General features: G+C 38.1%; 1 protein-coding gene across 2 annotated transcripts; it reads left to right on the forward strand.

Moving 5' to 3' along the window:
* Positions 1–49,955: 49,955 nt before the first annotated feature.
* LOC307125267 (neuronal migration protein doublecortin-like) lies at positions 49,956–121,462 on the forward strand. 2 transcript variants are annotated; one of them, XM_079815009.1, is made up of 8 exons: positions 49,956–50,089; positions 65,197–65,627; positions 76,494–76,828; positions 106,694–106,796; positions 107,302–107,352; positions 109,357–109,446; positions 114,490–114,587; positions 119,306–121,462. In XM_079815009.1, exons 2-8 carry the CDS (start codon positions 65,237–65,239, stop codon positions 119,360–119,362), a joined length of 1,125 nt encoding a protein of 374 aa, XP_079671135.1. In that variant the 5' UTR covers positions 49,956–50,089; positions 65,197–65,236; the 3' UTR covers positions 119,363–121,462. The 2 variants fall into 2 exon arrangements, with proteins under 2 accessions (XP_079671135.1, XP_079671136.1); XM_079815010.1 differs by lacking the exon at positions 107,302–107,352 and having other exon boundaries at positions 49,981–50,089.
* Positions 121,463–121,896: the final 434 nt, after the last annotated feature.

Here is a 121,896-nt window from a genome sequence, read left to right on the forward strand (position 1 = left end):
AAGGTTTATTCAATTTGATGAAAGGTCACAATCAAAACATGTAAATCTTAAATTTGAGTCTTTACTTGAAAAATCTCAGAAACAATAGGGTTTCAGCACTACATGCTTGAATCGTAGACTGCAAAAACCATATGGATGAAGTGTCTGTAACACTCATTGGTTTCGGTAGAGTAGTTTTGAAGCCTAAAGTTGCTAACATTGCCATCTTGGCAGCTCAGCACTGCGTTCCACTCACAGATAACTGAAAATAGGCAGAGGCGGGATGTGGGTGGAGCTGAGGTGCCTGGTTGCTGAAACCATGCCAACCTAGCTCAACCATAGCAACAATGGACCTGTCACTCAAGTGGCTACGTCCTTAATTATGCAGAACTTTAAGGCTCAATATCAATTTAAAATGTTATGAAGGGCAAAATTAGCTATACAGACCAAAACCACTTTTTGTACCAGGCTATAAAGTTCTCTGCTGTAAAGTTGGGCATCTTAACATGGGGAGATACAGATTTGAGTCCCTTTTAGAGCCCGTCTCTAGCAGCCAGTGGATGAATTGCAGTTTAAGTCACTTCCTTGTTGGCTTCAAGAGAGACTGCAGGAGGTTGCCACTTAGCTTAAATACCCAAAAATATATTAGCAAAAGTATCCACCAAGCACCAGAAAGGATGTAATGCCATTGAAACGCCCTTTAGTGTTATACTAGGCCAAGACCTACAAATTACTTGAACAAAACATCAGTCCCCACAGACCAGTAGTAAAAAGGCATTTTGTGGTGCAAATTAGAACTGTCAAATCATGCAAACTGGATAGACATTGTGCCAGTAAAGACCATACACAGAGCTATTAAGATCATTTTTATTAAATTACATGGCCCTTCAGTTATTTTTGGCCATATTCCTTAACAATAATGGGGCCAACAGATGCCTTTTCCCATCGTAGATCTGAGGAACACATGATTAGTTAGAACTAAAGCCATGAAAGACAACAACAAGTTACCAGAGTTAGTCCATACCCATAAGCAGCCGATCACTTCCACTTCTGATGCTACAAGTGGCGTCACAGCAGCCACACACCTGGTCAGAGTCATCTGCGGACACCCAACTGACAAGAAACACCCTCAGTTAAGATTACGACAACTAATTTACTGGTGCATCTAGCAGGCAACATACCCATTAGCAGAGAATGAACAAGCTTTTTGCTCAGAACTTGGGGCTGCTGCAGCCGCCTTCAAAATGCATGTGATGTAGACCTGCAAAGACAATTGTTTGTACACCATGGTAGCAGATCATACAAAGAGCTGCACAAATAAAACATACACACCAGTCCACTGTCTGCTTGCTGGAACCTGAATGCCTCTAGTTGGAACCGTAGCTTATCACCTTGAGTCCGAGGCATAAAGTGAGACGTGGAGCCTGTGAGCTTGGCATCAACCAGGCACCTGTAAACAGGACCCAGTTAGAAAACCTACAACCCTTCTGGAAGCTGGTATACATGAGGTAGCACCTCTTACCCATTATTCTCAATAAAGGAGTATCTTGGGACAGAAGAAACATCAGGGACTGTAGTAGCCACGCAGCTGTCCACAAACACACGGACGGGAACATGGTTGTACAAACGCACTGATGCTTCAAGATTGATCACGTCACCCAGAAAGTACTGGTTAGAAGGGCGCTCAAATAGCCAGTCATCTACAAAGAAGGAAAGAAAGAAAGAAAGAAAGAAAGAGTCTTAGCACAGGTTCACAATCATGCTATAGATCAATTTGGGATACACCAACCAGTCATAAGCTTGAGGGAGAAGACAAAGGCTTCCTCTGCAACCTTAGTTGAGGCATATGGGATCCAAGTGGGCATTAAGGCATGGCTGCTCACATTATGTTTTCTGTAGGAGTTGAACAAACGGTCATCTCATGTCTATAAATGGTGGGATCAGCAGATCTAATGAATCTCAATTTAATCCTCACCTTGGATAATGACACTCGATACCAACCACCGCACTACTGCTCCTGACAATAGGAACATCATATGAAACCGTTTCCGGGGTATAGATAATGTTGAACGTATAGACAAGCTCATCCTCAGTCACCTAAAAATAAAGTTAATAGTATACGATCATGGATATTTTTGAACGGTCCCTGTGAGTAACATCAAAATAAAACCCTACTATTGAGGTGCTGCTACATCCATGCAGTTCAGACTCAAAGAGGAGCACTTGAGTAGAAGGATCCTCTCCAGTTGCAGTGCAGCCTCCCAGTGTAAAAGCAGAGGACAACAGTGGGTTCCCAGTCCCAAAGAAGTCCTTCATCACTTCCACATGTACTGAATTCTCTCCACACTGAGCAGCAACACTGCTGGCAGGGATAGGATGCGGCAATTCAAAAGGAACGTCAGGTTGCTGTGGTTCCTCTGGTAGACTTGGAAAGCTCCACATCAGTTTCGCCACTGGACCCTGCAACATCTCTTTTGATTGAACACCCATGAGATCTTGAGAAGGCTTTCCAAAGTCAGTCCTGACTGGTGTCTGGACGGGAAACTGAGCAGGGAACGTTTGTGGTGCAAATACAGGTTTACTGGGAACCACAGACATCCTGGAATCAGCCTGTTGAGAAGCTTGCGCTAATGCCCTAGGCCTAAACTCACTTGGACTGCGACTGTGTGCTGCTCTTGCTCTCCATTGTGCATCAGACAATCCAAGAATAAGAATAAACACCAATCCAAATCCAACCTGCCAAAACCCCATTATTGCCAAGCTTGTTTCAATGACACTTTAGGGTGCTACCCTGCAAATTTATACAGATGTAAATCAGCATGGCTCCACCTTTCTCATGACAAGCAACATTTTTCTCTGCACCTGCCAATTCACTCAATCAATATGTCACAGGTGAAAGTCATTGATCCTTTATTACTCAAGAGAAAATTAAGCGCCAAATAAGGGCAGGTTATATTGTTAGCTAAACCAAATTATTATTTCTTATTTTCATAAATTCTCCGAAACACAAACAACCAAGTCTTTTTTTGTCTTCCTTTTTTATTAATCCAGAAACATGGTCACAAACAGAATTGTACACTAGAGTATCCAAAATAATAAAGTTGAGTATGTTTATAGTCAGGTTTAGATTATAACAAACGTTCTTTCTTCACATCAACTGCAATCTTCACAAGCCGGAACTGAAATGGAGCAATTTAATTTGGAACAAAATGAATGCAAGGTCATAACATTGATTTTAGTATAGATTCACCTACATGTTTTCTCCCTGTTTCAACTGTTATGATTATGTTGATCAGAGTGTGGATTAATTGTAGAATTAATTCCTTCTTGAACTATACTATATGCTGGTCGAGGCCAAAAGACAATAATAATCTGAACAGTCTACTAAACCAATTTAATAAAAAATATTAAAAGATACGAACAAAAGACAAATTAACAAAACATTAGTCTCCTACGAAGTTTACATTGTAAATACAGTGCAGCGTTTCCATGTCAGAATGCCAGTTTTGTATTGGCCGACGATGTTCATGTGAGCACTACGGCGCATGCGTGTGAAGCTGACGCAAGAGCTGGACAATAATGAGGCGGCGTTCTGACGTAGAACACGCCGACGCTGCTCTGTATTTACAACTTAAACTGCGTAGGAGACTGACGCAGACGAGAAGAGATTGTTGAACAAAGTCGTTGTTTTTGAAGTATTCTCGTCGCTTCATAACATTAAGGTTGAACCACAGTAGTCACATGAAAGTGGTCGTTGTGTTGCTGTCTATATGGGGTCAGAGAGCGCATGGATTTCATAAAAAATATCTTAATTTGTGTTCCAAAGATGAATGAAAGTCTTATTGTAGCTGCCATCAAAGGTAACTCAAATATTTCAGCTCAATATGGTTCACAGTTAAAATATAAATATATATGAGGTTAAAAATCATATGTTTGAAACAAATAATATCTCATGGCCAATAAATAATAATTTCATGTTTATTTCTTTCTGTTAAAAACTTTGTGAAAGAAGGGGGAAACTTATTTTTTTTTACAAATTATCATTTGTGGCTTTCAGACAGCCGGCTCGCAAACCGCAGTACATATCTCTCTGATCTTAGCGCGTGTACCCATACAGTGTCCACATTATGTGCACTCGCTAAGATCAGAGAGATATGTGCTGCGGTTTGCGAGATGGCTGTCTGAAAGCCACGGAAGATTGTAAAGTTATCTATAAGTTTGTCGGTGAAGCGTGAAGATGAAACCCCCTTAAGTTTACCCTCTCGGGTTCATGTAGCCAATGAGGTATATTTTTCCTTCCTTTTCATTATATTTGTGTTACGTGACTCTGTGTGTAACAAGCTGATTACGATATTATTTTACATGGTATAAATGTATCCTTTATTTCTTAGTTTTATATGTAATTTCGTATAGTATTGTCTGCAAGTATGTTAAGAATTTAAGGTTAATTTATGTTTTCTGTGTTTATTTATACCAGTTCTGATGGCAATGTGGAAATGTGGCAATAAAGAAGCATGTAAAGACATGTTTGAAGACTTTGTCATCGAATAAATGCCCGTTAAAACCCAGGAACGACTTGAGCCTTTATTAAAACCTCGAGGGGAGTAACACTTGTGATTTTGGAACGACGCGAGGGTGAGTAATTAATGACAAGTTGCAACTGATTTTTTTTCAGTGCTGTGACGTATTTCCAAGTGAAACAGAATTGAGGGCGGGGTTTTACTTCAGCGCACATCTCCATCTCTCGCTCATAGCAGACTGGCGGTTCGATGGGAGTGGTTAATGATATTCAAACCCAAGCCGTCAAACTGACGTCATCCGACAAGGAACGCCATTCCGGACCAGAGGTAATTTTTCAGATTTTGTTTAAACATTACGACAAACAATTTGCATTAACTTGCACAGATTAATTGTTCACCCTAAGACCAGTAATGTGTGCGATTCTTCATTAGGGCAATGCACCACCAAAGTGCGAAAGGGACGGATTTTTTTTTCAACCACAGAGTTTCGCTTGCTGTCAGCCTGTCACTATACTAGACTGTTATGCCTCTGGATGTAAATAGGTTTTTGAAATAATCTCAAATATTTAACGAACGATTTGATTGGATATTTCCCCAGAGTTTGATATTTAATCAAAGACGTGCATTGTGTCTAGGATTATGACATAAGACACTTGAGCCTGCAGTGAATGGTTTAGGAGTTATGAGTCATTACATACTTTTGATCACTGTAGCGCCACCATCAGGTCAAATTGGGTGAGCCTTAGTGACGTAGACAGGGTGGGTACTATACTCCCACAAAATAAAAGCCTTTTAAAGATTTACACAGTAAAATTGAACAAGCTTTACATATTTTAATTAAGGATTATTCTATTTGATGGAATGTCACAATTAATTGAAACATGTAAATCTTAAATTTGAGTGCATGATCTCTCAGTTTGAAGTCTTTACTTGAAAAGTCTATCAGATACAATAGGGTTTCAGCACTACATGCTTGAATCATGGACTGCAAAAAAACAATATGGATGAAGTGTCTGTGACATCACTCGTTGGTTTCGGAAGAGCAGTTTTGAAGCCTAAAGTTGGCCACGCCCCACTCACAGATAACTGAAAATTAGTAGAGGTGGGATGTGGGTGGAACTGGGGTGCCTGGTTGCTGAAACCATGCCCACCAAGCTCAACCATAGCAACAATGGACCTGTCACTCAAGTGGCTACGCCCTTAATTATGCAGAACTTTAAGGCTCAATATCAATTTCAAATGTCATGAAGGGCAAAATTAGCTGTATAGACCAAAACCACTTTTTGTACCAGGCTGTAAAGTTCTCTGCTGTAAAGTTGAGCATTTTAACATGGGGAGACAGATTTGAGTCACTTTTAGAACCCGTCTCTAGCAGCCAGTCGATGAATTGCAGTTTAAGCTAGCAAAAGTGGATTCGGACACGCCCTAAGTGCACCTGCGCCATGCGCTTCAGACCATGCACGCAGATCGTTAAAATAGGGCCCCTCGTTTTCAGACCAGCACACCCGAACATTTGCTATTTAAAAGTTGCACCGTGAAAATGATAACTGCATCAGGCTAAAACTAGCAAAAATATCTTGCATCACATTGCGTCAGGTGTATGATAGGGCCCTAAGAGTTACGGTTGAGATTGTTAGATGATCAGCTGGCATCTTGGCTTTGTTGACTGAACCAATAAAGTCAAATTTTTTGCATCTGGAACTTCTTGACTTTGGAGATTATTTGGAAAAGAGAAGGCCTTTTCCACAATAGCAAATCTGTCCGTCTATCATGTGTTTAGAAAAAACAATGGAAAATTAGTGCAGTGGAATGGAAAAAAAGCATTCTGTGTGAACAGTCCTAAAGTATGTACACTGCATGCTTTCAATGTGCACACCAAGCATTGGTTTTGTGAACTTGCATAGAGTATGTTTCTGGCCTTAGATCTCCTCCTGCTTATTTTTCAAGTTTTTCAGTTTGTTACTTCATTTATATTTATTAATTTTGCAATATTTATAGATTTTTCTTGATTTTAAACTGTGTTTAAACTGTTTAAATCTTCAGTGTAATATTAAATTTTCCATCTTTTCACATAAATGAACATTTCATCCAAAAATGAACTGTCATCAATTACTCATCTTTATTTTGTTCCAAACCTGTATGACTTTTCTTCTCCAACAACACATGCAGGAACCAATGATACTTGCCATGAGCAGAGCCAAGCATTTTCAGTAAATTACAATGCCAATTTCAGCCTGTTCCTCACACAAAGCTCTTGTACGGCTTCAGTTATATAGATAATTGATGTTCTTTTGGTGCTTTTTTGCCCTTTTTGGTATGCAACAGTGCCCATTTACTTTAAAAGCAGCGTGAACATTTTTTACAACACTCCTTTTTGTGTGTACTAGACAGGTTTGGAGGGGTAAATAATGAGTACATGTGTGTGAACTCTTGTACATATTCACAACAATTACGCAGTGTTTAGTGTCTCCTTAGCTTTTCCCTGAGGTTATATGAAATGGCTGGATGATGGAGACATTTCTCAATTTCTTCAATGTTTTTAAAACTGTAGTGATTCACAATATACTGTAACTAGGTTCTTCATTGTCATGCATCACTGTATTGTCTTATCGACTGGCAAAGATGGACTAATGTGAGATTTTTTGCTTGTCTTTTGATGCCACTGTGTTTGATGCAGACTTTTCATGCTCTGCATTTTTTGTTTCTGATTGTACCAGCTGAAAAGCACTTTCTATTGCCATTTCCTGTTTTATACGTCATTGCTTTCGGAGAATTTGTAAATGTTTTATATAATGTGATGGGCAAATTTTTACTGCTTTGAAATTCTTAAATTGATTGTATGGACGATATTTATCCTTTATTTTTCCAGGACAGTCCCATTGAGATATAAAATCTCTTCTTCCAGGAAGTCCTGGCCAATATGGCAGCACAAAAAGTTTCACATAAAACAATTGACAAACACATCAAACCAACAATGCATACATAAAATTGAACCCAGCACACTCTCAGAAAAAAAGGTACCAATGCTGTCACCGGGACAGTATACCCTTTAAAAAGGTTCTAATACGTACCATTTAGGTATAATATGTACACTTTTGATACCAATATGTACATTTGAGGTACTAATATGCACTCTTTAGGTACAAAGGTGTACCTTTTGAAATGGTACAGCCCCAGTGAGAGCTTTTGTACCTTTTTTTCTGAGAGTGCAGGTCAATTACTTTGAAACATGCAAATCCTTTCCTTTAGGTTGGACTGTAAAAGGATTTTTTTAATAATATTTAAAGACAGGAGTGTTTCCAGCATTATAATACTCTGCAGCTCGCTCCATAACCAGGGAGCATAAAAAAGAAGGCAGTTTTGCCAAGTTCCGAATCTACCCTGGGAACTTTTAAAATAAGTCTAGTTACTGGCACGATAAGATAAAAGTCTGCAGATATAAGTGGATAAACATGGTGTGCCTCCTTCATTCACTCTTTCTTAAAGGTTTCTAAATTCTGTCCATAAAACATCACAGGAGGACTCTGTACTTGGGTAGCTGTCAACGTATATGTCCTTTAAAAAGTATTTGACACACCACAGGACTATTGTTAAATGGTTTTCGTGATGGCAAAAAAGATAGTTAAAAGGTAAAGTTACAGAACCCAAGAAATACCCTTGGTACACACTGATTTTCATTACAAGCATGTAAATGTGGACCATAGACTGCTTTTAGAGTTTTGTGTTGATTCAAGGTTTGTGTGAATTCTAAGCTGCAAATTCATATAACAGTAAGATACACTATATTGCCAAAAGTTTTGGGACGCCTGCCTTTACATACACATGAACTTTAATGACATCCCATTCTTAATCCGTAGGGTTTAATATGGAGTTGACCCACCCGTTACATTTGGTGCCGTGACCCGAATGAGAGTGAGGTTTAGGAACATAATGGACGTAGGCCAGTAAGAGCTGGCCTTAAAGGGTTAGTTCACCCAAAAATGAAAATTCTGTCATTAATTACTTACCCTCATGTCATTCGACACCCGTAAGACCTCCGTTCATCTTCGGAACAGAAATGAAGATATTTTAGTTGAAATCTGATGGCTCTGAAAGGCCTCCATTGGCACAATGGCACTTTACACTCTCAAGACCCTTAAAAGGTACTAAAGACGTCGTTACAAAGTCCATCTCACTACAGTGGTTCTAAAATAACTTTATGAATCGGCGAGAATAGTTTTTGTGCGCAAAAAACCCCCGAATAGCGACTTACATAGTGATGACGATTTCAAAACAAGGCATCATGAAGCTTCGAAGCGTTATAAATCAGTGAGCCGAATCATGATTCGAATCGCGTGTCAAACCGCCAAACTGCTGAAATTTGGCGATTCAAACCGCAGATTCGACTCGCTGATTCATAATGCTTCGAAGCTTCATGATGCCTTGTTTTGAAATCGTCATCACTATGTAAGTCGTTATTTAGGTTTTTTTTGCGCACAAAAACTATTCTCGCCGATTCATAAAGTTATTTTAGAACCACTGTAGTATTCTTCATTTCTGTTCCGAAGATGAACGGAGGTCTTACGGGTGTCCAATGACATGAGGGTAAGTAATTAATTACAAAATTTTCATTTTTGGGTGAACTAACCCTTTAAGAGACGTGTTAGAGGCTGCTGTATTTAGCGCCCTAGTTAGCGCGCCCGCATCCCACACTGGAGACCCGGTTCGAATCGGGTAGGACCAGTTACATCTAGGCTCATTTTTAAGAAAACAAACTTTAAAGCTGCAGGTTAATGTTGCAGGAAAGTTAAGTAGATGGTGCATGTTCACATTTGGAATTGATTGACTTATTATTCATTCATTATTTGTTAAAAACTAAAGTAATTGAGTGTTACATCATATCCTGTTTGTTGTGGTGTCCGAAAAACTTTGCATGCTCAATGTCTACTGTGACCACAGCTCTAGCCCTTCATTAACTCAGAGAATAGAGAGCGGTTTTAAAGGCTTTTAGCCTAACTGAAGTTCTAAAGGAACATTCACAATGAGCACATTCATCCAGTCTCACAATAAAGTTTAATTATAACTGTTGTTGTTCATTTTATAATGCCCTTTCTTCTTGACATTGCTATATCAAGAATATTATAGTGCACTAGAGCTCTGATTGTGGCAGAAATTCAAGCCCTAAATGTCCATACCAATTCTGTCCACAGGGGGTCATGTGTGATTCACAGTTGTGGAGTGAAATAGGGAGTTTCCCACATGGCATCTTCACCATTGTGTCTGATGTTAACAATATAATAATTTAACATAATCATTTCGTTTTGGAATCAGTCTTAAAGAATTATAATTGGATTTATCTTAAATGATTTCAACACTACACATAAATTAGATATCTTATGTGTTAGTTTCCAATAGAACTATTGTGATTCCCAATAGGATAAATGCTCTTGTAGGACATCAAAGGAAAGTATATGTTTCAGGATTTTAAAACTCTGGCATCTCTAATTCAATACAATACAATGCAAAACAATACAAGCAGCTTTCTGATAAAACTGAAACAACATCCATGTTGTATCCAGTATAGGATCTTATTTGATTTTTAGTGGATTCAATTTGATGTCATTAGGATCTTTTCAGCATTAGTTTCATTTAGTGCCTTCATCCTACCAGGAACTAAACATGTGCATCATGCAGACACTGCAGAGGCAGAGACCACAAGTTTCCCACCACCTCAGGAAGTGCTTGATAATCAAATTATATGATAGTCAAAAGGACTTTGATACAAGACAAACATAATGTGTACAGGTTGTGTTTGAACACATAAATGAATGGGCACAAGAAGTCCAGTACAATTACCCTGTGGCCTTTTTGATCTTGAATACTTAAACGATGCCACGGACCACAAACACTTGGCTATACTCTGTTTAAGCCATCTATGTCAACTTTTGTTCAACAGTTCAAAGTAACAGTCTGACCATGTCAGGTTTAGTGTCTCTAAAGTTTCAATGCACAACGCATGTTTGTGTATGATGAAGTCAGACTCTGAAGGTTTTGTAAGTGCTCGCTCATGCATTCTGTATGACGTATATATATTTGTGTCTGCATGTATTTACTTGACTTTGCACTGGAAATGGGAATACCATTGTCTGTAAAGACTTTCTTTTTTCAGAGCACTTTGAAGTATTTTTGAATGACTTTCTTTTTAATAAAAAACAACAGTCTATATGCACATACACACATACACATCACATACACACCATACAGACACGTACACAAATGCAGAGGGATTCAGAGAGTTCCCTAATTAAAAAATGTTCAGACTAGCAGCACTATAATAATGCTTAGATATTTGAACAAACCCCTACCTAAATATTAAACTGGAGTTGAACTTTTGACTTAGGCAAGTAACTGCCCATCAACACCCTACCCAGCTAACAAAAAAATATTCTAAGAACGGTTTGCTAACATTTCCATTAAGTTATGAAAACATTATTTCTGAACGTTATTTAAATGTTCAAAACATCCAGTTTTTAAAAATGTTTTTGTGCAAATGTTAAGGGAACATATTCCATTTTAGCAAACATTATGAGAACATAACTTTTGAATGTTCTCTAAATGTTCTGAAACAAGTAACATTTACTTGTGTCTACTGTGTATAGACCTCCAGGGCCCTATGCTGATTTCTTAAAAGAGTTTGCAGACTTTCTCTCAGATCTATTGGTCAACGTCGATAAAGCATTAATTGTTGGAGATTTTAACATACACGTAGATAACACAAATGATGCATTAGGGGCTGCATTTACAGATCTATTAAACTCCTTTGGGGTTAAGCAAAACGTCACTGGTCCCACTCATCGTCTTAATCACACACTAGATTTAATTATATCACATGGAACCAACCCAACCGACATAGATATTATACCGCAAAGTGATGATGTCACTGACCATTACATGGTAACTTGCATACTGCGTACTGCTGAAATCTGTCATGTTGCGCCACGTTATCGACCAGGCAGAACAATCCTTCCAACCACTATAGATAGATTCTCAAATAGCTTACCTGATCTGGCTCAGCTGCTCAGTGAACCCAAACAAACAGATGAACTAGAGGAAATGGCTAGCAGTATGAGCACGATTTTATCTAGCACATTAGAAATTGTTGCACCAATTAGATTAAAAAAGGTTAGAGAGAAAACTAAAGCACCATGGTACAACAGTGCTACACGTTATCAAGAGAGAAACTCGTAACTTAGAGCGTAAATGGAAACAAACAAATTTAGAGGTCTTTAGAATCGCGTGGAAAGATAGTATGTCACGTTATAAAAAGGCCCTAAAAGCAGCCAGGGCTGAGCATCTCCGCAAAATAATAGAAAATAATCAAAATAACCCAAGGTTTTTATTTAACACCGTGGCTAGACTAACAAATAAACAAACATCGCCTGAGCAAAATATTCCGTTACAGTTTAGTAGTAATGATTTTATGAATTTCTTCACTGAGAAAATAGAAAGCATCAGAAACAAAATTGTAAATGTACAATCTTTAATGATGTCTTATGATTCAACCGCAACTATCGCCCGTCAAGAACTACTACACCACTTTACAACTATAGGACAGGAAGAGCTAAATAAACTTATCATTGCATCTAAACCAACAACATGTTTATTAGATCCAATACCCACTAAACTACTGAAAGAATTGTTACCTGTAGTGGAAGAGCCTCTTCTCAATATTATTAACTCATCTTTATCTTTAGGTCATGTTCCAAGAATATTCAAGTTGGCAGTCATAAAACCTCTCATTAAGAAGCCACAATTAGATCATAATAACCTAGCAAATTACAGACCAATTTCAAATCTTCCATTTATGTCTAAAATACTAGAAAAAGTTGTGTCCGCTCAATTGTGCGCTTTCTTGCAAGAAAATGATATCTATGAAAAATTTCAATCAGGATTCAGGCCGCATCATAGCACAGAAACTGCACTCGTTAAAATCACAAATGATTTACTTCTAGCTTCTGACCAAGGCTGTATCTCAATACTAGTTCTACTCGATCTTAGTGCTGCGTTTGATACTATAGATCATAAACTACTCTTAGATCGACTTCAATTCAATTCAATTCAAATTTATTTGTATAGCGCTTTTCACAATACACATTGTTTCAAAGCAGCTTCACAGAAAGTGCATTTCATAAATGTACATTGAAAAATGTTAGAAAAGAGAATGTTAAAAAAATGTTAGGATAAGTTAATCAATCATGTATTATTTTAGGCCATAACAACGCTGGCGTTGAGTCGTCTCTTCACAGGCGTCGAGTCGTCTCATCACAGGGGCATCTGAAGTCTCCATCAGAGGCTGGATACAAACTGGAGCTGACGAACTAGTTACCTCGGGACTAGTGTCCCGAGATAACAACAGAAAAGCAGATGGGAAATAATTAGCATAGCTGCTGTTCAGAATATTAATGCTGTTGGTGCGATTTAACTGTAGTATAAAACTTATTTATAATGTGAATGCTTGGCTAAAGAGATGCGTCTTTAATCTAGTTTTAAACTGGGACAGCGAGTCTGAACCTCGAACAATATCCGGAAGACTATTCCAGAGTTTAGGAGCTAAATGTGAAAATGCCCTCCCTCCTTTCTTCAAAATTATACTGGTGTTCAGGGACAGGCATTAAACTGGTTTAGATCGTACTTATCAGACCGCTACCATTTTGTCTGTCTAAATGGGGAAAAATCAAAGATGACGTCAGTAGACTATGGGGTGCCGCAAGGATCCGTGTTAGGCCCTCTGCTATTCTCTATATATATGCTGCCACTTGGTAATATTATAAGAAAACATGGAATTAATTTCCACTGTTATGCTGATGACACTCAATTATATATTTCATCACGACCGGATGAAAACGCTAAATTATCTAAACTGACAGCGTGTGTTGAAGATATTAAATACTGGATGACGTGTAATTTTCTGCTATTAAATTCAGATAAAACGGAGGTGTTACTTATTGGTCCAAAAAACTGCCCACAAAACCTCTCGCAATACAATTTTACCTTGGAAGGATGTCCTGTCACTTTATCCACTACAGTAAAAGACCTGGGTGTTATATTAGACCGCAACCTGACATTCGAAAATCATATTTCATATGTTACAAGAACGGCATTTTTCCATCTTCGAAACATTGCTAAGCTACGTAACATGCTATCTATTTCTGATGCAGAAAAGTTAGTTCATGCATTCATGACCTCGAGATTAGATTACTGTAATGCTTTATTAGCTGGTTGTCCTGCATCCTCAATAAACAAACTACAGTTAGTCCAAAACGCGGCTGCTAGAGTTCTTACTAGGTCAAGAAAATATGATCATATAACACCAATTTTATCATCTCTACACTGGTTACCTGTGAAGTTCCGTATCAATTACAAAGTATTGCTACTGACCTATAAAGCACTAAATGGTTTAGCTCCAGTGTATCTAACGGATCTTCTATCGCCCTACAATCCATCGCGCTCTTTAAGATCACTAAACTCTAGGCTTCTGGTCATTCCTAGGATATCTAAGTCCACTAAAGGAGGGAGGGCTTTTTCACATTCAGCTCCTAAACTCTGGAATAGTCTTCCTGATATTGTTCGAGGTTCAGACTCGCTGTCCCAGTTTAAAACTAGATTAAAGACGCATCTCTTTAGCCAAGCATTCACATTATAATTATCTTTTTATACTACAGTTAAATCGGATCAAAAGCATTAATATAATATTCTGAACAGCAGCTACGCTAATCATTTCCCATCTGCTTTTCTGTTGTTATCTCGGGACACTAGTCCCGAGGTAAATAGTTCATCAGCTCCAGTTTGTATCCAGCCTCTCATGGAGACTTCGGATGCCCCAACACCTGTGATGAGACGACTCCACGCCTGTGAAGAGACGACTCAACGCCAGCGTTGTTATGGCCTAAATTAATACACGATTGATTAACTTTTTCGAACATTATTCTTTAACATTGTCTTTCTAACATTTTTACTGTACATCTATGAAATGCACTTTCTGTAAAGCTGCTTTGAAACAATGTGTATTGTGAAAAGCGCTATACAAATAAATTTGAATTGAATTGAATTAACATTTAAAGGAATTTAGAGGAATTTGCAACTATGTTTTAGAAAGAAAATTCCATGAACCGTGTATAAATTACGTTTTTGTTCTAACATTTTGAAAACATTAAAGAACAGACAACTCTGAAAAAATGGTTTATTAAAGGTGCAGTGTGTAAATGTTTGCGACATCTAGTGATGAGGTTGTGAATTGCAACCGCCACCGCTCACCCCTCCCTTTCAAAGGACACTCAAAAAAAAATGTTATGCCTAAACATAAGATTTATGTATTTGAATTGCATATAAATTTTAATGCATTTGGATTACATAATTTTAACATAAACAAATTAATAAACTTATTGTGATTCATATATGTAGGTCATACATAAATGTAACAGATAAGATTTATGTAATTGTATTGATAAACTGAATGTGATTCATATATGCCAGTTATATGTGAATGAAACAGGTAAAATTTATGTAATAGTACACAGAAAAAAACCCATGTTAAATTAACACTTCCTAGTGTTCATGTGTGTGCTCACTACTGGGTTAAAGTACCATTGAAGCAGTGTTAAAGTTAATGAGATAATTGAGTGATGATTGAGCATTAATGATGAACGCCTGATAATAATGAGCAGAATCACTCAAGGAAAGAGAAACACAAGAACTACAATTGACTTCAGCCACAGCATTAGATGAAATCAACTAAAGATAAAAGAAGACATTCAATCTCTGAAGATCTCAGCAGATGAGGATTAAACAACTCCACAAACAGCATTACCAGCTTCACGCATTACTAACCAGACTAACCAGAGAGTAGCTAGCGCTCTGTAGAGAAGTTTGTCCGTTTAGGGCAGGGGTCTCCAAACTCGGTCCTGGAGGGCCACTGTCCTGCAGAGTTTAGCTCCAACCCCAAATAAACAAATCAGTGTGTTGCTAGGTCCTTGTAAGACAGAGTTCCTCAAATCTTACCCTGGAGGTCCAATGCGCTGCAGAGTTTAGCTCCAACCCTAATCAAACACACCTGAACATGCTAATCAATGTCTTTAGGTTCATTAGAAAACTACAGATAGGTGAGTTTGATTAGGGTTGGAGCTAAACTCTGCCGCGCATTGGACCTCCAGGGTAAGATTTGAGGAACCGTGTTGTAAGACATTGATTAGCTAGTTCAGGTGTGTTTTATCAGAGTTGGAACTAAACTCTGCAGGACAGTGGCCCTCCAGGACCGAGTTTTGAGACCCCTGGTGTAGGGCTACTGTAGAAACATGGCGGCGCAAAAGGACGACTTCACTGTTCCATGGTGTATGTAGGTAGAAATGACACATTCAAAGGTAATAAAAAACATAACAGTTCATTATGTAAGGTCTTTATAGACCACTGAAAACATAGTTATGTATATTATATTGTATTTCTGTCAATAGATCCTCATAAATACTACACACTGCACCTGGATGTTTGTTCATAACTTTTGAGGGAACCTTGCCAGAACTTAAGTTACAGTTCTGAAAACGTTCCCTCTTAGCTGGGTTAGCAACCATACAAAACTTTAGCACTTTTACACTGGTACACCCCCACTCACATTTACTTCTAGTTTTTCTTTTTCTGTCTTTCTTTCTCCACTGTCGATCTGCACTAGAGCTTGGAATACATCTTGTTTTTATTAGAGAAAATGACAGTAATGGTTTAAAAACTATACAGCACTAATAACAACCTAGCATGAAGGTTTAAACACACACCATGCTTTTCCCCTACTCACATTCTGCATACTATGTTTTCCTATCTTTTGTCTGAGCCATCTTTTCGCACGCTAAATCCCTGATGGTTGAACTCTTATTGCACTAATATTTGTGGATGTAAATTGAGATGAGCTGGCCTAGATTCCCCCAGATTGTGTGTTTATAATGTCTGTGTGTAGCTAAACTGTGCATTAGCCCAAAAATCTGTCCTGAAATTTGCTGATATCACAGATATACCGTTTCACAATCTGTTCTCGCTCTGTGTGTGTGTGTGTGTGTCTATCAGTGACACTAGAGCTTAAATAAATTATATCGGTTTCTACATTGTTACACTCCAAAAGTAATTACATTTACATTTAGTCATTTAACAGACACTTTTATCCACAGCGACTTACAAATGAGAGCAATAGTAGCAAATAAAACAGTCAAGGGAAACAATATACAAGTGCTGTAACAAGTCTCAGTTATAATCTAGCACAGAACACATAAGACAGAAAAACTTTTTATTGTTTATTTTTTTTATAAATAAACAAAAAGAAAATGAATAGAATGATAAGTGCTATTCTTGATTTGTCAGGTGCTGCTGGAAAAGATGTGTCTTTAGATGTTTTTTGAAAATGGCTACAGACTTGTCTGTTTGAATTGAGATAGGCAGGTCATTCCACCAGGTGGGAACGGTCCAGGAAAAGGTCCTTGAGGGTGATTTCATGCCTCTTTGGGATGGCACCACAAGGCGTCGTTCACTTGCAGAAAGTAAGCTTCCAGAGGGTGTGTAAGTCTGAACAAGCGAGTTTAGGTATATTGGTGCAGAACCAGTGGTTGCTTTGAAGGCGAGCATCAGTGCCTTGAATTTGATTCGAGCGGCTTTTGGCAGCCAGTGCAGACTGATGAAGAGAGGCGTGACGTGCGCTCTCTTCGGCTCGTTAAAGACCACCCTCGCCGCTGCATTCTGGATCAGCTGCAAGGGTTTGATAGTGCATGCCGGAAGGCCCGCTAGAAGAGCATTACAGTAGTCCAGTCTGGAGTGAACAAGAGCTTGGACCAGGAGTTGTGTGGCCTGCTCTGATAGGAAGGGTCTAATCTTCCTAATGTTGTATAACGCACATCTGCAGGACCGGGTTTTTGCAGTTATGTGATCAGTGAATTTTAGCTGAACATCAATCACAACTCCAAGGTTCCTGGCTGTCCTGGACAGAGTTATGGTTGATGAACCTAGCTGAATGGAGAGAGTATGGTGAAGTGCTGGGTTGGCTGAGACTACAAGCAGTTCTGTCTTTGCAAGGTTGAGTAGCAGGTGACATTCCTTCATCCAGGCAAAAATGTCTGTCAGGCAGGCAGCAATACGAACATCAATTGTAGGATCATCTGATTGAAATGAGAAGTAGAGTTGAGTGTCGTCAGCATAGCAGTGATAGGAAAAGCCATGTTTCTGAATGACAGATCCCAGTGATGACATGTATATGAAGAAGAGAAGTGGTCCAAGCACTGAGCCCTGTTGAACTCCAGTAGCTAGATGATGTGACTTAGACACTTCACCTCTCCATGACACCCTGAAGGACCTACCTGACAGATAAGACTTGAACCACTGGAGAGCAGTTCCTGAGATGCCCATCTTCATGAGAGTTGACAGGAGGATCTGGTGGTTAACTGTGTCAAAAGCAGCAGACAAATCCAGCAAAATGAGTACTGTGGATTTGGAAGCTTCTCTTGCCTGTCTCAGTGCTTCCGTAACCCGAGAGCAGGGCAGTCTCAGTTGAGTGGCCGCTTTTGAAGCCTGATTGGTTGTTGTCCAGGAGGCTGTTCTGTTCAAGAAACATAGAGAGTTGGTTGAACACAGCTCGCTCGAGTGTTTTTGCAATAAAAGGCAGAAGGGATACCGATCTGTAGTTTTCTAAAAGTGCTGGATTCAGAGAGAGTTTCTTAAGCAGTGGGGTTACCCGAGCCTGTTTAAATGCTGTGGGGAAGGACCCGTGTGAAGAGAGGTGTTGACAATGTGAGTGAGTGCAGGAGTAACTGAGGAAGAAATGGCCTGAAGGAGGTGAGTGGGGATAGGATCAAGCGGACAGGTAGTGGGGTGTTTGGAAAGGATGAGTTTGGAGACTTCTGCTTCAGAGAGCAGCGAGAAGGAGGGGAGCGTGTGTGTGTTGGTTGTTGAGATGTGCGTGTCAGTAATCCAAAAGTCATTTTCTACTAAATTGGCAAGGCCACACTGCTACTAAAATCTTGTACCTTTAACATACACGTACACCAATTCACCCTTCGCTGGGAGTTTGATTGACAGGCTATCTGACCAATCATAATCCGCCATCCGACATTTTTGTCCAACAAAGCAGTCAAAAGAGTTTGTTTATTAACGTCGGTGGACTTGAACTTGAAAAACGGTGTGTAGGCCTACTGACGTCTTTCCGTGATTGAAACAACATTCCTTCTGAAGTTCATTCCTGTTTATTTGATACTATAAATTAACTAGAAGCAAGAGATGATCGGTTCATGAGCAGCTTTAGCTGAGGCGCTACAGCGACTTGTCACCACACATTAAAGAGCCACTAATGGGTATTTATTGTTTACATTTCTTAAAAAAATGACAAAGTTTTAGAGTTGAGACTTTGTTTCACATTAAAAGAAACCTGCTCTGTCCTGTCTGTCAGTGCGTTGTCAGTATCCTCTTTGCTCTGCCATGTGTTTTTCACTGCGTGAGAACATGATGTGTGGTGTGAGAGCGTGGCTTGTCGGACATTGCAACAGTAACTAAAGGGGTTGGGGACTTTGCAAACACGCAGTAGGATTTTTCGATACTGTAGCATGGATCGATAGATACAGCTATAATTTTGCGCTACGGTAGGAAAATCTGACGAGGTAGGACAAATCAACAGAACACCGTCATTTCTCCCCTTGGGTTTTAGGTTTGGGGAGGGAAAAAAATTCCACACCCCGTCCAAACTTTTAGGATACCGGGTATCAGATTTGCACAATCCATAAGCACAACGCTTTGGCATGTTTCCCTCGCTCGAAAGCTTGACAGACCTTCTGCGCCTAGTTACGGTTGCTAAGCCACGATTGGCCTGTGGCGGTTTTCGGGCGTAGCTTAGTGAAGGGTCAATTGTAGTAACACAGGGGGTAAAGAGAAAGCCACAAAATGAATCTAAGTTTATCACAAGTAGCTTTTCCAGAAGCTGAGATAAGTTCAAGTATATAAGGTGCATACACTCTAAAAAATGCTGGGTTAAAAATAACCCAAGTTGGGTTGAAAATGGACTAACCCAGCAATTGGGTTGTTTTAACTCAGCGGTTGGGTTGTTTTAAGCAAACATTTAACCCAACCGCTGGGTTAAAACAACCCAATTGCTGGGTTAGTCCATTTTCAACCCAGCTTGGGTTATTTTTAACCCAGCATGTTTTAGAGTGTACAAATACAAAACACCGTCATGGTAACACACGTGTGCAGTATGTTTTAGTTTTGTTTTCACTGTGTTTCCTGTGCTCGTTTTGCCTTAGTTCCTAGTCATCGTTAGTTTCCTTGTTTGTTAATTAGTGTACACACCTGTTCTGTTTTTCATTGATTATATAGGCCTACTCTCTGTCTGTATTTAAGCTCTCGTTCATTCCGTTCATTGTCGTGTCGTCAGTGTTTAATTTGGTTGTCAGTTATTTCATAGTTATCTCCTCTTGTGGATTCTCCTCATTAAATAAAGTATTTGTGTGTCTCACTGCAACCAATTGTGACAATGTGACACTAAAATAATGCAATCCACATTCATTTAAGAACATTAAATGTAACATAAACCCTATGTACATAACTGATAACAAACAAACTAAGAAGAAACATTAATATTAAAATGAAAAACTATCAAATGTGAAGTGTCACACAGGACAATTCTGGGAATGCCATGGCTTTTCACTGTAATTTTCAAGCTGATTTGTTCTTTTTACTTTCAAAAATGGTATTTAACAGTCTTACTTTAGTTTACAGTTTTACTTTAAAAGTTCAAAGTAAAAGTTCACCTAGTTCGAGATGCGGTCCAACGGTCAGACGTCTGTCTAGACTCTAGAGCATGTTTAGAAAAACAATTAAAAGCAGTGGAGCTTACCGTGATAGACAGAGTTCTGACATCATACCAATAATTTACTGGCAATATAACAGCTCCTCCATGTCTTGAATTCTGGGGGCACTTTTCATTCAGGTGGCATTTTTGCCTCAAGAGCCCTTTCCAACCCTGGGGTCTCCTCAACCAACACACCCTTGTAATCAATGACATACTGTACACGAAAGACAGAAAAACAGCAGCTGACATATACAGACAATTTACAATAATGAGAAATATACAATTAACTATAAGAGTGACTGGCACCTTACTCTTAATTGAACTGTAGTGCAGGTTTTATGGAACATTTTCTTGTGCACGAGAGGGATTAGGCAACAACAAAGCACATATTATTATAATTATAGCAATATGAATACTTAAAAAATTAACAATAATAGCCAGTAACAGGACTATTGTAGCTGAAGGCCTGCCAGGCATGTGACTCGTCATTTGGAGGTGATATCACTCACAGGCTAAATTCAAATAACTAATTTGAACAAAATTTCATATTATGGCAACACTTTACTTTGATGGTCCAATTTAGACATTCCACTTACTATAAGTAACTTTGTAACTAACTAGCAGTCATCAGAGTATTAGTATTGTCTGCTTAATATCTATAAACACTTTATTTTGATGCTCCACCAGACATTCTACTGACTATAACATTGCAACTACATGTCAATTTATTCTATTAAACTGAACCCTAAAACCTAACCCTAACCGAACAGTCTACTATAGTCTACTAATACACCGAAAGTTAGTTGACATGTAGTTGCAAATTTACTTACTGTCAGTGATGCCAGTAACGCGTTACTTAGTAACACGTTACTCTAATCTGTCTACTTTTTTCCAGTAACGAGTAATCTAACACGTTACTATTTCCAAACCAGTAATCAGATAAAAGTAATTTATCCAAGTCACTGTGCGTTACCATTTTAGTCATTTTCCTTAGTAAAAAATATATACTTTCGTCTTGCGTCTCGGGGAGAGTATTTATGTTAAGTGAAGTCAAGAAAGACTGTCTTTATACATTTTTTATTACAATTTTTTTTTTTCAGGAAATATTTTTTAAGTTCAACTTAAAATTTTAAGAGATACATTGTTGATGTTACTGTTAAAAATGCACTTCCAATAAAGTGAGTTTTGGCAAAAACGGTTGTCATTTTTATGTTGAGGCGGCAGGAGTGTTGTCGGCAGCTGCTGAATGTAACTAATGTAACTAACTTAGTTACTTTTAAAATAAAGTAATCTGTAAAGTAACTAAGTTACTTTTTAAAGGAGTAATCAGTAATCAGATTACTTTTTCAAAGTAACTGTGGCAACACTGCTTACTGTATATTTGTTGAATAACATTTTCTTATGTGAAACAGAGCAAAATATGGGTTATACTTTTATTTTGATGGTCCAAAATAAAAGTGTAACCCGTATTTTTCTCTGTTTCGCATAAGAAAATGTTAAAATGTATAGTTTTAGAAATTCATTCTATATTTCTAACACCTAGAATCAATTTCAATCATACACAACTGCTAGAATATTAGCTGGAAAGCTCACATTACATAATTAAATATTTGTGATTGTTGTAAAGGCACCCCTAAGCGTCACTATATCGACGCGCAGGTCCTCCATTGATTTCAGTTGTTTGCCCAATTCGTCACATCAAGACGCATTTAATTCTTTGCATTCAAAAGTAGACATGATTTTATGAATATGTATAGGCTACTTTTATATTTTGGAGCAACTAACCCCCACTACCCTAAACCTATCCACTTTTCAACAATATAAAACACATAACAGGCAAATAAAAGTACAGTCACAGGTATTTATTGCAAAAACTGACCAAAAACAGTATAAAAGTATTAACTCATGTTGCATTCCAAGTCTTCTGAATTAATAAGATATCTTCACGTAAAGAACAGAGTTGCTCTTAATGTTTTAATCGCTGAAATGATCTCGCTGCTCCATGAACACATGCACGCACTCAGTCAGTCATATCTCATTCAAATGATACACCTGACTCTTGAGCATAACGCAACCAGTCACGAGACACACACAAGCCAATGACATTTTACAATCAAAGCTGACGTAATGGCGCAATTGGTCACAAGACATACGAGAGCCAATGCAATTTCACTTTGAAATCTGATGTAACGTTTCTTCGGGCAGCAATTTTTGAAATTTGAATGTGTGCATTTAGCGGATGGAGACGCTGATCGCTTTTGGGGATTTCCTTCACACAAATCAATCTTTTAGCCTCGGAACACTTGGAATATTTGTATGTTTTGAATAATTTGTGCCTGCAGTCGCATCTGCCTGTTATATCTGTGTTTTATATAATATAATACACAAATGGGTAGGTTTAGGGATGGGATGGGGTTGGGTTACATGTTAAAACGTGTCTAAATTTCCGTAAATAAAATAAATATAAATAAAATTATGCTGGCTGATTAAATTGAGAATCACACTCCAACATGTCATAATGGCAAAATCATAACCAAATATATTATTTCTTCACGACGATAACATTCCCATTCCCAACGCATCTGTGTATTACGCCAAAGGTTTCTCATTGAAATCAATGGAGCACCTGCGCGTCGATATAGTGACGCCTAGGGGTATCTGTAGCGTCTTCATTAGCGGAAGGCACTTGACCATGCTTCAGATTTTGACGCCTTGGGAGTGAGAACGGGTTGGATGTTAGTAAATCTGACTCCAGGTCATTTTTAACAGGTTTTTTTCAGCTTGACAAAAAAACAAAACACGTATAGCCAGATTTACTAACAGCTTGCGCTAGCGCAAACCCTCTTTTGGCGTAACAAAAACTACGGTCAGGATTTACTAAAGACACAAAATTAGCGCTGAAAAGGCTGACCTTATTGCATATGCATTTGTTTCAGATGCAACATTTATGGGAGGAGAGCATTAAAATGAATCATGCAAGGTGATTTACTAAAGTTTATGCTAGTCAATTTACTGGTATTTGTGGCATTACTTACCACACAAAAAAACAGATGCTAAATTGCGTTGCTCTTGGTAGATTGCGTTGGTCATTATGGGAATGATCCGGCTGCGTCTGTGTTCTTTAATTTGCGCGTCTTCAGTAGATCACGAGCAGAACTTTCCACTCAGGTGTTTTTTTGGAAATGCGCTAATTTGCCCTGTTTAGTAAATCTGGCCCTTAATGGGAAGCAATGGCTTCAGGAGGGGCCAATGCCAGAATAACAAACAAAAATGGTTCTGCCTTGGGAGTAAACCTTAACTAAAGCAAAAAATCAACAACAAATGTACACTCACTCCCTAATCCCTATCTATCCACAAAAATAAAAACCAACCTCCCTACAGCTTCCAAAACGAAAGGAAAAGAAATAATCAAGAGGGCAACTGCTTAAAAGGTGAAAGCATGAACAATAAGCAAACAGTAAAGCAATAGGGCTTATAGACTTTCAGTAATGCAAACAGTCATACAAGACCACACGAGTGCACAATAGCTTCAACCAACTGGGCAGGGCAGGACACAGATCATGCTCTGGAGAAAAGGTCTCTCAACTTCTTGGTCTCTTCTTTGCTTTTATGCTGCCCCACTCCTAGTTGGTAAGCAGGAACAGCTGGGGACGACCACACAGCACACAGCAGCACACCAAAACACAGTTCTTTAACAACAATGATACATACAAGTGACAAAGTCAATAACCCACCTATAACAGTAATCAGAGAATATGTCATTTGGACGTAACGGCTACAAATCTCAGTTTCATGGGGTCTGGTTTCTGTCATTGTCCTACTGTTATCCATTTACAACCTTTAAATTTTTTCCAAGCATGTTCATCATCAAGTAAAATGAGAGCTAAAAGCCATGCATGACTAGGGAATCTGGTAAACACCTGCTTTAACAATGGCAATGAGTGTTTAAATGAGGGACAGTTTCCTTTGCTGTGTTAATTGCCTTTAATCTCAGAGAGACGCTTTTATTCTTGGCTAAATTAGAGTCTCTCAGACAGACCTGACAAGCTTCAAGAAGGAGGACACACAGTCGGCCCGCCACACACACACACACACACACACACACACACACACACACACACACACACACACACACACACACACACACACACACACACACACACACACACACACACACACACACACACACACACACACACACACACACACACACACACTCTCTCACTAGTTAAGCCTGTGGTAATGCCAGCCACACAGCATGGGCACAGCACAGGGTGGGTCGAGTACTCTTCCCTTCAATGCCAGCACTGATTATAACATATCAAGGGCTCTTACTCAAGCAACAAAAAGCACCATGGTTATAGTTAATACTGCCATTTTTAGATATAACACCATGATTATAGCATGTTTTGGACACACACCGTGCTATATAAGTACATTAGTGTATCATGTAAATGAAAGCGGAAAGGAGAAAAACCGGCTGATGATTTAATAACATATGCACATTGAATTTATGTGCTTTGTATTTGTTATGGTTTTCCAGAGATATCTCATTAAACGGTTGCTCTCTCTTGCAAATCTTCATTCCGATCCACACAAAAGACACTCTGCGTCCCGTAACCATGACAATAGAACAGCAGATAAAAGAAATCCAGGTCATGTCTTTCAGTTAACCTCCCCCTCTGTGCCTTCTACCCTTTCCTGTTCTCATTTGTCATTATTCCCTGCATGTCTCCCTGTGAAGTTGCCCACCACACCCCTTCATTAGTTAATAGTTTGTGGATATTCAACAATGCATATTATTCCAAAGAAAAAAGTTTGCTTTCATAATCTTTCACCAAAATATATTAACCTGTTTCGCTTCTGAAATTACCTTCCTTTTCATTTGACATCAATAGTCTCATCACCAAACAATTCCCCATTTTTCAATTCAATTCAATCAACTCCCGACAGATAAAAATTGAGCTGTGACAGTTTCTCTCTCTCTCTCTGTGTGTGTGTGTGTGTGTGTATCTTCAAATACATTGTATGTAGTGAAGTAAATTACTTAGTATATAATATCATTCTGTACCATGGTTTTTACCATCTGATAGTGATATGATTAAATAAATCTATTCTGTTTAAAGTCCATTGTATTTAAAACATCAAAGGGTGATGAGTGATCTCATCTGTGATGAGACATTATTACCCTCGATCTAGCTCTATCATACAGTACAAGCACAGATAAACAGAGGACACAGCTGTTTTCCTGAACACTCATTTGTCGGTAAGAGTCTTGGAGTCTGGTTGGTATGTTCCCCCTTATCCAATCCGTTCGAGCTGATCATCCTTTCCAGGAAATATGACTCAGCATCCTCATATGTGTGCTTATGTATGTGCACAAATGTGTCAAAGATAGAGAATGTGAATGAGAAACCTCCATGCAGTGAGTCTAAAAGTATTTGAATTCAAATATTGGAATGTATGTTGTTGCATTACATACAATATATAGATAGATAGATAGATAGATAGATAGATAGATAGATAGATAGATAGATAGATAGATAGATAGATAGATAGATAGATAGATAGATAGATAGATAGATAGATAGATAGATAGATAGATAGATAGATAGATAGATAGATAGATAGATAGATAGATAGATAGATAGATAGATAGATAGATAGATAGATAGATAGATAGATAGATAGATAGATAGATAGATAGATCTGTCTGTCTGTCTGTCTATCATCTTTATATATATATATATATATATATATATAAATATAAGAAAGTGTAAACCCCTTGTTCTTAAACTTTTTCTTGCAAATGTATATGTGTGTGTGTGTGTCTGTGTGCAAATGAATAATTCATAATGAATTTAAAATGTAACATACACATATTTTTGTGAAATGTTTTGTTTAAAAAGGGTAACATGACATACGTTTCAACAGAAATTACATTAGAGTGAGTTAACCATAAATGCCTGTCAGCACAAATGACAGTACACTTTAATTAAAGGACAATATATATATAACTATATTTTAGAACAGATTATAAATATACATAATCTATAATTATTATTTGTTACATTTTGCATTGGTGCAGTTCGATACTAACAATATAGTCTGATGTAGTTCTGTGCTTGCCAAAAATGACAGTCTGCATTTGTTCAAACTGACACTTCACATTAAAAATCACTTCCCTTTGCACCATGTGGGCTGTGAAATGTCCTTGTAACTTTGTAGTAGGATCTCGCCGCCCGTACTCTCGAATCTGCAGTTTAATTTTGAAGGAGATCTTAACATGTGTCACACATGTATTTTGTGTGATATTTTTGTAATGTCACACAAAGATGGAGTACTAAATTGATTTTAAGTGGCATCACTTGTCCTGTCTGCCATATGGGGGCTCCACAGCTCCTGCAGTGAGCGCTGTGCACACCTGACTGAGCGCCACTGCGTCTGGGTCAGCTGCTTCATGCTGGTGCTCTGTCACTCTGGATGTCCTCCTGTTTCTCGTTTGCCCCTCCCGGTCTAGCTCTTATTCTCTCTCTCTCTCTTTCCTGTCGCCCACACCCCACCGCCCAGACATCTGCTGCCACCTCCTATCATCTGTTTATATCTTCCTTAACCAGACGCCGCAGTAACACACAAATGCACATGCACTACCAGTCTAGATACTGGTTCATATGTTTACAAAAACACCAGCTGTAGGTCTGTCCTTTACAGTCGTCTTTCCTCCACATGGGTTGGTAGAAGTTCAATTAAAATGATGTATTATACTGTACCGTGAAGAAAAATGTCTTGAGTTGAGTTGCTCTTTCAAAGCAGGAGACTTATTAGTTATGTCTCATTTAAGTATCAGCCACTGATGTTTCACCTGAAATGCCTTTGAAGAGATACTGTAAAAAGAGATTTAAATGGTTGACAAATGGTAAGATGGTGTGACCTAACTGGTGAATGTGATTTCACCAAATACAACAGGATCCTAGAACAATATACCAATCAGATTTAAGGGACAAGTTTACAGTTTATGCTTTATAGTTTAGGCTTAGGGATAGGGGATAGGGGCTTCCTGCACCAATCTTATTCTATCATTTCCATCTGATTTTAGGGGTGAGTTATGGTAGGGGTAGGGATATGGTTAGCACTACATTTTTGGACAGGAATGCTGTTCCAGATTCAACAGAATATGTTGATCCAGGAACATGTCCTACTTGGCAAAACCACAGTGACCTATACAATTGGTGATTGAGATTACATGTGAGAACGTGTTTTTCTCAGAAAAAAAGTGGGGAAGTTTAAGCAAAAATAAATCAATTTAATATAATGATTGTCATTAATTGAGAAATCCAATTTTCCTTGATCTTTTGATAAAAGGTTATTGTAATTATAATATATTGAAATTTTCAGAACTCCGAACTTCCTTGTTAGTTCAAAACAAGCTTTCATTGAAACCAAGCTGGCAACATGCCAAGTGTTCGACTTATGCAATATGAATACATCAGCACAAGACTGCCTGCACAGAATAACATAACATTAAATAACATTACCTATGGATCCTAATGTTCAAAAAATTGCAGATTATTTTCAACTATGTGAATGTGTCAGTAGAAAATTATGTGTTTGTTTGGTTCATTTGCCTGTGGATTCTTTGGTAAACAGGCGCAATTTGATGCAGGCTTTGCAAAGAGACTTTTATGGAAATATATGGACTTGACAGTAATGCTGTAACAAGTAACTGTGTTAATTCTAATGCCTAATCTGTGATCAGTGCTCATGTACAGTCAGACGAACTTTGTGCATTGATGCGCTCAACAGACAGTGCTCGGCTATAATGCTCAGTGCTGCAAACTTTTATGCAATGGGAGTATCTAAGTATATATAAATATAGATATAATGCTTTAAACAACAATTTTCACGATTAAATAATCTTGACAGCTGTAGTTAAAAGATTTTAAAAGATGTTACCCAGTCATAGCAGTGTGCGTTTACCCTGAAGATTTAAAGGAGATACGCCCCTTTAAACAGAGCATCAAAACCAGGAGGGTGAAAATCAGGGTAGTTTCTAAATTGTGCTACATTATCCTAATAACATTATATGGTAAATGCTTCAGAAAACTTTATAAAAAAAAACAGAAAAATGCTGTTTATGACCTCTATTAAGAGAAATTCCCCAAAAGGAAAAATTGTATTGCTTGATTGCTCTTTCAAAGCTCAGGAGACTTTTCTCAAATGGTTGTCCCAAAATTCATTAGGAAAAAATAAAAATGATACACATCATTTAGCTCAGACTGTTTAAGAGTTCATAATGAGACCTTGACTTTTGATTGTAGACTGTGGTACCAAATCTGAGCCCAGTTTGAGGCAATGTTGAGACTAATGCCGAGTTCAGACTGCACGATTTTCAAACTCGTCGGATCACTGCTCTTTTCACACTGCATGTCTAGGCCAGCATTCAGTTGCTGCTGTGTTCACACTGACCGATGGATCCGCGACAGGGGGTTTCACATCGCATGACTGTACAACAGGAAGAATCGCCGACAGCGCTGTCCTGTCCGCAAACTACGTTTCACAAGCAAACACATGCAAGAAGTGACAACGCGAGATCACACGTGCGTCAGACTGGAGTTCTCGCACGAAACTGGAATTGTTATCAAAAATATAGACTGCAGAAAGCTTGCGATCCAAATTGTCTGTGCAGGAGGAAATGGTTGGGGAGACACAGGGAGCAAGGATTGTGTTCTGCAAAGAGAGTTTGAGGTAAATAAATCATTCTGCAATGTGCTGCTGTTGCGGCTGGTCAAGCAAATGTTTGTGCATGATATAATTGTAAACATAACTATTAAAATACAGATATTCTGGTCTATAACTCCTCCCTGAACCTCCCGCTGCCCTGTATCTTGCTTTCTCATTGGCTGCAGTTCATCGGCGATGTAATTTTCAGTCAAAACACATTTCACACAGCAGAAGTTTGAATCACCAACAGGTCCAAATATTTAGCATGCCAAATATCTCACGGGCATTTTCGACTCATCAGCGATTCTCTCTGATCGCGTCTTCGATAATTCACACTGAGTGATTGTCACTCACATGCCAATTGCCAATGATTTTGGGCATTTGTCTACGATTTCGTCAGTATGAACTCGGCAATAGTTTAGTTTTCATCTAAAAAAAAACCCTTTTTATGCATTTTGGCTGTTCATTTACACGACAATGGCGTTTTGTCGTCCTGAAAACGCAAGCTTTTGAAAACGGTTTCAAAGGGCAAGGTTTTGAAAACGATACCTTTACTGTCTCAGTAAACAACCAAAACGGGAATTTGTGAAAACGGTGGCACGTATTATGTGCTTAGTCTATAGGCGTAGGGTTTCTATTTGCGAAGTGACATCGCCATCTACTGGCCTGGCATGCATAATACAGCATATTTAGTTGTATTTGCAGATCTGTGTAAACGGTGACAACGTTTTCATCTGTTTTTGGTACATCGCTGTCGTGTAACCATACCCTAAGGTGCTAATTTGTCTGATTAAATATCTCTTTTTAATCTCATTTCTTTCTAGGACAAACAACTGAGCTTTTAAAGATACCTGATTTGTCATTATTTTCCTTCCAATGGGTCATCACAAGGTAAAGAAATCACAAGAAACAAATCGTAAATGTAACATGTACTTGCACTTCCTATAACCCATTGTGGTAAAACTAAAGCATTCACACTGTGGTGTTTAAAGCTCATGGTTGTCATGTTGAATCAGGCTAAGCGGTCAGACTGATGCTAATGGCAGCAGACTGTGGAGTGAGATGGGCAACCGGCTGTAGTCTAGAAACAGAGGATATGAAAGAAGCGTGGCACGTGTTGCGTTTAGGACATACAGTGAGATGTCCCAACTGCCTGCTGAGACCCTTAGATCCAAATCTCCCCCTCTTTTCCTCTTTTCCTCTATTCAACCCCCCAACTCAGCGCCTTTGTTCATTTTACAAAGCATTTACATACACACTCCCTGTCCTTCTTCTTCTGGTTAAATCCTTTACCCCCAACTGCTCCTCTATTGTCTGTATGTGGTGAAACATCTTAATTATTATGTTCATATTATGATTTAAGAAGAAAAAGAAAAAAAGTGAGTCTCAATAGTAGGGAACATATACTGTATGCTCAGTCCATCATTTTTTTAATGAGTTTGTGTAATGTTAGTTGATGTTTGCAGCTAAAGGACGCAACGCAAAACGCAATGGTTAATATTCAGACCATTTATCACTTAATTTAAAACCATTTATCACTTTATTTAAATATGAATAGACCTAGAGTCTCCAATTCAGTCCCTCTAGCGCTACTAACTGTCCGAATTTGCGCTCATGTTTATGCTAATAATTGTAAGGGCTAGAAACAAAATAGGCGATTTTGAATTTTGTTAATTTCATTAGCATATCATTACAAAACTTGGAGTGTGTAATAGGGACCATGCCTTGAAGGTACTCAAACATTTTTGGAACAGTGCCACCTTCTGGTCAAAATGGAGCCTGACGTCGTCATACTCAATTCTAGTCAGAATATGAGTGTGATACTGCTCCATTGGTCTGTGTTTATGAGGCGGTTTCAACCGAACCAGGGGCACGTTCAAAGCTCAAACCGGTGTGCAATGTTTTGCTATGGTTTCCAGTTGAACGTCACGTCCTGGAAACGGTGTGCAACGGGTTTGAGATGCGTTTTCTCTCGTTTGGTGGGTGTGTCAAATATGTCAGCCCGATCAGCAGCAACATGTATATAAACTAGTGGTGGACATAGATTAATTTTCTTAATCTAGATTAATCTCACTGTAATCTTGGAATTAATCTAGATTAAAATGGCTCATTTGAATTCTGCCGAACGTATTCAGAATATTGCGAGTGCTCGTAAGTGATCGTTTGTCTTTTTGTAGTTTGAATAATAAATAACTTCTGTCCCTTTAAGACCTGACGCACGCATGGATCCCAAACACTGTTCCTGTGAGTTGGTTACGACTGTGTTTACGTTAAAACTCACCAAGATGGGCATTGAGACATTTTTGAGTGTATTTGACCGGCCGGAGAGGAGAGGAGAGCGCAGCTGATATCGATACTGTAGAAAACGAGTATCGTATCGTTTCAGATATTTCCGTATCGATACATATCGAAATATGGATATTTTTGACAACACTAGTAGGCATACACACAGGTTCGAAGACTCGTTCTCTCGCTCCTACAGTGCAATTCGGCTAGGTATACATCCGCCCTAAAATATCAAGGTGAAAGTCATCATAGCTTGCGTAGTGTAGACCCAGCTCCCAACCCAACTTTGAGAATAGATTAACGGCAATAATTTTTTTTATCGCCCGATAAGAGTCTCACGTTAACGCAGCACGTTAACGCCGATAACGGCCCACCACTAATATAAACCATGCGGTATTAAAGAGACAGTTCGCACAATAGGTCCAAGAAAAGTTGTTTACAAATGTGTCCGCTGCAACTCAGTATAGGGGAGCGCGGGGCACAACCTAACGCGGGGTTAGTTGTAACACGCATGTTTTAACCCTTTCCACACATGCCAGAATGACGAAATTTAGTGTATTTACTAGTTGCAGAAAAAATAGCGCCAAAATTAAAAAATCTCTGGAAGATATTACTGAACATTTATTTAACCATAGCAAAAGTAAATTTCTTACTTAAGTTTAGTTTTCATCTCTGTTTAAAATAAGACAAATCCGATAACATTTTAATCTTATATCTGTTATTTAACAGTTGAGAGCGTTCTTTAATGCTGATCTTACCAGCAGAAGACACGAGCCGGAATTTAAATCCCAGTTGCGCAGATGGGGTGCGTTGTAACACTGCGTTACAATGAGCCCCTACTAGAAATGTGCCATTATATTCTATACTTTTATGAATTCTTTTGAGAAACCATGAGAAAAGGGTGAATAATGACTGAGAGTTAATGTCCAAAAAGTATTAATTATTATTATGTTTTGAACTATGCTGTATAGCTGTATTTAGCGATGTATATAGTCAAACTCAAAAATGCTTAAATTTTTAATTATTAAAAAATGCAATTATTTTATTTTAAAAAGTTAATTGTATTTTGTTGACAAAATATTTTAGTGTTACATTGTGCCTCACCACATGTTACAATGTACCCCACCTATGGGGCATGTTGTCACAATTCACTTCCATTCTTTTGGGATAAATCAAGAAAAAAGTATACACTGTATTAATGAAACAAAACCACATAATTGTACTAAACATGTGTGTAATTAATGTGGGAAAAAATAAATACTCTTAACCCCAAGTGGATTTACACAAACTGAGAAAGTCAAAAAACGTTAGGTTGTGCCCCGCTCTCCTCTACGCAACAATTGAAGATATTAGAAGACATGATTGTTGTAAGAGTTTTATAGTATATATATATATATATTAGTGCTGGGAATCATCAAAAAAACAAACAACAAATTAATAAATTTTTTGATTAAGTTTTTAATATTTTGATATTGTAATAATTTCAATTACTCTCCAAATTAATGTAGAAACAATTTAAAGACTTGTGTCTTGTCGCGCTTGGAAGCATTTACATTAATAGGAGCGTGATCATGTAACGCTAGACAAAAATGGATATAAAACGGACGCTGCGTTATTTGCGTTAAATATTTTTTATGTGTTAAGCTAAAAAAATGAATCGCCCGCGATAATTTGCCCAGCCCTAATATATATATATATATATATATATATATATATATATATATATATATATATATATATATATCAACATGAAGATGTATTTATTTATATTTTAGCTTGATTGCAAGGCAAGTTTATTTATATACCAAATTTCATATATGGTAATTAAGTGCTTTACATAAAAATGAGAAAGTAAACAAGCTATTAAAAAGTAAGAACTAGAAATACAATTATTTAAATTAGTATTGATTACCAGGAGATAAAATGGGTTAATTAAATGGGATTGGGATGTTGTCTTTTATTCTGGACAGCAAGGGCAGCGATTGCATGTATTTTGCAGTATTAAACACGCATTTATATCGATTTTATCAGGCTCCGAAAATTCCTCAAAAAGAACACAAAGAATGGCCTTCTCAGCTGCCATAGTTGCAACTGCTGCGTCATCAGAACAGGGTGTTCAACGCAACACCGTTTCCGTTTAAAAAAACGCTTTGCAACATTCTGTCGGGGCTGAACGCAGCCCAGGAAAGAAAATGCCTCTGCACTCAATTGGATAGACCTACAACCAATCAGAGCAACGGAACGACGCATAGTTGTCAACAGACCTCCACTGCATGCACGCTGGAAGAAGTAGAAGAAGAAGATGGGTGTAAACGATCTTTGCCAGATCCTCCAGGCTAGTCAAAATGTATAATAAGATTTAAAAAAAATAATGCTAATACCTTTTGATAAATTTTGCCTATTTTAATGAAACTTGTCTTGATAAATTCCTTGAGTCATACCGAGAACAATGCTACCAATGTTGGTCTAACTTGCTGTCTACCATTTGAATTTCAAATGAAAACGTACTTTTTCAAACTCCTCCAAAACAATTGGTCCGATTTTCACTAAATTCAAAAACAGGCTATTTTCGCTGTGTATAAAACATAGAATATGCTTCAAATGATTATTCATATAAATATGCACTACTTTAAAGACAAGCTGTTGAAGGAAAAACTAATAGCAGAATAGCAGTCACATCAGCAATCGCTCTTTCCTCCACCATGTTTAAAGTTTTTGGCCCGCCCAGCTCAGGAACTTGTGTATCAAAATTATCCCTGTGTATCTTCCCAGTGTTAAATACGACTTGAGAGGGCGTTCATGTCCAAACTCGTATTTATGATAATTTCAATAGCGTTTGAAGACAATATAACATCCCCTCAAAACACCTGAACAACCACATAGATGCCAACCAGAACACCCTAGCAATCACATAGCCACATGTGAACACCCCCTCTGAACACCTTAGCAACAGCATAACAACAATCTGGTAACCACCCACAAAACCCTAGAACCACTCGCATTGTCGTCAGAAAATGTTAATATTCAGTTCATATTTTGTACCTTGCTGCAGCGTTTTCTCTCTCTTTCATTGAGAGGGCAGCAGCTGTGTGGAAGTGTGATAGTCTTTGTGGTCAGCTTGAATCAGAGTAATGTGTGATATGAGCTGGGTTCAAGAGGCTGAGAATGCAGAAACAGCTGAAGACTGAAGAGGCAGAGAGAAGCATCCAAAAACAGATCGCCCCACCCGGAAGAACCAACAGAGACCTTTTGGAGCCACTAAAAATGAAGGGTAGTTTATGAAAAGAGATAATATCATATTGAAACACCTTTGGGTGGCTCGCTTTTGTTGTTTTTAGTGTCAAGGCTCATTAGTGTAACTATACAGTTTTAATAATCTTTGTAATGAGAATATAGGGAAGTCCACACCACAAACATAACGATAACAACACAGAGGAACGATATGATTCATCTCAGAACCATTTTTTTCCAGCTGATGAACAATTTTTTTAAGAATTTTAAGTAGCCTGTTCTAAGGGCGTTTGCCCTTTAAGAGGTTATTTACACAACACGGTTTTCAACTAAAAACAGATTATTTTAATTTAAATTTTAATTTTAGTGTTTTTGGCCATTCATTTACAAGACAAAGGGCATTTTGGAGGCCTGAAAACACAAGCTTTTGAAAACCGGTTTAAAAGTGCAAGTTTTTGAAAATGATACCGTTATCGTCTCCATGTAAAAAAACAAAAACAAGAATTTCTGATATTGGTGACAACATGTGAATGCAGGCGCATAGTGTTTCTTTACAAAGTGACATCGTCGACTACTGGCCTGGCAGCAGAATACAGCATTTTAAGTCATTTTTGCGGATTGGCCTACTTGTGAACAGGGATCATTTTGACAACATTGTCGTCTGTACACGAATAAAGCAAAGTGTTTTTCCATTTTTAGTAAATTGTTGTTGTGTGAACATACCCTAAGCGGGTTGATGCTTTTGTTAGTTTGTTAATTGAATTGCATGAACACCTTCAACATATAATATGAGTGCAAATAGTGTTAGATGGTATTTATACTAAGAAAAAATAGGGTTAGTGTCATACAGTGTGGTGGAATGTGGGCTGAACAGGTTTGTTGAAAAAATGTTTAACATTGAATTATTTCTTAGTCTCGTCAGAGGGAGGAAATGTCTGTCTATCATAAAGGTCCTGTTCTTCGTGATCCCATTTTTCAAACTTTAGTTAGTGTGTAATGTTGCTGTTAGAGCATAAATAATACCTGTAAAATTATAAAGCTCAAAGTTCAATGCCAAGCGAGATATTTTATTTAACAGAAGTTCCCTTTCAAAGCCTACAGCGAACGGCCGGTTTGGACTACATCCCTGTACTCCCTGCTTTATTGACGTCAATAGAACAGTTTGTTGACTAACCTCCGCCCACAAGAATACGCAAAAAAGGGGCGTGGTCTTGTTGCTCTCCCACGTGGAGAAGAGGAAGTGTTGCGTTTGTAGAGTGTGTTTGTCGCCATGTCGTCGAGACGCTGTTATTTTCATCCCCGAGTCAAATCACCTTTGTTTGGCCTTCAGGGGCTGTAGTTTGAGCGCGTTTATCTCCCCGTTATGGTAAGAGGCGTTATCTTTCCGGGCAACGTGCGCTAAGCTGCTGTCGAATCACAACACGGGAACCGCTGGCACAATCAGAACTCGTTACACATTTCTGAAGGAGAGACTTCATAGAATAAGGTAATCATCAAGCCGTTTTTAGGACAGTGAAAACCGGTATACAGATAAGTAAATTGTGTGAAAAATACTGTTTTTTACACGCGAAAAATGAACACATGTTATATTGCACACTGTAAACACAATCCAAGCTTCAAAAACACAGGAAAAACGGGACCTTTAAAAACACACTGGTAAAACTCAGAATAGTAATAATCCTGACCAATTGTTTCAAATGTGGTCTAGGACATTTGAATGTCTGTAACAGGGTGGATTTTTTAAGCTAATGAAGCCCATAACTAACTGGGAAAGAACAAGATGCAAGCAGAAGATTAACATTTAGGAAGAATTTAATATATATATATAAAACTGTTTTAAACAAATGAACATTTTCATGTCCAGTATATACTGACACAAAAGGGAAGACATGTTATGTTTTACGCTATTAGATAAGTCTTCTAAAAATGAAGAGAGAAAAGTTTATGACTTACATTGTTCTTGGAGTCGTTGTCTCTCCAAGGAAACTATGTCACTTCTAGTAAGTCATGTGATAGGGCATACTCTTAAGATTTTACAGGACAAGTTGCACCAATGAAACAGGGTGGACAGGAGTTTCCATCCATCCATCAAGTCGCCTGAGCAGCGGGTGGCTTGTAGCGCCAATCTCAACATGCAAGATGAATGCCTTGACCGATGGCGAGGTTCCATTCATGTACAAGAGAGGAAATGGAGCCGTCACCAATCTGCTGAAACCATGTTCGACATACACCAGGTGGTCTTTTCCAACTGTTTGGAGTGCGTCTTTCAGTACGGTCGGCAACAGCATAGGCTAGGGCGATATGGGCCACGTGTCCGAACAGAGCTGTGCAACAATAAATGATTATGTCAGTGATTGTTGGCAGACCGGAGTTGAAGGTGACAACAGAATTTGTTATGAGGTCGAACCAGGGAATACGCAGGATTTGACGCAGACAGTGCATGTTAAATGACTGTAGTCTTTTGTCATTGGCAGGACTGGCAGCACGCACGCGAAATAGACCCAGTGTTTTGTGCTAAGCTGGATCCTCTGCTGACGCCAAAGGGTCTGAAAAGACCTCATTGCTGAAGCAGACAGGTGTAAGATATCAGCCATGCACCTTCCATCTGAGTTTTGTACACTACCCAAATATATGAACTGTGCGACATTTTCCACCTGCTGACCTCTGACAATGATGTTCCCAATATTGGTTCCTCTACCCAGGCTCTGCAGTTTGGTTATTTGCCATGATACATGTAGGCCCAGATGGGAAGCCTCTAACTTGAGATGCTCAAGGGATGTTGCTCATCTAACAACACTCTCAGAAAAAAAGCGCTGTCACTGGGGCGGTACCCTAAGGTACAAAAGTGAAAAGGTACGTCTTTGAACGTTACTTACCCCTAAATGGTACATATTAGTATTTTAAAGGTACATATCAGTACTTTAAGAGTACGTATTAGTACCTTTGATGCTTTTGTACCTTAGGGTACTGCCCCAGTGACAGCACTGTACCTTTTTTTCTGACAGTGAATGCGACATCTTCCGCATAATCCAGTTCATTGAAGTCATATTCTGGCTTAATACCATTCCGTGATTTGCTCGAGGATCCAATCCATGGAACTGCAGAAAAGTGCGGGAGCTAGAACTCCAGAGGTGGTTGTAATCTCCTTGGAGAGTGTACTATTGACCCTCACTTTGGGAGTGGTGCCCAAATGAAGGTCCTTGATGAGATCTAGCAGGAAAGTTGGGATACCGATGCACCGCAATGCGCTCCACAGTGCTTCATGGTCCACTGAGTCAAACACAGGCTTAATGAGTGCACGGTTGAATCCATAGTGTATTTCTGACAGAAGCCTGAGAGCGAGGATGGCGTCTGCTGTAGATCTTCCCGGGCTAAAAAACGATTGTTGAGGGCAGCACTGAGACATGAGGAGAGTTTGAATCCTTACAGGAAAAGGCAGGTGTTTGTGAGACAATTAAATTTAAAATAACTCTCTTTGACATAAAAATACAAATTATTGTGTAAAACCATCAAATTAGTTTATGTCTCACAAACTCCTGTTCGTCAGACATAAACTAATTTAATGGTTTTACACAATAAATTTTATCAAAAAGAACAAGTAAATGTATATACTAATGCACTAAATTGATCATTCAGAAATATATGTAACCTTTATTTCAAAGAAAAGTTGAGAAAACATGATTGGCGGCAGGGGAATTTGTCAAGTGCTTCAAAAAGTGTTTTATTATTATTATTATTATTATTATTATTATTATTATTAGGTACTAATCATTATGAATTTGTGTTAATGGGTTATGGACCACCACCTGAAGTTGATTAACATTTTATGTAAAATATGCAGCATTGTTTGTTTCATGGGGACATAAAACCCACCAATCTGTGGGAATTACCCGATGATATACAGATCTTTTTTGCACATCAGTGTATTTACACTCACCTAAAGGATTGTTAGGAACACCTGTTCAGTTTTTATGCTAGAGGTCAGAGGAGAATGGGCCGACTGATTCAAGCTGATAGAAGAGCAACTTTGACTGAAATAACCACTCATTACAACCGAGGTATGCAGCAAAGCCTTTGTGAAGCCACAACACGTCCAACCTTGAGGCGGATGGGCTACAACAGCAGAAGACCCCACCGGTACCACTCATCTCCACAACAAATAGGAAAAAGAGGCTACAATTTGCACGAGCTGACCAAAATTGGACAGTTGAAGAATGGAAAAATGTTGCCTGGTCTGATAAGTCTTGATTTCTGTTGAGACATTCAGATGGTAGAGTTTCTTGGCTCACTTTAGGCCCCTTAGTGCCAATTGGGCATCGTTTAAATGCCACGGCCTACCTGAGCATTGTTTCTGACCATGTTCATCCCTTTATGACCACCATGTACCCATCCTCTGATGGCTACTTCCAGCAGGATAATGCACCATGTCACAAAGCTCGAATCATTTCAAGTTGGTTTCTTGAACATGACAATGAGTTCACTGTACTAAAATGGCCCCCACAGTCACCAGATCTCAACCCAATAGAGCATCTTTGGGATGTGGTGGAACGGGAGCTTCGTGCCCTGGATGTGCATCCCACAAATCTCCATCAACTGCAAGATGCTCTCCTATCAATATGGGCCAACATTTCTAAAGAATGCTTTCAGCACCTTGTTGAATCAATGCCACGTAGAATTAAGGCAGTTCTGAAGGCGAAAGGGGGTACAGTATTAGTATGGTGTTCCTAATAATCCTTTAGGTGAGTGTATGTACATTATAGAAAGAGAATGCAATAATAATATTCCGATGCTAACTTATTGCAAATTTACTTGTCTCTATCCCTAAAGCCCTTCCCTACATATACCACTAACCCCAATTATTGGACCTGTGGATCAGTAAAGATGTTGGTAATATGAGCTGCGCGGTGCACGCATCACAGATAATGTGCCAGTCCATCCAATCAACTCGAGGGAAACTGATGTGAAAATTGAGAAGAATGGGAGGGAAAAATGACGGTTTAGAACATGTCAGTCAGTTGCATCAAAATCTACTATTCTTACTCGCCTCACCACTACTTCTGTTATCAGACAGGTTACTTTTGCAACTCATCCAGCTGTTTTGAACCCTGTTGACTTTCATTTTATGGATAAAAAACTGTTTTTATTAAAAGAATGTGTGTGTTATGCAGAAAAAAGAATGTCATAAAGGTTTGCTACATCATGAGGGTGGAGTAAATGATTACTGCTAATTTGAACTAACTTGCTCGGCAAGATCTGTCTTCAAATTGCTGCTCTGCCATGATAGTAAAAAAGAAGAGAAAACTGACCATGGAAGAAGATCATTAAATGCCTGTTAGTTACCCTTGAGACTGCAATGCATATTTGGTTATGAACTGTGTTCTGAAACATTTTGGAACATGTGAAATTGGGTTTGTGTAGTTTTGTGTTTTCTTTGAGACTTTGGGGACGTGTCAAGTCATCATGGCGGAAGCAAATCGGTATTGATGACATTTAAGTTGCTCACTGTACAGTTTAGTTGATTGAAAATAGCCATGAATCTTACCAGAAAATGCTTTTTTTTTTTCAGCCAGTTTGAGAGGAGACAGACTTGCGTGAAAAAACAAAAAACAAAAACGAAATTTCCCATCATTCTTTGTGGCAGCATGAGAATGACAAACTACATAGATAAATTACATAAATGTATATGATTTAGTTTCATTGCACTATTGATAAAATGCTTCAGGAAGTGATAAAGAGAGAAGCTGTAGTACTTGAAGGCACCATACTTGGCTGCATTTAAGTCCACTTTATTACTTCCCTTGCTAGCTTCCCTCCATTTTATATCTCATTCTCTCGGATGTATGTCATAGCTTATGTTGCACTAGTGTCAGAACCCTTGCAATGGGTTTAAGTGGAACGCCCTAAACCCTTGATCACTTGTGGGTAAATTAAGAGCAAGCACTGCGAGTTGCTGTTGTGACGTCACAATCGTGTTGAATAGTGTACTGTTAAAAAAATGTGTGCAAAATTACAGTATATTCCAGGTTAATAAATGCGTGACTTTCACAGTAATTCCACAGTAGGACTTTTCTTACTCTTGTATCTAACTGCACTCTTGGAAATTTCTTGTAAAATCTACAATATCATACTGTATTTGTACAATGCATATGTACTATGAAGGTTCCCAGCATGCAGTGCAACATGAATAGATTATGCTGTGGAGTTTCTTGATTATTGTCAGTTTGATCTGTGCTGCTGAACTTATTTTTGGTTCACTTTTAGCAAATGTGTTCTTGGTTTATTTCGTAATGTTCAGAATATATCTTTATTGTTATTATTTGTTCAGTGTCACCATTGTTGTGTTATGTCGAGTATTGATGTCTCGTCATCATTAGGTGATGGAAGTAAAACACGTTTCTAAAGATAAATCTAAGCAACTGCTTTACTATTGTGAAATATCCATCTACTAACAATTATGAATTTGAAATAAGATATTGGTAAATCTTTATGCTGAAATAACGAAATAATAGTATAGTTTGACTGACTTAAAATCAGCCAATTAGCTATTTTCTAGCATGTCGTTGTTTTAATGTTTTCATTTGTCACACTTCTGACTTGGCTAGATCAGAAATTTTAATATGAATATACAAGATCCTGAAATAATGGAACAAAAAATTAAAGTACTAAACAATATCATTTATTTCAGTGGCATGGTTAAAGACAACTTTATCATGTGAATTCACAGTAAAAAAAAAAGAGTAATGCATGACTGTGATGTTAGCATAATTTAGCTGTTGATTAACAGTAATTCGTAAGAAAATGACCCAGCATGCATTATTTTCACTGTAAATTTATTGTAAAAAACAGTCTTTAATCCTGTAACTCCTGGCATTTTTTTACAGTGTGGTCTATGGATCTGTCTGAAGTGTAGATATGAGTAGACTCGCTCCCTTGGTCCAAATCGATGGGTCAAGGGTCTGTCCAAATAAACTTCCCTCGTCCACTTGATGAAGTTGAATACACTTCAAAATGGCGGCGAGGATTCCCAGAGGGGAAGTGCTTAAGGAAGTTTGTGAGTGTATGTCTAAAAGTAGAGTTAAACGCAGCCCATTTCAAGCCTAAAGGAACATCATCCCGTCATTACATCTAAAATTAAGAGAAAAGGAGAGAAATGATTTGATTGCATTTAAGGTGACGTAGTTACATTGTACTTACCTAAATAAGTACTGATTAGTATTAATTAACTGCATGTACATACTATAGAGTTGCTGTTAGGGTTTGGTTTAGGGTTAGTTACTTGTAATTATGCATAATTTAAAGTTATTGCTACAGTAATGTGTAACTACGTCACCTTAAAATAAAGTCTTACCAATAATTTGAATGCAAACCACTCATTTTAAACAATTGTATCTTAACACCGCCTTAGACATGACACAAAATAATTAGCCCACTTAAATGTTTAAATATGTCCAGTGAGTGTGTGTGCAGTATTGTGTGTTCTTCTTCATTGTTTTCATTCTGCCATTACAGACGAATCAAGAGAAGATGAGACAATTAAACCTCATTAGAAGGGACGGGGATAACAAGCTTTCATGTGTCAGAATGACATTGCTGGAATAGGCAATGCCTCTTCTTTCGGCTATTATTTTTACCGAGGTGTGTGTCTGTATGACAAAATTCCTAAGCACAGGTAGGTCAAGAGTCAGGAAGTGATGTGAATGGTCTTTCTCATAACACACACACACACACACACACACACACACACACACACACACACACACACACACACACACACACACACACACACACACACACACACACACACACACACACACACACACACACACACACACACACACACACACACACACACACACACACACACACACACACACACACACTGTCATCATTTATAGAGACACAGGTAGTCACACAAACCTGCCCATGATGGTTTGGTGTTGCTCTTTAATTCTCATCATATTCATCATGCATCATGATGTCACATATAGTTTCTGTGTTGTCAGTAGACATAAATAATGAGTAATGAGTGTCTTCCACCTTTGGTTTCTAATGGCAACTGTACTAACCTCGGCATGAATCCAAATATTGTGCACACAGACTGTTGTTGCCACTAAAAGGGTTCAGTGTGTATGTGAGACATAGAATGGTTATAATGCCCTACAATTAATCTTCGTTCATTATCATTTTGACACAGGGCTTGTGTTTGCTCAATGCTTTGGTCCAGATCTTTGAATCTTTGAAGCTGAAGAAGTCATAGATCTGTACAATGAGCAATGAATGACTGTCCCTCGACCCACAGCAGGTTTTACAGTTTATAGACTCTTCAAAGAAAAGAAACAAGAAAGAAAAAAATGGTTTGCATGTGTATGTGTGTGCATTTGTGCTGTCATACACTACATGATTTTTAAAAATTAAATAAATAAAATGACATCAATATCTAGTTTATAGTATTTTTACATAATGTTTAATGTAAAAATGTTTAAACTAATGTAAATATGTAGATATAATGATGAAAACATTCAGAAAGCTGCTCTAACTTAAACTTTAACTGGTTACTAATTACTGACTAGATTTTAATATGAATTTTTTTTTGTTTTTTTTTTGTTTTTTTTTACTAATTACTAAGTCTAGACAGTCTCATTTATGAATTCTCATACCCAACCATTACCAGACGGACAATACAGTGATATACATGAATTGTCCTTTCAATACTTTATTACAGTTTTTTTTTATTCACTTTGGTACTATTTTCACAAGTAAGGTGTACATTTTCAAAACTCTGAGTAAAAAAATCCAAACTGATCACACTTGTAACACAGCTAGTCATTCTTTCAAAACCTGATGTAATGCTGTCATTCAGTTGCACACATCTTCAGTCCACATAATCATTGATTCAAACACACGATTATTGTAATTTTTTTGCATTTGTACATTTTCCACAAAAAACAAACAAACAAAAAAACACATTCTGTATTTATAAGTTTTTTTACTCATGGCCATGGGGACCAAAAAATGTCCCCACAAAGACAAGGATTTAGGATATTGCCATCTTTATGGGGACATTTTGTATACAGTTTTTTTTATTCGCTTTGGTACTATTTTCACAAGTAAGGTGTACATTTTCGAAACTCATAGTGCTAACATCACAACAGATCATCAAAAGTGCGCTTTTTTCAAACATTTCAGCATATTTTCAATTGTGTTAGTACAATACACAAAACCACAAAGTATACTTTTCCCTACACAAAATAAATGTTTCATCTTTATAAATGTTTCATTCACAGTAACTGCCTTTCATAAAGCTCTTACTATCAAACTTTTGATTTGCATCTCTTCTCGTTCAGTTTAATACATTTGTCTTTTATTTAATCCAACTGATCTTAATGGTTAATCAATGAATCATTTGGTACACCAATAGATTTCTATATATATTGATTATATAAACATAGTTTCTACTTTGTTTGCAATTTCCAAAATGGATAACCATATGAAATTAATTATTTTTAAATTTTCTGCGATTTACCTTAGATTATAAGGTGTGTTTGTGGTCTGGTAAACTCTACATTATGGGGACAAAAAGACAGCAATATCCTAAATCCTTTTCCTTGCAGGGACATTTTTTGGTCAAGCTTATAAATCATAGAGAATGAGTTTTTTTGAAAATGTGAAAATGCAGAAATGTTTCTTTGATGTGTAGTGTAAGGGGAAAGAATATAGATTTCGAACAGTATAAAAATCATAATGTCTATGGAGAGTGGGACAGAAATATTTTCAATTTGTGAATAGAGCAGAATAGAGTATAAGGGAGTGGAAATAGTCAATGACGGTGTAACATCAGATTGATCAGAAATCAGAAGAAGGGAGACAGATGGTATCAAATATAGAATTTTACATTACAGTATGTATGCCATGTGATACTGTAAACAGATTACCATGGTAGAGATTGCCACATTACTGTAACTCACCCTTATAAAGCTCAACTACAGTAGATTCAGTCATATGGTACAGTGAGAACATGTAAGTGAGAACATGTATGGGCAGCAAACTCTGTTATAGCACAGAACCTCATGGCTGTGTCATAACTTTATCACACCTTTTTGATAACACACTGAATACTATTACAAACATCATTGGATTCAATTACATAAGTTAGGTAATGCAAGTGTATTTTCTAATGAGGAATATGTAGCCTGTGTTACTGTAGATACTGTAGATAATTCAGCAACGAGGGAGATTTGAAACATGTATATTGCATTGTTTGCTGTTGGATGAACTGATTGGTTAAAGTACTAAATTGAAAGAAGATCACACTGTTGTGTTTTGGTGATTAAACCAAATGTTCTCATTACATATTACAATAATCTTGTGTTTGAAACAGTGATTATGTGGACTGAAAATATGTGCAAGTGAATGAAAGCATTACATCAGGTTTTGAAAGAATGACTTGTTGTGTTACAAGTGTGATCAGTTTGGATTTTTGTACGATGAGTTTTGAAAATGTACACCTTACTTGTGAAAATAGTACCAAAGCGAATAAAAAAAACTGTAATGTAGAGTTTACCAGGCCACACACACACATACCTTATAAATCTAAGATAAATCACTTATAATGTAAAAATAATTCATTTCACATGGTTATCCATTTCGGAAATTGCAAACAAAGTAGAAACAATGTCTATATAATCAATATCTATAGAAATCTATTGGTATACCAAATTATTCATTGATTATCCATTAAGATCAGTGGATTAAATAACAGACAAATGTATTAAACTGAACGAGAAGAGATGCAAAGCAAAAGTTTGATTGTAAGAGCTTTATGAAAGGCAGTTTCTGCGAATGAAACATTTATAAAGATGAAACACTTATTTTGTGTAGTGAAAAGGATACTTTGTGGTTTTGTGTATTGTAGTAACACAATTGAAAATAAGCTGAAATGTTTGAAAAAAAGTGCACTTTTGATGATCTGTTGTGATATTAGCACTATGAGTTTTGAAAATGTACACCTTGCTTGTGAAAATAGTACCAAAGCGAATAAAAAATACTGTAAAGATAAAAACAATTGTTATGCAGTTAATGACATAGAAGACTGTTGTTGTACATTGATAACATATTATTATTTTCATGCCATTCTCCTGTGCCAAATGCTAAATTGCATTTGCGGTTTAATGTGGTTATAAAAAATATATATATATATATATATATATCTGTATGTTGCCTCAAGGCAACATTATACTATAATGGAATCGCATAAGGCCATACCAGACACACTAGGTTGGATAAAAATATATTTGTAAGGAAAAGAGTTAGAATTCTCGAAATATATTTGCATTTTTGCATGATTTCGTAATGCACGTATAAGAATATTAATTCACTTACTATAACTGCACATATTATAATCTGCACATTTTCTATAGCACTTAAAAAAAGGTATAAAACACAACTGCCTGTTGATGAAGTTGAGGATGAGGTCATGTGATGAGGAAGATGAGGTCATAGTGACAATCCGGCAGGGAGAGAGTGAGGGTGAGATCGAAGATGGAGATAAGGATGAAGATGGATATGATAACTTGATATGATAACTTAATACAATAATTTGACATGATAACTTGATGTGATGGTTTGGTAATACTTGTGTTCCACGATGGTACAATGTTGCCTGAGAGCAACAGCTGAATTTGAAATGTTACTTTTTATTAAATATGAAAATTGTAATATATTATAAACTGGATAAATGTGTTTGTTTAAGTGTCTGGTTAAAGAAATTGATGTTTTCAATAAATATATTTATTTTTTCTACAAAATTTGTATTGCTATTGTTATAGTGTCCTATTTTAAGCAGGAAAACCACCACAAATACTTTTTCCTCATTGAAATCATATAGCGTACCATAGAAGTTTAAAAAAGGGAAAAAATGCAATGGCATGAAATCTATTCCCCGATGGCCATCGGATTTTAACAAAAAAAATCTTAATTTGTTTTCCGAAGATGAACGAAGGTCTTACGGGTGTGGAACGGCAAAGGGTGAGTAATAAATTACATTATTTTCATTTTTGGGTGAACTAACCCTTTAAGTTAACTAAGGTGAATGGTGGCCAATATGCAAACATTGGTCTAAACTAGATCAAGGAATTCAAATTTTGTCAGGATTTCATGTAAATGAAGGTAAATAACCACCGGTATGCAAACATAAGTTTAAACTAGATCAAGGAATAAACATTTTGTCACATTTCCCCACAATCTCCCTTTGTTTCTTCCAATGTTGCAGACAGGAAATTATGTAATGATAGTGATGTAAATGTTTCTGGTATGCTCCAGCGGTCATTCAGACTCATTTCAGTTCTAGATGTCAGTTCTTTTGTCACTGAAGTCACTTTGCTCTCGATGTCTTATACACACAAGAGGAAAAATCAAACAGATATATAGACATATAGGTAGACAATGTCCTAATTTTCAGTACACTGTACTGTTAGCCTATTCTATTCTGAACATTGATTGCAGGGTTAGGTTCTGTTGACTCATTGGCAGTTTTATTAAAGTGATATACTAAAAAAAGTAATTATTTACTCACTGTCATTTCAAACAAATTGTTATTTCATAGTCAAAATAACAATTAAAATGCCTCTGTTATGGTTTTTTGACTATTCCCTTTCATGCAGAGTGTAATACAGCTGTTTGTGAATGTAAAAACTTTCTGCTAAGTTGTAAAATCGAAAGTGTACGATAAATAAAGTTATTGTCTCCTAAAGAAAGAATCATTTGTAATTCGAATCCCATTGCGTTAAGATTCTACGTCACAGACATTTGTTTAATGCCTGTCTGTGTTGTACGTTGTCCGTCTGCGAACAACTTGCAGCCCTCAAATGTCATTTTACTGATGACTGCTTCTCAAATCTCTGAGTTCAATGCGGGATTCGCAAAACACTTGCTCTGGAAATATGGGACCAGCTTGCTCCTCGGAATCTCAACCTGTAAGTATGAATAATTATTGATGAAATGCGTAGTTTTGTGTTTTATATTGTGTAGGTTTCTTGCTAACCGGCTAATTTGCGTTATTACTGTCTAACTGAAATGCACTATATTGCCAAAAATATTGGGACACCCCTCCAAATTATTAAATTCATGGTGTTCCAATCACTTACATGGCCACAGGTGTATAAAATCAAGCACCTAGGCATGCAGACGCTTCTACAAACATTTCTAAAAGAATGGGTCAGTGAATTCAAGTGTGGTACCGTGATGTGGTACAGGCTGCCACCTGTGTTATAAGTCCATTCGTGAAATTTCCTCACTACTAAATATTCCACGTCAACTGTTAGTGGTATTATAACAAAGTGGAAGCAATTGGGAACAAAAGCAACTCAGTCATGAAGTGGTAGGCCACGTAAAATCACAGAGCGGGTCAGCGCATGCTGAGGCGGACAGTGCACAGAAGTCGTCAACTTTCTGCAGAGTCAATAGCTACAGACCTCCAAACTTTGTGTGGCCTTCAGATTACCTCAAGAACAGTGTGTAGAGCTTCATGGAATCGGTTTCTATGGCCGAGCAGCTGCATCCAAGCCTTACATCACCAAGTGCAATGCAAAGCGTGGAATGCACTGGTGTAAAGCTCGCCGCCACTGGACTCTAGAACAGTGGAGACGTGTTTTCTGGAGTGACGAATCACGCTTCCCTGTCTGGCAATCCGATGGACGAGTCTGGGTTTGGCGGTTGCCAGGAGAACGTTCTTGCCTGACTGCATTGTGCCAAGTGTAAAGTTTGGTGGAGGGGGTATTATGCTATGGGGATGTTTTTAACTCTTAATGCTTCAGCATACCAAGACATTTTGGACAATTTCATGCTCCCAACTTTTTGGGAACAGTTTGGGGATGGCCCCTTCCTGTTCCAACATGACTGCGCACCAGTGCACAAAGCAAGGTCCATAAAGACATGGATGAGCGAGTTTGGTGTGGAGAAACATGACTGGCCTGCACAGAGTCCTGACCTCAACCTAATAGAACACCTTTGGGATGAATTAGAGCAGAGACTGTGAGCCAGGCCTTCTCGTCCAACATCAGTGCCTGACCTCACAAATGCGCTTCTAGAAGAATGGTCAAAAATTCCCATAAACACACTCCTAAACCTTGTGGAAAGCCTTTCCAGAAGAGTTGAAGCTGTTGTAGCTGTAAAGGGTGGGCCAACTCCATATTAAACCCTACGGATTAATAATGGGATGTCATTAAAATTCATGTGCATGTAAAGGCAGGCGTCCCAAAACTTTTGGCAATATAATGTACTTCTGCTCATCAGCTGTGGGCCACTATTAGCTAAAACTGTGTCTATTAATGCAGATTGTCTGTCGTTCTTACTACTTTGAGTAAAGATAAAGGATGGAGTAAGATTTGTTTTACAAACGTTTGTTACATCAGTCATTCACATTAGTGCTGGGCTAAAGTATGCAACGTTATTGATACATTTCCCATATGTGCTCCGCAACAAATTAGAAATACACACATGGGTTTGTTGATGGACATACACTTGTTAATGCTTATGGTGAGGAATTACAGCTGTAACATCTCATACCTCGAACTGAGCAGAGTAGGCTCGCGGAAAGGAGGGATTAAAGGCCCGTTCACACCAAGGACAATAACTATAAAGATAACAATAAAGATATAGTTCTAAAAAAACGTTCTATAGAATAGCAGAGTTCACACCACAGCTATAACGATAACGACACAGAGAAATTATATCATTGGAATCACTTTCAGAATGTTTTTATCCAGCTGATGAACGATAAAAAACATTGACAGCCAATCAGAATCCATTCCTTCTGTAACAACCTCGAATTTATAGCGACAGACAATCTTAGAATAAACAGAATGCTGGTATGGATGCTAATATAGTTATCTTTATAGTTAACTCTTGGTGTGAACAGGTCTTTAGACAGACTGATTCATCCGTTGAGTCTTTTGAGAATCATTGAAAAATGTAATTGCAATGTAGGCTATATTCTTAGAAAATGAAACGTTTTTTTTACTTTTGAAGCATGGAAACCTGTTGTATAGGAGACCTCCAAAACAAAATTAGAAGCCTTTAAAATAGCATAAAAGGGGCACTTTAAGATGATAACTTTTTTTAATTAAACGCACAATTTACCATATCAAACTATTGATTGAAAATAGTGAGCAGTATTAAGTATACACTCAATCATTGAGTAGTCAACAGTCAATAACATCTTTAACTGCAGCACATTATGCTTCAAGTTGAGGTTATACGACTTTATGACTCGATGATAGTGTATTAACACATGAATGCAGATGTTTCTGGACGCATCCTGCAGTAGGCGTCGACTGTGCTCAGTGGGCGTGTGTGGGGCGGCGCTAGGACCGCGCGGTGTGCCGGTAGGGAGGCATCGCAGGCAGAGCAGCAGCTGAAGCGGCAGACAAAGACACGGAGCGCAGCGCGATCCTGCAGCATCCACGCCCACCCACACACACTCACACAGCAGCAGCAGCGCACTGTACCACTGGTAAGTCAAACGCCGGTAGACTTTTACTTTAAAAGAAAAACGTGTTGATCGAAACGTATTTCATGTAGCCATGCTAACGTTTAGTGAGTTACTTTAATGTCAGAAGTATAAAGAGAGATTTTTGGGGATGTTAGTGGATTGAACAGTCAGGTGGTTCAAGGTTCGAGGATAGGATATATATATATATATATATATATATATATATATATATATATATATATATATATATATATATATATATATATATATATATATATATATATATATATATTAACAAAATTATATGCTGATAGTAAAAAGAGAGAAAAAAGGCTATATTTAATTCTCTAGGAAAAATGTGCCCTTGTCAAAAAATGCTAAAGGAATGTGTAGCCTATAGGATTTAATCTGAAACCAATACTAATGAGATTGAATGGGAATCCTCTAAAAATCAATTAAGATCTTGTGTCCTGTTAGATGTTGTGTGTTTTTTTTTACAACTGTAATGGAATAACGTCTTGTTACTTGACAGTTAGTAGAAATCATAAACTCAGAGGTATTTTATCCTATTGGGAATCCTAATAGTCTTATTGGGAGCTACAGTAAGTGTTCTAAAATGTCTGATTTAAACTATGTTATTTTATAATCTTAAAAGAAACTTCCTATTAGAATAATTTTGGGTTAGTTCCAAATTGTGTATTTTAAATGTATTCAGATTGTAGCAAATGTAAGCGAAACTTTATTGTCTCTGCAAGATTTCAGAGGAGTGTAGGGTACTCTAATACTCGGGAGGTTGCAGTGTGTGTGAGTGTGAAGTATAAGACCCATCCTGAATTTGCTGTAGTGCAGCATGTGCCAAAGAGACACAATGAAACAGGCTCACAGAGCACTCTGGGCGGGTGGATGGGGGGAGTGGGGTATACGGACTTGCCCCTGGAGACCATTTGCTTTCACTATGACCAATTTTATCCTTCTCATTGTGTGTGATTCAGTGTGTGATGTGTAACTGGACTCTATACACTGCAGCACACAGTGTGACATCAGAATTTATTAACCAACGGTACAACGGGAAAAGTTTGAACCTGTCATAGTGAAACAGCAGTGTTTTATAAACGGCAAACAGACGATTGGCTTATGACTACCTTCACTGGAGGTCTTTCCCTTACAAAAGAAGTACAGTAGTACCATGGTGCAGTGATGAATCCTTTCTTTATAAAGTAATAGTCTATCCAAAGTCTTTCTTTCTTGTGGAACACCAAAAGAAATGTTAGGCAGAATGCCCATGCAGCTCTTCTCTACAAAATGAAAGTGAATAGGGTGGGACTGGGGCTTTCAAGCTCCAAAAAGGCAGAAAGCACCAGTTGTCCAAATGACTTATACGCTATATTCTAAATCTTCTGAAGGCAAACAATAGCTTTGTGTGAAGAAAAGACCGAAATGTATGCCATTTGTTTGCATTCAGATGTCACGTGAGCGTAGCTAGCAGTTTGGACATTCTGCTAAACATCTCATTTTGTTTTCCTCTGAAGGAAGAACATGGGTTGATAATGAGATGAGGGTTGGTAATGAGATAAGAGTGAGTAAATGATTTCAGAATTTTCATTTAATAAAAGCAGTAGAGGCGCTGTCTCTAAATTATTACTGTCATCAACTGGCATGTCTGGATGGCACTAGGAATCTTGCTGATTCAGTGCGTCTCAGTTGCTGGGTTCTGGTGTATGAGGGTGCATTTGAGTCATCTCTGCTCATCATGGGTGGATGGGTGGATGTGTAGGAGCCCTTGTGTCAGCTGTGGACCAGGCCCAAATCCCCTCTGCACCAGTGATGGCCGTAAAAAAAAAAGCACTCGAGGTGTGTAGTGTGTTTGTGTGACCACAATAAGGATGTAATCCCTCTTTTTTTTACCGGTACAGAGGGACACGGTCAACAGGATTAGACAAATAACAGACCCATAAATCAGCACTAATGCACAACAGGGAGGGGAATATCTGTGGGCCACCTCAGTCATGGGCGTCGCCTCAACATATTACACAGGCTTTTGTAATCAAACCTTGGATGGTTCTTTAATGTCACATCTGAGTGTGCATGTCGTTTTCAAATTCTCTTTCTTTATACGTTTATTGTGTCCTGCGTGTCTTTGTTTACAGATTTCTCTGCATTATTTTGTGTGTATTCCAAGGTGAGGCGAGAGGAGTAGTAGCCAGGCTTTAATTGGAAAAGCTGCTGCAATCCCTTCTGGCAGTCACACTGGACTCAGGCCCAGGTCTAAATGCCACAGACCGCCCTATTGGCAAGACAACCCCACTATACCATTTGTGCTAACTAATTACCACAAATGCATAATAACAGCTAGCCACTAAAAATGGCCAATGTTAACGAAATGTTTAAATCTTATTGCAGAAATATTTCTCATGTATAACTAAAATATGATACCTCAAATTGTGTGGCTAAAGGGATAGTTCACGCAAAATGTAAATTAATTACTCACCTTCATGTCGTTTTTAACTCGTAAGACTTTCATTCATCATAAGAACACAAATGAAGATCTTTTTGATGAAATCTGAGAGCTCTCCGTGCCTCCATTGGCAGCTACACAACTAGCACTTTGATGCTTCAAAAAGTTCATAAAGAGATTGTAAAACTAATCCATATGAATTTAGTTGATTAGACTTGATCGCTTTATACGATGAACAGATTAAATGTAGGCTTTTATTCACTTATAAACATTGATCGGCGAACATAAACAGAAGCTCATGAACCGGCTTGATGCGCGAGAACAAACCTCATTGGTTCTTGCAGAAGCTCAAACAAATTGTGTAACACAAGAATGAACCTCATTGGTTCTTGTGGAAGCTCAAACGTGCTGCATAACAAAAGAATGAACCTCATTGGCTCTTGTGGAAACTCAAACATGCTGCGTAACACGAGAATGAACCTCACTGGTTCTTGTGGAAGCTCAAACGTGCTGAGTAACACGAGGATGAACCTCATTGGTTCTTGTGGAAGCTCAAACGTGCTGAGTAACATGAGAATGAACCTCATTGGTTCTTGTGGAAACTCAAATATGCTGCGTAACACAAGAAGAACTTAATTGGTTCTTGTGAATGAACCTCATTGGCTCTTGCAGAAACTCAAACGTGCTGCGTAACACAAGAATTAACCTCATTGGTTCTTGAGGAGGCTCAAACGTGGCAAGTAACTCAAGAATGAACCTCATTGGTTCTTGCTGAATCTCAAATGTTCTGCGTAACACGAAAATTAACCTCATTGGTTCTTGTGGAAACTCAAATATACTGCATAACACAAGAAGGAACTTAATTGGTTCTTGTGAATGAACCTCATTGGCTCTTGCAGAAACTCAAACGTGCTGCGTAACTCAAGAATGAACCTCATTTGTTCTTGTGGAAGCTCAAATGTGCTGAGTAACACAATAATGAACCTAATTGGTTCTTGTGGAAACTCAAATATGCTGCGTAACACAAGAAGGAACTTAATTGGTTCTTGTGAATGAACCTCATTGGCTCTTGCAGAAACTCAAACGTGTTGCGTAACACAAGAATGAACCTCATTGGTTCTTGAGGACGCTCAAACGTGCCAAGTAACTCAAGAATGAACCTCATTGGTCCTTGCTGAATCTCAAATGTGCTGCGTAACACGAAAATTAACCTAATTGGTTCTTGTGGAAGCTCAAACATGCTGCGTAACATGAGAATGAACCTCATTGGTTCTTGCACATCAAGAAAACATGCTTGAGCTTCTGTTTACCACAACTGATGTGTGAGTTGATGGAAGTTTATATGTGAATAAAAGATTAATAAAAGATGAACAAACGTCTTACAGGTTTGGATCAATATGAGGGTGAGTAATTGATGACAGAATTAAATTTTTTGTTTGAACTATACCTTTAAGCTTGTTGAAGAAATGTTCTCATAGAACACCGAATAGCAATGCTATGTCAACCCCTCAGAACACCTTCATCCACCCATTACAACCACTCAGAATACCTAAGGTCGATTTTAAAGAATTGGTCAGTGAAAAACCCATATTGACTACTAATAGATATCAAAGTCCATGTGATGGCCTTTTGAGAACTCTCTCTGTAGTGCCGTGTATGGTGATTTTGGATTGGTGCGAGGAAGTCAAATAAGCTGACTTGTAGCAACCTAACTCTCAGAAATCCCATCATTACAGGCTAAAGATAGTGGAGGTCAGGCTGTGGGTGCTGATTAAGGAGCTAATTGAGGTGTCGTCAAGCTAGGTAGCACCGACAAGAGTTTATAGGATTCCTCTAAATAAGTCAATAGAGATGGAAGTACCTTAGCCGTCTGACAAGTCCTAAAGGATTTGTATACAGTGTAGGTCTGAAAGTACTGGGAATCTGTGCTATGAACATAATACAACTGCTGTGGAACCTTTTACTATCCCATAGTAAATACAAATCACAAGTTAGATTCCTTTAATATATTTTGTATTTTTCCAAAATAGCAATGAGACTACATATAAAGATTAAATGGAGATGTTTGCTTTAGCCTCTTGCTTCTTAGTTTTTATCATTAGACCCTAGTGATATTGCTTATCTCCTCCAAAGCTTCAAAAGCCATCTCAGCAATTCCATCAAGGCTCAGATTTGACATTTAATTATCTGAGCTTTGTTATGCACATTCATTTTAATGAAGAAAAAAAAATAATTAAAAAAGGAGAAACAACTGGGACAACAATCATGGTTAAATGAAACATAAAATGAGATCTCGAATTGTCCTGGGATCTGAAAGAGCAGCCTTTAAATATTTAGATTCTTCTTAGTCAACAGTTAATGCCTCTTCTCAAACGCTGATATGGATTTGACATGTCATATCAAGCCTTAGATTAATAAACCATGCTCTGTGTTTGCTGTGTGTCAACACCGTTATGGATGAGTATCATCTCAGTCGCTGAGCACTTTTTTAATGTTGTAGTGTTTCCCTCTCTAAAGTCAACATGAAATCAAAATGGACCCTTTTGACTTTATTGAAACAAATTCCTGTGAATGATTCATCAGTGTATATTATTCCAAAGGGGGAAAATTGTAATTTTTCATCGAAATGCTGCTCTGAAAATGGCTTTTTGGCTAATGTAACCTAGTCTGTGACTACTGGTTAATGATGATTCCATTAGATAGCTACTATTTTAGGGTACTGTTGCAATGCAGCCTTGCAATTTTGTCATTGGTTAAGAGTAATTTATTGCTGGATATTATGTAAGGGATATTGTACATCCAGCCAGTTAAAACAGAGGGGTCTTGTATCACCCTGAAGGGTTTTATTTTGCGAAAACAATCATCTGGATATACATTATCCTTAGACTGGGTAAACTCAGCCTGATCTGTCAGCGATTTGATTTCGCCCGGCAACTCAGTCTGGAAACCTGTACATTAATTTCTACTGCTTCTGTTACACTTTTGCGGGAACCAATCACAGATTGCCTTATCCACCTGGCCCGCTATTGGAGGGATTATCTCGATGACGGAAAGAGAAGCGATGGGTGGTTGCCCGTTGATCATGCCTCTTGTGGTCTGATTGGTTGAAGGACTATCCAATTGCGTACAGAGTAATTTAATTTATGCGCGTTTATGCTCGGTTGGGCAGTAGAAAATACAGAGCAGACTCCCCAGACCAATGTTCAATCTTAAATTGAGCTTGGTCTGGTGATAGCCAGACAACATTATCCTGCTTATTACACGACTACTTGCCATATAAGTAATTAATTAAACACAAAATATTGATAAGTATTTTACTAGCTCACTGAAGTCAAATATTTTGCAAGGTTTTGAGTCAAGACAAACAAGACGGAGTTTTAATGTACAATCATACCACTTATTACACAACTTTTCACCACATCAATAATTGCAGGGACATGAAATATAGATTTGAGAAGAAACCATTTTTAAAATCGTATCTGTTGATCAGTAGCGTTTCTCGGTAGTAGCGCTAGCAAAGACTTTATATATAGGAAGACAGTGCACTCCGATTACTTATGGATGGGAGAAGGTACAATGCCCAATATGGCGAATAAGCCCCGCCTTCTAAATGAAAGAGCCAATCGTTGATTAGTAAAGTCACGCGTCACTACAGCTGTCGTTTGAAGCTCGGGTTGCTATAGAAACAGTCAAGCGTTCTGAGACGGGTGCTTAGGACAGTTGTCAGACCTCATTGGTGATTTCGAATATGAAATTTATTCGTAAGTTTGGTGAACAGTCCCCATTCAAAGAGATAGGACCTGCACTTGCATGCCCGAGAGGTGCTTCAAAGATGGCCGCCGAGTGAAATGACTTGTTGTAAAGGGACTTTGACGCTACACATAGCTTTATATCCTAATCACTGAACACATCAGATACACTTTTGGCAGAGTTCTAATGTCCTTGCTTTATTCAGTACAAAACTAATTCTAGCAAACAAGACAAACTTCAACAATTTTCATTGCAAATACAGTTGATAACTGAAACGCAACATTTTATTGGCTGTGTTTAAATGAAATTAGAGATTTCAGATGTGTATTTAAGATGTGCAGACACAAAATTTGATGCTCAAGTAGAATGCAAAGTTTTTCTTTTACAGAGATTTCGCTAACGTACTTAATGGGCTGTAATATGAGCATGCAACTTTACATGTTACTTTACAACTGCTTACTATGTTTCGTTACCCAGGTTGTTTTCTGCTGTGAAAAATAAAGTAGGTTAATCACTTAAATAGTCTAATACTGCCAGAGCTCTCTCTTTAACTCTGACATACTGTTACTCTCTTTTCTCATGCCAAGAAATTAGATCAGATCAAGGACAGTTGTAGCGTTTGGCATTTCTGACATCTCAGATTTCAGATGACACTATATGTTAATGTTCCCCTGTTATACTTTTTGAGATATTACCTTCCTTAGAGTGTGTTTTATAGCTGTTTGTGAATGTAAAAGGTCTGCAAAGTTTCAAAGATCAAAGTGCACAATACATTTGACAGTCAAACACTGTAGTTGCACCAATCAGAGCAGAGTAGGTTCTTGGAAAGGATTGGTGTAGAGAGACCAAATCCTTTATCAAACCATTTGTTTTGGGAACATGTAATAGTTTTTGAACTTGGATGCATATACACTTATTGTAGGAGACCTCCAAAACAAAAATAGGCACTTTTAACTGTAAAGGAACCTTTTAAAACCTGTATTTAGCAAAGGATGGGTTAGACAACCATGGCATCTGCCTAATTTGGCTAGCTTCTACCAAGTGGCAGATTAACTAGTGGTGAAATACTGTATAGCCTTGGCCAAAAGTATTGTAGTTCCACAGAGTTGTTTACACCACGCTCTCTCATCTTCTACCTTGTATCCTGTTTTGGTGCATACATCTTTTTAATGACTTCAAGAATACTTCAAGCTTAGAGCTGCACTCAGAATTCAAAACCCTTCAAAAGTACATGGGTACATTTTGTGTTTTATGAAGTAAGCCGCTTCAGTATTTCAGTTTTTCATGTTTTTATGGTATACTGGAAGTTTTAAAGGCTTTTATTGCCAAAAAACATTCAATATGGTGACCCTTCTTCTTCATAACCTCTGTATTTCGCTCTGGCATGCTGGATATCAGCCATTGGTCCAAATCCTGACTGATCCATTCTTGCCTTCTTAGTGATCGAAGTTTATCACAATTTGTGGGCTTCTGCTTGACCACTCACCTTTTGAGGATTGACTACATGTTCTCTATGGGATTAAGATCCAGGGAGTTGACTGGCCGCGGATCCAAGATTCCGATGTAATGATCTCCGAGCCACTTCATTATCACTCGTTTTGATACCATTCTTTATTCATGGCAGTGGCCAGAAATGTGAGAGCACCCACTCCCTTGGATGAAAAGCAAACCCACACTGGATGGTCTCAGGAAGCTTCACAGTTGGCACGACACAAGACTCATGGTAACGTTCACAATCGATTTTCCAGATGTCCCAAACAGTCGGAAGGGGACTTCATTAGAGAAATTAACTTTCTACCAGTCTTCTGCTGTCCAATCCTTGTACTTCCTGCAGAATGAATTTCAGCCTGTCCTTGATGTTTTTCTTGGAGTGAAGTGGCTTCCTTGCTACCATTCTTGACAGTAGGCCGTTGTGCTAAAGTCTTGGCCTCACCGTGCGTGCAGATGCACTCACACCCACCTGCTCCCAATATTGAGCAAGCTCTGCACTAGTGGTGACATGATTCTCCTCCTCAGGAGGAGATGGTCTTGTGCTTGCTGGACACTCAGCACACATCTCCTGAAGCCTTCGTCACTGCAGATCAACCTCTCTCCTTGAAGTTCTTGATGATCTGGTAAACGATTCTTTCAGGTGCAATATTCTTCACAGCAATTTCCTTGCGTGTGATACCATTTTGATGCAAGGAAATGATGGTTGCACGTCTTTCTTTGGAGGTAACCATTGCTAACGCATAAACACAATGACTGGATGCACTTCTTCTCTTCTTTTATAGCAACCAGTATGCTCTTATAATATAATCCGAATGATCGAGGGATTTCTCCTGACTAGTTCCTGTTCACACTGTTCCATGTTCTGATGATAGGATTAGTGAATTGGATGTTAGCTGGTCATTTTGTGTCAGGGCCGAAAAACTGGGAAATTCGGGTTTTGTGAAGTAATTGTACACTTCTCAACAAACCATGCATTTTGATGTATCATTCATGTCCGTGGCACAAACTTTTTTTTATACTAAGCTGTATGAGTATGAAGGTGTGTGAAAAACCTGTTTTAGGAAGTATTAAAATGAAAGGGATGGAATCAAACATTGATAGTGCTGAGTAAAACTCCCAGTATGGCAGTAATCCCTTATTAGAGGGGTTGTATTGTTATTTAAGTGACTGTCCGTCTCCAGGCGGAATTTAAACAAAACCTTTAATCGACCAAATCCAGGACACAGTGTGATATTTGCCAGACTGGGAATAGGCAGCAGGGCTATTGACAGCAGGCGGTTCTGCAGACAAAAAGCGTTAAAAACATATCAGGACATTGATGAGTAGATATTGATTTGGCTTTGAATAGGAGTCTGTGTGTGTGTGTGTAATATGAGGTAGAGTGGTGTGAGTGGTGTAGCTTTATTGATCCATCGTTGGTTTAGGGGGTTATGGGGGAGTATTTTGAGGGAATGTGTGCTCAGATGGTAGAGTGCGGCAACAGAATGAGAATATTGACCAATTGCTGGGACAGCAGAAGGTGGGTGGGAGGGGCAAGTATAAGTTGTTAAAGTCTTGTTGGGGGCAGGAGACCTCAGTGACAAAGAGATGGACAGATGACCACTGTTTATTGAAATCAGATGGGGCATATGTTAGCCACACACACACACACACACACACACACACACACACACACACACACACACACACACACACACACACACACACACACACACACACACACACACACACACACACACACACACACACACACACACACACACGTTATGTTTTCATGTTTTATGGGGACTTTTCATAAGGCATAATAAACTGTTTATTCCATCCCCTACATAATTTTTTTTTGCATTTCTACATTTTAAAAAACATAATTTAGTCTGATTCATAAGCTATTTTCCTCATGGGAACCAAAAAATGTCCCCACATGGACAAGGATTTTGGATATTGCCATCTTTGTGGGGACATTTTGTCCTTATAAGGTAGGGTTTACCCAGATCTCTCTCACACATTAGCTGTCTAAATGGGGACATAGCATAGACTTCTATTGTTTTTATATACAGCTCTGAATATTGTAACCTACTGTAACCCATACCCAACAAACAAACAGCAACTTTCAATTACTTTATTTTTATAGGCCTACTGTTTTAACAAATGAGGATTATGCCAAAAGGAGTTTTTTGGGAAATTTTGTTAGGTTTTTCTAACTTCTAGATACAAATTTGTCCCAAAAATATTACTAAGCATGCGTGCCATTAGTGTGTTTATGTGAGTGACTTTTACATTCTTGCTCTTGCTTAATCACTTTATCCTCCAAAAAAGGGTGATGTGAAAAGATACAGTTGGAACTGCAGCAGAGACAACTGTCCTTTTCTAACACTCTCCTTCTTTCACTTTCTTTTATTTCTCATTTCTTTTGTGGAGGGGTAGAGAGAGTTTTGTTTAAAGAGAGCAGCTGTGTTTTTGAAGTTCTGGCCCTGGTCCACAAGAGCTCAGTGGCCAGGATCTGCCTTCCTCTCAGTCTGGACTTTAATCAGAGAGAGACATAAACTCTGTTCCAAAATCTTGTGAGCTGCCTATCTAGACACAATGTCTGTTACAAAAGCTAGGCAGCAACATTATGCTGCCTTCCAATATATCTATTACATTGCAATATGCAAATATGTGATACATAGTCTTCTAGCTAGCTCTGAGCGACAATAGCATAATCCATCATTTTTATTAAACAAACAGTTAGAACTGCTAGCATGCTTTCTATCTGATCCAGACTGTCCATTTAAGGTCAATAGCAGTCCAAGCTGGTCTAGATGGGTGATCAGCTGAGCCACACAAGCCACACAAGCTTACGTTGACCTGGTAGGTCATTTTGGTCAGGCTAGTTAAAGCTAGTCTGAGTACATGAGAGCTGGTTTCCAGCAAGAATGCTCCAAAAACTAGCTTGACCACCCTACAATGGTTTGACCTGGTTTTCTCTCTCTCTCTCTCTCCTATTATCTTTTTTTCCCATAAATACCAAGTTCTGCCATGAAACTCATGGCGCAGGCTGATAGGTCCTTAACTCATTTGGTAATGATCACATCTTTATCTACATAGCGTAGCTGATTAGTTGCTGTTGCATTAGCGGCCATTGAGCCGGCAGTGTTGCTGTTAGCAGTCTGCAACACACTTTCAGAAACCCTCCACCTTCCCCAGCTCCACCTGTATAGATCTGTTACAGGGGGTTATTTCATGCATGTCACATGTGCAGCAGCAGAATGTCTGTGAAGGTATTGGCAGTAGCAAGTCTCAGTACTTGCACTGCAGCAGCAGCAGCAGTGTAGCAGATTATTCCGCCAAGACCAAATACATTAACATTGTCACATCCATTACCATTACCATGTCAATCTCTCCGAGAGTTGTCATGACATAATTACATAATTTTTTTTTTTGTTAGATTATTGGATTAGACGATTATTTTGACATGCCTGTTTGTTTGGTTCTCCATACTTTGACAGAGAGTTGTTGTACAGCCTATTTGATTATTATTTTAGAACATCAAATTTGCATGTGTATGTAAATGTTGCACTACTTTCGAAGAAGCCACTGGCTTATTTTACAAACCAGGAAAACCTCTACAATGATCTCCATCATCAGCCCACACCTGAAAAGATTTTGAAGATAAAAAAATATTCAATGACAATATTTCTGTGGAAATGGAGTCTAAATATATGTCCGCCTCTTCTCTTTTGCTTTCTTCTCACAGTTCTCGCTAAGGGAGTGGTGGATTGTGGGAGGATTTTAGTGGCATGATATTGTAGGTGGACTTTCAACGAAATGTCAAGAATTTGCACTTAAATAAAGACCAATGGATCTATTTTAACATTGAAAATTATACATAGCCTTGTGAAAAAAATCTATACCCAAATGGATTAAAAATACATGTATTTCATACTAAGTAGTACAAATCCATTAACATATTTACTGACATATCGCTAGACTGATATACATATTATAATTAAACTTTATTTGGAGTAATGTTCAGCCTAAATTTTTTTTATATAACTATTAGTAAGGATGGTCTGATCACTGACTGTATAATATAAATCTTTAAATGCAAGCTAGTATACCTAAATTGCAATAGTTCCATTTTAGCACAATCAAATATTCTTAAGTACATCTTTAGTTGGACCTCAGCACTACTTCAGGATAACTAAAGTGCATTAAGTACAAAATTACTTGTAGTAGACTTTCCCTTTCATACCTACCTTGTTTGGTCCGGATTATCTGACTTTTCAGTTTGGGCCGAATCAAAATTACAGGTGTGAAACCTCCCCCGGACCAAACAGACGAAATTTAGTCTGACGAAAAGAGGTAGTCTCGGTCCGGATCAAACTTAACAAAGGTTTGGTTTGTTTCTAGTGTGAAAGCATTTTCTGAACGAAAAACAATTAGAAACAACAAGAAATATTCAAGCAATGCCCACTGTTCACTAGCAATACTGTTCATTCATTCTTGTCAAAGACGCTGACATCAGACGCACGTCCTTTTACAAACCAATCAATGTCAAGATGAAGCCCACATAGAAGACGACGAAAGGACGCAAGTATGTCATGTAAAGTTCTTTAGTGCACTCGCATAATTGCAATGTGAAACCAAACCACAACTAACCGAATGTATAGAATGTATCAAAACATGAACTTTGGTCCGGACCTTGGTGCAGATTTTCAGGTGTGAAAACGCCATAAGTATATTAATTTAGTATACCAAAAGTACAATTGCAGGCTATTTATATTAAGTACATCAATATGTAAATGTGTTTATGCTCAGCATTTTATTTTACAGTCCTGTTCCGCATGTACATTCTATGTACTTATTATAATAATTATAATAACTGGGTAATAACTAGGTAATAACCCTGAAATTGCCCCTAAACATAACCTTAACCCATGTAGTTACCTTGTTATTGCCCACTACACTACTTCCTTAGTGCACCGTAAGTGCACGTACTGTAAAATAAAGTGCAACCAATCAATGTATTATAAAAATATTTTTAAGCTGTAGCATGTATATCATCATATATAATCAAATCTCATTCACTCTCAGCCTAACTACCAAAATAAAATGACCATTCCTGATTCATTCAAACAAGTTTTCTTCCAATATTTCTATTAACTTCGCATGTTTGTGCTTATTATCACTATGTTAGCGTGGCTGCATGATAATAGTAAAATCATCAGTGTTAGTGGCTGATGAATGCCTGTTGCTGCAAATGAAGTCATGAAGATTTGTTTGGATGGCTTTTAAACCTGTGAAATATAATTATTTTTCATTGATTTATGTCAGTGATCAGACAATTAGCTAATAAAATGTATTTTTGACTGCAGTGTGCAGTTAATTGTGGTGCCATATCAATGACATAATTTTCCTATATCAGGTGTTTTACACAGCGAAACATGTGGTTCCACCCCATCTCACACTACACTCAGTATGGTGTTGTAGGTGGTGTGGAAATAAATTACACACTTCACCATGTATGTCCTGTAACTTCTACAGGTAATTCCAGTGCTCGAAATGGGGCGCTTCTACATTTTACTCTTAAGCGTACCTGCAATTTTTCTTGCGTACCGCTACTTCTTTGCTTTTATAACGGATCAATTGTCTGTGCAATATGACTGTGATAAAATGTCTGACCCATTTGAATTCTATTGAGAATGTAGCAAAACACTATGGAGAAAGTCGAACATGATCTAAAACAGCCACTAAAATGACTGATGAAAAGAGGGGAAAACATCATCCAGCAAGCTTTTTAAACTCACGATGACCACATTTACTAGAATTTATCACGTTCTATTCTATTTATTGTGGTAAATTTTGACTAGTTGTAGAATTTGTAATAGATAATCAGTTAGGGGAATATATTTTTCACTAAAGATGTATATTGCACCTGTGGCATGTTTGTAGCTATAGTTTCTAACTGTGTTGCTATTTTGCTGTAGATTAAAAAAAAAAGACATGCATGGTAATGAGGAGCCGTGCCCTTATTGTAACAGATGCTATAGTTAAACAATTGCAAGAACTATATGTTAGTTTTAAGGCTGAGTACAAGTTAGAAATAGCTTCAAAATATGGACCTTCTTGAATTATTGACTAAACAATCCCCCATAACCACGGGCAAAGTAAGTTTACATGCTTCATCTGTGTATCCCTTTAGAGAACATGGCAAGCTTGTGTAGCTGTTGCCATGGATACTGGCTAGTGAAGAACAGTTGATTGATTTAGATGTGGAATATGTTGTTATCAGTGCTAGCATGTACTGTATACATGTGTACTCAGTAAACTTGTGTATATCTTTAAGTTCTCAATCTACTGTAAGTGTAGTTAAATATTGCCTGACCATATACCTTCAGTTTCCTAGTGTTTAGTTTTTTTGTGAAAAGACTGTCTCCACAGGGAATCTTTAATAATAGCTCATGAGTGACATTGAAATTTGTGTGGGTCTGCTGTATGTAGGCCAAACCATTGTGGAGTGTGTGTTACACAGAGAGCATGTGTAGATGTGTAGTACTTGCACGATGATAGCCGTAAACCACAAAACACATTTAGCTTCAGTGTTTCAGGTAAAATGTTCTTCGAATGACAAACTTTGAGGTCAGATTTCTATTTTATGCAATATTTGGAATTCTGTCACTTGCTCATATCTTTGTGTATGGAGTGCACTTCAAGCTATCCCATTGTGATATTCCTGAATTCATAATTTATGATATTTGAAAAACATATTTAAAAACCTTTTGAGGAATGATTAAGATGTGTACACTATGTTATAACATTTTACTTGGTTATTTCACGAGACATTACATTTTCTTGTTTAAAAGTTTTTTCAAAATCATATGAAACCAAACATACAAAGAGAATGCGTGTTTTACACTAGATTTCTCCTTCATTTTACAAGATTATATGTCATTGACTCATTTATACAGTATTTTTTTGTGGAATTTTTTTCCAATTTATCTACAGACTTGTATTTATGCTGTAGAATATATAACAAGTATAACATGCGGCAAATGTGCGGTAGAAGCTCTTAATTGCCTTTAAACAACATTAAACTGATTTAGTTTGTATGGAAGCTTGTGTCCACCATTGAATAAGAAATCATTTAAAATAGGTAATTGCGACTTTTTAGCTCACAATTCGCACTTTTTTCTCGCAATTTCAAATTTACATCTTGCGATTCTGACTTTTTCCTTAGAATCGTGAGATATTGACTTGCAATTGCGAGTTTATATCTCACAATTCTGAGGAAAAAAGTTAAAATTGCGAGATTGCAAGAAATTGCAATTGCAAGAAAATAAGTCAGAATTGTAAGATAAAAAGTCACAATTACCTTTAGTATTTTTAAAGTTTGCTTTCACTAGTCAGACCAAAAATAATTCTGTTTGTCTTTTATTTTCTTTCTCATCAGACCCATAATTCCTCAGTACAAGACCTCCTTCACCACCACTATGGATGCCTCCTCTGAACATGTTGCCATGGAGCTGGACTTCGGCCATTTTGATGAGCGGGACAAGGCGTCTCGGACCCCACGAGGTGGCCGGGCCAACGGCCTCCCCAGCCCCACTCACAGTGCTCACTGCAGTTTTTACCGCACACGCACCCTCCAGGCTCTGACCAATGAGAAGAAGGCTAAGAAGGTACGGTTCTACCGCAACGGCGACCGCTACTTCAAGGGCATCGTGTATGCAGTGGCCAACGATCGTTTCCGCACATTTGATGCACTTCTGGCTGACCTGACCCGCTCTCTGTCTGACCACATCAACCTGCCACAAGGGGTCAGATACATCTTCACCATCGATGGATCGCAGAAGATCACCAATCTGGATGAGCTCGAGGAAGGTGAGTGTTTTGAGTTAGGCAGTGAGCTTTGAGGAAACATTTTTGTATTTAATTTAACCATACCATGTTTATTCTCTATAACTTGCACAGTATTGTTGAGCAAAAAATCTCCACATAAGCAGTTAGCCTGAGAAACATCCAAATATATGTCAGACTAGCTGTATTATAAAATATAAATTTATATTTACCGTGGTTCATTTACCAAAAAATACTTTCAAACTGCTCTGACCTCTGAAACACCTGAAATCACCCGAGTCATTCTAGAACAATTATTTTCAATAATTTAACTATTCATGTCATCTTGTGGAAATTCCTTTTTTTTCTACATGTATAGGGTTCAATGGGGCTAAAAGCGCACCGGGGTAAAAGGTGCCTTTGATTTAATTTTCCTCTAAATCACTAGATGGCAAAAAAAACTTGCCGTAGCACTTTCCAAAACATCCGCTTTTCAAGATGCACGTGGAAATTTGTCTGATCCTTGCAGCGATCGCAGGCAGCAGCACAAAGTTGATACTACACTAATTTGATCTAATATTTGATGTTTTAGATTTGCGTGGCAAATGAGAATCACTAAAATGATTGAATATATTTAGAGACAAAGGTCTTCTCAATGATTTTCAACAGTTTTTTGATAATGGAAGAATATGTAAAAGTATGTTATTTGGGGTCAAATGCGCACCTGCTGTTGGGGCAAAAGGCACAATAATCAACATGATAATAAACAGCCGGATGACTTCTCCATTTGTTGACATGACACGGTTACATTCAGATGGTAAATATCATATATTAAGTTCGGGGGTTACCTTAGAGATAATCACCATATTTATAATGAAACCATCATATTTAAAAAATATGATATTAAATGTATTGTTACTACTGTAAAAATCTTTCTGTATTTTTAACATATTTTAATGACAGTATATTTATTGACAAAAAATAAATATTTTATTTATCAAAATAAACGGAAAATAGTACAAACTTTGACATTATTAAAAAGCTAATTTTTTCTTAAAGTTTGCCTTTTCTACCCGTTGTAGAAAAGCAAAATATCACAATGTTAGTTCTTTACAACATCAACCCTATGTCACATTTATATTTCTGTTTCTGTGGACTCCCTTAGCCTCTTCATTTATATTATGCTGCGTTCCATGCAACCCATAAACCCGTGACTTGTGTTACGGTGTTACATTTCCAAATATACAAATAACGTAAAATAAAAGGTATAACAGCTTCTCTTGCCTTATGCACCGTTTTTCTCCTTCGTTTCCCTCAAATAAGCAAGGAGTAAGCACCTTTGGCAATAGAAATGATTGTAAATTAGCATAAGCCCCGTACAGTCCGCCATGCTTTGTTTACATCTAGCTATCACAATTCCTTGAGCTCAGGCAGTTTGGCGTGACTTTGCCTGGAACGCTACAAAGTCGTGAGTCGTGGTTTGAAGTCCTAACTTGCAGTAAACCAGTTGTTAGTAAAACACACTGCCCACCTGCACTAAGCTCTCCAAGAGCTAAAAGCAGATTGGTTTGTCTGTCTGGTTGCCATGCCAACAGTAAGGCATCCATTAAAGGTTGACACCAGCTCTTAATCCTGTACATTTACACTCGCACACATCTAAGACTATTAAACCAGTGTAAAAGCAAACAAAATTAGCTGAAATTGAAGTTGAAAGCAGAAAACACTTCAACCGACATTATGTACAAAAAAAAGTATGCATGAAATTTTGTATGTAGTTCAGGCTCAATTAATTGCAGCATATTACTTAAAGGGGTTAATTCACCCAAAAATGAAAATGATCCCATAATTTACCCACCCACAAGCCATCTAGGTGTATATAACTTTCTTCTTTCTGACAAACACAATCAGAGTTATATAAAAAAATATCTTGGCTCTTCCAAGCTTTATAATGGAAGTGAATGTTAAATGAGATTTTGAAGGTAAAATAAGTGGATCCATCCATCATAAAAGGGATCCATACGGCTCCAGGAGGTTAATAAAGGCCTTCTGAAGTGAAGTGATGCATTTTTGTAAGTCATATTTATAACTTTATAAATAATTTTATGATGGATAGATGTGCTTTTTTTGGGCTTCAAAATCTCAGTTACTATTCACTCCAATTATAAAGCTTGGAAGAGCCAGGATATTTTTTTATATAACCCCAATTTGGTTTGGCTGAAAGAAGAAAGTCATATACACCTAGGATGCTTGAGGGTGAGTAAATTATTGGATACTTTTCATTTTTGGGTGAATTAACCCTTTAAGGCTGGAATACACTACATGACTTTTGCTCAGCTTTTTGCCCTGATTTGCAGTCTGGACGAATAGACAATAGTAGTTTTGGGCAGTCGGAGTTGAAAGAATTCACAGAAAATCACGTAGTGTATGATAGCCACAGAATCTGATTTTTTTAAGCTTCAGACTAAGATTGCATCCATTCAGAGTATATCAAAACATGTATATGGTCCTCAGTCGTTTGGTGTATGATGCCCAGTTTTTTTTCTGTAACCAGTATGATGCCTTGTGTTTTAAAATCTCTTCAGATTTTACAAGTTGTGTAGTGTATCCCAGCCTTTTGGTTAGCAGTTTTGAACAAACCATAACAACTGTTCAAGGAATATCAATACAGTAGGCCTACTGCCTTCCATCCATCCATCCATCCATCTTCTTCCGCTTATCCGGTACCGGGTCGCGGGGGCAGCAGTCTAAGCAGAGATGCCCAGACTTCCCTCTCCCTAGACACTTCTTCTAGCTCTTCCGGGGGGACACCGAGGCGTTCCAAGGCCAGCCGGGAGACATAGTCCAGCGTGTCCTTGGTCTTCCCCGGGGCCTCCTCCCGGTTGGACATGCCCGAAACACCTTCCCGGGAAGGCGTTCAGGAGGCATCCGGAACAGATGCCCGAGCCACCTCAGCTGTCCCCTCTCGATGTGGAGGAGCAGCGGCTCTACTCCGAGTTCCTCCCGAGTGACTGAGCTTCTCACCCTATCTCTAAGGGAGCGCCCAGCCACCCTGCGGAGAAAACTTATTTCGGCCGCCTGTATCCGGGATCTTGTCCTTTCGGTCATGACTCAAAGCTCATGACCATAGGTGAGAGTAGGAACGTAGATTGACCGGTAAATCGAGAGCTTCGCCTTATGGCTTAGCTCTTTCTTCACCACGACAGACCGGTACATCGACCGCATTACTGCAGAAGCTGCACCGATCCGTCTGTCAATCTCCCGTTCCATCCTCCCCTCACTCGTGAACAAGACCCCTAGATACTTGAACTCCTCCACTTGGGGCAGGAACTCTCCACCAACCTGAAGTGGGCAAGCCACCCTTTTCCGACTGAGGACCATGGCCTCGGATTTGGAGGTGCTGATCCCCATCCCAGCCGCTTCACACTCGGCTGCAAACTGTCCCAGTGCATGCTGAAGGTCCTGGTTAGAAGGGGCCAACACGACAACGTCATCCGCAAAGAGCAGAGACGAAACCGTGTGGTCCCCAAACCTGACACCCTCCGGCCCTTGGCTGCGCCTAGAAATTCTGTCCATAAAAATTATGAACAGAACCGGCGACAAAGGGCAGCCCTGCCGGAGTCCAACATGCACCGGGAACAAGTCTGACTTACTGCCGGCAATGCGGACCAAACTCCTGCTTCGGTCATACAGGGACCGGACAGCCCTCAGCAAAGGACCCCGGACCCCATATTCCCCCAGCACCCTCCACAGGGCGCCACGAGGGACACAGTCGAAAGCCTTCTCCAAATCTACAAAACAAATGTGGACTGGTTGGGCAAACTCCCATGAACCCTCCAGCACCCTGTAGAGTGAATATCAAGGAATATCAATACAGTAGGCCTACTGCCTTCCAGGTCCTGCAAATATGGAACATGGCCAATGTACACAGGCAAAGTGGCTGTGGCTTGTTTTCAACAGTGCTTTTTGGAGAACACGTGTAGCTATTTTGCATAATTTAACTTAAACTCAAAAACCTCAGTGTAGTGTTTTCAAACTGTGTCTAACTTGTCGCTCATGCTAGCACTTTAGAGTCACAGGTCAAAGATCAGAGGGATTAGCGGTCATTCAGTTCGTGTAACCGGTAATTACTTTAGTCCAACTCATACACTGTAGGGAGTCAATGCCAGTACACTTCTCTTGTATAGATAGTTCACATGAGGAGACTAATTTTGGATGTACTTTGAGTCGGGTTGTATGATAAATCAGTGACCACAGCATTATCAGCTAATTGCTCCATAAATGATCAGTGTTAGTCGGATTAAAGCCAGCAAGAAACGACAGTTGTGATAGTCTTTTCTTCCCTATTGTGAGATATATCCGAGTGAAATGGTTTCTCAAACAATTAGAAATGTAGGGAGGGACTTGGTTGGAATTTGTTGGATGAGAAGAGATATCGCAGTAAAAAGGAGGGGAAGTTATTTAGAATAAAGATGACAAGGGCACATACATTTAAATTATATATATATATATATATATATATATATATATACAGTGCTTGAAGTGGGCCAGTACGCACTTCTATATTTTAATCTGTACTCTGGTACTCTGACTACCACAACGCCCTCTCAACCCCGGACTGTTATTTCCGTTAAATCCCCAACAATTAGTTTGAAGATTTGATTTTTAGATTTGGATATAATGGTAATAGAATGGTTTTCTGGTAGCACTTTATTTTACAGTCCTGTTCCCCATGTACATACTATGTACCTATTATAGAAATGAATAACTAGCTACCAACCCTGAACCTACACCTAAATCGAACCTTAACCCATGTAGTTACTTATATTACCCAGAACATTCTTAGGTAAGTACACTGTAAGAAGTGTGCTTACTGTAAAATAAAGTGCAACCAATTTTCTTTTTTAGAATTTTTTTTTTTGTAGTTGAATTTCAACCCACCAAACTATTTTAGCGATTGGAAGCAGCAAATGTTTTCCACATGAAAAGACAAGACATTTTTCATTACAGAGCAAATCTGCCTTGTCAGTATATGTTGAATTTTTGATGAATCAAGCTGGGAGCAGACAGCAAATAAAGGAGCCTAGGGGAACATGTTCAAAATCTGTTGCACACACACACACATACTCAACCGCTAAACCATAGTGTGTGTCTGGAGCTCAGCTATTCTGTGTCATCTGCTGGTGTGATACATCTGCACGTTTACCGCACTGCCTGTGCATTTAAACACTGTGCGGCTTACACACACACACACACACACACACACACACACACACACACACACACACACACACACACACACACACACACACACACACACACACACACACACACACACACACACACACACACACACACACACACACACACACACACATACAAACTTATTTTTATATCTTTCTGTAGACTTTCCAGAGATGTAATGGTTTTTATACTGTAGAAACTATATATTCTATCCCCCTACACTAACCCTACCCTTCAACCTACCCATCACACAAAATTCTGATTTAGTCTGATTAATAAGCTGTTTTCATGTTTCATGGGGCCCAACATTTTCACATTTTACTATCCTTGTGAGGACATTTGGTCCACTCAGTGTAGGTTAAACAAGAACACACACACATACACAGACACACACATTTTTATACATACCTGATATTTTCTACCACTCCTCACAGAAAGAATTTTTAGATTTTCATTATTTAGTATGTTTATTAATCTGCTTTCCTTGTGGGGACCGTTGACTGGTCCTCATAATGTATCACAAATATCCTAAAGGAATGTGTACAGGATTCATGATGGAATTTGTGGCATGATTTGGAGGCAATCCTAAAGGATCCTAATGGATTTGATTCTGAAACAATTCCCACATTTCCTACAAAGTAAAATTCCTACAGGATTTTTAAATTCTTTTATCTTTGAATATTTAATAATAATATTTATCAGATCTCTACTTGTACTGGAATAACTTTTTTTTGTTCCTGCACAATTAAAGGAAATCACATGGGAATCTGAACAATTTTTAAAACCTTCCATGGGTTTTACAGGGTCCCACAGGGACAGTTTATCCTATTAGTAATTATAATTATTGGGGATAATTAGGAGTCCTATTGGGAACTGCGTTATTATAAATATGTAAAATCTATTTTTTGTTTGATCCCAATGAGGATCCGTTGAAGTATATCTATCTATCGATTCAAGCTATTTAAACGAATTTGAACTTTCTGGTCAGGCTTTCTCACGCCATCATAAAGTTGGTCTTGACAATCCTCTTCATCTAGTTGTTTATTATAAATGGTTTAAAAGTATCTTTTTAAAAGTACCGGTTACATTCAATTTTCTACTCTTAAAATGATTCATAACCATCAATTTGTTCTTCCAAAAAGACACGGAAGGGTCTTTGTCTGTACAGACAGACGCAGTGATGTTAATAGCTATTTTAGCAGATGTTTGTATCTTACATTACATTACTTACATTACAGTGATAGCTTGGCAGTATCTCAGGAATAACTTGAAGTCTCAATGCGATGATAAATGATTGTTATTGCAATATTTTCTCTTCCCTGGTCTTTTGATCAGTAATAACCAGTGATATTGTATGTGTGAGTGATTTCTGTAGGTATATGTATATGTGTGGTGCATATGCAGTGGGGGAAAATTGCACCCAAGTGATTGTGTTTGAATCCCAATCTTTATTATCTACATCCATATGCAGTGATGGATGTATTTGGGTCTCTGTTCACATTAGTGTGTTTTTTCTTCTTCTGGGTAATACCCAGGCAAACGATAAGGGGTTCGCTCTCTCATCCTCCACCAAAACCTTAACATGATTGATGGCATTTAAGAGAAGCCTTTAGGAGCCAGAGAAGTTGCTGAAATTAGACTCTGTATGATGGATAAAGGAAGAGTGTAGGAGAAATGTTAAAAAAAGGTGGAAATATGAGTGGATCATAATTGGTGGAAAGTTATAGCAACATCAAAATTTGTGTCATTAAAGGGGTCATGAACTGCAGTGTTTTATTGTTTTTAATGTTTCCTGTGCTGCCCTTGTAATGTTAGTATGTTTTGTATAAAGGGAATTTTCCTAACCTGATTGTAGCTTCTGCTCTGGGCTGCATTACCCGATAACGTTGTCGCTTATGCCGAGTTCACACAGCCCGATTTTGACTCGCAGACAGGTTTTGGGAAATCGACGACAAATGCCCGAAATCATAGGCTAATCGGTGCTCGTGCGTGTGAGTGACAATTTCTCAGTGTGAATTATGAAAGACGCGATTTGAGAGAATCGCTGACGAGTTGTCGACCTTTTTTTTTGTGATTGTCAGGGGCAAAAATCCTTGATTATGCGGCACGTTTTCTTAAAAAATGCGATGGAAAATGCGGGATATTTATGCAATTTTATGCGGAAAAATTGCGGGAACTTGCAAAAACTGCGGTTTGATGAAAAAGAGAAAAAAAGCACTACATCACAGAAAGTGCTGGGAATATTTAAGTTTTATCTTGTTTTCATCTTGTTTTATTGAAGACCTGGCTCAACATGGCTCAAATTCACAAAACATTGAGTCAAACAAGTTCTGTAGCTTTACAAAAGGAATATGCCACACTACGAGAATAGTTTTTCTCCAGTCTGACACATGAATCAGCGAGTCGATTCATGATTTGGATCGCGTGTCAAACTCGCTGAAATACGTCTTTGGCGATCCAAACCGCTGAATCGACTCACTGATTCATAACGCTTCGAAGCTTCATGATGCAGTGTTTTGAAATCGGTCAACACACCGGGAAACTGCTTTGCGCGGTCTTTTGCTGTTATTTTTGTTGGCAGATGGGAATTTGCGTGCTTCATCATGGTTTCACTGATATCTATGGTTTCACCACGGGGTTTGCAGCTTTTCGATGACGTTCGCGTCGGGTAATTACATCACTTCAAAACGTTCCCATGGCAATAGGGGGAAATGTGTGTGAAGTAAACAAACATTTTATATATATTACCTTTTTGCAACGAAAATGCGGGGATTATGAAATCATGCTAGCCCCGCATATTTTGCACGCGGAAATAGGCAATTTACGCGGCGAAGGAGGGACTGATATATTTACAATTATATCAAACAGATACAAAGCACAGACATTTGCTTGACCAACCGCAGCAGCAGCACATTGCAAAATTATTTATTTAACTCAAACTCTCTTTACAGAACACAATCCTTGCTCCCTGTGTCTCCCCAACCATTTCCTCCCCGATAATGTTTTTTCTTTTCCTCCTTTTCGCTGCAAATCAGTGCACAGACAATTTGGATTGCAAACTTTCTGCAGTTTATCCTTTTTAATAACAACTCCAGTCTGACACACGCGTGATCTCACGTTGTGTTTGGTTGTGAAACGTAGTTTGCGCACCGGAGAGAGTTGTCAGTGATTCTTCCTCTTGTAAAGTCATGCAGTGTGAAACCCCCTGTCGCCGCTCCATTGTGCAGTGTGAACACAGCAGTGACTGAATGATACCCCAGTTAGTTATGCAGTGTGAAACGAGCAGTAATCCGACGAGTTTGAAAATTGTGCTGTCTGAACTCGGCATTAGCGCGCTACAAAGATTCTAAAGGTATAACTTAACTAAAGGTATACCATTTCTAGGGCGTATTCCCCGAACTATATCTTAGGAGGTTGCGACGTTACCAGGTGCTGTCCGTGGCGGTGGTGCTGAATTGGTTTAACAATGGCTCAAAAATCGATTATTCACTCTATGCAGGGACTGTTTAACTGCGTTATGTGAGAAAGCGGTGTTTATAATAGAAGCACTTCAGAAATAGTTGAAATTGCATTTATCAGGACTCGTGAGATCTCATAAATATAATCCAAATTGCAAACTATATCCCATTTTATATAATTTTGAAATGATTGTGCGAACCCGCAACCTCTCATGCCCAAACGTATCATGAATCAACCCACCTAACTGACAGTATGCCATTTATACTATCATAATATATTTTGCCATAGTCTTCATTTACTCCACAAGCAGGGTTAATTGCTCGCATCACATTATTGGTGTAAATCACTCATTTCTGTTATTGGATGACCTACTCAATAAAAGCGCAACACGCAACACGCAAAACATAATCAACAGCTACAGCGGAGAAAAAAGAAAGAAAGATAAGATTTTCAGGGCTGAGGGAGGGGTTAGCTCTATCGAGTTTGTCTTGACAAAGTCGGACCAACAAGATCTAAAAGCTGCTGAATTTGCTGCCGTGGCAGGCAACATTTATTTTGAATGGCAGCTTCTGACAATGTAGACTGGGGACTAAAGTTTTCACGGATAAACGTCTAGCATTCGCTGTATCGCTGCCACAGTTTGAAAACAGTTCAAACTCCCCTCCACAACCATTCCCTTTAAATAGACTCCATAATGTTTTTTGTCAGCTGATGTACCTTTGGATAATATAATTAAAAAGCTAACAAACATCAGTTTAATGACAATTGTATTCTTTGCATGAAAACACTTCAATTAGCAGAATTATATTGGTAGGCTATAGTCTGAGATGTAAAGAAACAGTGTTGGCCACTACCAGAATGAACTGTCAGTAGTGATAAGATATAGCTAAGAGTGGTCCAGACCAACCTTACGAAAGTGTATGACTTACAGAAGGCATACTTAACTAAGATATTTTCGAGAAACACGTATATACACCTTAAGGTATAACTTAAGAATGACGTAGCGTTAAGAAGCGCCCACTGCTGTGATTGGCTGACATCTTTGCATATGAAATAGCTAGTATTACATCTGGAACTCTCTCAAAAAACTTTAAACATGTCTTTACTATTACAGCTCTTAAGGTTAACTAATCGTGAAAAGTGTTGATTATAGCATTACATTTGGATCTATGGCATTATATTTAGATTGTGGCATGAAAGGTTGCAGCGATGAGCATTGTAGCCGATCACAGACATGTTGATCTCGTCATTGCAACTTGATTTCTGCACACTAATAAAAGCTTTCATCATAACTAACAGTGCAAACACAATGTAAATAAGAGATTTGTTGATTATTACAGGAGTTTTGGCGCGAGTCCAGAACTCAGTCACTGATAAACTCGCTCTTTGATTGACAGCTCCAGTGATTGCAAAGGGAGCTTTCTTTTTTATCACTTTCTATATATAATTTAATCACAGTTTAAATAACAGATTCTTTTTATCCTACTAAGAGAAACAATGTGAAGTTTAACATTTAGTCACTGGTTTGATTTAGTGGCACATAGTAAATCCTCGTCATATCACTAACACGCCAGTGGGCGGGGCCAAAGTTGCACTGATGAAGTGGGCATTGATCTTCTTCTGCAGAGGCGGTCTTTCACCTATAGGTAGACACATTCCACAACAAGTCGTTATCTGGGCTTGGTTACCATATCTGTTTTTGGACTAACAAGGACATTTTCAGTTCTGAAACTTACAGGATATTCTTATAGTATGATATTTTATGGACATAACTAACAATAGAGGAGCATACGCAATATCACAGAGCTAACAATATTTGCAGTGTACAATGCCACATTTGTTAAAAAGCTAGAGAATAAGAGAAATGCAGAAAAGGAAAAGAAGTTGTATTGATTTATTTATTTGCTAGTGAATTGGTTTTGGTTGTGGAGTGGTTAAGTGCTGGTGGAAAAGGTGTGTCTTCAACTGCTTCTTCAAAGATGTGATTGTTTCAGCAGTTCTGGTGGAGGTTGCTTCTCATTTCACCAGAGAGGAGCAAAGAGGGTGAAGGTTTTGGAAAGCAATTTCGTTCCTCGTACATCATAGTAGCAAAACACTGAAAACCAGCAATAGTTGTCATTTGAAACCAAAGCTGTCAAGCTAAATGTACCGTGTTGATGTGTTCAAACAATCATCTTTCTTTCTCTGTTTCTGTGTTTTCCACCTCTCCAGGTGAGAGCTATGTTTGCGCCTCTGAGAACTACTACAAGAAAGTGGACTACACTAAAAATGTGAACCCCAACTGGTCGGTCAACGTGAAGGCATCAGCCAGCCAGAAGAACATGCTAGCCAACCGCGCAGCCTGTGAGGCGAGGGAGAGCAAGGACTTTGTGCGACCCAAGCTGGTGACAGTGATGAGGAGCGGGGTGAAGCCGCGGAAGGCCGTCCGTGTGCTGCTCAATAAGAAGACGGCGCACTCTTTCGAGCAGGTGCTCACTGACATCACAGAGGCCATCAAACTCGAGAGCGGAGCAGTGAAAAGGATCTACACACTGGATGGCAAACAGGTATGGGAGGATTACACTGATATATATATACTATAGGGCTTTTCACACTTGAAAAACATAGCGGAGCAAAGAGGACACGCACAATGAACTGACAGACAGGACAGAGCAGGTTACTTTTTCATATGAAACAAAGTCTCAGCTTTCAAATTCGGTTAATTGTATTACAAAATTCAAACAATACCATTTTTGCGCTCTTCATTGTGGCGACAGATCGCTGTAGGGCCTCAGTTCAAGCGGCACGTGAACCAATCCGTCTTTCTCTTTATTACTAGTTATAGCACCAAGTAAACATGAATGAATATCAGAAGGTATGTTGAAAGATACAGTACAGCTTACTGAAATGTATCATGGCTCATGTAATTGGTAAATGAGTGTTTCAACCACGTAAAGAGGTGAATTAAACAGCTTGTGAACAATATGTCACGTAAAGATATGAAAATGTTTTCCGTTATTAGTGAGAAAACGCTTCCTTGCCAAACACAGAATTTTCCGGGTTTACGTGTTTTCACTGTTACGCATCTTCTGAATGAGTACAGAATCTCCAGATCAAAACACAGATGAAAAACAAGCGATCGCATGTAAGCAGATGCATATGTAAAATAACGTTATCATCAACATTAAACAGCATATAAATCCAAACTATCTAATGTTACTGAATGAAATGTCGACCCAGGATGAACTCTAGGACTGTGAAAGTATTAGGGGTGTTGATGGATTGATCTACTCCATCTGTGTTTGATTATCATTCTGAATCTCATCTGGATGTAGTCTTTGACAAAAAATGATTTTCTCAGCTTTTTGTTCAAAATGTTGCTTTTTTATGAAACTTACCCATATTTAAGTGTTGATAAAAAAGGAATGCATGAAGCTAGAATACAACGTTTTTTGTTTTGTTTTTTGTTTAAAAGCAGAAGATCTATTCTTTCTTTTGATATATTGCATGTTCAGATATTCATACAACTAAATATTCTATAGGCCATTACATTTTTGTGAAAATGGTCAAAAACCCTGGGGGTGGCTGGCAACTTTTTTTTTTAAACGCTGGCGGGGAAAGAGTTAATGACAATATAGACAATAAATGTTAGTTAGCAAGAAAAAAAATAACTCTAGAGAGAAGCATTTGCTAAATATTTGCACTATAGTACTAAATTTGTACTCTTATATCATTAAAAAATATTATAACATTATTATAAAAAACGCATTATATTATTTGTGTAATAATGAGATGTTAATTTTAACCTGATTTCCCTGTGTGTTTACAGCATTAGTTGAGAGAGATTTGTTTTCTTGAGTAAAAAAATATCATGTAGGCCATACTGCACCTGATATTTAGCCAAATGAATCAATATTGAATCAAGATCAGAATCGATGATAAACTGGGGTTAAGCGCAGCGTGAAAAGCCTCGGAATTGAATACTACCGCATTCCTTACTGTATACCGCACAGTATGTAATGTATACTGCACTTTATTTTTCTTAATTATATGTGAACAATGTGCAACAATACACATTTCAAACCACATTATGCTACATTGTGGTCACATGACCTTAGTGAATTTTTGATGTCTAATTTAGTGAGAATAAATTATCATACAGATAATATTATTAAAATTACAGAACATATTTTAATGACATTTTGTAAAAGTACATCAAATTTTGGCAGTCTGAGAGATGTCATAATTTATGGCAAATATAGCTTCTGGTTCATTCGACACACTGGAAATGATTGCGCTTTAAAGTTTTAAAATTGTGTGTTTTTAAACAAAATACCTTAAACACAAATGCAAATGATAAATTCTGTGAGGTCACTACAACACTACAATGTGAGCGTAATCGCGATAGAGACGATGATTCAAAATCTCTTTCTTCAGGTTTATCACATCTACCACACTTTGCCAAGCCCTAAGTGTGTTGTATTGTGGGATACAGAATATGATGGGATGCAGAATACTGTGGGATACATGCAGTATGATCTGTGGTATACTGCACATTTTTCCATCAATACAGTACATTTGCATATTGTGCACAGCATGCACAACGCAGAAATAGTATGAGAAACATAGAAGTATGTAATTCCATACATTCTCAATGAGAACATTCTCAAACACACATAACACACACACACAAACACATACAACTGCATTTTCTAATGCAAAACATCAGAGTATATGAACAGATACTTTTTGTTTAGTTTGATGATTATTTTTATGTGTGTTTTGTATGAATTGCCAGTCATTTAGGAAAGTAAACCAATACAACAAACACACACACCCATCACACATAACACTGCAATAATCAAATTCCACTCAGCTAGGTTTTATGCTTCCTGTGGGAGTCTGCGTTTCAGGCCAAATATAATTTAGCCATTCATTCAACCTCACTAATGGAAGGTTTTGGTTCACAGTATAAACCACAGCCTTTGCCATCATTCAATTATTGTTCTTTAATGCTTCTTTTGTATATGTTCCTGTAAATCATCTCTTGAAATGTTTCTTGTCAGCACCAGTAGCCAAAATATTGATTTCGAGCTCCAACTAAAACTCCCCTATCCTCCAATACTCAGCTAAAACCAGCTAGCAGTATGGCTAGTTTCATCATTTATAGTCATTAGCTGCTCTAAGCTTGTCTAGGTGGTTGATTAGCTGGATTACCAGTAAGTAGATTAGGTTTCAGTTTTAAAAACATGCTCGCCCCACTGGAAAACTCAATTCAAATCAATTTAAAGTACAAACTGTGTTTTGGAAGATGGTTGCTGGTTACTAGCCGGTCCAAACTGGTCTGGTTTAGGTAGTAGACAAGCTGGTGTGGACCTGGCTGAGCTTGTAAACCATTTTAGACCAGCAACAAGCCAGCAAGCAATTTTGCATTTAAAAGACATCTAATAGCCGTCCAAACACACCCCCAATATGCTAAAACAAGTCAAAATTAGGGGTGTCAGTGAAAATGTAATATATGTATAACCATAGCCCAAGAATAGGCTGGTAATCTAGATCATGAACATGTCAAAGAAATGAAACCAAACACCTTGTAATAACTGTTAACTTTGCTTACATGATGGAATATCATACATCTCACAAGTTGTTTAGACAAAAACGACATGTAACCAAACTTAAGGTTATTTTGGCTAGAAGTGGGTTACTCATAGCCGGACTATATGTGACCCTGGACAACAAAACCGGTCATAAGGGTCACTATTTTGAAATGGAGATGAATTAATATAGATTTGAATTGAGATAAATAAGCTTTCCATTGATGGATGGTTTGTTAGGATAGGACAATATTTGGCCGAGATGCAACTATTTGAAAATATCTGAGGTTGCAAAAAATGTAAATATTAAGAAAATCGCCTTTAAAGTTGTCCAAATGAAGTCCTTTTACAAAATATCTTAATGGGACATGATCTTTACTTAATATCATAATGATTTTTGACATAAAAGAAAAATAGATCATTTTGACCCCTACAATGTATTGATGGCTATTGCCACAAATATACCCGTCCGACTTATGACTGGTTTTGTGGACCAGGGTCACATTTCGGGTCTATAGTTAACTTAGACGGTGAAATGACGGCTATTGCTTGCTGGGAAGCCATGTAAAACCAACCATGTAACCATGAACTAAGCTTGACTTATTTAGCTAGACTGATTCATTTTACAAGATCTACAGCTCCACATAAAACACTATCAGCTAACTGTGCTGTGCTTATTAATGTGCAGCTGTATGTGTGCTTGCTTTTGATATAGATCATTGGATCTTTAATCCTTCACGTCTGCCTCACATTGATATCATCATTGATTGCAGCTGTAACATGCATCTGCAGAGCAGGAGGGACGTGACCCTCCGTTAACCTTTTGCTTTTCTCTTTCAGTGACCCTTGTTCTCCTTTTCCGTCGGTCTCATCTACTGTATCCCTCCTTCATTTTATTAACATAAGCATGTTCGCTTTCCCCCTTTATCTCACTCTGTCCTTCCTGAGTATCCTTTGTATTTGCTCGCTCGAGCAGAACTCCATGAATACTCCCTAATGAGTTCTTAAGAACCGGATTCTGACCTGCAAAATTCAGATAAGATGAAAATTCAGATTTCTACCCACTATTCATAGTAGCGCAGAGACGTACATCCCTCTTGAGTTTTCAACTGTAATAACTGAAATTAAGTCAATTGGACTGGACAACAGCAATGTGTCAGGGCAGATTCAGGGAATTTCATGTTAACTGAAGTAGGAAATATATTTTAGCACGAAGTGCATTCTTGGAACTAAATTTCATTGAGTGGTGCTAAAAGGACATTAGAGTAAATTGAGGCAAATTATCAATTTAGGCTTAGATTGTTGGCATATCCATTTGGTTGTTTGTAGACTCAACAGCAAAAAACACATTAAGTTCAGTTTTTACAAACCTGGGCCAAGCCACATTCATTTGGGGTTTGAAATCTAATATGTGATATTTAAAAGACAGTAATATATCTGTCATTTTTATCATTACAAGCTCAGAAAGTTTGAATTTTCCATCCTCTCTTTTCAAGCTGATGATAACCATGCATGTTGCCAACACTTACGTAATTACTATGGCAACTGATTTAAAAAAACAGGATTTTGACTTCATTTAAAGTGCGGATATTCAGCCCTAAAGATTGGATTTGAAAGCAAATCGGAAATGTTTGCACTGAGAACAAAGCATGCTCAATGGAGCTTTTGTCACACATATTTTAAACAAGATATAACAAAGTAAAACTTCTTTAGCTGTATAATATAAACAGGTCTATCTGGTTTATTCAAACCATCTTTATTGATGTTGCCCAGACTTATTTAAACTGCCCATCTTTGTTTGCTGATTGTGTGTAAAAAAGAAAACCATTGAAGCCAGGCCAAGCTTCCCATTTTACTGTAAGTTATCCAGCATCTGATTATAGTGCAGCATGTCCTTCGCGAATCAAAATGTCTTATTTTGTTGTCATCTTGAAGGCCATTTTGAATTTAAATTCCAGGTCAGGTTTGGAGACCTTGCTGGAAAATCCATTCCATGGCAGGTCATTTATGGTCATTATTTGCTCCACTCTGGTTTAGATTATAAACCTAGTTAGGTGCCTCTGACTAGCAATGCATTTACATTCAATTATTAGCATATGCTTTTATCCAATATGACCTATTTACAAACAATATTTGCAGTATACTCCAAATCCAAGATTCAAGAGTAAGCTGGAGTAAAAGGACAAATGCAGAAAAATAATCTTGCTTGAATATTTTCTTTGGTATTATGAAAAGCTTTATACAGCTGCAATATAACTGAATAGATTCCACTCTACCTGTTTCTGTCTCTTTCTCAGTTTCTGTCACTGCCTTTTCCAAGATTAAATTTAACTTTTATTTGTTTAGACCGAAGACAGCCAATGCCCCCAGGATAAAGCAAAATGGAGGGAGGGAAAGAGAAAGTCAGATAGCTATTGTTCAAGGTCCCTCAGTTGCCGTGAGGCATACACATTTTTAAACTCCCTCTCTTCCTCTAAGGCTTGTGTCTCTGAAGGGTTTGCTAGCTCTGTGCTGTGTGAGTGTGTTTCCTTTGTATTAATGTGATGCACCACACACACACACATGCTAACAGATGGAGGTTGTAGGATTAGAGTGTTCTACAGAGTTAAAGCCAAGCTGTTTCTATCCCACCCACTCTCCTTAGATATGGGTAATTGCCGCATTTGCTGTGGTCCCACTGGAGTCTCTTATGTCTCACACACTTAATCGCTGACAACGGCAATCTCTTAGCTTCCGGCTGAGGGATTCAGAGTCCTGGTTGGTTAGGATGTCACCTCTCACAGCCTGTTCATGAATGTCTTTGCCAGCACAAACACAGTATTCAGAAAATTCCAGAAAAAGACGTTTCTTAGGTTTAATTATAAAATAAACAGATATGCTGTTGAAAATGAAGACTGATCAAGCGTAGCATTAGTTCTGGCAGGTCACGTTAGTCAGGCTCGAATCAGCTAACTGTCAACTCATCCACATTCGTCTATCAGACGTCTATCACCGCATTCATATTTATATGCTTCATTCAGTATTATCAGCAGCTTTATCGTGCTGCTCAGGAGCTAATTACCCTCCTCCATCCCCAGCTCCTCCTCAGAACCAAATACTTTGGTTCTATTCTGTTTACCCTAACACTGTGTCCTAACTACACACGCCGCGACACACGGTAAAAGGTATCTTTTCCATGTTAATTAGAGTTTTTGTCCTAACCAGCCGCGACACGCAGTGATTCTATTTTAGAAAGCGACGTCACAGCTGGTACAACAACACAAAACATAATCTCAGGTAATGTTTATGTGCTGTATTTAATGTTAAAAGCGTGTAATGTGACTTTGAATATCATTAAGTGCTCCCAGTTTTGTAACGTAGTCGTACTAAAAGCAACAATGGATAATTCACCTCAGATCTTGAAATGAAACAAATGGAAACAAGAACGTTCAAACTGTGACAACAAACGAGTATATTCCATGACAAAGATTGTTTTAGTAACTCAGTATGTATTTTAGTAATGTTTAAATGGTGTAATATTTGTGAATTTGATTATGTACTTATCCATTTCCTTGCGTATGCCGTCGAGATTAATCTCTGGTGCCATGCACTTGTCGCGAGAGCCCGCTCACGCGCTGTTCTGATTGGCTGTGGTTTTTGATTGATTTGTCGCATCTCGTAGTCGTGTGTGGTGTGGACAGACAAGTTGCTTGTCGCTGGAATCTTATTGTGTCGCGTGAAGTTAGGACACGGATGTAAGGGGGTTTATCGCTGCTCTCCCTGCTTTTATCCATGCTAGGCTGCATGGATGGGCAGGGAGTTCTTGCCCAGAACAGACCCATACCGCCAATCCAAACTGGATGTTAACAGCCAGTCATCTTTGACGATAGTGATCCTGACAGAATTTATGGTTGTCAAATGTTAATGGATCATGTTCATAGTGTGATGAAGAACACCTGTGGTCACGCAGATGGACACCTGTGTGAATTTAAAGTTGGCATGAAGTTGCGATCGTATTCTCTTCTCTACTGTGGTGTATATCTGTGTGAAATGGCCACTGGAATGAGGAAAAATGTAGGGCGGGACATGATTTCGGGGATAACTGGAAGCAGTTGACCCCAGAAGCCTTGTATAGACCCCACTAGATTAGATACATTTCATTTTTTCTGACATTTTAAGAGTAACCTCGTGCGGCTTATTCTGACCTTGAAGTGCCCACTTAGACAGGAAGAGACTACAGCAGAGGTCAGCAACCTTTTTGTCATTAAGTGACATTTGTAAGTTTCCTAGTTAATACCCCATGGTCATTGTGATGTGTGTGGAACGTTTAATAGGACTCTACTGTATATACTTAGTTAAAATATCTCAGAAATTTATAAAATTAACTTCTTTTTCCCTCAAGCTAAGCACAACAAATACAGCTGAACAAACTGTAAGCTGTCAGTGGAGTGGACTTGTGTGATACATCTGCTATCTTGATCAGCGGCTCTTGATGCACAGCGGCTGTGCTAATGGACATGCTCAGTTTAACTCTCACTATTGAATAGTATTTATACCGATGAGCCAAGACATTATGACCACCTGCCTAGTATGCTGTTGGTCCTCCCCGTCCTGCCAAAACAGTGTTGACCTGCTGAGACATGGACTCTACCAGACCTCTGAAGGTGTCCTGTGATATCTGGCACTAAGACGTTAGCAGCAGATCCTTCCAAGTCCTGTAGGTTGCGAGGTGTAGGTGCTGTGGATCGAACCTGTTGGACCAGCACATCCCACATATGCTCAATTGGATTGAAATCTGGGTAATTCGGAGGCCAGGGCAACACCTTGAACTCTTCACCGTGTCCCTTCCGTCAGGAAACACCTTTACCATGAAGTGATGTACCTGATCTGCAACAATATTTAGGTAGGTGGCACGTGTCAAAGTTACGTCCACATGAATGGCCGGACCCAGGGTTTCCCAGAAGATGTGTGCCCATTGTAGCCACTTTCGATGGTGGACAGGGGTCATCATAGGCGCTGTGATTGGTCTATGGCTACGTAGCGCCATACACAGCAGAGTGCAATGCACTGTGTGTTATGACACATTCTTCCCATAACCATCATGACCATTTTGTATGACTTGTGCCCCAGTAGACCTTCTGTTGGCTTGGACCAGATTGGATAGCCTTCGTTGCCCTCGTGCATCGATAAGCCTTGGATTCCCAACACCCGGTTTTGTCCCTCATCGGACTGCTGTTGGTAAATTCTCACAACTGGTGACTGGGAGCAACCCACAAGCCTTGCCGTTTCAGAGATACTCTGACCCAGTCGCCTTGCCATTAGGCCCTTGCCAAAGTCGCTCAGATCTTTATTCATTAAGATCTTTATCATCTTATTATCATTTCTCCAGCATCCAACACGTTGACTACAAGAACTCAGACCTTAATATGTGGCCATGTTAGGAGATGATCAACGATATTCGCTTCACCTGTGACTGGTCATGATTGGTGACTGGTTTTGGCTCATCAGTGTATAGCTCCTAACCTTATAAAACAAGCTGTGTTACTATAAGGAATAATTACATCAAAATGTAGATGTTTATGCAAGTGCAAGGTACTTTATCTAAATTAAACACTTACACATCTCTCACTTTTTCTCACGGGCCAGCGGTTACCCCATTGGTTAGCTTGACAAAGAGACAGAGCGACACGCGTCATAATCTGAAGACCACGCCCACCGGGGGAAAAAAAATCAACTTTGTATTGTGTGAAGCGCCTCCTTGTCATTTTTGACTTATAACAGAAAACAGAACAATGTCTAAAAGCTGATATGTGACAAGGTGTACAGCAAACAAGCTAAAAACCCCAGAAGTTTTTATAAGCTGTTGACCCAAAAAAACGAGCGTTTAAGGAAACAAAAGAACTACACCCACTAGAGGGGAACGTAATCAGCAACAGGAAAAATAATATATAAAATTGACATTTGGATATCTGACTTAACAGTGACAAAATGTTTACTGCACACGTAGGCATACTGAGTGTCAGGATCCCAAAATGTACCCATCCTTCCTGCTGAAGCTTCACGTTTTATTGCCTGTATCCACTTTTGTCACCTTAAACGCTAGTTTTTTTTTGGGTCTACAGCTTATAAAAACTTAGTTCTGTGTTTATTAGCTTGTTTGCTGTACACCCAGTCACATATCAGCTTTTAGACATTGTTCTACTTTTTGTTATAAGTTAGAAATGACAAGGAGGCCGCTTCACGGAATGCAAAGTCAATGGGGAGCCGGTGTGGGCGTGGCCGTGGCCTAAATGCGCTCTGTCTCTATAGGTCACTTTCTGTCTAATTGGGCAGTTAGGGTTAGTACTAATTCATTAGAGTTAATTATTTTGTGTTATTTGTCATTAATTATAATGACGTTTAGGGGTGGGTAACTCTATAAGAACTCATTCTGACTGCATAAAGCCAACCTTGCCGTTTTGAGAAAGCTCTGACATTTTTTGAGCTTAAGCTGCATCAAAATGTGGGCGTGGCATCTGAAGCTTTTTAGGGTACATGAGGACACATGCATTTAAAAAAAATAGTGATGTGCACAAATAAATTCATTTTGTAATATACACTGTAGCATATTCCGATAAACAGGAATTGTCCATTTTGATTTCATGATGACTTTAAGCTTCATTGAGCGGACAGTTATTACCAGACAATTTGCACATCATTATGTGGATGGTGCTGAAATCAAAACAAGATGGAAGGTGGACTAGAAACACATGGAGAAGGCATATCCCATTTTCTTGCTGCCTCTCAAGCTCATAAACTCTTTGACGCTGTCTGCAACGATTTTCATGTGGAGGTCAAAGTGCCGCATGATGCTTGTGTTGAGAGGTGCGTCTCCTCTCTTCTCTCTCAGTATCGGCAGCTGCTATGGCTGGTTGCTAAGCAACCACATCTCTGCACAAAGACGGAGCCCAGCTGGGGTGGACTAGTCTGCCAGTCAGCACGTCCTTCCGGAGGTGTGATTGTGAATGTGTGAGCGTGTGTGGAGGGGTTATTGAGTTTACTGTATGTATGTATGAGCTAAAAAGCTTATAGCTCCTTGTTGATTCACATGGTAAATCACGAAAACCACACCACCTGTTTTAATACACACCCCTCATTAAATAAATATTTACAATTAAAAAAAATGTGTTTGCATGTGCAAAACCCAACGCTAAGGTGATAAGATTTGTTGGCAGTCAAAAGAGCCAGTCCTATGGTCTTTCCTTAGATACAAGACTTTGGAATTGTCATCCATTTTATTGTCTTTCAGGAGAAAATTGTTCACCTCTCCTCAACAAGCCCCACAATTTCAGGTATCATTCATGTCTGTAACACAAAACAGTGCAGTAATTGTGTTTCCTGCCTTAGCAAACACCCTAATAATGATATGCTTATGCAGATTTGAGCATAGAATATGATAGTAAAATATAGTGGAATTTATTAAAGCACAATTAGATTTTTTAGCTTGTGTGTGTGAGAAACAGTGTCAAGAAATGTTCACCCTTGATTAGAAAGGGGTGCAATTTTGTTTAACATATTCTGAAAGAGGCATAATTATTCTCTGTCTCTGATCACGAGAACTGCACCCCTTCATTCTGGTATGTCTTTAGAGTAACACAGGCAGAGCGAGAAAGAGACAAAGAGACGGGGCCATTTTGTTTCTCTTTCCCTGTATTCGGCTGCAATCTAGTGGTTGTGCACTACACTATAAATCTTGTGGACCTTGTGTAGTACTACAGTCGACAGTATCACACCTCACGGCTGAGACATGATTAATGGAACACAGCTCATCATTTCTGTATGAAAGGGGTCATGAACTGCATTTTTCTTTTTTCTTTTCTGTTTCCTGAGGTGCACTCAATCAACCTATATCTACTAAACCCGGTGAATGCGATTTCACCAAGTGCAACATTCAGATTTGATGGACAAGTTTACAGTTTATGTTTAGGCTTACAACCAGGGTTAGGTGCCAGTGTTACTTACCTATAACACCCCTACAAGTTATGTGTAGGGTTAGGTTTGGATCTAGGGATAGGGTTAGCACTAAATTTTCAGACAGGAATGTTGTTCCAAGATCAACAAAACATGTTGACCCAGGAACATATCTTGGCAAAATCATAGTGACTTTGAATGCAATATCCAAAACTTGGTAAACATGGACAACATGACATTTTGAAAACACATGCAAAATTTCAGGAATTTCGGATGGGGCTGACAATTTTTAAAAATCAGCCATTAATATCAATTGGAATGGGTCTCATAGCTTTGAATCAGTGTAAATAGTTCAATAGCTTCACGTATTAATATAATTGATACAAAAGGATTATAAATATACTCAGTTTGCAAAGAAATCTGTGATCTTCAAATTTATTCTAAATCATTAAATGTTACCTTAAAGGGGACCTGTTTTGCAAAATTCACTTTTACATTGTGTTGGCAGTATGTGTACACAATCACCCTATAATGGTAAAAATCCACCCACTCCTTTTTTTTTAAATCCCCATGAATCATAAAGCAGTGTCTTTGAACAAGCCGTTTGTAGATTCTAGCAATGTGACATCACATATGCTCAGGCCCCGCCCATGACTGCTGACGGACTACACCCTATTGGCATAGACCCCGCCCTGAGTGAGCTGTACACAGTCCGCCATGTTTATCTCCTCACCAGAGCATTTAACAGCAGCATTCAAGTAAGAAATACATTCTTATTAAAGATACTAAAGTTATTCAATCAAGATCAGTGAGTGATGTTCTGTTTTTCTTTTGTTGTTTGATTCATATTAACAGCAGTAGGTACTGTATATTACGCTGCTTTCACTTTAATACACAGATCTAATATACACGTGATGTGCATATCACTCAATCTGCTGTTTGCGTTCACAGACATAACGGACTGTGTTTATGTGAACTTTGCGTGTTTTTGACATTACCGTCTGTGTATTTGACAGTTTAAGCACAATAACATGTGAAAGAGAACTGTGTGCGTGCTTCGGGTGTGTGCGCTCAGAAAAACGTATATCAGAAGTTTAGACTAATATGGCTTTAAAATGCACGCAGATAATAAACTTCATGATTATGAAGAACTGCAATGTCACGTGAGTGTGAGCGTGATAGAGATGATAAACATAACCAAATAGATAGTTTTTGGCAGAGTATCCGAGGCACGAGCTGTACAGGCTCCGCCCTCTTCTGGAAAGCGGGTGGGGAGCAGCAGCTCATTTGCATTTAAATAGACATGCACGAAAACAGCATGTTTTTCCTTTCCCTCAAAAATGGTATATTTACAACATAGCATAATAAATTATCTGTGGGGGGGTTTATTTTTAGCTGAAACTAGACACAGACACATTCTGGGCACACGTGGGACATATTACATCTTGTAAAAAGGGGCAAAATAGGTCCCGTTTAATATTTATATATCCTAATGTTATTGATCTGTCAAGTTGCCAGACATGCTTGGATATATTGATGTTCTACTTAAAGAGACAATAATAGTGTCATATTATATATAAAATACATGCCAGTGGCTATATTTTGGCATACATGACATGGCAGCTGCAAAATACTGCTTGTGGCTATATTTGTTTTATTATATATTTCATGTGTTATATATATTTTTTATTTTAACCGAATGAGGCTAGTTTTTATTAAGAACGCTACTACGGCCCAGTGTGGATCGGTTTCTTTGTCCAGCAGGTTATTTGTATTCCAATCGGTAACTAGCGTGTGCAGTACAAGGCTAAGATATCTCTCTTTCTACATCAGTGCTGTGAGCGCAGTTAGGGGAGGGGTGTATGCGGTTACCTCCAGAGGAAGACGGACGTCCAGTATTAAAATTCAGCACAGTCTTTGTGCTGCCAGAAACAAAACTACGAAAGAACCTTCTTAACATGCGGATGATCTCACTCACAGCCAATCAGATTCTTTCATTCCCTCACACATGCCCTTATCTGTCTAGCCATTCAAGTGAAGGTTTTTTCTCTCTCTCTCGCTCTCTCTCTCTTTTTCTTTTCTGTTTTGCTGAGTGAGCGAGCTATAGACAGCAAGTAATCGCAGAGGATGTTGCTATGGCGACAACAAATCTGCAGGGCGGATGATGGAACAGCAATTTCTGTGACAATAGTACTGCAGGAATACGCTGAGTGGACGCTTTATGTTCTGCTTCACAAGGCCAAATACATGGTGGTACAAGAAACCATCAAAATCCACTGTAGCACACACAGTACCCCCTCAGATTACACACTGCAGTGCATTTCTGTACTGTATTCACTGCAAGGGCCCCTGCCAGCTACACCAAACCTCCTGTAAACTGTGTATGACTGCAAATAACACATCCAGTTTGAATCATATATCAGTCAGCTATGAAACAGCTGGCCAGACAGTTGTCATGACAGCAGTGTCATATGGGACTTGTGGGCAGTGTATAATAACATCACTTTTGAGTGTGACCTTGCAGACGACTGGAAGGGAAGAAAAGAGCAGGTCAAAGGGAATAACATAGAAATATATATATTTACAGTATAGGGCTGTAATATATTGTGTTATGTATTGTGAGGAGGTACTAGATTTGAATTTGAACTTACTTTGCAACTGTTAAGAAGTATGTTCTATATCAGGGGTGTCCAAACTCGGTCCTGGAGGGCCACTGTCCTGCAGAGTTTAGCTCTTACTTGCCTCAACACCTGTCTGGAAGTTTCTAGTATGCCTAATAAGACCTTGATTAGCTGGTTCAGGTGTGTTTCATTGGGGTTGGAGCTAAACTTTGCAGGACAGTGGCCCTCCAGGATCAGGATTGGACACTCCTGTTCTATATAGTATGAATACACAATATTGCTAAAAGTTTTGGGACGCCTGCCTTTACATGCACATGAACTTTAATGACATCCCATTCTTAATATGTTTAATATGGAGTTGGCTCACCCTTTGCAGCTATAACAGCTTCAACTCTTCTGGGAAGGTTTTCCACAAGGTTTAGGAGTGTGTTTATGGGCATTTCTGACCATTCTTCTAGAAGCGCATTTGTGAGGTCAGGGACTGAGGTTGGACGTGAAGGCCTGGCTCACAGTCTTCACTCTAATTCATTCCAAAGATGTTCTATCGGGTTGAGGTCAGGACTCTGTGCAGGCCAGTCAAGTTCCTCCACACCAAACTCGCTCATCCATGTCTTTATGGACCTTTCTTTGTGCACTGGTGCGCAGTCATGTTGGAACAGGAAGGGGCCATCCCCAAATGTTTCCCACAAAGTTGGGAGCATGAAATTGTCCAAAATGTCTTGGTATGCTGAAGCATTAAGAGTTCCTTTCACTGAAACTAATGGGCCAAGCCCAACCCCTGAAAAACAATCTCACACTTGGCACACTGCAGTCAGGCAAGTGCCGTTTTCTAGACAGAGAAGCGTGATTGGTCACTCCAGAGAACACATCTCCACTGCTCTAGAGTCCAGTGGTGGCGTGCTTTACACAACTGCATCCGACGCTTTGCATTGCACTTGTTGATGTAAGGCTTGGATGCAGCTGCTCGGCCATGGAAACCCAAATGAAATTACGAGAATGCAGAGTCAGTTACGTTGTCAGTTAGTAAGTCATGAAATTACAAAAACGTAGCAATAAATTACATAAGGTAGGGGAGCGCGGGGCACAACCTAACGCGGGGTTAGTTGTAACGCGCATATTTTAACCCTTTCCACACATGCCAGAATGACGAAACTTGACTAGTTGCCATATCAACATTATTTAGAGAAAAAATAGCGCCAAAATTAAAAAATCTCTGGAAGATATTACTGAACATGTATTTAACCATAGCAAAAGTTAATTTCTTACTTAAGTTTAGTTTTCATCTCTGTTTTTTGTGTTTATTTAAAATAAGACAAATCTGATATTATTTTAATCTTATATCTGTTATTTAACAGTTGAGATGGTTCTTTAATGCTGATCTAACCAGCAAAAGACGTGAGCCGCGCTATAAATCCCAGTTGCGCAGGTGGGGTGCGTTCTAACACTGCGTTACAATGAGCCCCTATTAAAAATATGCCATTATATTCTATACTTTTATGAATTCTTTTGAGAAACCGTGAGAAAAGGGTGAATAATGACTGAGAGTTAATGTTCAGATATTATTAATTATTATTATGTTTTTAACTCTGCTGTTTAGCTGTATTTAGCAATGTGTTTGTAGTTAAACTCAAAAATGCTTATTTTTAATGATTAAAAAATGCCATTATTTTATTTTAAAATTCCATTCTTTCGGGGTAAATAAAGAAAAAAGTATACACTGTATTAATAAAACAAAACCACATAATTGTACTAGACATGTGTGCAATTAATGTGGGTAAAAATAAATACTCTGAACCCCAAGTGGATTTACACAAACTGAGAAAGTCAAAAAGCGTTAGGTTGTGCCCCGCTCTCCCCTACATCATGTATTTGTTGGGAAGGATTTGCACGCAGGTATGATGTTCATTCTATTCATCAGGAATATATATATATTGTAGCTATATACTTTTTTTCCCCAATTGCTTACTCGCAATCTGGCTAATCCGTAAATTTCAAGGACACAGCTCATCTTAAGGACACAATTCCCGAAAAGGCTTCCTATATTAGCATATCGCTGCTCCTGGAAGCTGTGATAAAAGATTATTCAGGGTGAATAACGATGACACTCATTTTTAACTGTCTTTTGTAAGAATCGGTTTCTCAGGTCATTTTTTTGGGTAGGACAGAGCTTAGCTTATCCTATTGACATATGCTCCCACAGTATCTGCATACTTTTTAATATATATTGTTTTCTGATTCATAATAATAAGCAAAGTAATTTATATAATACCAAATTATAATTCTCATTCATAATAAATACTGTAATATTCCTTTTAATTTGATGGTGACTTTAAAGGTTATTATGCTCTTTTCAGGTATATGGTTTTCAGCAAAGGCACTTTGACAGGTTTCTGACAGGTTAAAATTGTCATTGTCAAGATGTGAGGCTTCTCTCTTCTCAGTCACTCTGCTTAAATAGGGATGCTGGAAAAATCACAATGAATTCAGTTTGTCTTTGTTCTGGAGTGCCTGCGGATGCATCTTATTCTTTCTCTCTCTGTCTTTTCACTCTCTCTAAATACTTGCATAGGCCTGATATAGCTAATCGCTATAGCTAATCTATAAATATATATATTTTTGCTGATATTGAGGTGGGATACGAGTAAAGTTAGGGACAGGTGTGGTGGTGTGGGTAAGTTTAATAGGGTTATGTTTAAGGGAAGTGTCAACAGTAAATGTAAGTACAATGTAAAAAACGTGCATGTACACGATAAGTGCATTCTATCAAAATTATTAATTAAGATGTTAGTACAAAGTAGCTATGGGCACCTATATAAAGACAGAACATGCATGTTTTAAGCAAGCACAACTGTGTGCTGGAAAAGCTACTAGTTATTTTGCTCGTTCTGTCCTTCATCTTTACCTAGCCCCTTTTTTTGTTCTCCTTGTGTCTTCTGTATGTGCCTCTCTCTCCTCTCCCTCCTTTTGTCTTTCTGTGAGTCTTTCACCTTCTTTGCCTGTGTGTATTGTTTTTTGGCATACGCTTTGCATGTTCTGGTGCTATGCTCACACTCACATTCACTCTCTCTCACACACACGCACGCACACACACACACACACACACACACACACACACACACACACACACACACACACACACACACACACACACACACACACACACACACACACACACACACACACACACACACACACACACACACACACACACACACACACACACACACACACACACACACACACACACACACACACACACACACACACACACACACACACACACAGTTTTCTGGGTTTTTGGGTTAACTGTTGAGTCCTGTTTAATTGTTCTCTTTTAAGCGAGATCAGACATTAATTAGTGCGATTACTTGGGGCGATACCACACGTGAGAGTGTTTAAAAATCATTTATCATTCACGTCTGTTGCAAAATGAATAGCAGCATAAATGCAATCGCAGACAGTCACCGCCCATCCCCAAAACAAACAGAGCTCCCAGAGGAGGGACGAGGGCTGTGTCTTAATTTTTTGTTCTTTTGTCTTGGCTATGTACAGCACATGCCTTTGATATTTTACAAGGTATTTGCGAATCCCTCCTTAAACTAGTGTGATATAAAACAAAAAGCACTTGACTCAGTTTCCTAATGAAACTCATTTACTCTTATTAAATCTACACACCTCTATTATTGTAAATGAATTACATCTCGGACATATCTGTAATCTGAATAGCTATTATACGCTGATGTGATCTGCCATTATGAGCCAGCATTATAATTGACTGTTACAGATAAGTTATTGACTGTAATTGACTATTATTGACAAAATGTTATTTTGCACAGTATTTACAAAAAATATGCATTATCACTTGGCAGGGTACTTTAGAAAATGACACACTTCTGTTAATCTGCCAAGTACTGTAAGTGTGATTATCAGCTTAATCTGAAAATAGCTGAATGTCAGCAAACATATCAGTCTGGCACTATTACAGTGTATTAAAGCACTGGATCGCTCATATATGCATGGCATGAAGCATTCATTTGTATATGAATAGGCCGGCATGAAAATATGAAAAGATATGAATTAAAGTTAATGAATGTAGTCTATGGGACACTAGTGACACCTAAATTAATTACAAAAAGAAAGCATATTTTCAATTAACCTTGCAAACATATAAACCCATCCATCATATCTGCGCCGGCGTATTTTTTGACATGACACACCACAGCAGTTTGAGGCTGTCTACACTAGGGGTGTCGAAATTAATCGTTTCTACGATACATTGCGATCATAGACTGTAAAAAATATGGATGTAGTGTCCGTGACGTCATCCATAGGGATCTGAAGAGCAGTTTTGAAGCCTCAAAGCCGGCCGTTGCCATCTTGGCAGCGCGTCATCGCGCGTCACTCCCGGATAACTGAAAATGGGCAAAGAGGCGGGACATGGGTGGAGCTGAGGTGACGTGATGACTAACAGACAGTGGACAAATGGCAATCCACCTGTCACTCAAGTGGCCACGCCCTTAATTATGCAGAAATGTAAGGCTTTATATAATGTAAATGAATGAGTTCACAGTTGTCATGAAGGGCAAAATTAGCTGTATCAAATCCACAATTTGTACCAGGCTACAAATTTTTTTTTTTCTGCTGTAAAGTTGGGCATTTTAACATGGAGCTCAATGAGATTCTGCTCTCTTCTGGAGCCTGTCTCTAGTGACCAGTCGATGAATTGCAGTTCATCGACACTTCATAATCTGTACAAAACAGGCCAAATAAATCTTAATAAGTCTTGCATCTATGACATTTTATGTTGCAGCAGGATTCATATTTAAACTGTCTTTTTTCGTTTAATATTCACAGATGCTAACAGAATAAACTTACCTTACAATCAGCGGCTGAATCTACTCTAAGACGTGAACAGCTTTTCACAAGGTCAATTATTCCAGGATTATTCCTCAACACGTCTCAAAACGATATAGCTGAAATATAGCACTACACTCGATGTGTTTATTTGAGTTGATATGGGCATCGACACTGGATCGCCTCAGTATTTGAATCTCAATAGAATGCGCGCTCTGTGGGCGTGGTCGCATTAGCGGATAATGAGACACTCGCGAACGACTGACATGTCTCTCTTTTCAAACAGATTACATAAACACAGAATATTTGTTTTCGATTTGATTTACATTATTTAAAACCTGACATTTCAATGTTTCTTTAGACATATGTCTCATGTTTGTGAGACAAGTATTCACTAAGCTAGAGTTCCTTTTCTGAAGACTGAGCAGATCGCGCATCATGTTTGTTTTCTTTATTTTGCAAAAAGAATAGAAACATAACAGATTATAATGATGTATAACACTTGCCTGAATGATAAAAAACAAGTTATTTGAGTCTCTTTGGCACTGATAAGAAAAAAAGCAAGTCAATCACACCGGTGCGATGGCCAACTCAAGGGGGTTAAGTCACTTCCGTATTGGAATATATTCCATTTATAAATCCGATCTTCAATACCCGCATTATATGCAGATTTAATGGAGTTCACATCACCGAAAACAATAGATATGAGCTGCATTTTATTGATCATCTGCTAATTTGCAAATCAAAGACCGCAATAGGAGAGAGTGTGCTAACAGCACTGGTATGATCATTAAGTTTCTTTACTTTTAATGAAAGTAAATCTTAACCATCTAAATGGTGTTAAGAATATTAGCAGGCTTTTGCCGTTTTTCCTCCTCATAATGAATCAGAGCGATATTTTTAGTGAACGCTTTTTTCGTAGACTGACAGGATTTTTTAAGACTAGCACATACTTAAAGAATGATATTATAGTTTCCAGCTGACTTAGGGGCGACCTGTTTGGATGTTAGAGAACCTGGCACCTGTTGTTTTTATCTAAATATGAAATTGTGCAGTATTTAAAGCTACACTTGTAACTTTTTTCATAACAAGTACAAAATGTTATTAATGAGAGATATAAAAAAATAGATATATCTACCAAAAAACCTTTTTTCCACTTTTTTATAAACTACAGGATAATAATAATTTATATTTCAGCCAAATTTAGCAGGAAATGACATACATATGTCATGTGTGTCATGTCATAATTCATCTGTACGCAGAGGGAAGTTGTTCCGGTTGTGAGTAGTGTGAAGCAGAAAGTTTGTCACAATGTACAAGAAAAATGACCAGGGATCATTTAAAACGGTAAACCTCCAGGGAATCACCAGTTGTAAAAACAACAACAACAACAACAATAAAACATGATTTATTTGTCTATCTGCTCTGAAACCACATTCATCTGCACAGAGGAGCAAAGCTGAAGCAAGAGACATGAAGTCGTATTTTTTAACTGCAAGAACAGGGGTGTCTAATCCTGATCCTGGAGGGCTAAAGTCCTACAAAGTTGACCTCCAACTTGTCCCAACAAACCTGCCTTGAAGTTTCGGTAACACTTTATTTTGATGGTCCCCTTTAGACATTCTGTTGACTTTAAGTAATGTTGCACCTACATGTCAACAGAGTATTAGTACTGACTGCTTAATATCTACTAACACTTTATTTTGATGCTCCACCAACAGACATTCTACTAACTATAAGTAACTTTGCAAGCACATATCAACTTATTCCCAAACCCAAACCCCTTATTCTACTAACCCTTGCAGTCTACTTGTACTCAACGAATACTCTAATGAGAGTTAGTTGACATGTAGGTGCAACGTTACTTATAGTCAACATAATGTCTTAAGGAGACCATCGAAATAAAGTGTAACCGAAGTTTCTAGTAATCCTGAAGGCCTGGATTACTGCACCTTGGTTCAGGTGTGTGGACAGTGACCCTGGAGGACCAGGACTGCACATCCCTGACTTAAATTGCTAAAAGTTATAATAGCGTAGCTTTAAAATACTGCAGAGGGAGTCTTTTTATTCGAATTGGAGCCCTTGCCTTTAACGGAGTATCTATTTACATTAAGTGTAAGTGGCACGCCTTGTTGGCAGAGGCTATTTACACTAACTCCGCCCACTGATGTCTGGTTGGGCAAGACAAAATTATGAAAGATGTTGGATTGTCAACAGTAGCAATAGTGTAGAGGGGTAAGGTGTGTAGCAGAAGGTTTTGACGCAAATCGAGTTAGTTTCCGCCTTTTGCCGCATTCACTCTACTCTCTTTTCTCAATGCATTTCAGATTGGAAAGGCGTTTTTTTTTTCAAATAAAAATGAAGAAAATGTGAAAAATGTGTTATGTTACAAACACCTATATTAAACACTAAAGTAACATCATCTCTTGCGTAGCCCTTTGTATCGGAAAACACACACAAACACAGGCACAATATGCCTCTGTGAACGTCACCTTTCAGACTGACCACTGCATATGGTCATGTCTGCATGAGCTGCTCGATCTGTCCAGCAAGAACATTGAAACAATAAAGGACTTTGTTAATAATTGACAGGCTACAGACTGGCAGTGTGTCAGAGTGAGTGTGTGTGAGTTATATGGGGACTCCTGTATGACCTATATTAGATTGGAGGGTGTGTTTGGGAGGGGTTATTGAGGAATAAGAGGCATGTGGCCCTGGCAGCTGGTTAGGCAAGGATTAGGGGCTAAAGGGGGTGTCAGTCTATGTGTCCTTTATTTGTGTGCGTGAGCCATAAGATGTAGTGATTAGCTGTGAATATTATCAAAAAGTCACATATAAATCTGCATTTCAAGTTTTTTGTGTTTTTAACTTTTTTGTATAACATTTCACTTGTCGCAGAGCCTGGTTTTAAACTATCAGAATAAAGTCTGGTCTACTTTGAGGATTATTCTGGCCAAGTACAACCCATTTAGATCTGACTGACATGTAAAATGACCAGCTACAGCTTGTTATTATGTGACATTTAGGCCAAAAACGAATATAACCCTAAGAAGCTTACACAGGGTTTTCCATTTATTTGATGCTAAATATTTCAAACAGAAACAACAAAAAATATTACATTTCATAAACTCACTTTGGCAGGAATGAGTGTCTTCCCACACACACACACACACACACTGATATGGCAGCAACAAAGCGGAGTTAAATTGATTCATTAATATTAATTAACATTAAGTATTGTTTTTTTATCAGATCACATGCATGATTTATTATGCATGGCATATCACTAAAACTTAGAGTCTAAAAAGCACTGTATATCTCTGTTTGAGTGACAGACTCATAATCGGCAGTCAGTCCCTGTTGACTCAGTGTCCGCTGGGAGTCTGGCACTTCCAATTTTGCTCTGTCTAATACTTGCATAGAGTAGTTGACAAAAGAATCATTTTCAAAAAATTGTAATGCTGATGAGATTGATTGTTACATGTTGCCTTTGTGGCATATATGTTTGCAGATTATTAACATTCCTTTGAATGAGAAAAAAAAGGTTCAGTGTTGTTCTATATAGAACCCTGAAGTTCTTGATTAAATTTTAAAGAACCCATTATGCCAAAAAGCTTCTATATAAAAGAGAAATGTCGTAAATCTTTACGAGCTGTTTAATCCATAAAATGCAATAAAAATAAAAACAAATTAAACAAACCGAATTAAATCCATAAAATGATCCCATGGGAACCCCTAAATGTTTTATGTATGAAGCGCCTGACTAAACCCTTTAAGGTTCTATAGAACCTTTTCTTCTAAGATATGGTGATGGACAAAAAAAAAAACGATACTAGGTACAATATTTTGCAACAGACTGTGTCTGATGGAATGAAATGTATTAATACAGATTGTACTAGAATTTGTTTAGGTGAGCACTGCAATTTTAGCATGAAATATTCATGCAAAAATAAGTGTTTCCTCACAAACAGAAGACCTCATTAACAGTCATTTTTAAGAATTGCAATAATGTAAGGTCGGGAACACTTTATCTTAGGGTTCAATTCTCATTATTACTAGTTGCTTATTAGCATGCATATTACTAGGATATTGGCTGTTTATTAGTACTTACAAAGCACATATATAATGCCTTATTCTGCATGACTATATTCTACATCCCCTAATCATATCCAATACCTACACTTAAATACTACAAAAGTACCTTACTAACTATTAATAAAGAGTAAATTAGGAGTTTGAGGCAAAAGTCGTAGTTAATAGTGAATATGTGTTCCCCATACTAAAGTGTTACCGTAAGGTCTAAAGAAAATTCAGTTTCATGTCTCGTAAAAACATAACTTTCAACCCTGCTCATACACATCCACAAATGTATTGAGTAAATGATTTGCTGTTTTTACATGGAATCATTTGAAATTCAATACAGGTTTAATTTAGTGAATAGGAGAGACAGGAGCATAGTAGCAAGAACTACCCAGCATGCAAAGATTCACTCAGCACACTTAAATACATATTTTACTCATTGAACCCAACCCCTAATGCCAGTCTAGAATAAACAGGGACACAGAAAGAGTGGGCGAATGTTCAAAAGAATAGTGTGACAGTGTGGTCAATGGCCACATGATCAAAGGGATGTGAGCACAATGTACCTTTATCTTCATCAACCAGATATTCGTATTCACTCATTTAATAAGGATATACAATAGAATGTGTTATTTGAATTAGTCTTTTATGCTTTAAGTTTTTTTAAACCTAGTGAATAATTCAGTTATAATGTGATTCGTTGACATTAACAGTTTTGTTTTGTAAACTTTTTTTTACCAAAGCATTTTCCGGTTTGTCCCAACTGACCTTGTTCCCACATATACACAAATGACTTGTGAGTAAATGTATTAAAGGAAACTGTATTTTAGTGGTCCCAACAAGTATTTGGACTCTTAAGCCATTATTTAAAATATGACTGTTTTTGTATTATATATCAAAACATCAAACCAAGTTGCATTTATTCTAAATGAATAAAGCACAAGCACACAATTATTTAGGATGGATGGAAAGGATAGATGGATACGTGGATGGATGGATGCACTGTAAAAAATGTTTGTGATTTTAACGGTATTTTACTGTAAAAATGCTATGGTGAAAAACAGTTAATTGGTTAACAGAAAGTTTCCGTACTATATACGGTGAATAACTGTAATAGATCTAACCTTACATTTCATTTAATTTTACAGTAAAATACTGTTAAATGTACAGTTTTTGGAAGTGAAAAAGAACAAGTCATTGTGTAATTTACAGTGAAAACCCGTAAATTGACATTCCCAGAATTCCCTGCGTGACACTTCGCATTTGATGTATTTTAATGTTTATTGCATTTTTTTAATTGCATGTGTTTTACCATGATGGTGTTAAGTGTTTGTGTGAATGACACTGAGCACCTTCTATATATTGGTATTGTCCTCTTAAAAGCTGCTTGTGATGAGCTTTGATTCATCACGTGATTCTCATCACCACTGTGATTGGTGGTTGTCCGTATATATCAAAGGTACATAACAGATATTAGTATTTCAATAGGTTGGTAATTTAACATTATTTCAGTTAATGAAATATGTTTTTTTACCGTAAATTGTTTACAGTGTAAACATAATCAATACAATATAAACCTTTAAATTATATGGTTTTGAACTGTAAAATAATTTTTTTTAACCGTATTTATTACATTATAAACCTTTAAATTATATGGTGCTAATTAAGTTCTGGCAACCACAATTGCCGTTTTTTTACCGTAAATTTTACGGGGATTCTTTTTACAGTGTGGATGGATGCGTGGATGGATGGATGGATGGATGGATGGATGTGTGAATGGATGGATGGATGGATGGATGGATGGATGGATTTAAGGACTGCCCATTAAAGAAAAGTCCTAAGAAAAGCACTAGCATCATATGTTACATGCCACTTGTTTTGATATTTTGTATAAATATAATAAAGTTCAGACAACTTTTATGTTTGACTTAAGTATCCAAAAGTTCTTTAATTACTTTTGGGGGCCACTGTGTAGGGCTAGGGTTAGTGTTCTCCTGACTAACTGCAAGTCTCTGGACCCTATATTTTAACAATCTAAGCAAATGATCTGAAACGCATGGCGCAGGTGCACTTAGGGCGTGTCCCAATCCACTTTTGCTAGTTTAACGACGATAAAAATGGTCGGCGCGCCAGACGCATGGTCCAGAATGGCAGAATTTGCAAGCGGATAAACTGAACGCTTCTCTAGCGAGGAAACGGATCTGCTCGTCCAATGACGGCTGCTTGCTCATCATTACTGCAAAGTGGTAGGCTAATTCTGATACATGCAATGACAATCCATTATTAAATGTAGGCATTTTTATATTTATGTACACAATAATAATCTTTTACATTTTACTCCTTTAATTGTATTCAAAAAAGTACAAGGACAAAATATACTGAATATGTTAAGTAAGAATTAAAAGTAAATAAGCAAATAATACAAATAAAAATAATATTCACATCGTTTCACTCTGTTAGTATGAAGGTCAGCTCTGTTTGTTTGAGGCACTCTCCCTTCACTTCTGTTCATGTCACATGACAAAGCAACATGAGTGATCATGATCACAGCTGCCTGTGGGCTATAAGCAAATAACAAAATTATTTTGTGTAAGTCTTGTAGGTCTTTCCTAGATGCTGACCTCAGGAAACCTGGCATTGTCATTTAAGGACAACACTATGAATTCCAGACGAATATTTCCGAAGCTAGATGGTTAAGCACTAGGGAAAATTTGATTGGTGCATTGATCCAGTGAGGGCCACGCCCACCAGACCTGCTTATTCTTCTTAATTAATTCCCATCACTTCTGGCAATGGAGGCACACACAAGAACACACACACAGTCTCAAATGTTGTTCCTGTTTTTCACAGTGATCTGAACTCTGTTAGTTCAGACTGTCACACTGGCTGGCAGGAACAAACTCTGTTAGTAGTGTCTGGATGAGAGGAGACATGAGGTGACAGATGAGGGTCAGACATACACATACACACCCTGAATCTTAGCTTCCAGTTACAGTGTTGTTGATGCACTGAACTTACACACTGAAACCACACGCATGCATAAACAAAAAGCACAGAAATCACAGAAGTATCTTGACTGAAGACCTCTTGCCTTCAGGACATTCTAACACTCATCCACATTCAGTTTTAGCATGACTACCAGACCAATCAGACACACCTCTCTTTTTTTATGTAAATGAGTGAATATTTTGAAAAGCTACAATCTTCATTAAGCAGTATCACACTGAAAATATATTAAAAATGTCCTTAAATGTATTATATTTATGTAGATGTTATAACATTACTGGGTTACTTCAAGTAAAAAAGGAGAGAAATAAATGGGATCCCTAATTATGGAATTCCCTAAACATCCAGAGCGTGAAAGTGGATATTTGAAAATTTGCTTGTAATACAAAGGCAGTTTTATTCTGTATATTTATATGTGCATGTATAATATGGATAGAGAATGAAGGAGACATGTCCTTTGGGGACATCACTGTTGCCATGGTTTCATCACGCACCGCAAGTATATCCCTGCTCTTGACCTTTGGCCTCTTTGACCCTGAGATCATTATGTGCCTTGTGGCGGTCATAGGGAAAAAATATTACTGAGATTAAGCAAAAGCGAATTTATATTTTGTGCTGGACTGGGTAGTCTGGGAACAATTTGCAGATTGTGTGTCCCATGAGGCCTTCTTTAATGGCCCATTTTTATGAGCAGTTCTGGCACACACACACACACACACACACACACACTACTGCCTCTTGAGGTTTCCCAGTTTCCATATAATCAGCACAAGACAGGAAGGGGAGTGGGGGCAGCAGGTGCGGGAGGCTGGCTGGACTGACACGTGATTGACAGGTGGATTGATTGCTTTTGAATGTCAGCTTGGATAATTATCAGAATGTGTCAGTAAATGCCATACCGCTAAGGCAGTAAAGTGGTTTAACAAGATGTTGTTTTTTTTCTGCTTTCTTTGTCACACAGACTTGAATACTAGCCTGAATGCCATTAATAAGCCATTTAGAAACAAGATCATAAAAGAGACTTGCGCTCTGTTCACGGCTGGTCATAGTTACCATAATCCCCAGACCTGGAATTGTGCGTTTTACTATTAACACCAAAATTAATCTGTAATTTGAGTGATCAATAGACCAAAAACAGCAATACATCAAACAACAGTCGTTATGCAAATGCCTTATTAATAAACTGATAGTTTATTTAGTGGGACATTAATTGCATTCAACTGTGTGCTATAGCTACATAAACTATATTGTATTGTTTCACTATTGCCTTTCATTTATTTTGAGATCATTCTTGCATTATTAAGATATTACCAGTAGTCAATTATGGGAATTATTAAACAGAAATATTATGAGATAAATATCTAGTTCAGTCATGAATCTCTATATTGTGGAGGCTGATAGGTCCTTTGCATGCACTGGGCCTCATTAATGAAACTTTCATAAATAGGCTATATGAGTAATTTGTGCATAAAACAAACCTTCCCTAAAACTCTCCTCAATATTCACAAACTCTTTTGAAAACATCAGATTTTGATAGTTGAACATGTGTATGTTAATGAATTCCAATCATTCGTAAATAGGGCGCACAAGCACACTCATTCACAATTAGCATAATCCCCCCTATGAATTACGAATACGCAAATTACGTGTACTAGTTTCTCATTTTGAAGAATTTTACTGGATATAAAAAAGCAGTAACCAGCAATATGAACTGTTCCATTGTTTTTCAGTCGTGGTACAAGGAGAGTGGTTGAGCGCTAGTATTTTTTGCCCACTGTGATTGGACGGCTGGGTAAAAAGTGTTCAACTCTCAGCTACAAAAAAAGGGCAAACGAATTTGTGAAATATGATCAAAATGCAGTGTCAATCAGTTTGCTTAAAGGGTACACTGTTTCTGCCAATCTCATCTTAATCTTAGTACTTAGTAATAGTTTTGCATCCTTCATTTCTCCGAAGACTCTTTGGTTTTATCAGATTTATAAAAGAAAGATATGCTGTACCGATTCTTTCCGAAAACAGCCAAGCTCGTAAAGGCGTGCAGTGGGTGGAGCTAAAGAAGAGTCACAAGCACACACACACACACAATACATCATGGCATTATCAAACAAACCACAGACATTTGATGCAGTTTCACTCACCGCCTGCGGTTTCGACTCATGACCGGGATCTTTTATCGCTGGGACAACTCCATCTTAGACTGGGTAAACCCAGCCTGATCTGCCGGCGATTTGATTTCGCCCTGCAACTCAGTCTGGAAACCTGTACATTAATTTCTGCTTCTGTTACACTTTTGCGGGAGCCAATCACAGACTGGCTTATCCACCTGGAACGCTTTTGGCAGGTTTAACACGATGACGGATAGATGGGTCGTTGCCCGTTGATCATGCCTCTTGTGGTCTGATTGGTTGAAGGACTATCCAATTGCGTACAGAGTCATTTAATCTATGCTCGTTTATCACGCCTTCTTGTGCAGTAGAAAATACAGAACAGACTCAACAGACCAATGTTCAATCTCAAACTGAGCTTGGTCTGGTGATAGCCAGACAAACTCCATCTTTCAGCTACAGACAATCTGCAAATCCAGCATCGAACTGGGCCTTGTTTATAAAACATTCATCACCGACATGTCGGGAACAAACAAACACACTTGCAGAACTCCTGAAAAACAAACTGCATCCACTGTTCCCTTAACGCTGGGTTCTTTGGGAAGCTGAACAAGGTTATCTTTCCCTCACAACCAAAACCACACTTCTTTAGTGACATTTATTTTGTGGTGACAGCGCTGCTGACGTCTTCCGTAACCAGAACGAAGCTCGTTGATGTGCGAGCTCTTGCTCTCGCTTTGGTTGTTGTGCGCACGCGCTCATCCGGGAGAAGTGGCCATACAAGAAATTCCTCCCTTTATAATGTTCTTTATGATGAACTTTCCGAAACTAATTCGAATCCTGAAGGAGTGTATTTGGAACAATACATCCAACAATTTTTTTTTTTTTTTACTTTGGCCATGTTTTTTCATTAGAATCCAACTCCAACAGTGTAAATAAGTCAGAATGCATGAAATAGTATTAGACATCCCCTTTAAAAGAACACAGAACATTTGAATGTTTTACACAGGCGTACATTTCTTTCGTACCATAACATTTTGAAAATACAAACATTTTCATGAATCCAAAAATGTACATCGGAACGGCTTTATAAACAATTGACACAAAAATGTGTCCGTGTTTCATGTATGAGGCCCATTGCATTTACATGCATTACGTACATTTAAATAGTCTGGTTCAGTGTTCGCTGGAGGCTAGTTCCTCTGAAACTCTCTGCTCTCTCCGACAACGACATATTTGTCCTGTGTCGGCCACCGTAGCTTCTCTATGTGCTTCGAAAGGGAGGGGTGAGCGGTGGGCGGTTGCAATTCGCAACCTCACTGCTAGATGCCACTAAAATTCACACACTTCACCTTTAATTGAAACATGGTCAGGTCAAAGTGTCCACATTTTTATACATTTTACTGGTTGTCCACTGTATGAAGAATTTTTGGGTATAATTGTCACAATATATCCTCACTTACATAAATGAACTAGTGTCCTGCACCCACTAGCAAAAAATTATATCTGGTGTCTGAATAATTTTTGGTTTGACTGTATGTACTTATACATACATACACACATACACACACACTCACACACGCATCCATCCAAGTATGCAGACACACACCCTGCTGGCCAGCTGTTCACGGCAAGGGCGGCATAGATTAGCTTTGTCATATATCACTGTCTCTCTCTCTCTTTGTGTGTGTGTGTGTGTGTGTGTGTGTGTGTGTGTGTGTGTGTGTGTGTGTGTGTGTGTGTGTGTGTGTGTGTGTGTGTGTGTGTGTGTGTGTGTGTGTGTGTTAAGTGATAGACTGGGGTGGGACTCTTTACTTGGCTGGTGGTGACCCAATTTTAGCTCAGAATGTCAAATAGCTGTCTCCAACAACGTCCAAAACATTTAGATCCTAGCTTATGAACAACTGGAGGAAACTCAATGTACGAATGAGTCTGTGTGTGAGCATCACTCTAATTGCCAACACATGGGAGAGATACATACTTAAATACATGGTAAATACAACCCAGTTTGGGTCATTTTGGCAACCCAGGACCGGGTCAAACAAACTCAGCGCTGGGTTGTTTTGACCCATGCAGGGTTGGGTTAAATGTTTGAAAGACAGGAATAAACTGCGTTTCTGTATTCCCAGCCCAGCACCATTATGTTACTTATTATGAACAATTATCAACTCAAATGGGATCAAATCAGCCCAGCTTCCTTATATATCTTTGTTTCAATATTTTGTTACTCATCTTCTTTTTAGGTGACTTGCTTGCAAGATTTCTTTGGTGACGACGATGTTTTCATTGCCTGTGGACCAGAAAAATTTCGCTATGCACAGGATGACTTCTCTCTGGATGAAAACGGTAGGTCACACCTATTAACAAATAAGTGTGAAATAATCCTTGTATATTTTTAGTCCCCCTTTTTATCATTAAAGCCTTCGATTCAGCTGATCACAATATTTTCAACCAGACTGGCTGGCAGTTAGGGAGAGTTGTTGGATTGGCTTTAGTTTTTACTTAATAAATATTTAACAGAATAGCATTTTGTACAAGAATACCTTTAGTATTTAGACTATTGCGCAGAAGCAACTCAGCTCAGTCAAGTCATCTGTACACTCTCAGTAACACTTTCGGTCTGAGAGCAGAAGGAAGCTGCATGCCATTGGATGTCATTCATTAAGCCTCTCAGAATCAGGCTCTCAAATGGCTTAATGCATTATTCAAATTCACATTTACATATGTAAATAGCCGATGTGCGACTCACATGGGTGTAATAAGGTTCAGAGACAGATCAAGAGGAATGTGTTTGTGTGTGTGTCTGAGAGAGAGAAACAGACAGAAATAATATATTGATTTGTGTCTGCAGTAGAAGCATCACCAAGAACGTTTCCAAGCTACAAGATACAAAGAACTGAAAGTAGCTATATTTTGTTTTTTATTATTACAAACACAACATGCTACTTACAAAACAATAGCGTTTCTTTTTCGCATTTCTGTGCCTAAAAAGATGCCATTTTGGGTTACACTTTATTTCGATAGTCCAATTTAGAAATTCTACTAACTATAAGTAGCTTTGCAACTACATGTCAACTAACTCTCATTAGACTGTTAGGTCAGGGTTAGGTGTTGGGTTCGGGTTAGTAGAATAAGTTGACATGTAGTTGCATTAAAATAGAGGGCCCTATTTTACACCCGGTGCAATGCGACGCCAGGCTAGATGCAAGTGTTTTTTACTAGTTTCAGCCCGACGCAGTTATCATTTTCACATCCAGCGCCATATTGTTTAAATAGCAAATGCACTTGTGGCCATCTGTTCGCCCATGGGCTTGCTGGTCTGAAAACAAGGTGTGTTCAGGCGCATTATTTTGAGGTGCTATTAACTGAAAATGACTGCACCATTGACCAACAAAAACCTGATCTAAAGTCAATAGCGCAGTATTTTTTTAGGGCGTGTTTGTAATATGCGCCTATAGGCGGGTGCACAACGTGCACACACTCTGATTATTACACACACACAGGGACGCGCAGCAACACACACACATTTTTAAATATTACAAATAAAAGATTCCTCTCTGGAGAAGCGTTCAGTCTTTCTGCTCGCAAATCCCACCAAGTAAATGGCGAATCCGCCATGGTGCAAGTGCAACTGGCTTTTAAAGGGAATGGGAGATGAGACTCTGGTTAATTGCATGTTACGCCCAAAACACACCCATGACCCATTAAGAGACTGGCCAGCAGCCATATCACCCTAGGCACCTCTTTTGAATAGATTTCTGTTGCCAGAGAGCGTTATGCGCGCTGCTTATGCGCCCCGGGCGCCTCGCGTTTTAGAAGGAGCGCATGAAGTTGAAAAAAGTCAACTCTGAGCGGAAAAGCGCCCAACGTCATTGCGGTTTTTTTATATTGTCCAATTGAATGAATGGAGAGGCGGGTTTACCGTTGTGGCAATCGTTACCTTGATTAAACTGACAGCACAGCTGATTCGGGGGTTTCCTAGCAACGTAAAAAAAAAAACAGGCCAGCAGGGGGTGCTCACCCTGTGGTCTGTGTGGGGACACTATACTGTCAATAAGCACCGTCCTTCGACATTTAACCAAGGTCCTGGCTCTCTGTGGTCATTAAAAATCCCAGGATGTCCTTCGGAGAAAAAAAAAAGAGTAGGAGTGTAACCCCGGCATCCTGACCAAATTTGCCCATTGGCCTTTGTCCATCATGGCCTCCTAATAATCCCCTATATACCGATATACTGATTGGCTTCATCACTAGGTCTCCTCTCCACCAATCAGCTGGTGTGTGGTGGGTGTTCTGGCGCAATATGGCTGCGGTCGCATCATCCAGGTGGATGAGGAGATCCTCCCCTTCTATATGTAAAGCGATTTGAGTACCCAGAAAAGCGTTATATATAAATGTAACAAATGATTAGGTTCAACCCTTTTAAACCATGCACCTGGCCAGCCGACCGTTTTTTCCGTCGTTAAACTAACAAAAGTGGATTCGGAAATGCCCTAAGTGCACCTGCGGCGTGCGCTTCAGATCATTCGCTTAGATCGTTAAAATAGGGCCCAAAGTGTTAACAGATATTAAGCAGACAATACTGCAAATTTACTCAATAGTTAGTAGAATATCTATTTCGTCTCTATTTGAAATTGTTTTTTATCAAGTAATTTTACAAGAATGTCCATATTTCTAGATTTTGCATGTTTTGCGATGTTTCTGAATGCCTGTTTTCACTTTTCGAATTGCATTATTGGCACGACCAACATAACAAACAAAATAGGTTGATAATGTGTGTAATTTGTATTTCTGTGTGGGACGCACAACGTTTTTCAAGGCGTTTTACTCACATATCATGGAATTTGTCACAGTAAAGTCTCTGTCTTTACTTCATACTAAAGCTCTGTCTCTGTTACTCTTGCTGTAGAGTGTCGGGTAATGAAGGCCCCCAAAGGACAGAGGGGCTCCACTAAGAGTCCCGGCCCAATGCGACGCTGCAAGTCTCCAGCTGATTCCAGTGAGCCAATAATTATGTGATTCATGTCAGCTCAACACACCTTTAACTCCATAATAAAGCTTTACTAACTACTGTCAATTCCACATCACGGCTAAAGCACCACAATTTCTTGCATGGATGATTGACAAGCTTTCTAAAATAATACACTTTATTTTGTTCTAAACTGCTTTGTCCATTATATTATATTAACACGTTTATTTTTGCTTATGCCGTTTAATTATGCATGATTATGAATCATCTGTTGTTTTGTTTTTATGAGATTTTTAACACCTTGTCACTTTAATTTGGTTTTTGTTAATCTATCATAATCTCGCAATTTCTCATGTTTGTGTGTGTTCTTGCAATGGCCTGTGCAATTAACCTTCTGTGTGCATAAATACTGTCGAAATGATTTTACAGTAATATAAATGTCATACATGCATAGCTACTTACAGTGAATAAACACAGGATTGATGTTTAAACCCCAAAGACCCACTGCAGTTTAAAGCAGTTTATTAATGAATTCCTTGTTTTATTAAATGTAGGTTACAACTACTTACAAAAGCAACTTACACAGCAGATTTAAATCAAATTCGTAAAATGTAATTTTTTTCTTGATTTCTTCTGACAACATGTTCAATTAAAAAAATGTACATGTGTATATATATATATATATATCATTTTTGTCATCATAGTCTAATGAAACTTTAAAAAGTGCTCTGAAATGAACACACTGAAGTCACTGGGAAGGCCTTTATAAAAGTAAAAAAGCAACTGCACTGAAGTCCTCTAAATGCTTTTTCTGCTATTATACCAGGGATCAGCAGGTTGGATGAATATCCCAGCATCATAAAACTTTAGAGAATGTCAGAGGACTGCTCTGAACATATCCGAATTTCAGACTCTTTGCATGCTCGGAAATATTTTCACGAAGACAAATCCAAGGGCGTCAAATGTACTTATTTACACTCATTATACTATAAAAAGTTTGCAAGTTAAAAAAGAAAAATCAAGATATGTGAATAACAAAATATGCACAAAGATCATAACTTATAACCGAAGGAAGGAAGGAAGGAAGGAAGGAAGGAAGGAAGGAAGGAAGGAAGGAAGGAAGGAAGGAAGGAAGGAAGGAAGGAAGGAAGGAAGGAAGGAAGGAAGGAAGGAAGGAAGGAAGGAAGGAAGGAAGGAAGGAAGGAAGGAAGGAAGGAAGGATGGATGGGAGGAAGAAAAGAGCATAAACATCAATGTTCGGGTCTCTGAGCTGAGGATTAAAAGGTGAAGAGAGAGGACGCCTGTCACGCAAGTTTGAGTTTGATGTAAGCAGATAGATTTGCTGTTACATATTTATTATTTTAGAGAGGAAGGATCACTCAATCTTCCAAGGGAGACTGAGCCTGGGGACACTTTTTAATCTGAGGATGAGGGCTAAAAGGCCATGCTTGCATACTAGACGATCAAGACTAATAAATAAAACATTTGAGGTTATAATCATATGTGGCATCTACAGGAAGAAACACAGGCAAACAAAGTGTCCAATCAACAGTACTGTGATATGAGGTCAAATGTAAGCAGTATTACTTTGGCAGGTTTGCAGAGGTGGCGACTGGGAAAGAAATGAGATTTTTAGTGATCGGGGAAAAAAGAAAGCATGAATATGTCCTCGTTGACCTTTCCACAGTGAGCAGAATCATTATATGACTGCCATCTTGTGGTGGCAGAAGCTCACAGAGTTCTAAATCGTTTAGTTAAAGGGATAGTTCACCCAAAAATGAAAGTCAATTCTGTCATCATTTACTCACAAGTTGTTCCAAACCTGTATGGATGTCTTTCTTCTGCTGAACACAAAAGAAGATATTTAGAAAAATGTCAGTGTATGGGCCCCATTGACTTCCATAAAAAATGTTTCTATACTATGGAAGTCAATGGCATCCATCAACTGTTTGATATTCTTCAAAATAATTTATTTTGCGTTCAGCAGAAGAAAGAAATTCGGTAACACTTTATTTTGATAGTCCACTTTAGACATTCTACTGACTATAAGTAACTTTGCAACTACATGTGAACTAACTGTCATTAGAGTATTCGTAGACTGTCTGATTAATATTTACTAAAACTTTATTTTGTTGGTCCCCCAACAGACATTCTAATGACTATAAGTAACTTGGCAACTACAATTCAACTTATTCTACTAACCCGAACCCTAACACCTAACCATAACCTACCAGTCTACTGACAGTCAACTAATACTCTAATGACAGTTAGTTGACATGTAGTTGCAAAGTTACTTATAGTTAGTAGAATGTTTAAAGTGGACTATCAAAATAAAGTGTAACCAGAAATTCATACAGGTTTGGAACAACTTAAGGGTGAGTAAATTATGACTTTTTGGGTGAAGTGTCATTTCTGCACCACTAACTGCACCAAAACAAAATTGCAAGAATTCTCAGATACATTTCCTGAATGTTTTTTTTTTTGTTTGTTTTTTTGACAAAAATGTGATTGCCCCTGCAGATAAGATGTGTCATCAAAATGTTTGTTCTGTTTTTTGGAAAAAGAAAAATGTATACAAATAGGCCTGTTTCCTAACATTTTATGAATTGTTAGGTGTACACTATTATATTCAGTGGATAACCGCAAACCTAAAAGCCAGACATGGACTAAAAGCCATAAAACAAATTTCCTGAATTCTTTAAAATGAAGAATATTTGTAAAAAGGGCATGAGATTATATTGTAAGAATAGCTCATTTGTGCATGCTAACTTTTCTTGCATGGCCTGTGTGCTATAAATCAGTGTATCTGTATCACTGTACCACTGTGCACACTCACTTTTTTTTTTTTTACTATTTCTTTTCATGTTTATTTATATCTCTCCCCCGTGTTTTAAAGCCCATCTTGTAAGTTTTGTATTGCACTGCTCTCCTTTTGAAATAAATGAACAAGGACATTGAGCATTTTATATTTGTTATTTTTTTATTATTTTTTTACCATCAGTTCTTGTTTTGTACATCCATTTAGTTCTCTTTTTCAGTTTTCCATATTTTACATAATTATTTCAGTTCAGAGTTTTAACTGATTGTTGTTAGGCTATAACATTATATCATTTTTTTTCCTATCAGCTTATTCATTTCAGCAAGGAAACCCTCTCTTCTTATCAAGAAGCATTTAAGCAGTATACTCTAAACCCGAATAAGTTAACCTATTGAGGAAATCACAATGTAGAAAATTATATGATCAATAAGTTACGACAACATATGTTTTTACTTTGCTTTAACTCATCAAAATAAGTTTTTTATGAATTATACAAGATACAACAATTTTTTAAGTCAGTTTAATGTAATTTAGTTAATTAAGTTGAAATAACTAAAACATTCAAGGTGATTGTACTTAAAAATTTAAGGTAGCAACTTTTTTACATTGCAGTTACACCAAAATTTTAAACTTAAGAAATTCAGTTTATGTTAAGCAGAACTGGTAGATTTTTATTTTATACTCGTACATTTTAATTGCTCTTCAATTGCTTGCTAACTCATACATTTCACTTAAAATGATCCTGTAATTTCAACTTAAATATTTTTAAAAGTGGAAACTTGGCTATATTTACTAGCTAATTCAGTAAATGCTAACTTGCTAGTTGGTAACACAATGCTTTGATAACATTAGCATAGCATAGCAATTGCTGAATGAGTAAGACAATATAAAACATTTAACATGAATCTGTTCTCACACTCATGCTCTACTCATCACCCCAAAACACCCTACAGAAACTCTGTAGCATAGCTAAACATTAAACGCTACTAAATCTCCCACTTAACATTAATCTTGCACACACACACACACACAGGTTTGTTTTGCTATCTAAGTGAGGACATTTTTATAGGCGTAATGGTTTTTATACTGTACAAACTGTACATTCTATTCCCCTACACTACCCCATAACAGGAAACATTCTGCATTTTAAAAATTTTAATAAAAAATTTTTTAGTATGTTTTTAAAGCTATTTTAATTATGAGGACATATGAAATGTCCTCATATTTCATGTTTACATTGTAATACCATTGTAATACCCGTGTCATTATACAAATTTGTGTCCAAATAAATCACAAAAACAAACACTCACACACGCACACACACACAAACACACACACAACATTATATAACACTTAATTTAAGAATTTACTCTCAAGTTTGTCTAAATGAAAAGAAATAAGTTCATAAAACTCAAAACAATGAAACAAATTCAGAGATGACTTAAAATGTGTCAGTTTAGTGAACTCAATTCTATATACTCATAAAAGTTCATTTGTTTAATTTAACTTTATCCTACTCAAGCAAATTAATTATTTTGAGCATTAGAGTTTACTTGAATTATATTGTAGGTTCTTCATATTCTTTGTTCTTTAGCGCCAGATGTCTAAGTGATAATAACACAAAAGCCTAGGGACAAGTTATTGTACCGTCATAGCCTAAAGTGTGACCAAAAAAACCTTTACGGATCTATTTGGAACCTTTTTGCTTTTTTAGGAGTTTAACCGATCATGAACACACAGCAAAGCTAACTTCTAAACAAGTTGTGCATTTAATTAGCACATGAAAAGCTAAGATCTGCACTTTTAGAGTCTCCTTATCCAGGTCTTCCAACAACGCCTGGCGTTTCATCTGAGATTCTGTTCCCTTTGTTTTATTTATTCATTAGCTGGAGCGGTTTTAAGGCCTGGCATCTGGTCCTGAGGTTTTTGTGTTGCTTAAATGAAAGCTCTGTTTTAAAAAAAGCCTTTAGTAGGCTACTATAGGGCACACGATCACACCACTCTCACATATAAACACAGCTCTGGTGTCTCATAGCAACCTGCTCTATTCGTAGAGAGATGTGTAAATGAGTTCCAGCAAACAGATACACAGACCAGCAGCTGGCTAGACGACAGTTGACAACATGATTAAACAGGGAGGAGGCAAGTCACTGCCTAACCCCACAATTTGTCTTTTCTTTTCCCCTAATCTTTCTGTCTGTGCCTCTCCTTCTATCCCTCTCTTTCACTTTTGCACTTTTTATATATCTCTCTAGCTAATGGAACAGGCTCCAGTAGTCAGCTCTCTACGCCCATCTCTAAGCAGTCGCCCATCTCGACCCCGACTAGCCCCGGCAACAGTCGCAAACAGAAGGTAATGTTCTGTCAGTTCCTCTATCTATAGGTGAACAAACTAAACTATTGCTTCGTTTTGAATGGCATGTTACCATACTATTTTTTTGCAGGATGCTATTGAATGATATTCCAGACAATATTCAAAAAGGAATTGCAATTGCATTTTCAATTTGTGCACACATACGTTGTGACATAATGGAAACACAAATGCATGATTTGCTTTTGGATTTTCTTTTCCATGTATGTAACATGTCTGCCAAATTTCAAATGGAAACGCGAAGTCCGTTTGCAATTGCAAATGTCTTACGAGTTATGTCCCTTCCATTTTTGGAATAGCAATAGAAAACCTATTTGATATTTCACTTTCTCCATGTCCTGCCTAGCCTGACAAGCCAGACCCACATCAAGATGTTTGGTCTGGAAACTCACCATTGCCAGGGCTCAATCCGAGGGGCGGGATAAACGGTTGTCTGTCAAATTCCCTCTGCACGCAATTGGATAGCGCCACAACCAACTGAAGCGGAGCTAACGTTAGTTGATAGATTAAACTCCGAATACATCTTCCTTTCTTACGAATGACTTCAGTGCCGTTCTTTGTTCTTTCCTCAAAGAAAAGCTTAATTCCAAGTCTTCCAGAGTCGCGGCCAAACCCGTTTTGAAAGACGCTGAACGTCAGCTTCTTTGTTTACCTGTAGCACCAAGAACCTCCGCAACTCATTCCGTCATTATGTTAAGCCCGCCCACCGACTCTATACACGCTGTGATTGGCCTGACCTGAGTTTGGTTTTTCCAGCTCTGAGGTCTACCGAGAGTTGCTAGACTACACACGCGGCAAAATAAATGTTATGCCGCTAGGGTGCGTCTAGATTTCTAGGCTATGTCCTGCCACAACCCTCTCAAAATACAATTGGAATCGCAATCCCCATTGCGCTTGCATTGCCGATGCCTAACACAGTCAACTGTCAATCAGTCTTGAGTAGAGGTCGACCGATATATCGGGCCGATATTGGTCATTTTTTAATATATCGGCATCGGCATCGGTTTATTAGCGCCATTTAAAGTCAGGCACGTCCATGGGCAGCCCTGTGTTATTGGTGCGGTGGAAGCGTCCGGAACTGGCATAATGCTACCGCAGGTTAAAGGTTCGCTTACTTGCAGTTAACTTTAAGGACTGTAGTCGAAAACTATCAGCAGCTTTCTTGCTAACATATTAGCCCCAATGTTATAAGTTCTGTTTTATTTTTCCTGTATCAGAGTTGGAGAATTTCACTCTGTGCGTGGGGTGGAGAAGGCGGCAGCTCTCACAAACACTACAGCATGATTGAGGGCGAGGGCTACGTTACTCCGCCCTACTCACAGACAGCACCGTGCTCGGAGACACAGAGCTGTCCTGGAGCAGCCCAGAACAGTGTATGACATTTGTTCGGAAGCATGGTTTGATGCAGGCCTGGTTCCATGGAGCTAAGCATCCTCAAACGCAAGCAAAAGCACCCTCAGTTGATAATGTAATACAGTTTTTTACGGACGCTAGGACACATTTGTCAATACTTGGGTCACTTTTGCAAAACTCTTCACACAGTGAGCGCAACAGAAGTCTATATGGGCTAAACTGAGGATCGATCATCATTGCTTTGGCACAAAATGCATTCAATGAGTACATCTCTCAAATCTCATCGATTCTTTTCTCCCTCAGACACAACAACTGGCAGAACTCAATCTGCACATGCTTACATACTGTTTTCAAAACTGTTCAACTTAATTTCAAAACAATAACATAATACAAAACTGAATAAGGCAGCGATTTGCTACATTCCTACAGTAATATTTTCATGAAATATATTTTAAATCTTAAAATTAAATGCTATAAAAACAATTGGACAGTTGGAGCAGCCACAGCTGCTTCTCATTGTAGATGGTGGATGTGTGTATACTAATTCTGGTATTCTGGAATTACTATTATTCCGTGCAAAAAATAAATAAATAAATAAACAACATAATATATTGACAAATTCTGCATCATGTCTGATTGATTCCAGTAACATATACACTGTCAGAAAAAAAGGTACATTGCTGTCACTGGGGCGGTACCCTAAGGTACATAACAAAAAAAGTACTAATATGTACCTTTAAGGTATTAATATGTACCTTTAAGGTACTAATATGCACTCTTAAAGTACTGATATGTACCTTTTGAGGTACTAAAATGTACCTTTCAGGGGTGAGTAAGGTACAAAGATGTACCTTTTCACTTTTGTACCTTAGGGTACCGCCCCAGTGACAGCCCTGTACCTTTTTTTCTGAGAGTGTATTGCAGTGAATTATAAACAGAGATGTGTCCTTGTACATTGTATAATGCTACATGTTGTGTGTGTTTTTTAGCTCATTGTTTTGTGGGTGATAAAGTGTGTTTGTCGGCTGTCAACCTTTGCTAGTGTTCTGGAAGAATGAGTGTATTTGAGACCTGAATAAAGTGTTTTGGTAGTTGTAGTGCATTTTGAATGTGAAATGAACTGCTTTGCCAAGCTGAAAGTTGGTTAGGAGAACTGTGTGAAGAGTTTTGCAAAAGTGACCCAAGTATTGAGAAATGTGTCCTAGCTTCTGTAAAAAACTGTAATAAACTGGCGAAACAGATTGGGCAGATTTGTACATTTGTGTTCGCGCTCTGGAAAGCGCCAAATGCATCTATTTACAACGCGTTTTTGCAGTAGCCAATCACATATATAGTTGTTGATCTCTTGAACGCGATCAGAATCTCACCACTCAAATCGGCAGAGTTTTTATTCATTGCTGAGTTAATGCAGACTATACAGTCTATAAAATCCATTGAATAAAACTATTGATTTTCATGCTGCTAAGAGGACCGACGGCCAACTGCATGCTGCAAAGTTTCGGAAGTGACATCTAAATATAAATGCTGGATTCACTCTGCAGTGTCTGCACGAGACAGAAAATCCTCCTGAGACCCAGAATAGAGGTTTTGCCTCTGTAGAGGACATTATATTTAAGTGAATTTCTCTGACAACATACACAGTTTTGTCTGGATATTCTTATGAAATATGATATGAAAATATTCCTTTTTATTACTCCCATTATTACACATCTTTTTACATTACATTTTGTCCCAAAAACACATTACTATGCAAATTAGATATAATGTATAAATGCATTGCATAGAATGGGAATGGCATTTATGCCCATGTTTGTCATTAAAAGTTGGTCAGTTTATTGATTTGTTTTGGTGAACTTTGGATAAATATTTTATTTTAATACCGTGCAGTGCACAAAATTAAGATTCGAGCGATAGTTCAAGTCAGTGTTCAATAAATGATGAAGTTAAGTTTAGAAATGTTGTGCATCCACTCATTATTATTGTGACATTTTATCTTGCAAATGAAGGGGAAAACAAGATATCAGCCCTAAAAATTGGCAGCACATATCGGCCATCGGCTGACATCGGTTATAGAAAAACCCATATCGTCGATATCCAGTCTTGAGGGTGGGGTTTACTGATAGTCGGAAAGTATTCCACCCAAGTGGTGGAAAACGGGGATTTTGGCTATTTTTGCAATAAAAACAGGCCAATTTTTTTTACTTAAATTCAAACAAAGTCAAAAATCCAGAATTGATTTTGTGTAATAGAGTATTTACCCTGTCACTTGTGTTCTTTCATTTATTTGGAATGCCAGAGGAAGATGTTATGCAAACGTAACTTGATGTTCGTAACACCTGATGATCATCGGCTCGGCTGGTTTGCGACCCTTGTGTACTTTAATGTGCACATTATCTGTAGATCCCCCACAGAAATTCCCACTCCCGTTTATGGGATTGCGGTCTAATGCTATTTTAGTAAATCTGGCTCTTAAAGGGTCATGAAACCCCCTGTTTCAGCAGCCGTCGCTTCTCACCACAGTTTTGAAAAATGCTATAAAAGTGGCCGTGGTTTAGCGGCAGAGTGGAGGGGGACGAGGGGAGACCGGGAGGCTGACAGCACATCAACGGCTTCTGATTCAGACAATTTTATTTTGCTCTCATTAAAAGCATCAAACGTTCCCACAAATGCACGCTGCAAATTACCATTAAGTTAAACGCAACATACACATGGATTTGTAAGCTCACAGTTACACAAATACATATATATCCTGTGACAACTATAATTCAATGGACAATTAAATGCACAGCCATTCGCAATTTGTTCTCTACATCGAAAATATATATGAACACGCTGTTGCATACCTTTGATAACTTTTGAGGCTTATTTTGTGGAGTTTTTATAAGCTGTTGGGTCAGTTAAATGGCAGTAAAGACCGGTTACCCTCGCATTTGTGTCGTAGACGCTGAAACAAAAGCAAAAACAAACACTCGTTTTTGATCCATTAATGCATCTCTCGCTTACTGTATGCAATCTCACTGTTTGAAACGCCAGTCAGAGGAAAATGCCTATTCAACGCAGTCTCATGAATAATTATGAGACACTGATGAGTCATCGTCATACTAAAGTACAAGAAAACGTCACAGCCTATGACGTTGACATGAAGACGAATTTAAACCAGGAAGTTGAAAATAAAAAGGTTTCAAATGAACTAGTTTTCTCCCACATTCAAAACTAACAGCTGGTAACAATGATGTTCAACACACATAATTCAAATCTCAGAAAATGTGTTTTAGGGTTTCGTGACCCTTTAATCATGATGTAAACATAGTTCACCTTGACTTACCCTACCCTGTCTTCACCTCTAGGATCTATACTTGCCTCTGTCTCTGGAAGATGATGATTCACAGGGGGAGTCCATGTAGACTCTTTCCGCTCCGTACGCCAATCAACATGCCAGTCACAGAGGCATCTCTGGTGCTATCTGTCTTGGAAACATCCACATCATCGCCCTAGTTGCCAGGGTGAATGCACGCATCACCTTTGCTGCCCCTTGGCTTTGCAGCGACGGTCAGTGCACTATTTGCTGCTTGAGAATTTGTTGCATCCATTTTCTGTGTTTTGATAATAGATTTGTAGTGACTGATGAAAATGTTAAGTATATGCGGGGCATATGCTGCAGTTTTCGCTTGTATTATAACAACAAACACCCAAATTTGTACATGTGGTCTGCTGTGGAAATTCATTTTATATATATGAGAAATTTGAGAAACGTAACTGTTATCACACAGCAGGTCAGTTTAGCTCTTTAAACATCCAACCATCATTTTTTAAACCAATAGTTTTGACTTTTTCATACTGACTTTTTTAAAAGCTTGGTCCTCTGAATTTCAAGCAGCAAATAGTCATTTTTACAAGGGTGTAATAGTCTGACTTGTACAAGAAAAAGAACAAAAGAAAAAAAATGTAAAAGAAAAAATGACGGGAAAAAAAACTTGTTGCACCGTTAATAATTTTTATTAATCTCTTTTTGTAACCCTCTCTCTCTCACTGTGCAATGGTTTCGTGTGTTTTAAAGCCCATGATGTTGAACTAGAGCCCACAGACTCTATCCATATCACTGTAAATAATGTGTACAGCCTACTCTAAGACTCCAACATCTATGTTTTTACATTGTTGCGACGTCCTTAAAACATAGATATAATGTTAAATGTCAATAGCTCTGAAGGTACTCATTGCAAATTGAGAGGGGGGCCAAAAGCCATATAACAATGTCTTTTTGCTTTCAAAAACAATCACATTACGTTTTGAAAAGGTAAAAGATTAGGTAGCAGATTTCTGTTCAGAAGGATTTGATTCAAGGAGTAGGACGATTTAAACCAGTATTTCTAAAATAAAAAAAGAATAAAAGATTGTCAATTCAATTCATGCTTCCTATTCCAAGTCTTCTAAAGAGCCATGATTGCTCTGTGTGAGGAACAGACCACAATTGAAGTCCTTATTCACTGAAAACCTTGCTCTCTACTGTCATTCACAAGAAGATGCTGATGCCATTGTTTGTCATTTGTGTTATATCCAATTGTGACACATTTGAATAGGTTGATTATTTGAATTTCTCAAACAAAGCTATTGTAAGTCATATGAACCATTTTATGGTGCTTATTTGAAGCACTAAATAGCCTTGTGGCATGAAAAAGAGTAGCATGAACATTTTTCAAAATGAATACTTTGTCCAAGATAAAATGCCATACATGTTTAGAGCGCCACGATGACCATTTTCAGTTTTGGATGACTATTCCTTTTGAAACTGAGTTTGAAAATGTCTTTTAATGTGCAGTGTCCTTTTTCAGAAAGCCAAAGTTATGTTGAAAAGAGGGAAGCTGAAAAATAGTGATGTATATATCGGAGTCTCTCATTCAAAGTTCTTATTTGAAGATGAACAGAATATCACACCTGAACATTTACATATTAGAAAACCAAATACGTAGGATATGATGATGGAATTCAGTGTATGATAGCAAATCGCATTAATTTCTCGTTCACTGCATCAAAGTGATTTCTGCAAGTGTCGTGATATCTGTCGGTCAACTTTTTAGCAGAAAGAAGAAGAAAAAAAAAAGAAAAGCTAGCACAACAAAACTGCACAAATCAGGCAAACCGTTTGACGATCTTTTTTCAAATGTATCATTTCCATTCTCCCACTTTCCACTTTGTCTTCTGATGATTTTTCACCTTCCATGGTGCCTTTTATAAACCGCCCTCTATGAAAAAAGCAAAACAAACATAAAAAAAAGAAATCTACAAGAAAGCGAAATCTACTCATCTGTCAGTTGTTTACTGTATCTTTTTGAAATGTTTGCTATGAAGTGGGGCTCAAACACTAACTATAACTACATCCTCTGTAATCTGTTACTGTAGTAGTTTATCAGGGTAATTCTTCAGACATGGTGCAGATGCTCTCTTTTCTCCTTTAGTGCTGTAAACACAGTTGCTTGTGTACTGATATTTTTGGGCTTGGGGACATTAAACAAACAAACAAAAAAAAAAAAACAAAAAAAATCAGACTTCCTCTCTGATTTTCATGTACTTCCTGCTGTATCATCGTGACTTGTTTTGGTGATGTCATTCTGTGTATTAAACTTCTCTCTTTACTATTAAAATGAGATGCTCTTCTGCTCCTGTTTTGACTGCAGTAATGCTCACGAATGTCTTTGTTGGTGTTTTGTTATTGTCTGCTAAGACTTTTTTCCAGTGCACATGACCTACATCCATGGCCTCATTTATATTCTTTTCATGCCTAATTAAAGCGGTCATTAACTGAGAAATCCACTTTTCCCTGATCTTTTGTCAACGTACTAAAATACACAATTTTCAGAGCTCAAAACTTCCTTGTTAGCCCATAAACAGCTCTTATTGAAACCAAGCTGCCAAAAGACTTGTGTTGTTCTTCCTCTTAATA

This window comes from Gobio gobio, assembly GCF_949357685.1.
Source record: "Gobio gobio genome assembly, chromosome: 4".
NCBI lineage: Eukaryota > Metazoa > Chordata > Actinopteri > Cypriniformes > Gobionidae > Gobio > Gobio gobio.

What these genes read in the sequence shown, in the direction of transcription:
- LOC307125267 (XM_079815009.1), top strand. Translation starts at nt 65,237, where the DNA reads ATGGATGCCTCCTCTGAACATGTTGCCATGGAGCTGGACTTCGGCCAT. An exon ending in TCTGGATGAGCTCGAGGAAG is followed by an intron (nt 65,628 to 76,493) that starts GTGAGTGTTTTG and finishes CCACCTCTCCAG; the next exon opens with GTGAGAGCTATGTTTGCGCC. An exon ending in CTTCTCTCTGGATGAAAACG is followed by an intron (nt 106,797 to 107,301) that starts GTAGGTCACACC and finishes TTGTGTCTGCAG; the next exon opens with TAGAAGCATCACCAAGAACG.